Source organism: Elephantulus edwardii, unplaced genomic scaffold (assembly GCF_000299155.1).
Source record: "Elephantulus edwardii isolate Elephantulus edwardi_28Jun2011 unplaced genomic scaffold, EleEdw1.0 scaffold00201, whole genome shotgun sequence".
Lineage (NCBI taxonomy): Eukaryota > Metazoa > Chordata > Mammalia > Macroscelidea > Macroscelididae > Elephantulus > Elephantulus edwardii.
In genome coordinates, this window is record NW_006399951.1 from 5,151,025 (window position 1) to 5,254,939 (window position 103,915).

The 103,915-nt window shown below is 42.6% G+C and overlaps 4 protein-coding genes across 4 annotated transcripts in view; 2 read left to right on the plus strand and 2 right to left on the minus strand.

Annotated features, from left to right (window-relative positions):
• Positions 1-4,896, minus strand: part of FAM192A (family with sequence similarity 192, member A) — a 14,653-nt gene extending 9,757 nt beyond the window's left edge. Inside the window, exons 1-3 of the mRNA XM_006897124.1 lie at positions 4,768-4,896; positions 4,117-4,215; positions 3,584-3,705 (exon numbers count right to left, since the gene is read on the minus strand). Of these exons, the coding sequence (XP_006897186.1) occupies positions 3,584-3,705; positions 4,117-4,215; positions 4,768-4,894 (348 nt within the window). The 5' untranslated portion in view covers positions 4,895-4,896. The remainder of the gene's footprint in view (positions 1-3,583; positions 3,706-4,116; positions 4,216-4,767) is intronic.
• A 27,943-nt stretch (positions 4,897-32,839) lies between these two features.
• On the plus strand, positions 32,840-63,238 carry RSPRY1 (ring finger and SPRY domain containing 1). Its single transcript, XM_006897125.1, has 14 exons — positions 32,840-33,305; positions 39,757-39,809; positions 41,213-41,325; positions 43,968-44,094; positions 45,026-45,084; positions 47,124-47,190; positions 47,401-47,532; positions 49,714-49,829; positions 50,922-51,065; positions 55,695-55,806; positions 57,732-57,834; positions 58,167-58,319; positions 59,793-59,897; positions 62,170-63,238. Exons 1-14 carry the CDS (start codon positions 32,965-32,967, stop codon positions 62,264-62,266), a joined length of 1,722 nt encoding a protein of 573 aa, XP_006897187.1. The 5' UTR covers positions 32,840-32,964; the 3' UTR covers positions 62,267-63,238.
• Positions 63,239-68,139: 4,901 nt separating this feature from the next.
• Positions 68,140-73,583, plus strand: ARL2BP (ADP-ribosylation factor-like 2 binding protein). Its single transcript, XM_006897126.1, has 6 exons — positions 68,140-68,177; positions 68,748-68,809; positions 71,072-71,178; positions 72,120-72,205; positions 72,602-72,698; positions 73,482-73,583. The coding sequence occupies exons 1-6, from the start codon at positions 68,140-68,142 to the stop codon at positions 73,581-73,583; spliced, it is 492 nt and encodes a 163-aa protein (XP_006897188.1).
• A 4,924-nt stretch (positions 73,584-78,507) lies between these two features.
• Positions 78,508-103,876, minus strand: PLLP (plasmolipin). Its single transcript, XM_006897127.1, has 4 exons — positions 103,638-103,876; positions 84,005-84,178; positions 81,839-81,961; positions 78,508-78,624 (listed from the first exon to the last, which is right to left on the minus strand). The coding sequence occupies exons 1-4, from the start codon at positions 103,770-103,772 to the stop codon at positions 78,508-78,510; spliced, it is 549 nt and encodes a 182-aa protein (XP_006897189.1). The 5' UTR covers positions 103,773-103,876.
• Between the last annotated feature and the right edge of the window lie 39 nt (positions 103,877-103,915).

Sequence of the window (103,915 nt, forward strand, 5' to 3'; positions counted from 1 at the left end):
TATATCTATATCTATATATATATCTCCATCAAAAGCTACTTAATTTCTCTCTTTGGACCCATTTCTTCCACTATACCCTTACACACACACACTCCCTTTTTCCAAAACTTAATCAATGAGAAGAAACTTTTTTTAAAAAAAGCACATAGTTTGCAACATGTATCATTTTGCTAATATTGTTGGTTTAACTTAAGATAAAACAAAGAGTTCTGGTTTTTTTCCATGGCAAAAACCACAGTTCATTCATGTTCAAAAGTTTAACAATCAAATAAAGCCAAGAACCAGCTCCACTCTAGAGCTTCAATAAGCAAAAGTCTAATCCTTCAACTCCTATCTCAACAATGCTCGGGCTCTTAAAGTGTTCAGGATTAGCAAACAACAAATACTGGCAATGTTGTGGAGAAACTGAAACTCTTATTCACTGTTGGTGGGAGTGTTAAAATGGTGCAACCAACCTGGAACGCAGTATGGCGATTTTTCAAAAAGTTAGAAAATGAAATACCATTTGACCCAGCAATTCTACTACTGGGAATATAAACTGCCACCCAAGCAGATATATGCACACCCATGTTTACTGCTGCGTTGTTCACAACAGCAAAGAACTGGAAACAATCCAAGTGCCCATCGATAAACAAATGGATAGAGAAGATGTGGTACATTAACACAATGTAATATTATGCAGCACTGAAAAACAAAGACCTCATGAATTATTATACAAAATGGGTGACCCTGGAGAATATTATGCTGAGTAAACTATCTCAGTCACAAAAAGACAAATATTACATAAGCCACTGTTATAAAACAGGACTGACACTTTCCACAAGAAATACTAACCAGCAAACGTCAAAACATCATCCTTAGAGGCAAAGGCTGCTCAATCATCGTCGACAAACCAGTCAATGTATACAAACACCAAAAACATCAACCCTGCAACCATCAGGTGGTTATAACTCACAGCAGCACATCTCACGGGGTTTCTCAGGCTGTAAATTCTTACAGAAGAAAACTGTCATAGCTCTCTCCTGTAGAGTGGTTGGTGAGTTTGAACCACTAACCTTCTGGTGACAACTGGAAGAAACCAAATAAGATTCCTCCTAGCAGGAAAACAGGGTGGAAAAGAATCATTCCATATTAAAGACTGTAGTCTTTGATCTTCTTCAGTAAGTGCTTCAAGTCTTCCTCACTTACAGAAGGCAAGGTTGTATCATCTGCATAACAGGTTGTTAATGAGTCTTCCTCCAATCCTGATGCTACATTCTTCTTCACAGAGTCTAGATAATTAAATTATTTGCTCAGCATACAGCTTGAATAGGTATGGAGAAAGCATACAACCCAGACGCACACTTTTCTGATTTTAAACCACGGAAAGTTCCCTTGTTCTGTTGGGTCAACAGTTTCTTGGTCTAAGTTTCACATGAGCACAATTAAGTGTTCTAGGATTCCTATTTTTCTCAATGTCATCTATTATTTGTTAGGATCTACACAAACGGCTTTGCATAGTCAATAAAATACAAGAAAGTATCTTTCTAGTATTCCCTGTTTTTAGCTAAGATTCCTTTGCCATTATGATATCCATCGTGCCACAGCCACTTCTATAATTCGTTTGAATTTCTAGCCTTTTAAAAATAATCTCTAGCAAGATTTTACTTCCATGTGCTATTAATGATAAGGTTTAATAATTATTGCATTCTACTGGGTCATCTTTTTTCTGAAATGGGAACAAATATGGAGGTCTCGCAATCAGTTGGCCAGGTAGCTATAGACTAGCGAGCACACCCAGGTCACATCTGTTTGTTGAAGCATGTCAACTGGTAATTTACTAACTCCTAAGGCCTCATTTTTTGCCAAAGCTTTAAGTGCAGCTTAAATTTCTCCCTTGATTACTACTGAAATGGTTCAGTGTCAATCAATTCTTTTTGGTACAGAGACTCCGTGTATTCCTTCCTTCTTCATCTTATTTTTATTTATATAGCTCTACAATTACCACAGTTACCTTCCTTCCCTCTTCTTTTGATTTTTCTTACATAATTCAAATTTTTGCTCATCGAATCGTTCTGAATTGTAACTTGAGGCCTTAATTTGTCCTTCAGTTCTTTCAGCTTGAGAAATGCTGGGAGTTCTTTCCTTTCCGTTTTCTAACTCCAGTTCTTTATGTATATTTTGTTATAATACTTTGCTTTGTCTTTCCACTGCAAAAGATCAAATACTCTTCTCCCGTCAATATGGATTAGATCGCAACATCAAAAAGACAAAAATTCTCACCCCTGGACCAATAGGCAACATCAAGATAGATGGGAGAAAAGACTGAAGTTTTCTACAATTTCATTTTACTTAGAACCCCTAACAATACACATGGCAGAAGCAGTCAAGAAACAAAAGTTATGTACACTGGGAAAATCTACTGTCAAGGACTCTCCAAAGTGCTCAAGATCAAAATGTCAAGTTAAAGATTAACAGTATTTTCATTTGCTTTGTATGCATCTGAAAGTGGACAATGAGTAAGGAAGACCACAGAAGAGCTTAAGCCTTTTGAGTTGTAGTGTTGGAGAACAGTACTGGATATCCCATGAACTACTAAGAGAAAAACAGGTAAGTCTTCGAAAAAGTATAGCCTGAGTGTTCCTTGGGGGCATGGATGTTGAAACTTCATCTCACACACTTTGGCCATGTTGTTAGAAGGGGCTATTCCTTGGAAAGGGACATCATACATGGAAAGGTGGAGGGTCAACCTGAAAGAGAAGAAGACCCTCACTCGACGAGATGGACTGAACGAGACTGTAACAGTGGGCTCAAGTGTGCCAGAGATGACAAGGATGGCACAGGCTAGGACAGGCTTCAGGTCTGTTTTTCAAAGGGTTGCTATGAGTCGTGCTCAACTCGACGGCATCTAAAATCAACAACCACTCAGCACGTGCAGCTTTCTGTCTGCAGCATCTGGGAGTGTAGCAGTACAGCTGTGTCAGTCTCTGAGATTGTAAAAATCAGAAGTATCTTTGGGGAGAGCAGAGTGATGGGGGGAGTGGTCTCACAAAGAAGTAAGAACTCTGGTTCAGCTAAGTTACCTTTGGAATGCCTCTTACACATTTTTTTTCTTCTTCTGTACCTTCTATGGGGACAGAAGAAGCTTGATCTGTGAAGAATGCCAAAGGGCACAGAAAAGTTGTTAAACACCTCCTCTTATGAATGGAGATCCAAAGTCTCTGTAAATTTTCATTAAAATTAGTAAGAAAACCAACCAAACAAACAAAAATACATTTCCTCTTTAAAACTCAGAAGACAATTTGTTTCCCGGAGGAGGTTAATTTCTTTATGCATCTGTCTCAGAGCTTAATGACACAAGGCAGAACACTGACACTATTAGGAGTCATGCCTTTAGTTAATTCAAAGGCTCTGGCTTATGACTGTAACAGTCTGTTGTACACAATATAACCTTCTCCTATTAGTGAGTCACAGGAACATCCTGCTGAGAGGGAACTTAGAGATCATGGAAAGAACACCTTCACTCTATCTAGGAGTAAATGAAAATCCACCAACGGGGAGAAAATTGACACTCCTCAGATCTCTCCCCACGTACAAAGGATATTCTGTATTCCTTCAGTTCTTTTAGCTCTTCTTCTCTCCGTTGCTTTTCTATCAGCTCCTGCTGCCGAGAAACTTCATCAAGGAAGTTGGTCTCATCTTCATTTAAGCCTCTTACCATGTTTTCTGAGATAATTAAGCAAGGAATACTTAGTAGACTAAAGGGAAAATACAATCAGAAAAGATTTTTCCTTTTCCTGTGTTTAATAAACAGCAGATCCTTCGGGGGATTAAAAGAAAGAACTGGCAAACCTCATGGTTTCCGGATATCTAATATGGCATCAAATCAAGGCATTTCTCTACATTACTACTTATTAGCATAGAGTTAAAATGGGTATCTTGAGCTTTAAGCAAAAATTTCAATATGGTCTATAAGACAGAAGGCTGTCTCTTTTCTGGCAAATGAGCATCTGGAGACTAGACAATCAAGACAACTCCAATGCTAGTTTTTTTTTAAAAAAAGGGGGGGCTGCAGGAGGCAAGAGGGCACCGAAAAGGTTCTTCAGAGGCCCTGCGACTTTCTTTTCTCCTACTTACTGAACTTGAACTGCTCCTCATACTCCTGCTGCTTCCTGTCTTTCTGTTCCTGCAGCCTTTCATAGAGAGATCGAGGGTCATAAACTTCCTCTGGACATTCTGGAAGAAAGGAGAGAAGAGGGAGAGATGTGGGCGAGAGTGGGCAATCCATCACTTAGCATTTTCATATTCTGGTGGATCAAAAAGAGCTCTAGAGATAGAAGTCAAGCCTTCCTTGCATGATCTGAGAGCAGACAACACAAAAATAGTACCAAGTCCACAGCTTCCCTTTGGATCTCAGAGAGAGGCCAGCAGTCCTCAAAATCAACTGTGAGGGTCAATAGGGTCCAATACCTGAGCAGTGAACTGGCTGCAGGATCAGTCAAAATCCTCTTTAAGACCAGAGTCCTCAGTTGTTCAGACAATGTATGTCACTGACAAGTCATATAACCTAAATATTTGTAGGACTTGCTGGGAGTCAATGTGACAGAATACAAAGGATGTGAATATGCTGGGAATTCTGCTTCCACCTATGGAGGTCTAATACAGGTTATTTTACCCTCTGAATCTTGGTTCCTTATCTCTAAAATGGGAATATGAATAATCACTTTGTAGAGTTATGGTTAAAATTCATGATCAGAATATTACATGCCAAACTGATAGGCGATATACCTTCTGGATCCTCAGGCTTTCGAACTTTTTCCCACTCTTCTTGTCTTCTTTTGCGTCGTTCATCTAGTTCTGCCTCTGACACAAACTTCTTTTTCATAATAAGGTTGCCATCATCCCCTCCATCCATAATGAAACTGGTCTACCAAAGAAGAAAACAACATGAGACCCGAAGGGAAAATTCTACAGAGAAACAAGGTTGTTTAGCTTATGTTACCCAGGAATAGACGACCTCAAAATTCTCTTCCACACTTGAAGAAATTCTCACATACGTTCATTTACAAATCATTGATAAGTGCACACAATTATATTTCCATAACAGTTTTATAAACCTCTGTGTTATCCACAGTCATCAAGAAGGGACCTGGAATCATTCTCACTATATGGTGTTCCATACGAAGTCTCATGTTGTAGATACTCTGTTCCTCTAATCTAGAAAACTTGGCCTTCTGGATACCTCATCCTTCCCAGTTCTCCTCTTCGCTTATTTCTGTTAAGGTTTAAAGTTGTTCTTTCTTGAAATTCCCATTTCAGGGACATTATGTATAACAGGGAAAAAAAATGAGGCTTTTCAGCTGTGGTTTTAGAGAAGAGTGCTGAACACCATACCATCGACTGCCAAAAGAACAAAGAGGTATGTCTTAGAGAAAGGTGCAGCCAGATTGCTCCCGGGAGGCAAAGACGATGAAGCTTTTTCTCACATACTTTGTGCTAGGAAAGGCTATTCCTTGGAGAAGGACAACATCCTTGGAAAGGTGGAGAGATGCTGAAAAGGAGGAAGACAATCAAGTAGACTGACACAGTAATTGCAGCAATGGGCTTGAGTGTGGTCAGAGATTGTGAGGATGGCACGGGACAGGACAGGGTTCAGATCTGTTGTTCACAGGACCACTGTGAGTCACACATTCAATGCAATGGTACCTAACAACAATAATAATAAACCTTTACTGTTAGTATAAAAAGAGTTTACACTGAGTTCCTTCCATGTGCTACACTTTATACTATTAGTTCACTTAAACCTACACTGACCCTATGAGAGATGTGATCTTTTTTAAAAAGAAGTTAAAGTCTAGAGAAGTTAGGGACTTTGTCCAAGGTGATAAGAGTAGTGAAGAGGAGATGAAGGACACAAATCCAGGTAGAACATTCAAAATTCATACACTTGCCCTTCACCATATCCCTCAATGCATGAAAAGCAGGACACGTCAATGTCATCTTTCTTTCGATACCAAATTCCAGGGTTGAGGGGTTTACATAATATCATTATTTAATACAGAAATGGAAGCTCAAAAAAATATATGTATTAAGACCATGTGAATAGCCTGGAGAAAAGTCTTGAACATACCAAGGACCACTAAGAAAACAAATAGGTCTGTCTAGGAGAGCGTGAAGCCAAGTGTCTCCTTGGAGACTAGGATTTTGAAGTTCTGTCTCACGTAATTTGGGCACATGGCCAGGAAAGACTGGTCTTTGGAAAAGGACATCATGCTCGGAAAGGTGGAGGGATAATGCAAGAGAGGGAGACCCCGGATGAGATGGACTGACACAGTGACTGGGGCAAGGGGGTAGGTGTGTCAGAGTCAGTGAGACTGTCTCAGGACAGGGCAGGCTTAAGAGCTACTGTAAATAGGGTCGCTCTGAGTCACAGGAGACTTGACGGCATATAACAACAACTCCTACTGTTCCTGAGGAGTATGTTAAATGTAAGATCACTAGGACAATTTTGAAGGCCACTAGAAAGAAAATTAATTCAACCATCAGAAGCTGCTACGCCTTTCTAAAGTCCTCATTCTAGAAACTCATGATTTAGTATTACTTAATGTCCCTAGCCAGAGATCTATCAAAGAAACACAATTGTTCAAACCCTGTGACCATGCCAAAAATTCTTCAATTTCTGCAGAATGACCTCTTACAACATTTTCTTAAATGTCCCTGGCAGAGAAAATGTGAACTATGAAGGGCTCTAATGGACTGGAAAGGCACACTGGATGCTCCCTTCTCCCTTTCTTGTTCTCTATCACCCACAGCCCTCTTTCATCATTCCACATTAGCTGTCTAGTTTCTTTTTCTCGCCTCTCTGTCAACACACACCTGAGATCTTGTCACCCAGCCCGTATTGGAAATTTTCAACATCTACTACTGCAATGCCTCCCGATAGGACTGTTAGGATGTTTCCTTTAACAGAGGTGAAATCTGTCTCCCTAAAAACTCCACAAATAGGTTCAATCTAGTGGGATGACCAAAAAGGATCCCAATTTCCTGTTCAAGGTGATAATGTTTCTTTGAAGACAATGCCTACACTTCTAATCTGTTGCTTTTCTGAGGCAAACATGAGCTGTGACTTTATGAGACTATATTTTACATATAATATGGCAAATAAATATTCAGGTATGGCAATACTACTAGCAGGCCACTAAAAACATCTCTTCACTTATATTGTGTATTAGAAAATACAAATAATACACCAACTGTAGTTGTTATGTACTGTCAAGTTGGAACTGACTCATAGTTGACCCTCCAGCAGGTTTTCAGAGGCAGTAAATCACACAGGAGAAGACTGTCCATCTTTCTACCACAGAGCAGCTAGTGCAGGTGAACCATGTGTCTTTTAGATTAGCAGTGCAACTCTATCACTAACCACCAAAGCTCCCTAAAATTTCTTTTAAAATATTTCTTTCAGTAAACCAAACTGAGATTGAGATTGTTAACAGCTTCAGTTTGCTTGGCTCCACAATTAACACTCTTGATACCAGCAGCCAGGAAATCAAGAGACTAATTGCAGTCTCCAAGTCTGCTATCAGGGACCTCTCAAGAGTACTGAAGAGCAATGATATCAGTCTGGAGACTAAGGTGTGCCTGATCCAGGTCTTGGCAATTCTCTTCTGTGCCTCAGAGAGCTAGGGATGATAAAAGAAGAATTGATGCTGTTGACTTGTAGTGCTGGAGAAGAGTATGGAATACACCACGGACTGTTAGGAGAACAAAAGGTTTGTCCTGGATAGGGTGAAACCAGGCTGCTCCTTGGAGGCAAGGATTCTGAAGCTCCGTCTGACATACTTTGGGCATGCTGCAAGGAGGGACAGTCCTTGGGAAGGGACATCATGCAAAGCAGAGAATACCAGAAAGATGTTTACTTGTGTTTTACTGATTATGCAAAGGTATTTGACTATGTTATTGTTGCTATGTGCCGTCAAGTCACTTGTGACTCATAGCAACCCTTTGTATAACAGCCCTAAACCCTGCTCTATCCTGTGCCAATTGCACTGCCTCTGACACACCCATCCCGATTACCCCAGTCACTGAATCAATCCACCTCATAGAGGGTCTTCCCCTCCTGTGCTGTCCCTCTACCCTCCCAAGCATGATGTCCCTCTCCAAGGACCTGTCGCTCCTTACAACATGTCCAAAGTATGTCAGACAAAGCCCCAGAATACCTGCCTCCAAGGAGTAGCCTGGTTTAACCCTCTCCAGGATGAATCTGTTTGTTTTCTTGGCAGTCCATGGTACTACCCTCAAGACTCTTCTCCAGCACCACAGCTCAAAGGCATCAATTCTCCTTCTATCCTCCCTAGTCATTGTCCAACTCTCTGATGCATAACATGTGATTGCAAAGACCATGGCCTGTATCAGATGCATCTTAGTCTCCAGAGACACACCGTTGCTCTTGAGTACTCTGAGGTCCCTAACAGCAGACTTTCCCATCGCAATACATTTTTTTATTTCCTGGCTGCTGGTGCCAAGAGTGTTGATCGTAGAGCTGAGCAAACTGAAGCTGTGAACAATCTCAATCTCTTCGCCACCCATCCTGATGCTGCCAATTGGTCCAGTGGTGAGAATCTTTGTCTTCTTGACATTGAGCCTCAGTCCATACTGAAGGCTGCAGTCCTTGACGATAGGGATCATAAAAAGTTATGGGTAACACTGAGAAGAATGGGAATCCCAAAACACTTAATTACACACATGTGAAATGTATACAAGACCAAGAAGAATAACAAAATTAACAAAAGAATAACAAAAACGGCATGGGGTTTAAAACTGGAAAGATGTGCCTAGGGGTTGTATCCTTTCTTTGTAACTATCCAATCCATATGCTGAGCAAACCATTCAAGAAACTGGACCATATGAAGAAGAATGTGGCAGCAGGATCAGAGTTCCTCTTCTCTGTCCCTCCACCTTTATAAGCATAATGTTCTTTTCCGGGCATTGGCCCATCCTGGCAATATGCCCAAGGTATGTGAGACAAAGTTTTACTATCTACTATCCTTGCCTCTGAAGAGCACTGTATGTGCCTCTCCAAAATAGATGTTTGTTCTTTTGGCAATCTGTGGTACAATCAATACTCTGGGAATACTACAATTCAAAGGCATCAATTCAACTTCCATATTCATAAAATATTCATAAATTTCAGAATCATAAAAACAAAAATGTTCAAATGTGACCAACAGGCAACATTACTATGAGCAGGCTTACAAATAGCATGGCATGGGACAACTCTCACTGGTTCTGGCTCAGGACAGCGGCAGTGTGGTGGTGACTGGGACCTCTGTGGAACCCTCCAGGTCATTGGTTGAAGCCCGGTGGAAGCAGCAGCACAAGTGGTAAAGGATACAACCCTGATGCACATCATTCTTGATTGGAAATGACAGAGTGTTCCTTTGCTCTGTTTGGACAGCTGCTTCTTGGTCTAGGTATACTTTCCCCACGAGCACAATTAAGTGTTCTGGGATTTCCATTCTTCTCAGTGTTACATACTTTCCCCATGAGCACAATTAAGTGTTCCTGGATTTCCATTCTTCTCAGTGTTACCCATAATTTGTAATGATCCAATCAAATGCCTTTGCATAATCAATAAAACATATGTAAACATTTTTATGGTACTCTGCTGTCAGCCAAGATCTGACATTAGCAATGATATCCCTCATGCCATGGCCACGTGTGAATCCAGCATGAACGTGCTATTACAGTTATTTTTTTTTAAATAATCTCAGCAAGATTTTACTTGCATGTGATATTCATGTTGTTTCATAAGCTCCGTGTTCTGTTAGGATATCTTTTTTTTTTTTTTTTTTTAGAATGGGAACAAAGAGAGATTTCTTTAAGTCAGTTGGCGAAGTAGCTGTCTTCCAAATTTCTTCATATGGTCTAGTGAATGTGTCTAGGCCTGTAGCTGTTAGTTGAGACCTCTCAATTGGTATTCCATCAATCCCTTGGGCCTTTTTTTTTTTCTTCAATGACTTCAGGGTTGCTTGGCCATCCTCTTTCATTACTGCTGGTTCTTGATCATACTTTCTGAAATGATTCTGTGTCAACCTGTATTTTGGTTGTTGTTGTTGTTGTTAAGTGCCGTCGAGTCCAAGGCGACTCACAGCGACCCTATGAAGGAGAGTCCTCGACGCTTGGGTGCCTTTCATCCTCTCTCCAGGTTCACAGGGTTTCTGGAGGCAAGCTATTATGGAAGTGGATGCCACTCCTCCTTCCACGTTTGTTTTCATCGGGGAGCTCCACCCCACTCTCTGTCCACATTGGGTAGCCAACCATTAACATATTTTGGTAGAGTGACTCTATTCCTTTCATCTTCTACTGTTGTTTCTTGCATCATCCAATATGTTACCCATGGGATCTTTCACTATTACAATTCAAGGATAACATTTTTTTCTTTGGTTCATTCAGCTTTAGAAATCCCAAGTGTGTTCCTTCCTTTTGGTTTTCTAACTCCAGGTACATTTTATTCTAATATTTTGCTCTGTCTTCTCAAGCTCCCCTTTGAAATCTTCTGTCCATCTCTTTAACTTCAGTATTTCTTCCTTTCGTTTTGGTCTTTCTACATTGTAGCGCAAGTGTCAGTCTCCTCTGACAGTCATTTAGGTCTTTTCTTTGTTTCTTGTCTTTGTAATGACCTTTTTTTTTTTAAGGTGGCACATTGCATTTTAATAACTCACATTCATCAATTAACTGAGTCGTTCCTATACTGTTCATTTTTTAAAAATTTTAATTTTTTTATTTTCCATTTCAATGAACATCTACAGAGATTTTGGAAGGACCTTTTAATGTCTTCGTGAATGATGTCATCCTATAACTCATCTGGTCTCAGTCATTAGTGTTTGATGCACCAAAGCTCCTACTGAGCTGGTTTTTAAATTCAGTTGGGATAAATTCAAGGTCGTATTTTGGTACTTAGGGACTTGTTTGAATTTTTAACCACATCAGTTTGAACTTGCACAGGAGTAACTGATGGTCTGATTGAGCTTCTCCAGGGACTCTTTCCATGGATGTAGTGACTGTGATTGTTGTGCAGCCCATCAGGTGAGGTCCATGTGTATATCTGCTCTTTATGGGTTGGTTTTATTTTAAGGTTCTTGCATTGATTGTATCAAATTCTACTGTGTGATTTCCAGGATCGTTTCTGTCACCAAATCTGTATTTTTCAAATACCAGTGTGTTTTTTGTTTCCAACTTTTTGCTTGTTTTTAATTTATTATTAATTTCAATGAAAATTTACAGAGACTTTGGATTTCCATTCATTCATTGTTGCACTTTTCTCCCCTCCCAACCCTCCCCCCTAGTATACTATCCTCTTGGAAAAGTCTCATGTTGTTTCCAACTTTTGCATTCCAGTCACCAATTTTATTAGCACATCTCGATTTAATAAATTTCAGACTGCAAAAGTTGGTGGAAGTCTTCAATCTCTTCATCTTTGGCTTTAGCTGTTGCTGCATATATTTGAATAATTGTACTGACATGTCTTCATTGTATGCATTTGGTGAATATCCTATCACAGGATAGTCTTTCATGAATAGATCTTCAATGTTCTTTTTGATGATGAATGAGACTACTGATCTTCAATTTGCTATTCCCAGCATAATGTTACTGCTATGCGCTGTCAAGTTGACTATGGTTCACAGCAACTCTATGAAGAACAGATATGAGTCCTGCCCTATCCTCATCTTTGAGGTACGTAACTCCACTGGTGAAGTCACTGTGTCAATCCTTTTTAATGACGGTCTTCTTCTCTCACACTGACCCTTCACTTTTCAAGTATGCTGTCCTTTTACCTCCTCGCAGAGTATGAGGCATGAAGCTTCACCATCCTTGTTTCTAAGGAGCACCTTGGTTCACTATTTCCAAGACTGTTTGTTCTGTTGGCAGTTCATGGGATATTCAGGGCTATTCTCCAATACCATAACCCAAAGGCATTTCCTGTCATCTTTTACGTTTGAAAACAAGTAACTGAAAAGACCATGGCTTGGATCAGATGCACCTTTATCTTTGAAGTGACATCCTTGCTATTTAGAACTTTGGAGAGGTCCTTGATAGCAGATTTTCACAATGCAACGTATCTTTTGAGTTTAGACTGCTGATACCAAGGGTGTTGATTCCAGACTACACCCATGGCCATACATATATTTGGCAGGCGGTATTTCTACATGTGTATTAATTAGTATATGCTGTAAACACACTCAGGTATATGGCAGAGCCAAGAGGAGGCAAAGTTCCCATTATAACCATTTATAATTCTTATAGATAACACTTAACGCTTTGTTTTACCATTTACAACTGTCTAGTTCTTCATACCCAGAGTGATTGGTATATATTGTTGTTATGTATCATTGAATTGACTCATCTCTATAAGACCCTATGCATAATAGCTCTGAACCCTGCTCTATCCTGAGCCACTGTCACTGCCTCTGACACACTCATCCTCATTACCCCAGTTACTGTGTCAATCCATCTCATCTGGGGTCTTCCTCTCCTGCACTGTTCCTTGACTCTACGAAGCATGATATCCCTCTCCAAAGACTGGTCCCTCCTGGCTACATGCCCAAAGTATGTGAGACAGAGTCTCACAAGCCTTGCTTCCAAGGAGCAGCTTGGTTTTATCCTCTTCAGGAGAGAGCTGGAATTAGTTTTCTTGACAGTCCATGGTACATTCAATACCCTTCTTCAGCACCACTAGGTATATAACAAATACTTATTATGAAGAATATTTAAAGAATTTGAGAAAAGAAGAATGATTTTACAGGAAAATTCTTGGATATTATCAGATGATATCAGAGAATGATAACTATGATTTTATTCACTTAACCAGCTATTAAACATCTCAAGTTTTTAGATCCCATAAGGTGTTTCAAACATCACACAGTTTGTATGTGTAGTGGGAAATGGTGATAAAAAATTAAATCACATTACAATACTACATAATTGGTGATATTTTTTAAGAATAATTTTTGTAGTTTGATTTAATTTTATTTTATTTCATATGCTCATTTCTATAAGAAAATAAGCATTTACTGCATAAACCATTTTCTTTCAACATCTCAATATTCACTGACTATTTAGTTTACAACTGAAAGGTAACAAGCACCTGTAATTTATTTATATCCTTCGGGAAGAAGACAAAGCCAAAACATGAAACTGTATTTACTTCTAATTCCTACATAGCTGAATTTTTACAAGTCCCTTCTATTTATTTGCTTAAAAAAAAACATTAACAAAACCCAAAACATCCAGGAATATAAGAAACTATCAAGACCCATGTAGGAAAGAAGACCGACACTGGGAATGCTTATTTTGTTTTTAATTTTTCATTTTACTTGGACCCACAATTACTATCCATGCTAGCAGCAGTCAGGAAATCCACAAGTGTGGTGCACTGGGAAAATCTGTCCAGGACCTCTTTTAAGTCCTAAATCTGTCCAGGACCTCTTTTAAGTCCCCAAAAATCAAAGATATCAGTCTGAAGACTAAGATGTGCCTGATCTACAACACAGAGCCTTCAATACTTCCTATGCATCTGAAAGCTGGACAATGAATAAGAAAGACAGGAATTAATGTATCTGAATTATGTTGTTGGCAACAAGTACTGAGTATCTTCTTGCTGTTGCTGTTGTGTGCTGTCAAGTCAGAATTGACCACAGCTGACCCTCCAGCAGTTTTCAGAGGCAGTAAATCTCACAGGAGGAGACTGACTGCCCATCTTTCTCCCGTTGAGCAGCTGGTAGATTTGAATCATGTGCATCTGGTATTGCAGCACAGCTTTTTAACCACTCGGCCAGCAGAGCTCCACTGAATATCTTACAGACTTTTAAAAGAATAAATAAATCAGTCTTGGAGGAAGTACAACCAGAGTATTCCTTACAGACAAGGCTGGTGAGACTTGGTCTCACTGGTTGAAAACACATCATGATGGAAAAGGTAGGGATCAGCAAAGGCAGGAAAGCCCCCATAAAGATGGTCTGACACAGTGACTCTAAGAAGGGGCTCGAGCGTGCTGGAGATCATGAGGATGGTGCAGGACCAGGTAAGGTTCTGAGCGATTCACAGGTTGCTAGGAGTCTTGACATTCTGATTGCACCTAACAACATGTTTAACTATAGACGAGGCAATGTTTCTTTACTCTCGTTTTGTTTTTTTTTAGCTCATGTTTCACCATAAAACAAAACTCTACATTATTTTAAAGGATTAGCTAAATTCTTCAAATAAAGGGTTAATGAAAAATGTCTATCATACCAAAATAACTTTGTCCAACCTGGCAAAAGAAAGAAGAGTTTTCAAATTACACTAACAGCCTCAAGAAAAACTAAGATCTTAGATTTCAAACCAAAATAACTGTTAAACGCTGTACTACTGTGTTTCTGTTTTGAGACTGTGGTGTTTAATTTCTAGGCTGGGAGAACAAAACAGGTTCAGTGTCTTTCTCACATAGCACGCTACATGGGTTTTCAAATACAAATTTATACTGCTGTCTCCAAAACAGCTGCAATCCTTGCCTTGAAAACTCTTCTATCTACCTATTGCCATGACACATGTTCATGAGATCTGGTTTCTTTCCTTTTTTAAATGCATGAGCTTATTTATTTGCTACACATAGAACATTCTATTTCTGAATGGATTCGGATTTGGAGATAGAAGCTCTCAGAGAGGACAGACAGACTCCATCCCTTAGTGATCTGCTCCTGGCATTTTTCTTTGGCCTCCTTCATTCTCTTGGCCAAAAGCTTAGCATACTCTGCCTCCTCCTCATACTCTCTTCCCCCCTTACTCTTTTTAGTGTACGTTTCTTCATCGAAATGTGCTGGTGCTTATGCTGCAGGACATGTGGAGTAACGAGATGCTGAATCTTGCACACCTTGGTCCTGGGTTTCTGGCTTCCTCACAACATAGTGACAGACATCGTCTTCCTTAGAGAGACTGAAAAGTTTATAAACTCTGCTGGCTCTTTTGGGCCCCAGGTGACAGGGCACAGTAGTACCAGTCAGTCCCAGGATATCTTTCTCCCCTTTCTTGACAATAACCAAGTTGAGAACACTCAGGTTGGCATACACAGTGCAACCCTGGACAGATTTGCGCTTCCTCTTGCCAGTTCTCCGTGGTCTGTAACAGGAGTGCCTCTCACTGAGTGCCTCTTACATGAACTCGGCCATGGGTCAAGACACCCTTCTTCATGAGATAACCTTGTTTGTTCGCCACCACTGATCTGGACAACATATTCCTTCCACTAATCACCAAGAGAGTCGGCAGCAACTTCCGTGGCCATTCGCTTCTCATAAAAATGTATAAAGTTTGCGTTCATCATCCACTTCAATCAGTTTCTGGCAGCCAGTGGCTGGGAAAGAGATGTTCGGCTTCATGATGAAGCAGCCGAATGATTGTCCCAGCGGTGCCATGATAAAGAGGAGATCTGGTTTCTGACGAAATTGAATTTTGTGATCACAGACCACTTTAAGCATTTACATTGCTGGCTACTATGTACTTTTAAATCTATAATTAGACAGATTGTATGTGTAAAAATACATCAGAGGTAATTAGATCTCTGTGTGGTGGTTTTATAAGGTTTTAATTTAGGTACTGAAAACAATAGGCCAATCAACTTTCCTTTTATCGGCAGAAAGTATGCTTCTTGCAATGTTTTTAAATCTGATCAAGCCTCATGAGATTTCAAAATGCAGAACAGCAATTCAGAAGAATCTGGCAAACTCAGTTGTATGTCAAATAAAGAATGCTTTTTTTAAAAAAAGGCACTTCTACCAAAATACAGTAATTTTTAAGATCAAATTGACTTTCCCTACAAAATAAAACTTCTTCAGAGAATGATCATCACTAAATGCTGTTAGTGTTTTCTCCTGAATTAATCAGATAATGATTCACAAGTTCAAGAAACATAAGTCTCCATGTTTAGGCCCACAGAGGCTGTCACTGTGTTAATCCATCTTGTTGAAGGTCTTTCTCTTCTTCATTGATCTTCCACTTTTCCAAGTATGATGTCCTTTTCTAAGAACCGGTCCCTCCTGATAGCATACTCAGAGTACGTGAAATGAAGTTTCACCGTTCTTGCCTCCAAGGAGCAGCCCGGCTGCACTTCTTCTAAGATTATTCTTTTGGCAGTCTGGGATACATATATTCAATTCTCTTCACCAACACCCCAATTCAAAGGCATCAATTCTTCTTCAGTTTTCCTTATTCATTTACCCGGTGACGGTGACTGCAACACTAGGTTTAAGTAGAGCAGAGACTGTAAGAATGGCACAAAGATAGGGAAATCCACAACCTGTTTGTTTTCAAAGTTGCCACTATAAATCCTAGTTGACTTGATGGCATCTAACAACAATAGAGTCCTGGGTGGCACAAACAGTTAAGCATCTGACTACCTGCCAGTTCAAACCCATGAAAAGGTAACATGGAAGTCAGACTTGGTAGTATATTTCTGAAAGTTTAAAACCCTGTGGAATGCCGTTCTGGCTCCCAGGGTCAGCATAAGTTGGAACCACTTGACAGCAAGTAGCAATAACAGCAAATTGAAAAAGAAATCAGTGCTTGAATTTACCATAATAAAAAGGCAGAAAATCCAAGACAACAACAATAACATACATCTTTAAAACACATCCTACTTTGGAAAGAATACGAAGTATTAAAAAAGTAATCATGAGAATATTCTGGAACTGCTTCATTGATGGCTGAAACATAAGTTAAATTATTTCACTTACCAGAAACTTCACTCTCAATTTCTGATGCACCAATTTGACCCTAACTGAACATTAAGGCTCTTGAAAAGTGAAAATGAAGGTTGCCAGGTACCTTGACTTTCACTACCTTCAATGCTGACATATTTCTTTATGCTTACAAAGAATCTCTCCAGGGGGTTAAGGCAACAAGACTTCAGCTGAAAAAAGATAACCAGACAGTCTCTACTTTCAGATGGTTGCAAACTGTTAACAGATCATTTTGGGCTCAATTTAAAAGTTTTTACAAGGTGCCTTCATCTCAACGCCCTGTCTCAAAAGGGAGTCAAAATACTCCCTATTTCCTTTCAAGAACATCAGAAGCAGTGCCGTGCAAGCGTTTTAGGACATCCCTGTTAACACATCAATAAACCCAAAAGCAGGAAAGTCAATACCCAGTTAGTCTACAAGACCTCACTAGACATTCTGACCAACAGGTGTGAACTTGGCTTCCACAGATCTCACTACAAACCCCCTCAGTCAGAACATCTCTGGGTAGGTGAAGAATCTGCACTTTGAGAGCCGCAACAGTTTTAAAGTTTAAGAACCAGAGCTCTCAATAAGGTGCCCTGATGGTGTGGTGCATAACACATCGTGGAAAGTTCACACTCTGGAAAACCTACATACAGTCGGTATGAATTCCCAGGCAGTGGGTTATAATAAATAGGTCTCCTCTTATTATCCCTATCGTCAGGAGTGACATTCACTAACTAACCCAAAATCCAAACTCAGGGCCACTCAGTTGACTCCCAGAGACGCTATAGAATAAGACAGAATTGTCCCTAGGTTTCCAATTAGGAAAGCGAACTACTATTATCTTTCTCCCGGGGTGGTTTTCCAACTGCTGGCGTTTCAGCAGGCAAATGTTTAACTACAGTGCTCCCAAGACCTCTCCAGCAACTCATAAAGGGCATCAATTAAGATGCTCCGCTTATCAGCAAAATAGGCAGATTGGTTGGTTTTCTACTAAAAGATAACGCACTTTGCATAGCAACTCGCACAAGGGACCTAATCAATATGTCATTCTGAGCAGCCTGGAGCAGATCCCGCTCCTCACTGGGACGTGGCGAGCCCCTATCCAGCAGGAAAGTGGAGGAGCGCCTCAAGTGGTCCGGCCGTCCCGCGTCCATGTGGAATGGACACGGAGCTCCCCCCATGATGGACCATATGCTTTCACAGTGAGCTCCCTCGGCTCTTATCAGGCCGAAGTCAGCAGGCTTCGGGGACACGGGAGAAGACGGAGGGGTTGCAGGTGTAGTCCTAATTTTAACCTCAGAGACAACTCATCTCGGCGAAAGACATGGAAGTCCAGCTTAGTTGGTCCACAAGGGGCCCAAGCTACATTCATTCACCCACTCGCGCGCGAGACTCTCACCTTAGCAGCGCCCACTCCTAACAGCCAGAGCAAAGGCCGCTTCCTCTTTAAAAATAAAAAAAAAAAGAAAAGAAAAGAAAGGAAAAGACGAAGAAGGAAAAGAAAACAGTCTTTGCTTTGTATTCCTTTTGACCCTTATGGGCTTCCTGTTCCTCACCGCCACTACAAAGTTCCGCCCCACTTCCGGCAGCGGAGCCCAATCCACAACTTTCTTTCTTCCCGGGAGACCGGTGGAAATCCGGTGCCCCGAAACGAGCAGCACAGATTTGATTGGGCCATTCACCCTTTGGCAAGATGATTGGTCATCTTCAGACTGAGGGGCGGAGCAGACTGTGTAGTCACGTGGTTAGAATCCAAAAAAGTGATTGGCTTTTGTGGAGAGGGCGTGTCATTGAGGAAGGGGCGTTTCCTAGGGGACTGAGGGAGGGCCGGGGCCGTGCTAAGCTGCGGTAGGCCCAACGCGTAATGGCAGCGCCGTGGCCTCGCGTCCATTTTTACCGCTCTCTCGGACCTGTCACAAAGGAGTCCCGCTGCCACCGCCGCCACCTCTCTCTGGCGGGCCCGAGAGCTGGGGAAATTCAGTGCCGCAGCCCGGCTGCGCTGCTCTGGAAAGCCGCTGAGGACGCCGAGCGGGGGAGAGAGTCCGAGGGCAGGGGACGTTCGTGAGGGACGAGATCAGCCGCCGGAGTCAGCGGCAGAGAGACGGGACTGGGGCTCGGGGAGGCTCCAGAAAGACGCTCAAGTCCAAGGGGCGTTAAGCCGCAGCCCGGGAAACAGCCGGGAGGTTCTCCGCCGAGGCCCGCGCTGGGGGGCCGCCAGAAGAGGTTCCTGCAAGACGCTTGTTGTTCCTCCTTTGGGGGGTCGTGGCCCGCGGAGGTCCTGGAGGGTCGCCCCTCCGCGGAGACCGCGGATAAAGGAGCCGGGTGAGAGTCAGGTCGCTGCTGTGGGCACCGAGGGGGTGTCCCTCCGGGGTGGGCGGGATCGGTGGGCGCTCGCCCCGCGGGGAGGGTTCCCTTTTGTGGAGTTTGTGCTGGAGGGGGGCACAGGTGGACGGCCGCGTTCCCCGCGGGGTGGGGTGGGGGGAGACTAGGAAATGGCTGGGCTTCCAGACAATCCTCCTGGAGCGCGGCTAGGAGGTGGGAGAGGGAACCAGCGGATGCTTCCACTCGGGAGGCCCGAGCTGGAAACTGGGTGAGGGCCTTGGGGAGGGCAGCCTCCTCTTCCTCCTCCACCTCCTCTTCCTCCCACCCCCCTCCCCGGGAGGACAGCCTGCGTGGGGAATGGCAAGGGTCGTTCTCGCCCCCGATCGTGCAGGGACCCACCCTGGGAACACCCTCTGCATGATTCCACTTAGGCATTCGTCCCCTGCCCTGCCTCGGTGTCCCTGTCTTGGACGAAGGAGGCCGGCGGGAGTTAGTTGGTTCTAGGGTCCCACCCTGAGCTGTCTGAAGTTACCTCTCTTCGGATTGTTGTACTTTGACCTTTAAAGGTTTGAAAGTGCCTGCTGCTGGACTCTTAACAACGATTAGTGGGGATGGCAGTGTTTCCTGCCATGTGTGCAGAGTGGCTGTGAGTCACAACCCTCTGAACAGCACCTAACAGCTCCTGACTCTAGAACTGTCAAGTGTTCCTGACCCCTCACCCTTGGAGATCTTACTTCATCTCTTGGGTGGTGGGGGCTCCTGGGTCAACTACACAGGGTATGAAAGTACTTTCTGAGTGGCAGGCTTTAGGAAGCGAGGTATATTAGGATTCCAGACCTAGGCTGGTTGCTGTTGAGGGATAAAAGTGAAGGCACTTTCTTAACATAAACCATCATGTCCATACAAGAGGTTTGTATTCATATCGATCACCTGTGGAGTGCAGGATGCCTTACTGTGCTGAAAGCTTCAAAGTCTGTAGCTGCCTAAGTCCTACTTTAACCTAGACCCATGATTTTGGCCTCCGTTTAGATGAGCGTAGAGGAGTTGTCAGTCTTTGTTGCCAGAGTTTTAATTTACTTTCAACTTCTGATGATGCCAATAGGAGGAGTTGGCACTGTAATCCTTACTTTCAGGAGGTTTTTCCCTGACAACTGAACTTCTCCTCCACGTAATTTGATCTCAGGATTGTAAATGTCATTCATTTTTCATACGTAGCCATGACCTTTTGGTACCTGCAGATAGTGATTGTCATATTTCCTCCCTCCCTCAGTTGTGATTTTCTGACTGAGACCAATTTGTCCCCCTCCATGAGCATTATACTTTGCTGTAGTAACTCTGATAGATTATGATGACACATGGGCAATTGCTTTTCAATTTCTCTTCCTCAATGATTCTCTTTACTTTGTTTTTCCACTTCAGGTAGAGTTTACGCTTCCTGGGATGACATCTTGCCTTGCATATCTCTTGATGAGCCTACAAAAATACTTGTTTCCATGTGCAACATTTCCTTAATATTTGGTTAGTAGCGTTTGTTAGAGCTGGCTTGTCAAATATTTATTTTATAGACTATTTGGTTATTTTTTTTTCATTTGGTTATTTTAAAAATTATTTTTTAAAAAAGCCTACAAAACTGACCTGCGTTTATTGTTTTTCTCATGTTCATGATTCTTATAAAAAATATAAAACTGGAGTGATTTTGTGAGCTTTCTAATTTCTCAGGATATATATTGTCCCAGCGTATTAATTACTGGTTTTTTTCATCTGTCTTTTTGCTGGTTTCAAAAGCCAATCATCATTTCTGTGCCCCATGGTTACTTTTAAATTATCAGTTATAGGAAGTATTAAATAAATTCTCTGTGAGCTTTTTCTGCTTTGTCAGCAAAGTAATTTTTCATTTAGTATATTGGCCAAGTATTCAACAGAAAGTATAAGTTTAGTCTCTTGTATAATAATGTTATTCTATTGTGACTAGGAAAAAAACCCCCAACATACCTACTCTAGTGTGTTTTGCCAAAGACCTTAACAACAACAACAAAAATTGTGTGCTCCTGGTTGTAAAATGAGTAAGGACAGCATGTGATTGGCCAAATCTGACCTCCTCTGCAAGGATGACTGCCCCCATCAACAGCACCCACAACATAAGACCAGTTCCCATGGGGTCAGACATGTCCCCCACACTCCCCTGTCTGTCTACTTATTACAACATTAGATTTCCTACTGTTCACTTAATTCAAAACTTGTTGCAGTGGCTACACAGACCTCACAGAGCCATTCTTACAACTGTGAGGTTTTTTTAAGGACATTAATGGGTTAAAAAATAGCTTGGCATCAAGATACAGTTTCTCAGTCAGGATAGCTTTTGAAGTATGCTCACAGGCTGGTCAGCCTTCAGCCCTGCAGTTTTAGGTTGGTGTTACAAAGATCTCTTAGAACTGCCAATTATGGTGGCCTCCCTCCACCTCCCCCAACCAACCAGTCATCCATCCAGCAGGCTTGGATAACAGCTTCCAGGCAACAGTTCCAGGTCAACTCTGTCTCACATTTGGCCTCTGGTTTTCTGCTGAGGCTGCCGCTCCTCTTCTCTAGGCCCTGGTTTGGCCAGCACTGGCCCCAAAGGTTGCATGCTGCCTTCTCTGCTTCTTTTGTCTTACTGGTGGTGAGATTGCCAGATTTCTGCTGCTGCATCTGCTCAGTTTAAAACTAGTGGAATGGCAAAACTAGGCTGTGGATAGACTAGCACATCTTAATTGCATGTTCCCACCCAGCCATGTGACAAAGCCAAGGGCAATGACCAGGAAAGTGATGTTGATCACTACACCAGACTGGTGTGTATTTAGAGCAGTCTCTTTAAACTCCATAAGGTTAATTCCTATCAAGAATTGTGCATATGTTCCCAAATAATGAAGTAATTTGTTATACTAAAGTAAGAAGTCGCAACTTTGACTTCCTTTGATACTCTGATATCTGTATAAACCAGAAATCCAAACCCACTGTCATGGAATTGCTTCTGATCATACCAACCCAGTAGGACCATGCAGAACTGCCCTGTAGGGTTCCCAGGTCTGTAAGTCTTTACAGAAGCAAGCTGTCCCATCGTTGTCCTGTGGAACAGCTGGTGGGTTTAAACCACCAACCTTTTGGTGAGCAACCAGATGTCACTAAAGCTCCTTAGTGTCTGCATGTTTTGGAGAAATTATTAGGAGTTTATTTAAATGTTAATCTGTGTTACACTACTTAAAAATTTTTCTGTGCTTTGTGGTGGGGTCCTTTTAAAGTTGGATCTTTTGATAGTCACAAAATTATAAAAGTACGTAGAAAGTCAGTAAGCACCATACGTGTGAACCACAGTGCAACCAATAATCCATTTCAAAAGACATTTTAGCTTTTTGCTTTTAGGAATATACACACACACACACTCGTATACACAGCCACCTAAAAATTTGCTGAGACAGAGATACTTTAATGTTACCAAGTTCTTTTTCCACTAAAAAAAATGATGGAGTGAAAGACTTCTTAGTGGGCCTGATGCTTATCTATCTACTTCTAGGGCATGTGTTGGGAGGAGGAAACTATTTATTGTCTCACTGTCCTTTTTTCCTTTACCAAGAGCATGCAACCGTATCTTTTTCCCATCTTTGCTCATAATTAATGCCTTCCAAATGAGCATTGGATGCATGTTTATTGAGTGGTGGTGTCTCGATTTTTTTAAAATAGTAATTCTGTTTTTGTAGGTTTAAGTGTGTATTGAAGATCTTCCAGGTACACTTGAATTTTTTTCAGACACCATTTTAAGTTGATCCCATTAAGAAAAGTGTTATTTCTACCTTCTACACATTTTATTTGCTCTTTTTAGTAACAGCATTTTCTATTATAGAAAAATCTCTTTTCTTCAGCCTTGTGATCTTGCATGTGCTTGAATAACACACATGAATGCCTGCTAACCTGGGAATGCTCACCCTTTGGTCTCTGGGACGGGGTGAATCTCATGGAATAATACAGTATGGAATAATACGTTTGACTTTCTTCCCTGTGTTGCAGCATCATTAGTACTTACCTCCGCTCTTCCTTAGTGTTTCCTTTTTGTGTCTAAGGCAATTTTTTCTAATCCTTTGTAGAAAGAATGTGGTCAAAATGGGGATGGATGTATTTTACCTCTGCTAACCCCACAAAGATGAACTCCCCCCATCACCACCATTCATAGTACAAAACCAGCTCCTATAAGAACAGAGATGGCTCCCAACCCTCCTGCACTTAACCTCTACCAATCCCAGTCCAGTCTTTCTGGTGTACTGTTGCTCTGACCACCCAGATGTCATAGAACCATACTCACAGTTACAGGGTTTATTTGGGAGGTTAACAGTTTACAGTTATCCTGTTGGCATCAGGATACAGTTAGTTCCTCAGTTCAGACAGCCTCTCAAGTATGCTCAAAAACCCTTACATCATCAAACTCACAGATTAGGTCTCTTTTGCAAAGTTTCCTTAGTCCTGCCAGTTGTGGAATCTTCCCTCAGCCCTCCTACAGCAAGTTTGAGTACAGGCCTCTGGCTCTTCAGGGAACAGTCCCAAGTAAGCTCTGCCCTGGTTTTCTGCCGAGGGCTGAGGCTGCTGCTACTTTCATGCAGATTCTGGTTTGACTGCCCCCCTCACCCCCATGCATGCATATTACACTCCCTGCTTCTCTTCCCTGCTGGTAACAAAATTCCTACCTTCACTGCTGAATTTGCTCAGCTTACCTTGGTAGGATGGGAAACACTGACCAGTTTCATAATGATTGTACGTACCTTATTCCCTCTTACGTGGTGAAAGTCAAAGGAAAGCCATTTTGAACAATCAGCCCTTGACACCACACCTTGAGACAAAAGATGATTTGTTTTCCTTTTCTGACTCTTACTTGCTCTTGGAAATTTCCTTACTCCTTCTCCAGTCTAAACATTACTTTTAAACACACTTTAGTTCTAGAAGGATTTCTCTTTTCTCCTTTGTATTGTTTCAGGTCAGAATTACATTCTAGAATACTTTCTGCTGTAAGTCTCACCAGACCAAACAACATCTTTATACTGGGTTAAAAAGCTCTCATCATTTTAGGGGGAATTTTTGGTTGGGGTTGGGTTTGGTTTTTTTTCTTCTTTCAGGTACTCTTCCTAAGTGCAACCAGAAAAAAAATAATCCAGTGCTTTTCTCAGCTTGCTTGAAGGTTATAATCCAGGGGAGGATAATACCCGGTCTCGAGTGCCCACTGAAAAGGAGTAGGAAGCACAGTCACTTTAGGGCAGTAATTCTAGTAAATGAATGATGTGTTAAAAATACCTTTTATGACAACTTTCCCTTTTGGGGGAAGAACTGAAATTCCAATCAAATATTTCATAATATTCCCTTTCTCTCCTCATTCCACAAAATATCATGCATGTTTGCCTAGAGACAAACATTCCTTTTAAAACCTGTTGATAGTTTGTGTCTTTAACCAGCAAGTGTACTTTCTGATACTGTCTCATTTTCTTATACTGCAGTATCAATCTTACTGACTTTAGGTTCCCGCCAAATAAACACAATTGCCAGTGAGAGAAACAGTGGGGTATCCTGCAGGATATTTTTAAAATAAATCTATTTCTTTATACTCTTGTCTGTGTTGATAGGGTTTGAGTCACACAAGTCTATGCATTTGTCACAGTTCAGCACATACATACTTAAAATCTATGCACATTTTGTTATTTGTAAATTTTACCTCAAAAAAAGCCAAATACCAAGTCTAACTAGTAATTGATTTGGAGAAGTATCTTTATATATCATTTACTTTTAAAACTTTTTTTTAATTTAATGGTGGGTTGATGGTGCATAGAAACATAGATAATTATGGTAAAACAAGTATGTACAATGTTAATGGTAGAATATTGTTGAGTGCTGTTGAGTTGACCTTCCCCTATCCTGTACCATCCTCATCTCTGATAGAGTTGAGCCTGTTGTCACAGTCAGTGTATCATTGCATTGGATAAACCTGCTGTCAAGGATTTCTCTAAGGTGTTAGGGACTAATACTAGAATACAGATGGTGTGTAGATAAATGGTCACTGTAAAATTCAGCTCTGCTATGTGTTTGAAATTTTTCACAAAATGTTGAAAAAGTAAGTGTAGTGCTAGATACTATCAGTTCTGAGGCACTATACTGTTGATGCTTGGTGATTTAAGCTTTAAAGAGAAGCTGGGGCAGGTGGGGAGCAGGGAGCATCCACTATCTTGGAATGATGGAGTTGATAGCAATTATCATTTCATGTCCAGAGTATTTCCCTCCCTGTAGTCTTTCATTTAACCAATTTCTCCTTTTTTGGCACATAACCCTGAAGTTTCTAAAGGTTCTTTCTGTCACAGAGCTGTGTTATGATTGAAAGCAAATAAATATTTGAAGAGATGAATCACTGATTCCTGGACCAGTTATTAGAGAGGATTAGGCAAGTGCTATGTTAGCCAAATGTTTCTGTGGTGAGCTGTTTCTGATGCTGGAAGTTTGTGTTTTATGCTCACAGTGAATACTAAAAACTTCCTACTTTGACCCTACTCAAAGTCCAAATGTGATTTCTCCCCTCTCAGAGTTGTTGTTATGTGCCCTTGAGTCACTTGCGACTCATAGTGACCCTATGTACAACAGCCCTAAACCCTGCTCTATCCTGTGCTAATCGCACTGCCTCTGACACACCCGTCCAGATTACCCCAGTCATTGAATCATTCCACCTCATAGAGTGTCTTCCTCTTCTATGCCGTCCCTCCACCCTCCCAAGCGTGATGTCCCTCTCCAAGGACCTGTCCCTCCTTACAGCATGTCCAAAGTATGTCAGCCGAAGCCCCAGAATCCTTGCCTTCAAGGACCAGCCTGGTTTAACCCTCTCCAGGATGAATCTGTTTGTTTTCTTGGCAGTCCAGGGTACTTCAATACTCTTCTCCAGCACCACAGTTCAATCCTTCTATCCTTCCTAGTCATTGTCCAACTCTCTGATGCATAACAAGTGATTGCAAAGACCATAGCCTGTATCAGATGCACCTTAGTCTCCAGAGTGATACCATTGCTCTTCAGTACCCTGGAGAGGTCCCTGACAGCAGACTTTCCCATCACAATACGTTTTTTTATTTCCTGGGTGCTGGTGCCAAGAGTGTTGACCGTGGAGCCAAGCAAACTAAAGTTGTTAACAATCTCAATCTCTTCACCATCCATCCTGATGCTGCCACTTGGTCCAGTGGTGAGAATCTTTGTCTTCTTGACATTGAGCCTCAATCCATACTGAAGGTTGCAGTCCTTGACCCTCTGCAGCAAGTGCATCAGGTCCTCCTCAGTTTCAGCAGGCAGGGTTGTCTCATCTGCATAACATAGATTGTTAATAGATCTTCCACCAATCCTGAAGCCACACTTCTCCTAGAGCCCAGCCTCTCAGATAATCTGTTCTGCATACAGGTTGAAAAGATATGGAGATAGGACACATCCCTGGTGTACGCCCTTCCCAATTTTGAACCATGCAGTGTTTCCCTGCTCCGTTCTGACAACTTCCTCTTGGTCCAAGTACAGGTTTCGCATTAGCACTATCAAGTGTTCTGGGATTCCCATTCTTCTCAGAGTCAGCCACAGTTTGTTCTGATCCACAGTCAAACGCCTTTGCATAATCAATGACACACAGATATACATTCCTCTGGTATTCCCTGCTTTCAGCTAAGATCCATCTAACATCAGCTACAATATCCCTAGTACCATGACCCCTTCTAAACCCAGCCTGGACTTCTGGCAGTTCTCTGCTGATGTGCTCATTTTTGGATAATCTTCAGTAGAATCTTGCTTGCATGTGAAATCAATGATATTGGTCTATAGTTTCCCACTCTGTTGGATCACCCTTCTTTGGAATGGTTGGTCCAGTGGTGGTTCTCCAGATTTCTTGACACAACTTGGTGAGCACGTCCAGGGCAGCATCTGTTAGCTGAAATACCTCAATTGGTATACCATCTATTCCTGGGACCTTGTTTTTTGCTATTTCCTTCAAAGCAGCTTGAACTTCTAAAAATCCAATTGTTTTAATACCTTACCAATTAGATTACTTAGTCTTTTCTACTAATGGTAAGGAGTTGTCCTGCCAACCCAAAGGCATGTGGTTTGAATCCACTAGCTGCTCCTTGAGAAAAAATGCACAGTCTCCTGTGTAGTTGATTTATTGCCTCTGAAAACTCATCACTGGACGGGCAGCTGTGAGTTGGTTCTTACTCAATGATACATAATCTTTCTATTGAGCATTGTCATCCAATGATAATCATAAAAGTATTGTTAAATCAGTTAATGGTTGCTACAGCTATGAATATAATAGTTATGTGTATTTAAAATAGATGACTAGAGTTTTTGTTTGTTTGGGTTTTGTGGGGTTTTTTTTGCCTTAAAACTGACTTGACCATCTTGTTTTTCTCCCACCGAGTAGCTGGTGGATTTGAATAGCTTGTCTTTGGGTTGACAGTGCAACACCTAACTACTTGTTGTTGTGTATCATAGAATCAAAACTCCCAGTTGGAGAATCAATTATGGGTCAGTTCCAATTTGATGGCACACAACTGCAACATTGTTCAAAGATAGTCATTGCTTGTTGAAGAAGGTGCTTCTGATCCCAGAAGAATCTCCTTTCAGTATAGTTTTCATGTGTGATTTCCCTTTCATGACTATTTTGTCAGATCCTTTGTTGGACTGTCTAACACCGTTGTTTCCAGTGTCTACTGTCTGAATCACCAGGATAGCTTTTAAGAAAACACTGGCTTAGGGAAGTACCCACAGTCTCGGTTCTGGCCGTTTGGAGTAAAACCAGGGGTTTGCATTATAATAACTTCCCTCAGCAATTCTTTGAGGCAAGAATGGTGACTCTTCATCTCACATATTTCAGGCATGTCAGCAGGGGCCGATCCTCGGAAAAGGGTATCGTGGTGTGGGAAGTAGAGGGTCAGAGAAAGAGAGGAAGCTCCCCAGCAAGATAGACCGAGACAGCGAGTGTACCGGTGAGCTTGAGCATGTTGGAGGTGGGGAGGATGGTGCAGCAGAGGGCAAAGTGGATGAGATCTGTTAAGTATTAAGTAGAAAGCAGTGCGGTGACTCCTGTCTGCCTGAGACTGGAATCTGGATCTGTGACTGTGGAGCCTGCATCTGTGCTGACGTGGTCTCTGACGAACTGGATAGAGGAGCAGGATGGTTGTTACTGTTGTAAAATGATTATCTTTGCGATGTAGGCTAACGATCATTTCTTTTTTAGTGAAATAAAACAAAGATGTCTAAGTCTGATTCTTTAGCTTTATCACCCAAATCTTTTGCCTATAATAGTCACAATTTCTTCTGTGAAAAAAATTACCAAGAATAGTTAGCATTTTCAAATGAAAATCTACACATTTTTAGTGTGAGTAAATCTGAATAATCTTATGTTTTGCTTATGTGTTCCCTGACTTTATAACATTCAAGACGGTTTGTTCAGAAATTCCTTAAAGGTTACAACTCCTTTTCCTTGCTACTTTCTATAGTCTTTCCTGTGTGAAACACGCCAGGGGTTCCTCCCTCTAATTAACTGTTTCTACCCAGTTTTAATACCAAGTCCTTTCTTTTTAAGTATTTGGTTTTAAAATAGTTGAAAACTTTCTAAAAAATTCATTTCCTTACTGTCAGATTTTATATCATTTTCTAGGTCACTCAAGGAAAAATAGAAGTCTCTTAGGGAAGAAATTGACTATACTTGTTCACTTTGAAAATAGAGAAAGAAACTTAAAAAAGTTGGGCAGGCTTTAAAGAAAAACCCTGGAGGTGTTCTATAACTTCCAGTTCTTTTGGAAGTATGACTAAACTGAAATCTGCATAGATTAGTATTCTATATTCCGTTCATTCCTTGTTGATGAAAAGTGTAGATGGAAGAAAGATTTTGGAATCCAACAGACTTTATAATCTACTGCTTTCTTCACAAGTACTCTCAACTTTATTTCTTGATAATTCTGAATTTCTTCACAAGTGTTGACATTAAACTAACTTTATAAGTTCTTTTGCTCTCACCTTCAAGGTTTTGTCTTTGGGGGTCAATCTTACCTTGAAATTCCTGCATCATTGCCAGTCTCCTTAATACCTTAGTACTCTCCCTCTCAGATATGCCTTCCCCAACATAAAGTGTCTGATTAGATTGGACCTCCTATTTGTTTCTGGAGCCCCATCTTAACTTCTCCTTCTCTGTAAAAGTAGTTTGGAGTTACAGACCACAAGGGCAAAAGACAGAGTATTCCCCTTTCTTTTATTATTACCAAAGTACTAGATGATTTAGCCTCAAATTTTTATAGCATAGTTGCTATAAACTGTTGTCATCTATAGTATAGATTATACAATCTTTAAGCAGTATGGATTAGCTCTTTATATAAAATACTGTGCTGTCTGGTCAATTCCAATGCACAGTGCTGTGCCCTGTAGTATTCAAGGCTGTAAATCTTTACAGAGCGTCTTTCTGCCAAGAAACAGCTGTTGAGTTCAACTGCCAAGCTTGTGGCTAGCAGCTAGCTGGGCTTTAGTTACTATGCCAGCAGTACTCCCTCACTCTGTATACTATTACTGTTTTTAGGTGCCATCAAGTCACACTTGTGACTCTGTGATCCTATGAACAACAGATCTGAACCTTGCTCTGTTCTGTTCCATCCTCTCTATCTGGGATATGCTTCAGCTGGGTGTTAAAGTCTTTGTATTAATCTATCTTGAGAATCTTCCTTTCTCTCTGAGCCTCCATCTTTCCCAGCATAATGTATACTGACAGGATAACATGTGTTACTGAGCACAGATCATAGAGCAGTATTCATAGCATCATCCTAGTCAAGTTTTAAAAAACCCCAATTTGTATGTGTTAGAAAAAATAATTAGAAAGAAGAAACTGGTCTTAAGAAATGAACAGGCCTTTATTAAGTGGTCTGAGAGGGATGCCAGATGTTTGCTCACAGACAGGGTCAGAGTGGCATACAGGCAGACAAAGAGAGTATCTTTTTTATAGATGCTGTTAAGGAGATTTAGAGGGGATGGTAGTGTGCTCAGGAATTTGGGAGCTGGGGTCCTGTCAATATGTGATCAGGCCCAGGGCCTTAATCAGGATATGGGCATTATCAGGTTTCTTCAAGGAATGATCAGACCTGGGGATTGGCCTGGGGAACTGGGACTGGGACATTCTTCCTCCAGTAAGTGCATCATAAAAGGTGTGGAAACCAACACTTGAAGCTTTTAGCAGAGGGATTACCTCTGATAAAGGAAACAGATTAAGTAGAGCCAGAGAGGTGATTTCTTTTTTCATAGGTCACATGAGTTGTGTAACATTTTTGTTTTCAAAACTAACATGCAAATTTTTTTTCTTTTTTTCTAAAAAAAAAAAAGATAAAAAATAGATTAGGGGAAGGATTCTAAGGATAGTATCCTCAGTGGTATGTTAACTAGTCTACAGGACAGTTTCAAAGCTGCCAGAAAACCTGGGATTTTTAAATTCTACTAGTTTGAACCATCCCAACAGTGCAAGATGGCTCTATGAATTTTGTTAGAAGGGTTAAACATAATTTCTTCCTAAAGTTACTTTTATGTCAATCTCAGAAACTAGCGTAATTTATAAAATCATTGAAAATTTATACCAGACATTTTAAAAGGAGTTATTTTTTTATTACTGTCTCCTTTATCCTTTTAAGCATTAAAATGTCTTAGTTTACACTAAGAGTTTAAATCTACAGTTAGGAATTTGTATCCTGGCTTTTGAATTCATAGGAATGGCAGTCCTTCAAATCTTTGCTAATTTAGAATGTGTTCTCTTTTAAAAAGCTTTTTCTTAGCTGAGTCTTTCCAGTTTTGTTTTTTTTTTTATGCTTTAGTCACATCCTCTTAGAATAACTTCCATATTTTTAAGTCAAACTGGTTGGGTTTGGGGAAGCAGGAACATTTGTGGTACCACTTGGCCATTGCTGTCTTAATAGAAGAGAGAGAGCGTGCGCGCCCACATCTGTCTTTCACCTTTTTTGTCCTGTTCTCTTTGTCCTCTACTCTGTTCTTTCTTGTACCTCTCCTCTCTCATCTCCTCACGTCCAGTCCATCTATGTAGATTCTATAGATGTTATATAGATATTATATAGTCTTCCTCTCCCCATATTTGTTGTCTGTCTGGTTTTTGCCTGTGAGCAACAATTAAACTGGAAAAATACTGAAAAGAATTTGCTGCAAGTCTGCCCAGAGTAGTGAAACTAATGTTTCTCTTAGCTGCAAATCCCACTGAATTTTAAGTTTTATTTCTATCTTATTCCTGAGCCACTGGACAGTATCTGAAAAAATTAACTATAAATAGCTAAATGTCGAGTAGGAATTATCTGTCTCTTGCTTCCAAGTTTTTACTTCATTTTCAAAGATAATGAGATTTTTCTCTTTTTTAAATTTTATTATTTTTGTGTGAGTGTACCGTCAAATCAGATCTGACTGGTACAGGAGGAGATTGTCCCTCCTTCCCCGGCAGAGCATCTGGTGGATTCGAACCATGCGCCTCTGGGATTGTAGTTACCCTTGCCACTAGGCCACCAGAGCTCCCCAAGATTTTTCTTAGTTTGATAAAGAGCTGATTCTGCCATTAGGTTTTTTGCTATTTTGTGTATTTTAGCTATTTTGTGAAATGAGAATGACTATCCTTGGATTTCTGGAGGCAGAGACTGCTTTAATTTTCATCTTCCCAGCCAGACCTAGGTGTTAATATTAAGTATTTGCAAGGATAACTGTTCCATCCTTAATTCTTAACTTTGTAACAGACATGTTGTGCAACAGACTGATCATTGGAAGATGTAGCTTTGTGATAACTTTACCTTTCCCAACGCAGAATATTGCTCACATTTAAAAAGCCCACTTAATGACTACTTGTATGATCTCTCTAAAGCCATGACAGTCTCCAGTTACAAAATCTATGTCGTTTATATAAGTGGAATATGATTGTTTTTATCATATGGGTGCTGTTATATTTGTATCCTAGCTTTTTAATACATCTTGATAATGTGATATTTTCCCAATTGTTGTGTTGTTGTGTACCATTGTGTTGTAGCTTACCCATAGCTGACCCTCCAGCGGTTTTCAGAGGCAGTTAATTGCCCATATGTTTAAATTAAAAATGAGTCCTTGGGGGAAAAAATTGCATGCTTTTTTAATGTAATTTTATGTAGATAGAAAAAACTACACATGCTTTAAAAATATTTAGTTATAATACCAGTGGTACCAATGAAAATCAACTCCTAAGGACAAATACTGCATAAGACCATTATTGTGATAATAGGATGATAGTTATCAAGATGTGTATAAAAAGTCCAAAAGGAAAACAGGGCTGAAAAGGAAGAAGATAGAAATCAGCAGGCTAGCAGAGTTTAGTGGGCTGATATGGGGAAAGGGAGAGGAATAGGAAAGATTCAATGGGGACTCAAAAAGGATTAATGAGAGGCATAGATCAGTAGTAATTATATACAGTACAGTGTATATGAATGAGTGTACGAAATACAATGTAAATGAAAGTATAAAACACAATGTATATAAATGAAACAATGTCTATGAATTAGTATATCAAACCAATTAAAACAATAATACAATGCCAAAAAAAACCAAATTACCAAAGATGATGTTTCATTGTAATCCTAATGTCTAACATCAAGCTGGGAATGTGTGAATAACTGAATTACCAAGAATCTTTAATTAATTATTTTCCTTCTTTTTTTTCCTTTTAGAATCACCAGTGGATGACTAGTGTAGTGTCTGGAAGTATCACTAGTAGTCGATAATGTTGGATACAACTTTCTGTGGTGTTCAGTTGTTAAAAACAAATAGGCTGAAAGTTTCTCAACTCCAGATTATGAAAATGGTACTTGGAAAACTGAAAACTATCTAAATGATTGTCTTTGGCTGGGCCGTGTTCTTAGCAAGCAGAAGCCTCGGCCAGGGTCTGCTGTTGACTCTTGAGGAGCACCTAGCCCACTTGCTGGGGACGAGAGGCACCATGGGCAATTCTTGCATCTGCCGAGATGACAGTGGAGCAGAAGACAGTGTGGACACTCAGCGGCAGCAGTCTGAGAACAGTGCAGCGCCCACTACTGATCCACGGAGCCACTCCAGGGACCCTGTGCGGCCACCAAGGAGAGGCCGAGGACCACATGAGCCACGGAGAAAGAAACAAAATGTAGATGGCTTGGTGCTGGACACACTGGCAGTGATACGAACTCTTGTAGATAAGTAAGTATCTGACTAGCAGTCATCTCCTTTAGGAAGAAAAGTATTCTACTAGGAACCTTGTCTTTTGGACTCCATCCACTTGCCGAATTCACCAAGCCTGGTGATCATGTAGAAAGACGAGTCGTGTCCTCCTGTTAAGATTCATAGCCTCGGAAATATGATGGAGGGTCACCATGAGTCAGAATCAACAACAATGAGTTTGTGTGTTTTACTCATACAACAAGGAGGAACACTTTCTTTGTCCTCTGATGGCCCAGTGAATACAGTTTTATATTTTCACTTGCTAACTCCTGTCTGAAAATGTCTAAAACATTTCTGTAGGAGATATTTCTACTCAAGTTCACATATTCATTAGAGGATATTTTGAAAATGCACTGATTGTTTTGTTAATTATGCTACATAAGAAATAGTTGTATGAAGACTCAGTGTCACTGTGCTTGCCTGTCTACTCCCCTGGGTAGATAGTCAGGAGCCATTGTTTACAAAGAGCGTGGCTGCACACAGCTTGTTGGCAGTCTGTAGATACAGATCAAGGAGAATTTTCATTCTCCTTTATTTCCCTTGCTCAACGCTTTTAGGTCTCTTTGGAAAGCTTCTAAGTTGAAACTGCAGGGCCCAGGTGTCCCTCTTTTGTTTACGCCTCCTTTGTCAAAAGCCCAGATTGAATAACAGTGAAATGAAAGAACATTGTTTGTGTTGAAAGGAGGCTTATTGGCACAATAGTTACAAAACTCAGATGCTGACCAAAAGGTTGGTGGGGATTTGAACCCACCACTCCTCAGGAGACTGCTATGGCTGTCTCTTTCCATTAAGATTACAGCCTTACTGTGGTCTGATAGAAACCCTTAAGAGTCATCCATCGAACTTGCAGTACAACTTTTAGCCAAACATAAGTCTAGATTATTGTTGTGTTTACTGTTGAGTCAAAAGCACCCCATAGCTACTGTTTTTAGAGACAGTAAATCATGTGGGAGGAGATTGCCCATTTTTCTCCCTATGGAGCAGCTGGTGGATTCAAACCTCATGCCTTTGGAATTGCAGCACAACTGTCTACCACGAGGCTTCCAGATCTCCCAGTAAGCATATAAGGTGACCAAATATATAAGATCAAAAGAACAGCATTTACCCAAGGTTAAAGCCACAGGTAGGATCACTCACTTACTCATTGTTAAGTCAGAACTGGAACCAGACCCAACTCATAGCTGTCCAACCCTCCTGCAGCTTTTCAGAGGCTGTAAATCCCCTGAGAGGAGATTGTCCATCTTTCTCCCTTGGAGTAGCTGGTGGATTTCAGCTACTTGTCTTTGAGTTGGCAGCACAACTCCCTAACAGAATAATGGAAATGAAAATTAGAAGGAGAAAGTGGGAAGACCATGATTATGTTGTGAATTCTCGTTAAAGTTATAAAACAAAATATTTATGAATGTTGTTGCTGTTGGTTGCCGTCCAGTTGAGTACAACTCATAGCGACCCTGTGAACAGGAGACCTATAACTATGGTCGTTTCTCTAAGTTCATAGAGTTTCCAGAGACATGTTGTTTAGGAAGTGGATGCTACTCCTGCTACCAAACGTGTCTTAAACTGGGAGAATAGTTGAATAAAAAAAACCAATTTTCTTTGTAAATTTTCACCCAGATTACACTAAAATAGCGTGGTGGTAATAATAATAAAAGACTTGGTAGGGAGAAGATTTGAAAAGCTGTGTGGCAGTTCTGTCTGTAGGGTTGCTGTGAGTCAATCGTTTTGATGGCAGTGGAGGTTTTTTGGTTCAAATTTTTAAAAAATTAATACAGTTGTATAGGTTAGTAGTTTGTAGCATAAGACTTAGAACCATGGTGGACCCAAGTTCAAAGTCTGGTGCAGCATCTTACTAGCCCCCCCCCCATACTTTTTTTAAAAAGTATTCTTTTTGCTTTAAACTTTACCTAGTGATTTTAAGTATATAAAATAACTGATAATCACACAGAAACCAGTTTTATTCAGCTAATCAAAAATTACATAATGAAGTAGAATATACCTGGGCATATTATTCTATGGTGATGTGTGGTTTCCCCCCCCTTTCATTATAGAAATGAATTTGTTTTGTACATCTGCATGTCTGTTTTGGTGCATGCTTGGGAAAAGTGATTCCTTCATTTATGTTCCATAACTATTTCAGAAAAGACTTCCCAAATTTATTAAAATTGGCCTTTGAAGACGTTCTAATATCCGAATTCTTTAAATATAATGTAGACTTAAAATTAATCGGAATTAACAAGATAGCAGCTGATTTGGATTTCTAGTGAGGGGTGGATATGCTTGTAGGAAAGATGTGTTGAATACTAACTTTATGTCATTAATATCCCCAAATGTCAACAAGGAGCTGGAAACTATTATCTATAACTTCTTAATGTAAACATTTAAAAAATAAACTGTATGGACTATATTAGATTCCTCCGTAAATATTGACTCTTGATGGTCTCCAGAAAGATAAAATTTAAAAAAAAACCACTGTTTTCTGCACTGCCAAATTGTAATAAAATCATTTCCTTCCCACATAAGGAAGTAAACCACAAAGAATGTTAATTTGAGCCCATTGGAAAAACAAGTGCAGAATCCTTGTTATGTTTCAAGAGAGTAGGGGCAAGGCAGGAGCTTTATTTTCAGACTTCAAAAAAGATTACAAATTTTGGGTGAACTTGTTGGTAAAAGACACAATTCCCTTATGTGCTATTTACTTTTACCTTAAACTAGTTTTTACTAAATTATAGATATAACTTTTCTGTGAATGGACAGACAAAGCCTATTTAGAGCAAAGGAAGAAAGGATGTGCTAAGAACACAGTGAACAACAAGTTAGAATTTAGGTAGCTTATAAATTATGCAAATACTTTTTTCTTTAAAAAGTTATTAAAAGAGATGAAGTCTGGTAACTTGAAGCATTCATAACTCAGCTGAAAACCAAACCCACTGCCAGAAATGGATTCCAAGTCCCGAGGTCCCTATAGGACAGAGAAGTGCCCCATAGGATTTCTCAGGTTGAAATCTTTATGGAAGCAGTTTGTTGTGTCGTTCTCCGGAGGAGCAGCTGATGTATTTGAACTGCCAACCTCTTGGTTAACAGCACTACACTTTAACTACTGCACTGTTCAAACCTGCTCAGTAACATGAAACAAAACGTATATGAATTGTTGAATAGAAAACTCATTTTGCTCTGTAAACTTTAACTAAATTTACAATAAAAATATTAAGAAGTTTAAAAAAAATACAACCCTGCAAAATTGTTAGATTTAGTAAAATTAATTACATTGAAATCAATGTATGCCAGTATAGTAGCTATAAAGTGATCTGTATTTTTTCTTTTTTCTTGTTAAAAAGGAAGACATTAATGTCTTCCTACTTAAAAAGGGAAGACAATCTGAGAAAAGGACAGTTTATAATGTCATAATGAGAGTACTTACCATAGGAATAAATTTTTTGTTATGGATTTCTAGTTTTATATTAATTTCTTTTGAAATTATTTGCCATATGCTTTTATATCATATTCTTTTTTTTTCATCTAAACAAAACTTTTTACCTTTATATTGTCTATTTTTAATCCTTCATACTTTCAATGTAAAGTCATTTATTTAGTTACCTCACTGAATATTGTTTCTGGTTTGAGTCCATTTCTCAGAACTATGTTCTGATTCATTTAATTTTCTGTTTAACAATGGCCCAGTGAAACTGTCTGTTGGATTTTTATTTCTGTCATTCCTATCTGTCTTTTTTTGTTTTAATTTCATCTCCTTCTATGGTTATTGGGGGTTTTTATCTCTGGAAATTACTAATAGGCAGTTATATCTCATTATTTGCAGATTCTGTATTTACAAATTCATCTGTTCACTAAAATTTATTTGTAACCCCAAAATCAATACTCATGGCGCTTTTGCAGTTATTCATGCCTACACAGAACTGCAGAAAATTGAGCCATCCCAGGTACATGGTCCCAGCCTCCTTGTTTCAACTCTTACTCTAAACAGTCTTTTCTGAGCTTGTTTTAGTGCCTGCTTTTATTTTATGCTTTTTGTTGGTGATTTTGATGTTTAACATGGTCCCCAAGCATAGTGTCACAATGCTGCTGTCTAGCGTTCTTAATTACAAGAAGGCTGTGAAAAAAAGCCTCACAGAGAAAATATGTGTTAAACTTCCTTTAAGGTATGAGTTGTGAGTGCTCATGACTGTGCTCAGTGTTAGTGAAGCAATAATATATATTACATAAGATGTCTTTAAAGAGAAACACATGCAAAACATGGTTGTGCATTGATCAGGTGAAAGTATTGGGACAGTACTTTCAGTACTTTGACCTTGAATTTTTCCCTCATATCAGTGGTTCTGTGTTAATTCAAGTGCTCCATAGCAGCCATCCAGAACCTAACTATCACAAGTTAATCAACTACACTTCTTTAAAACCACTTTAAAGTTTTGTTATTTTCAGAGTTTTTATGATGATTTTATCTTCAGCTTTTCTTTATGTCTGTTAATCTCATTACACTTTGGAACTTGACATTTCTAGACTCTTGTTGATAGAAGTTTTTTCTTTCATTTGCACCCTGCTCTTGTGATCACTCTGCCTTTATCTCCGCCACTCTCACTTTCTCTCCCTCCCTGTGCACATTTCTTCCTCAGTATCATCAGTATCAAACTTTTGCATCTGGGTTCCAGTCGCGCTATGAGAAACCCACATCCCTACTACAAGATTTTCTCTGGCTTTTTTGGTTACTCCCAACTTGTGATTTTATAGCAGTTATAACTCAGATTATCTTTCTTAATGCTTTTAGCTCCTATTACTGAGAGAGAAAGTCTGTCCAGCTTCTCTTTGTGGGTGTTACTCCTTCCCTTGCTCAAGTAGATTGGTCCCCATTACCCTGAAAGTGTAGACCTTCAGTTGCCACTGCTCAGTGCTTGACCCAGTAGTTTTTTAACGCCTGCCTCCAACCAGAAATTTCTGCTCAGTCTTTCTGTTCCATAAACGAGTTTATCTTGTTCTTTTAGTGTAGTAGTGTGTGTGCGTGTGTGTTTAAGAATCTTTAGAATTGGCTACTCATATATTTATGCTTTGTTATTACCTAATCATATATTTATGCTTTGTTATTGGCTACTCATATATTTATGCTTTGTTAGGTATTATAATATTTTATTATTTTTCCTTTTTTCTCCTAACTTTCTACTGGCCACCTCTGAATATTAGTAACTATTTTAGTGAATTCAAGGTAAATTGTTCTAATTAGCCTCCCATATATGTATTTCTGTCATGTAGGAATACATGCAGTGGTTTCTGTATAATTTTTAAAAATCCCTGTAACTGATAAATAAATGTTTTTAACTTCTCTCAACATTGTTTCTAACCTGTGTTGATGTTTACAAATTGACAACACAGCTTTTGTCAGTATTCCTTTGTATATGTGCATACCATATTTTCTTGTGCTTAATTTATTGCACTTTGCAGATACAGTATTTGTGACAAACTGAAGGTTTGTGGCAACTGTGTTGAGCAAGTCTCTATGCACCATTTTTCCAAAGCATGTGATAACATCATGTCTTGGTGTCAAATTTCAGTTAATTCTTGAAGCATTCCCAATCTTTTTCTAATGCTGTTGTACATTTAAAAGACTATAGCGTAGTTTGAACGTAAGCTCTCACGGCCTAGTGATTATATAACAGTTTCGCTACAAACCCTAAAGGCACAGCAGTTCAAACACATCAGCTGCTCCAAGGGAGAAAGATAAGCAGTTTCCTCCCATGCAGTTTACAGCCTAGAAGACTCACTGGGATGACACACAACAACTTCCATTAGCCCTCTATTGAGATTTTATGTCTTCCTGGAGTTCTTATAAGAGTAAGTATGAGGATGACAGCATTGACTTTCCCAATTTATCTCATCTGGTAAACCTGACAGTTGGATAGTCTCCCGTTTTAGTCTTGTGCTTTGTCCTGTGTCCACATGACAATCCTTCCTTGTTTTTATCCACTCATTATGTGCTACACAGAACATAACCTTAGAAAATGAGTGCTTATGTTCATTTGTCCCACCTCTTTTTTTTTAATGAAGGTTTACAAATCATACTAGTTTTTCATTCATTTATAAATGTCTTGTTTTATAACATTGATTATAATCGATGTCCTTAAAGGCTATGTTGTTGTTATGTGCCGTCAAATCAGAACCTACTCCTAGTCGACCCTTCTGTAAATTTTCGGAGGCAGTAAATCATATGGGAGATTGCGCGTCTTCCTCCTGTGGGACAGCTGGTAGGTTTGAACCGTGTGTCTTCTATCCAGTTCTAGTAGACCTCTCCTGTACTTCCGCCTTCATTCACTCCTCTTCATTTCTACCCACTTCACTTTTTCTACCCCCCATTTCCACCTTAAAGATGTATTTGGAATTGCCATTTATAACTTTCTCAGGTTTGATGTCTTGAATGTTTGTTTTACAGTGATCAGGAACCTCCCTACTCAATGATTACATTGCACGAAATGGCAGAAACAGGTATTTTAAAAGTTTAATTCTTTCTTATGGGTGATTGTGAGGAAATGCTACCGTCCTTTTCCTTCCCTCTCCCCCAGATAAAAGAAAATTCTTGAAAAATAATGGCATTAGTAGTAAATGACATTCAGAGTCATGGCCTGTTTTAAAATATGTGATTGAGGCTCGAATATGCTCTTTTTAAATGACTCTCATCATCTTTCTCTATGTTTGTTCTAACAGTAGGTGTACCTAGAAATCTAATTGGACTTTCCAGTTTCAGTACCTTTTTAGTCTCTCATTTTCCATGATACAGTCCACACTATAATTCTCTTTTCATCCAGGGGAGCCACAAAGATCTAGTTTTTTTCAGTATCCTTTAGTCCAGTAATGAATATCCTATAGTGTTTTTCACACAGCAAGCCAAAAGATCCCAGATACTTAACACATACAGCAAAGAGAAAGCCCTCAGTGTATGGGAATATACCTGTACAGGTATTGCATATTGCATCCTGAGGAGCTCTGGGGAGTGAGCTCTGTGGTCTAGTGGGAAGGCGCTGCACTGCTGTCCCAGAAGCTTATGGTTAGAATCCATCAGCGGCTCCTTGGGAGGAAAATGGGCAGTCTCCTCACATAAGGTTTACAGCCTCTAAAAACCAGCTGAAAGGTCAGCTATGAGTCAGTTCCAGCTTGACAGCATGTGACGCCACCACCATCCTCAATATACAGCTCTATCTCTCAGTGACAGGTATTATCTCTTTTGAAAGGATCAAAATGTTATTTTCCTTTTTTAAATTCACTTATCTTTGACCATAATTGTTCTAGTATAAGAAAGCTATCCCCCCTTTAATTTCTAAGCATCATTCTGAAAAGTCAACTGCGTCACACATTTAATCTTCTCAGCAGTTCATACGTAGTAGATAATGTGTATATTGTAGTAAATATTGTGTAAGTTGTATGCTCTTTCGATCATAATTTGAGAATCAAGACCACAGTTTAGACTTTTTCCAAATAAAGATCCCAAGAGTGAACAGATTAAATTGACTCCATCATGGTGATTAGTGATTGAATAGTATGGCCTTGTCAAATATTAGCTGCCTAAGAGCTAAAAGAAATTTCTCTGGTGGTTAAGTGTTCACCTGCTAGGTCAGCAGTTTGAGCTCACCAGCTGCTCTACAGGACAACAATGTGGCAATCTGGTTTACAGCTTTGGAATCTCATAGAGCTGTTCTGCTCGAGCTGTAGGCTCACCGTGAGCCAGAATTGATTTTAGGCTTCAGCTGCAGGATGAAGGCTCAGAGTGTTTCTGTTTTAATGTGAAGTCATCTTGTAGGACTTTGTAAATTTATATAATTTTTTTCCACATTTTTAAAAAGTGATCTTATCATTCTTTTTGTTTTGTTTTATTATTCTTGATTTACTCTTAGATGAAGGATGGTTGGATGTTGTCCAGTCTTTAATTAGAGTTATTCCATTGGAAGATCCACTGGGACCAGCTGTTATAACATTGTTACTAGATGAATGTCCATTACCCACTAAAGTAAGTTAATACTTAACCTTTCATATTGTTGTTATCTATGCTTAAGCCCAAGATGAATAGTTCCAAAGAACATATGGTGTGGTACCTCTTTATGCTTTTGGATTCTGCTTTATCAATATGAATTTCATTTTTTATAAATTTGGGGTTTTTTATTAATGGAGCACTGCATCCTTTTTCTGTAAGATATTTACTATAAAAGACTTTAGTTTAAAGTTAGAAAAATATTAGAAATAAAAGCATATATATCTGAAATGGTAATCTTTTTTCCCAGAAAGTAGAAGAGAATGTTCACCTGATTAGCTGATTGCTTATTTTTCTTTCAACACTTTCCTCATGATAAAAGTTGTTAATTTTTTTTTGAGGCAAACTGTTACACTAAATGTAATTTTTAGTTTATTTGAACATATTAAGTGTTGATGTAACTTTAGCTACATGAAAGAAAAGTATCAAACTTTTATTGCCTTAATCCATGTTCTACTGAACTCTTTTCCCTACCCTTATATTTTTTCAAATTTGAATTCTAATGTTTTTCATTTTCTGTTTAAGCCTCAGACATTTGAACCTGGGGGAAAGGAGGCCAGGGAAATATATTATGAACAAAAGGAAGAAGTCCTTGACTCATTCATTCCTGAACTGACCTTTGCCTGAGCTTATACATAGTTTCGGTTTTATTTTCTTTTGAAACTCTACTGACATATGTTTCTGCTTGATAAAAATTTTTTTAAAAGTAAATTTTTCTTTCAATGTCAGTGGGCTTTAATACTAATAATCATCAGTCATATTGGTATTTAAGTGAGTTTAATCTGTTTAGTGATTCCATTATACAACTGGTACTTTTTGTTGTGATTTTAAAGAAAATTTACAAAAAGACCGGGTTTTCGTTCATTCACTGTTGCACATTTTCCTTCTTTCCTCCTTGCCCAGTCCACTTTGTCATGAACCTCTTGTTCCAAATTGTCATGATAAGTTTTACTTCTTTATTGTTGAAAATATACCCAGCAGAAGACAAACCAGTTGAGCAGTATCTATTGTGCCTTTTCACCTTTTCTGAGTTGTCCCTTCCTCATTGTCATAAACTCACTTCCTGTAAGACTCTTATCTAATCTTTTGAGCTGCTATTTAGATCCCATGTAGATAGTTTTTTTAAAAAGCATAAATGATCAAGGCAGATCTTTGTTTTGTTTTGTTTTTTTTCCTTTTTTTGGTTGGTTGGGGTTTTTTGTTTTGGTTTTTTTTTTTTAATTTTCTACTAGTTTATTTACAAAATTCTAATACATTGTACTCAAGAACAAATTCTTTGTTTCTCTCCTCCTTCCACCCAACAAATTGTACAAAAAAATATGGAACATCTCACAAATTTGCGTGTCATCCTTGCACAGGTCCATGCTAATCTCTCTATTGTTCCAATTTTAGTATATGTGCTGCCGAAGCGATCACAGATCTTAGGGGTTTTTTTGCTAATTAAGCTAAACCACTACCTGGTTTTAAAAAGACTTTGGAGAATATTTTTACTTCAGGTTTAAAAATTATCTCAGAGCAGTAGTTTCAGGGGTTTATCCATTCCCCATCACTCCAGAAAGGCTAGAGTCCTTGAGAATTTGATGTTCTGTTGTGTACAAGTTGCCATACAGTGGTAACTTGCGGTTGCTGTGAGGCTGAACACTGTGACACTGACGTGTTAAATGTGTTAATGGTTGGTTACCCAATGCGGACAGAGAGTGGGGTGGAGCTCCCTGATGAAAACAAGCTTCGAAGGAGGAGTGTCATCCACTTCCGTAATAGCTTGCCTGCAGAAACCCTGTGAACCTGGAGAGAGGATGAAGGGCACCCACTCGTTGAGGACTCTCCTTCATAGGGTTGCTAGGAGGCGCCTGTGACTCAACAGCACTTAACAACAAGTTCTACATTTCCTTCCTCCTTTGATCAGGAGCTTTGTACGGAATCTTTGATCAAAATATTCTGTACTGGAAGCCTGGCACTATCTTATCTAGTTCTTCTAATCTCATGGCAAAGCAGACAGTTGCTCATGAAGCAAACAGCTACACATTGCATTTCTCCTCTTCCTGACGCCTCCTTTTGCTCTAGGTGAATGTTGCTGTTATGTGCCCTTGAGTCACCTTCAGCTCATAGGGACCTTTTGCACAATAGCTCAGAACAGATCCAGGTGAATAGAGACCAATTATTGTGTCTTAGATGGCTTGCAAGCTTTTATGACTGCAGACACTATGTGATGAACCAAATATATTCTCAGGCCACTTAGATGGAAAATTTCATATCATTCCTTAGCAGCTATACTTTTTTTTTTCAATTTTAATTTTTTTTAAATAATAAAATTTATTTTAATTGTGATTTTAACAAAAAGTTACAGAAGAGTTGGGTTTCATTGTTGAACATTTTCCTCCCTACCCGTCCCTCATTTTGTCAGTTTTTAATTTGTACATGAGTAGAATCTTTTAATTCACATAAATTAACTTGCATATTTATCAAATGATATTTCATGTCAGTACTGTGCATTGTTATCATTTTCATATTGTCATTCTGATCTTATTAAATACTGGATTACAACTTGGTATCAAAGTATTATCTTGGAATAAAACTGAGTACTGAATATGTTACATCCACTTGTACATTCTTGTTTTTAGGATGCGCTCCAGAAATTAACTGAAATTCTCAATTTAAATGGGGAAGTAGCTTGCCAAGACTCAGGACATCCAGCGAAACATAGGAACACATCTGCAGTACTAGGCTGCTTGGCTGAGAAACTGGCAGGTAATTCTGGGATGCTCCACAAGAGATAATCTTAAATTGTTTGACAGTAAGGGGGAGATTGTACTGCTGGTCTTTCATCAAATCTGCTGTACCTAAAAGAAGTATCTTAAAAAGGAAATTGAGGGCCAGAAACTAACTGGAAAAAAGCAATTTCTCAAAGGCCACCAAGGTAAATGTAGTATCATTTATCTTTATAGCTTTTCTGAGGGAATTGAAAAGAAAAAAGTCTTTTTTATTTGCTTTTAAATTAAGGATAAAAGGAAAAGCTAAACTCAAATGTAACAAAAGAAAATAATTCCGTTTATTAAGTTTAACTAAATAATAAAGGGATACAAGTAAGAGAAGAAGAAATTTAAGATTGGAATAGTTCTTGAGAAACAGATTTATTACCCATTTTAGGAAAGTTATCCTTTGTGCAGGGGGATGGATCAGCTAGTTATGGCATGTTGAATGGAAGAAACTGAGTTGGAAATCAGAACATGTGGATAATACTTCTGCTGCCTTTCTCCACAAAGGGCCTGGAGTAAGGCAGTTGACTGTGGACTGGAGGGAAATGAGGAGAATATTATTTCCTACTTCAGAGAATGAGGGTTTAATAAGATGATGTTTATGAAAGCACTTTGAAAAAGTCAAGCTCGGGTGGGGTGTAATGGGGGAGTAGTTAATTATAGGGTCGCACAATTTGATGGGTGGACGGAGGGGTGGGTAAAGGAAATGGGAAAGATCCTGTATGAAAAACAATGTATATGAACTTTGTTAGTAAACCAGTATAAAAAAAAAATTTTTAAAGATAGAACTCTACTAAACTTGTTATTACTTATTGACTAAAATAATGAGGTATATTTAATTCTTTCCAATGGCTTGTTGTTTGCTTGTTGTTTTGTTGTGTGTTTGTTTTGGTTTGGTTTTTTTTCTTTTTTTTTTTCTGTAGGTCCTGCAAGTATAGGTTTACTTAGCCCAGGAATACTGGAATATTTGCTACAGTGCCTGGTAAGTGAGATTTCAAAGCTTAGTCATCTAGAATTGTGCATTCTCTCAAATTACCAAGCTTAGTCATTGGCACAGAAAATGGAATCGTTTATGAATTGTATTTGCAGGTGTTTCCTGAGCTTTTATTTCTTGCCTTCTATTCTTAAATAATGAGGATAGGATAAGAATTTATTGTAAGCAAAAATTTCTGGCTTAGTCTGGTTTCAAATTTAACCATAAGATAACTGCTATGGGGTGTGGATGTGTGTGAGAGAGAGATTGAGAGAGGAAGAGAGTTTAGAGTCTTCCTAATAGTATTTAGGACTTCCACAAGGAAGGCAAAATTACATGGCATTCCAAACCAGCAAACTGTCAGATTCCTAGTACATATAAATCTCTACTCTTCCTTCTCCTACCCTATCCCCAACCTTCTAAATGCCCCAAACCCCATTAGCATTGAGGAATTTGAGATATTGTCTATATTCTACCTTCAGATCTCTTAAACTGCTGGGCTGTAGTCTTGACTGGTATGCAGACCTGTGAGCACTGACCTTTTACAAAACTCAGATCTGAAAGACCTTCTTTTTCATTTCCTGTATAGTATGTGCTTAAAATAACACTGTGCCAAATATTGTGGTTATACAAAAGTATTAAAATATTTCCCCCCAAGACATTTAATTGAGAGAACACAACTGCCCAGGCAAGACAGTTAATCTCCATATTATGACAGAACATGATTAAGGGCAAAATTGTTTACTTCATTCTTAAGTACCACAGGAGTCCAGAGAAAGGTGGGCAAAGTGTGAGTGGTGAGAACTTCTTGATAAAAATGGGACCTCAGCTAAGTCATACCATAAGGTTAGGATTTACATATGAATAGGTGAGGAAAAAGAGAAACAAAGAAATGGCTTTTTAGGGAAAACAAACACCATGGTCAGTAGACCAAAGAGAAATAACCATGTTCCTGGATGCTGTAGACAATTGTCTGATCAAAGAAGACAAGTGTTCAGGGATAGAAGGATGTAAGATTGAGTAGCCAGACTGGATGGGAAACAAGGAATTCAGGGCCTGAAAAGCTAGGCAGAGGGGTTGAGAATGGACATGGCAAGAAAGGGTGCTAGACAGACTTTGTAACCAGAAAGGATAATGATTGATCAACTATGCAGAACATAATTGGGTAGCAGGGAAGTGAGCCGGAATCATCTGACATCCCAAGAGCTCTGTTGGAGGTTCCTAACTTTGCTGTGTAAAGGGATGGTTCTGAGAAACGTGATACTATGGTAGGCAGATGGACTGTTCTTTAAATGTGAACACAGCTGACTGTATGTGAGGATATTGCATTATTTATAATGTAATGTCGCTGTTGTGTACCATCGAGTTAGAACCGACCCATAGCTGACCCTCCAGTGGGTTTTCAGAAGCAGTTAATTGCATGAGAGGAGACTGCCCATCGAGAAGCTGGTGGTGGCCTCGAACCACCTGCCTTCAGGATTGCAGCACAGCTTCTGGCCACTAGGCCACCATACCAAGTGAAAAGTCATGTTGCATTTAAATACTTCCAGGAAAGGGTTAAACCGGGTGGCTCCTTGGAGGCAAGGATTCTGAGGCTCCGTCTAACATACTTTGGACATGTTGTGAGGAGAGACCGGTCCTTGGAGAGGAACATCATGCTTGGGAGGGTGGAGGGACAGTGCAGGAGAGGAAGGCCCTCTATGAGGTGGATTGATTGACTGGGGTAATCGGGATGGGAGTGTCAGAGACAGTGCGATTGGCACAGGACAGAGCAGGGTTTAGGGCTGTTGTACATAGGGTCTCTATGAGTCACCAGCGACTCGACGGCACATAACAACAACAACAACATAGCATAATTATTTCACATATAGAAAAATTTTAAATTAAGGTGCTATCTTGGTTCTTCATTACTAGTAGTATTAACCAAATAAACACATTTAAATGAGTGAAATTTCGAGCTGCTCTACAAAATATGCTACATTTGAGGAAGAAGATGCTGCCCCTGCTGACGAATGATATTTTCTTTTCCATGTTTTGTCGTCTTTCAGAAACTACAGTCCCACCCCACAGTCATGCTTTTTGCACTTATTGCGCTGGAGAAGTTTGCACAGACAAGTAGGTACAATGGCTTCTCACACTCATGATTTTCTGTATTGATTTGTAACCATTTGCACTTAGATGGCTCTGGCTTTTTTACTCCTAAAAACAGTAACAGAACTCATTCTGGTCTCCTCATATCTGCCCTCACTCCTTACCATTACTAGTCTGCCCAACAGATCCTCCTAGTCCTCGTTATTAATTCCGAGTTCACATCTTTCCCAACAGGTGAAAATAAATTGACTATTTCTGAATCCAGTATTAGTGGCCGGCTTGTCACGTTGGAGTCCTGGGCTGATGATCCTGATTATCTGAAACGTCAAGTTGGTTTCTGTGCCCAGTGGAGCCTTGACAATCTCTGTAAGTCAGAGTCCTCCTTTACTGAAAGGTCTTGTTTCCATTTTCAAACCTATTTTTTATAGAGGATCACTGTTCTTTTTTTAATACTGTTGAGAATTAGTCCTTCCTTTCAGGTCCCCACCTAGTTGTCATTAGGGACTGTGCAGTCAGCTTTGACTGATAGTGACCCCACGAAAAACAGATCTGACCCTTGCCCTTTCCTGTACCAGCCTCACAATCTCTGCCAGGCCCATTGTTGCCGTACCTGGTCTGTCTTTCACTGACACTCCATCTTCTCAGTATATCTTTTTCCAAGGACTGGCCCTTCCTGACAGCATGTCCAAAATATGTGAGATGAGGTTTCACCATCTTTGCTCTAAAGGAGCACTCTCTCCAAGACAGCTTTTATTATTTTGGCAATCCATTTGATTTTCAGTATGCTTCCCCAGCACCACAGTTTAAAAGCTTTTATTTTTCAGTCTTCCTTATTCATTGTCCAACTTTCAGATACATAGAAGGCAATTGATTATACCAGGGCTTGGATCAGGCACAGCTCGGTCCTTAAGTTGACATTCCTGGCTCTTCAGCACTTTAAAGATGTCCTCGGCAGCCAATTTGCCTAATGCAGCACTCCTTTTGATTTCTTCACTGCTGCTACCATGGGTGTTGATTGTAGATCCAAGTACAATTAAATCATTGACACCTTCAGTCTTTTCTTTATCTGTCATGATGCTGCTTATTGGTCCAGTGATGAGAATTTTTGTTTTCTTCATATTGAGATGTATTGAAGGCTGCAGCAAGTGCTTTAAGTCCTCTTCACGTTCTGCAAGCAAAGTTATGTCCTCTGCATAACACAGAATCCAATCCTGATGGCACATTCTTTATATAGTCTACCCGCTCGTAGGATCTGTTCCTCATACTCATTGAATACAAATGGAGAAAGACTCTGACATGATGCACACTGTTCGTTATTGAAATAATGTGACGTTACCCTGTTCTGTTTGAACTCTGACATGCACACTGTTCGTTATTGAAATAATGTGATGTTCCCCTGTTCTGTTTGAACAGCTGCTTTTTGGTCTGTGTATCTTTCTATTGCATTCAGGTCCTCAGTCATATGGCATGGCCTGATCAGCTTCCAGAGAAGCTCTGATGGCCTATTTATTGCTAAAGAGCTGCACTGCCAACCCAAAAGCACTCGATTCGAATCCACCAGCTGCTCAATAGGAGAAAATGAACATTCTCCTCCCATGCAGTTTATGACCTCTGAAAATCCACTGGAGGGTCAACTATGAGTTGGTTCTGACTCGACAGTACATAATAACAACAGTCAGTTTCCAGGGAGCTCTGGTGGCATAGTCCAGAGGGGGTTGCACTGCTAGCTGAAAGGTGGAAGGTGGTTCCTTTCTGGCAGTTTGGATCCACCAATGGTTATGTGGGGAAAAAATGGGCACCCTTCTCCTGTGCAATTTACAACCACTGAAAGCCCACTGGAGGTCAACTATATGTGGGTTCCAACTCTATGCAATGAGAGTCTGAATTGCCTTTCTAATGCAGACTGTCTCCTCATTGTTCTGTGTACAAGTCCTGATCGTTCCCACCTCTGGACTTCTTCGCCTCACTCGAAATGCCCTGTCTTTACTCTTTTTCCTATCCAACTTTAGTATTCTGAATCCAGTTTATCTCTTTCCAACTCCATGAGGATCATTCTTACCTTTCCTCTTCCAAATTCCACTAAGACTTAGTCCAGAACGCTAGTTCATTATTCAGTAAGAGACTGTCTATAACTATTTGCTAATTAAGTATTTGTCATCCATCTAAAGCCATATTATAAGTGTCTCCAAAGACTGTAGGACTAAAATGAAATGCTAGAGCACAGTCATTGTGACCGTGGGACTTCCTTCTAATCCAATAGTGTGAGAAGGAACTTGGTCTCTGACCCGTGTAATGGCAGTTAAAGAATGCAATTTGGATTTTGATTCCTATAAAATAATGAATATAAAGAAGAAAAGCATAAGCTTGAAAGTGTTGTCTGCCTTAGTGTTTTCTCTGTTAGGGCTTCATAGGGTAGTATAGCACTGAGACCAAGTTTATACATCGCCCTGCTAGATCTACCAGTTACCACCACATCCACTCCTTGGCTAGTACAGCAGCTGACAATGACAATGGCCTTATAAATATGAATACTTTTTTCTTTGGCAGTTTTAAAAGATGGTAGACAACTGACCTATGAGAAAGTGGACTTGAATAACATTAGGGCTATGCTGAATAGCAACGATGTCAGCGAGTACCTGAAGATCTCTCCTCGTGGCTTAGAGGTAAAGTTTCTGAAGGACTCACTTTTGTTCACCCTGGTTCTGAACAAAGGCAGTTGGAAGTGAACAAAGGGGTATAAGTGGAAGAGATAGGGTATTTCAGGAATGTAATCTCACTTATATCCCATTATGTAATGCTCTACATACAGTAAGCACTATAATTTTAGTGGGAGCTCTGGTGGTGCAGTGCATAGGAAATTGCCCTGCTAACCCCAAGGCTGCAGCTCTTGGGCAGTTCGAATCCACCGGCTCCTGAAGAAGACAGCTCAGCAAGCTTCTCTGTGACTTCCAGCCTTTTCCAAGGCCAGTGACGGAGCAGCTTTTACGTCAGTTCTGATTGAACAACAATGATTTTGGAGGGGTTTTTTTTAATACTATGTATGACTATGGTTTAAATATGTTGTTTTACTCTTTGTTCAGCTAAAGATGCAAACACTAAAATAATTAATTTTGTAATCCCTTCATAGCTAGTTGTAGTCAGTCTGGGACTTCCCTTCTCCCTGTATATTGGAAACATTGCTGATTTTGTAGTGAAGATAGATGAAAGAGCTGCTTATGTATGGATAGGAAGGTGCCACTGGATACTAGACACGTCAGCATGAAATTTGCAGAATGGCTGTAAATACTGCTTTGATGTTAGGTATTGCCAAGCTTCTTAAATAGCTTTCTGCTTTAAATTTTTTTTACCCCATTTTATACCCTTCAGTATTGTTTTTACCCTCCATCAAAGCAAGTACAGGTAAAGGAATGTTTACTTATTTGTAAAAGGCATATATGAGAGAAAAGCTCTAAAACCAATAATACCCTTTACTAATTCTTCCTGCAACCATTTTTTAGACCTTCTAAGCCACATACACATCCTATTAGTATTCCTTGGTAAAAAAGTTATAAAATAGTCAAGAGTATTGCTTTTCATTCAGTTTTTGTTTTTTTTGGGTTTTTTTTGTTTTTGGGTTGGTTTTTTTTTGTCACTAAAAGAGTTAGCCGAGGAAGAAATCATAGTCTTCTGGAAACAAAAATACATTCAGCTTCTTAGCAGTTATCTTGGATGATCTGCAGACACTAATGTGGACTATCACGCTCTGACTTTTCCAGGCTCGCTGTGATGCCTCCTCCTTTGAAAGTGTGCGCTGCACCTTTTGTGTAGATGCTGGAGTGTGGTACTATGAGGTAACGGTGATCACCTCTGGCGTCATGCAGATAGGCTGGGCCACTCGAGACAGCAAATTTCTCAATCATGTGAGTACACTGGGGATTATGTAGATGAGGGCAGAAGTCATTTCCTTTTGTGTGGGTAGGTGAAGGATACTCACATATACTTTTCAGATAGGCTTGTGCAGTAATCATTTCTTGAGCTTAACTATGTGATACCAAAACCCTAAAATGGTTTGTTAAAGTGATTTAGAATTAGATAAAATACAAGTGCAATTGCTCTCAGCCTTTTGTTTTTCTTTAAGACCTAAACTCCTGTTTCCCTTCTACCTAGAAGTTGGATGTGTCCTTTGTCTTTGTGGACTTTACTATAGTCCCAGCCCACATTTTTTATTAGGAACAATGTTGATTTTTAGAGTGCAAACTTTAGAACTTGGTTGACATTGACTTTTCATAAAATTCGAAATGTTGCATTCTCTCACTTGACTTTTGTAGTTAATAGACACATTTGTTTTCAATATTTACTATTTTTCTTTGTTTAAGAAGCTGCAATGTAAAAGGAAGATTATATCCACTAGAGGAAGCAGGACTCCTCCAAGAGGTGTTGGGGTTCCTCCCTTTACTATGCTGTATAATTTCAGTTTTTGCTTTTCATATACCTCACCCAGCTGACTTTATTCTGTTAGCCAGTTATAAGCTGTTTGGAAGTTAATCTTGTTTCAGTCAGTAATATGTTTCACATTGTTGAGCTGGGAAAAGCCCTTTGATTACTTATTTATCTAAAATAATAGTGCCCTACTCTTTATCTAAATAACATGCCTCCAGAAACCCTATGAACTTCGATAAATGTTGATAGTTGAAAAAAAAATGTTGATAGCTGTTAGAGGGGCTTCAAGCCTTTTGTTCATAGGGTTGCTGTGAATCATGCTCAACTTGAAGGCGATCAACAACTCTGTATGTGAGGGTGCTCTGGTAGCCTAGGGACAGGAAGCTGCGCTGGAACCCCAAAGGCACAGAGTTCGAATCCACCAGCTATTCTGAATGAAAAAACTAAACAGTTTCCTCCCATGCAGTTAACTGCCTCTGGAAACCCACTGGAGAGTCAACTATGACACGTAACAACAATAACCCCATATGTTAGGTTCTAGTTCAGTTTTAGAAGTGACTAACAAAATCAAACTACACTTGCCTATCATAAGCACAATTTTTAAAGGGACCCTTTGTTGGTGGTAGTAGGTACCATCAAGTCAAGTATGGCTCATAGCAACCCTAAGAATGACAGTTCTAGACCTTGCTTTATCTTGTCCTTCTCAAAGGACTGTTCCCTTCTGGACACATGCCCAAAGTATGTGAGACAAGACTAAAAATCCTTGACTCCAAGGAGCAAATTGATCTCACCCTCTATAGAACAGACCTGTTTGTTCTCTTGGCAGCTCATGGTATGTCCAGTCCTCTTCTCCAGCACCACCACTCAAAGGCATAGATTCTTCTGTTATACTTAGTCATTATCCAGCTCTCAGATGCATAGCAAGCAACTGAGAAGACCATGGCCCGGATCAGGCACACCTTAGTGCTTAGACTGACATTGTCGGACTCCAAGAGGTACTTGACAGCAGATTTTCCCAGTGCAGCTCATCTTTTGATTTCCTGACTGTGGATCCGAGCAAGATGAAATCATTAGCAACCTTGTTGATAGTATCAGTTGTACTGACAGCCTGCCCTAATTGATGCCTTAAAGATGATATTTAAGGACTTAGGGGCGGGGAAAAAATCTCAATTTTCAAAGCATCATTACTTCAGACCCTGTCATCTGATTATTGCAAATTTTTAGTATATTTATTTCCATTTTACAGATTAGAAGACTAAAACTGAGTAAAAATAAAGAAACAAGGGTTATAATTTCACCTCTTGCTGTTCTACCACAATTTTTTGTTTGCATTTGAAAATGGAGGAAATCTTTGGTGTTAGTCTCCTCATTTGGAAATAAAAAATTGTTCCATAACTAGAAGAGATACGAATCCCTGCAAAAAAGCAGCTATCATATCAAGATTGTTTCTCTCCACTTGGCGGGAGCACAGGCAGACCTAGGTGGAACATATGCCACAGGTTTCTTTAATGGCCAATGAAGCTGGACCATGGGAAATGCATTAGTTGGTATTTGAAATTGTTATTTCTGCCTCAAGTTAAGATACTTAAAGTACTGTTTTCCTAGCTTCCAAATTGCTCTAATAGACTGTTGCTTTCTTTCCTTGAGAAAGAAACTTTTTTTTCCCAAATCTAAACACTAATTGAGTCTCTGTTAGAAATATATCCTTTTCTGAATATAGGCTCTTGATGATATTTTCATATTTTGTTTCAAAAAGACATTGTTCAGTGGTTCTGGGTTTTTTGGATTTTCTTTTTCATGTACAGACAGGATGGACTTATGGAATGAGTCATTCCTAGCATGTACTTAGTTTCTGAAGAGTTTATTTTAACTCTTATCTATGGAATTTCCATTTGGGGAGGACAATCAGATTGCTAGAATCATAGACCAAACATTAAAATAAGTGTACGGATAGTTCTGGTTCAGGTTACCTCCAGAGTCGTTTTGTTTGTTGCGCTTTATGTTTTTATGGTGGATGATTCTGACTAGATGGCAGTGAGATCAGAAGGAATGACTTCTGAGCCCCTGTGAGGGGCTCCCAGAACTGCTGAAGGGTTTCAGAACCATAGGCTCCACCACAATTTCACAGTACCAAGAGATAGGAAGTACAGCCCAGTATTTTAGGGAAATTGGCCAAAATATAGCTTCCACTACACCCATGAATTCATCATAAGCCTCCCTTTGGGTGGAGTGACTTGCACCATGTTGAATGTCTGATGGAACATCCAGTTGATTGGGCTTAGGTCATAGCTTGCTATTCAACTTCCAGAGTGGGAGGCAGGACACTGTATCTCACAAATCTCCACACAAACAGGACTAGGATGCTGGACAGCAGAAAAAAGGAAATGCCCACCACATGGGGTGAGCACAAGCTTTCTTTTCTTTGTGATTAGTAAAGTTTCCATTACTAAAATATACATGATAGGAAACAGTTTATAATTATCACCTCACATAACTAGCTAGCTCCTCTGTTCTCTCATTAGTCTACCCTAGACAATGAGTACCGAAACAAATACTACTAGAAAGGTTTTTAGGTTAAAAGAGGTGGTGGTTCATCCAGATTGTTTTCTGAGACATAAGTTCAAATGGGTTTTTGAAGTATAACTCTGCTTGATAGAGATACCACGTCATAGATTGATGAAAGATTTGTGGTTATAATTTTTTGAGTTCCTCTTCTGCCCACCATGCCACTCTGTTATAGAAGTCATCCGGTCACAGAAGACACTGTAGGGTAAAGAACTGGCTATGAGCCTGCTCTTTACCAAGAAATGGCTAGGAATCTTCTGGGAATTTCTTTACAGTATTTGCTCAGGGGCTTTTTAACATTGGAATGTAAAGGTTGGGGGAGAAAGAATTGCTTGCCTCTTTGCCCATGACCTAGAGGCCACGATTTAGTGGTTTTTAAGTTTTGTGCTTTCTGATTTGCTTGGGTTTTGAAAGTGGAGTAGCAAGGTATTTTTCCTGATAGACTAGAAAATTTGTTCTCTCCCTAAAGGCTGTTATGTAGTCTGAATACTGCATGGCTAGAGCTAATGCCTAATTTATGAAGATGGTACAACCTTACTTACAGAAAATGAAGCTTTGAAGCACTAACTGAAGAATATCAGAGTCTCAGCCTTTACAGTGGATTCCATGTCAACATCAGGAAAACAAAATCTTCGCAATTGAATCAACAGACATCATGATAGGTGGAAACAAGATTTGTCAAAGATTTCATTTTATTTGAATCCACAATAAACACCCATGAAAGTTGCAGTCAAGAAATTTAAAAAAAAAAACAACACAAAATTCCAACGTGTTGAATTGGGGAGATTGGCTGTCAGGACCTCTTTAAAGTGCTAAGAAGCAAGTGGTATTGGAGAAGAGTACTGAATATCCCAGGGACTGCCAAAAGAACAGATCAGTCAGTCTTGGAGAAAGAATAGCCATAGTGCTCCTTGGAGGCCGGAGTGGTGAAACCTCTGTCTCATGTATTTGGGGCATGTAGTTAGGAGGCGCGTGGTCAGCAAAAGACAGACTTCCATAGGATGGCTCGACATAGAAATGGGCTCAAGTGTATTAGAGATGATGGGGATGGCCCAGGATAGGGCACAGTTCAGATCCAGTGTTTATAAGGTTGCAGAGAAGGTGAAGTCACCTCAATAGTACCTAACCACAGAAACTTGTCTTTAGGGGAATTCTAGCGCACAAGTTGATAGGGAGTTGCACTGCCTATCCAAAGGCCGCCCTGCAGGAGCAAGATGGGCAGTCCCCGCCCACATTGTTTACAGCTTCCGAAAACCCACTGAAAGGTCGTCTATGTGTTGGTTCTGACTGGACAGCGATAGGATTGAGAATATTTTCTTAGAGGAGACAGAGTTAATAATTGTTGATGAAGACATTATCTGCTTCCTAGAGTGAGGCCTCTGTGTCCTAATTTTGATATTTCCATGACCATTGCACTCTTCCCCTTCATTAAAAAAGCTTGCACTTCAAGCTTCTCGGTTAATGGTTATAAAAGATACACTCTCTTTTTCTCAGATGGGAGCAGGCAGAGCCTTTCTAATCCTCTGGGCCATGTCTCCCTCCAGGAAGGCTATGGCATTGGAGATGACGAGTACTCCTGTGCATATGATGGCTGCCGGCAGCTGATTTGGTACAACGCCCGAAGTAAGCCTCATCTACATCCCTGCTGGAAAGAAGGTATTCATCCTTCTCCATCATGATCTTAGCATCTGAGTTAGAGGAGGCATCTAATTTTCTTTACATATTTGACTGAAGATCAGTGTGAAAAGAGTTATTAGTCCTTTTAATCATTTCCATGAATGTTGTAATATAAAAGTCTTAGGTCAATAAGAAAATAAGTTTAATACATGTATTTCATTTTCTCTGTGAGTTTGTGTTTTGAATCAGTGCAGCTGATATCAGGAACACTGAAATAGCAATGCCACTAAACAGAAAATATTGTTAGAGACAAGATCCTTGTGAGCTGGACACTATTTGGTGGCCATATTCTGGGAACCTGCTGTGCAGCTTTTAAGAAGAATGTAAAGGACTTTGACCATGAGTTTGTGTTTTCTGTCTCGGATCTTCTACTGGATCCTGTTTACAGGGGTCAGCAGTGGTAGCTGGGTACAATCTACTTCTGTCCTCACAGTGTTAGTTTGTAAAGGCTTTTAAAGGAACTTAAAACTGTTTCATGGGTGCTAATAAAAGCACGGCCCCGTGGGGGAGGCATGGGTAATCCCCCAGCTGCTCACCAAAAGCCAGGCAGTCACATGAACCGGCTGCTCCAGTGGGGAAGGCAGCCTTTGGCAGCACTGCAGACCAGTTCTCCTTTGTCCTATAGCGTCATTATGAGTCAGAATCAGTTCAGAGGCTGTAGATTCGAGTTTTGTTTAGAGGCATTGTCTTCAATTCAATTGTCTTTAATTCAGGTTTTCTAATGAGACTTTTGAAAGTTGTTACTAAAGTAGGAAAAGCTTATTACAGAAATTTGAAGAACAGGCAGAGAAAGCAAAATGAATAAACTAAAAATCACTTGCAATCTTTCCATTCAGAAAAATTTTTTTAAAAATTTGGTATGTATTTTTTATGTTCTTGTTCTTCTTTATGTCTTAAACAAATTTCCAGGTAATTAAATAACATTGTTTTTGATGGCTACTCAGTATCCCCATGTGTACAATGTACCATGACACATTACTATATTTTTTTGCGAATAACACACATAAATAATGCATAATGTTGTTTATAGCAAACATAGAGAACTAATATGGGAGCAGAGTTGTACAGTTTGTGTAGTGTGCTTGTTGTTTGCATATAAATTGTATTGTCTCCTTGTTGTTTGCTTAAAATAGTAATTCCTTATTGTTGAACATTTGCATTTTTAACTTTCTCAATGTTAGTCATTGGATTTTTCTCAAGATAAATCTTAGATGTGAAACTTCTTTGGCAAAGATGACACAGAATGTTAAGACTTTTGTCAGATTTCCCTCTACTAGTATCGAATGTCCATTTTCTCTGTAATCATTAGGGAATATCATTTGTTTAGAAACTTAAAAAGCAAAAACTGAAATCTCAGGGTTTTTTTCCCCCTTTATGGACAGTATTATCTTAGAAAGTTTTGTGGGGTTTTTTCGTTTTTTTTAATTATTTTTTGTGTGTGTACCGTCAAATCAGATCTGACTGGTACAGGAGGAGATTGTTCCTCCTTCTCCAGCAGAGCATCTGGTGGATTTGAACCGTGTACCTCTGGGATTGCAGTACACCTTCTTGCCACTAGGCCACCAGAGCTTGCCATTTTAGAAAGTTTTAAAGATCACTAGAAAGATAAATTAAAAAAGCACATAATTTTAACCTTACCATATTTCATTGACCCAAAATGCACATTGCTCTTACATTTTACCATCACTGAAGGTGGGATGCCTCTTACAGACATGGCTTATCATAGTTTACTTGATAGCTTCAGTTTCCTAATGGCACTTTAAAATATTAGTATATAAAAATGAGCATTACTGTTGAAGAAGCAAGAAGATGTTGACTATGTGGCTAGATGTTGACTAGAGGTGAAGCCTTCTTACAGTGACCTGGTAGGGCTCATCCTAACACTTTTTCTCTTTTCCCTCTAGGAGACACGGTAGGATTTCTTTTAGACTTGAATGAAAAGCAGATGATCTTCTTTTTAAATGGCAATCAGCTGCCACCAGAGAAACAGGTCTTTTCCTCAACTGTGTAAGTAGCTCTTCCCAGTGGAAAAATATTAGTACATGCATAGAAAGTACTTTTCTCCATGGTGGGAGTAGAGGGAGATCCTTTGTCTATTTATGTAACTCATTATTATGGGAAGTCAGTTCATTTCAGGTAACGGGAAACTCATTTGATTTACTTAAAGGTTATCCCCAAGTTTAATATAGGAATATCAAAGTAGGATTTTCTGTGGTTCACAGACTTTGCTAGGTTAATAGAAAAAATTTGTGTCACCTTTCCTGCCTGCTCGAACTTCTTTATGAATTTGGTTTAGTTTTGTTAAATCTATTGACCTTTGTGCTCATTTTTATTTGTAGATCTGGATTTTTTGCTGCAGCAAGTTTCATGTCATATCAACAATGTGAGTTTAATTTTGGAGCAAAACCATTCAAATACCCACCATCTGTAAAATTTAGCACTTTTAATGACTACGCCTTCCTGACACCTGAAGAAAAAATAATTTTGCCAAGGTAAATAAGGATTCTGTCTAAGCCCATTCTAGAAATTCATACATATTTTATGAGAAATCAGAACAATTTGTCAGATTACTTTTGCTCAACTTTTTACAGATAATTTTGAAAACCTGAGTAAAATGGTTAGTTCTCTACAAAATGTAATTACTTAGATCCCAAAAGATATAAACAAACCAATTATTATGATAAAATTAATTGAAGAAAAAAAATCTATAAGGCCTGTGTCCCAAAAAAACCCCAGGCCCAGGTGGTTTCAAAGATGTCTATCAAGTCTTGAATCACAGTTGACTTTATTATTAACTGAAATACTGCAAAACCAAAAAAGAAAGAAGGAACATTACTATATTTTTATGGACCAGATTACTGTTGTTGTTATGATCTATTGAGTTGCCTGCAACAACTTCCTGCGTATGACACAACTCAAGCTTTCTTGAGTTAAATACATATAACATAAAATTTACCATTTTAACCATTCACGGACACTTAGTACATCAGAATGTTGTGCGGTTGTCCCCTCTGTCTAGATCCAGAACATTTGCTTTAACCCAAGAGGAAAATCCATACTCATTAGCAGTCACTCCTCTTGCTCCTTCTTTCCAGTAAAGGCACTAGACTGCCTTCTATTCCTTTGAATCTGCCTATTCTGTACATCTCGTAAATGGATTCTTATATAATACAGCTGTCTCGTTTCTTTCACTTAGTCTAATGTTTCAAGGTTCATATGTATTAGTGCTTCCTTTTTTTAAAAAAATTGGGTTTTCTGTGAATGTTTACAGCATTTTAGGTTCCTGTTCAGCAATTTCTACACAGGTTGTTTAGTGGCATTGATTAGCATTCTCATTATTTCTCTTCTGGTTGTTCTATTTCCATTAATTTAGATTCCCTTTCCCTATAACATTCTGACTGATCTTTGTTTTAAAGTAATTGCTGACCATGATCTCATAGAGATGATTTTTTTAAAGGAGCACAGTACTTTTCAGGTGATACTTATAATTTTTTAAGCCAGTTTATTATTTGGTTACAAGAATGACCTTCAATCTAGGAAGCTCTGGTGGCCTAGTGGCAGAACGCTGTACTGCAATCCCAGAGGTACGCGGTTCAAATCCACCAGATGCTCTGCTAGAGAAGGAGGGGGCAATCTCCTCCTGTACCAGTCAGATCTGATTTGACGGTACACGTAAAAATAATACAATAAAAATTAAAAAAAAAGAATGACCTTCAAAGGTTAGTTTGATTCAAAGTTTGTAGAGTATCTAAGTATAGTAACCCTGGGAAGTTCCTTGAATTTTAATTTCTTTATTGGTAAAATGGATATGGCTAGGCCTCCTTTGAAAAAGTCATTTTGTTATTTAAATGTGAAAACGAAAAACTTAAGCACAGAGGAATTCCATAGCATTTTGTTTCCTTCAATGATAACTAGCTCTGTTTATTTATTGACAAGATGAACTTCAAACTGCTTTTTCTACTCAGGCATAGGCGTCTTGCTTTGTTGAAGCAAGTCAGTATCCGAGAGAATTGCTGTTCCTTGTGTTGCGACGAAGTAGCAGACACACAGCTGAAGCCATGTGGACACAGGTAAGGGCTTTTGGTTATCTCCTTATTTGTACATTAGGCAAACTTTCCTCTTGTTTTTAAATCGCTTTTAGAGCTGCTTATTAAGGTTTATTTTTATTTAAAGTGGGCTGAATGAGCAAAGAGTTGCCAAGTAGCACATAGTTGTCTTCCAGAAAGTTCCTGAAACACTTGCAGCGCTTTAATATAGAAGACCTATGTTTGGTTGTTTTCACTGAATACTATATATTTTGAATTTGAAAACTGAGGGTACAGAAAGGAATTCTGAATAAAATGAATCATCAGAACCAACCGCAGAGAAATTGAAAAATCTAAACATCCTTTTAATTTCAAAAGAAATTAAGATGCCTTCTCTCCCAGAAGCATCTAGCCGAGATGATTTCACAGGTGAATGCTTTTACATTTTCAGGGTACAGATGTCTCATTCTTTTTAAACTTCAACAGATCATAAAGAAAATAAGAAAACCACAATATTCTTTGTATAAAGCCTGAATGGTAATCCTGCCAAAAGCTGTTAAAGCACATATGTTGTTGTTAGGAGCTGTCAAGATGTCTATAACTCATAGCAGTCCAATGAACAGCGGACTGAAACCATGACATGTTCTGCTCCATGCTCCGTCTCTGCCATTCTCCAGCCCATTGTAGCAGTCACTTTATCAGTTTTAGAGTCTTCCTCTTTTTTGCTGATCCCCTGCTTTTCCAAGCGTGATGTCTTTTTCTAGGGATACCTGATACCTGCTAAGCGTATGTGCAGAGTACACAAGCCAGAAGTCTCACCATCCTTGCCTCCAGGGAACACCCTGGATGTACATCCTCGAAGACAAATTTGTTTATTGTTTTTACAGTCCATGATAATATTCAGTACTCTTCGCCAACACCACAATTAAAAGGCATCTGTTCTTTGGTATTCACACACAAAAAGAAAATGTGTATTTTCACTTAATACAAATTTAAAAATCATACATCAAAGAAATAATTGGAACTGAACAGAACAACCGAGGGTCTTAGTTCAAGAATACAAAGATGGTTGAATAGAGGAAATCTAGTCATATCATTTACTCAGGTAGGCTAAGGAGGTGAAGTAATCTCTAAGAATGCAGAAAAGAATGTTAAAATTGAGTATCTATTCCTAATGATTGGACTATAAAACAAAAACTGAAGTCAGGAAGAAAACTGTATAAAACAGGAATGGCACGATTAACAATCAGTACTCAGACCTGATAAAGCAATTAGGTTCAAGAGAGAAAAGAAGGGAAAATTAGAATGGAGAGGCTTAAAATCATCATTTAAAGAGATGATGGATTGTATACCTGGACAGTCCAGGAAAAGAACTGAAAGTCTATTAGAATAGGGAAAAACTAACAAAAATCAATAGCACTTCTCTATGGCTGCCATTTAGAAAGCTTAAAGATTCCTTTTACAATGGATAAAGAAGTGGGCAAAAGCTATCTAAGAATACAAACCAAGAAATATATTGGGCCCTTTTTAACCAAAAGTTTGATGAGTCAAATTCACATGATGATCTGCTCCTATATATATTACAGTTTAAGAAACCCTGTGGGCTGTTCTATCTGATCATTGTTGAGCTCAGATCACCTTAATATCACACAGTAACAGCACAGAAGAAGAAGCTTTAAAACAATGTGAGATAGAAGACTTAAATAAATAAATTTGTTCTTAGCTGGGATAGCGATTGAAATTGTAAAGATTTTCTCAAATCTCAAACTTTAATATGATCCATATGAAAACGACATACTGTCGTTTTTTGATTTAGGGAATTTTTTCCCCTTGAAATGTTACTGCTATTGTTATATGCCATCAAGCTGACAGAGTAGACATTCTAATTTAAAAGTTCAAGTGATAACATGGCAAGAAGATTCTGAAAAAGGATTATAAATTGAGCCAAATCTACCACATATTAAATGATGTACTACCAGTGAATGATACTGAGATGAATGACTAGCTGTTTGAGCAAAAATAGCATCATATACCTACCTGTATATATTTGTGTGTTTATGCAATGTACTTCAACAGTTTTCTGGAAGTGGTATGAACTTTTAACTTGTTCCCTTAGAAAAGAATGGGAGGTATGAAATGAAAAAGAGATTTATTGTCTGGTTTTGTTTTGATTTTTTTTAAAAAAAAAAAGAGAACATATGTAATTACCATTCATTCAATGAACAGATTTATTAGTAACACTGATTTGATTTGGTAGGTAGTCAGAGTCTGAACTTTAAGAGCCTTCACTTACTGGCCTTTGTATCTTTCTCCTCAGTGACCTGTGCATGGATTGTGCCTTGCAACTGGAGACCTGCCCATTGTGTCGTAAAGAAATAGTGTCTAGAGTCAGGCAGATTTCTCATATTTCATGACATACGTGAAAAAACATCATGGACTTATTTCTACCTGATTCCAGCCAATGTTGAAAAAGAAAAAAACTCTTAAACATCTTTAATCAGTTGTATGCACATTGAAACTTATAGCCATGGCCAGATTTTATGCTAAAAAATGGTAGTTTGTAAAAGACAAAATTCTCTTAGAATCTAATTCAACATGTCCACCCTGAGAAATTCCTTTTAAGGCCAAGAAGAGCTGAATGCTAACAGCTAGACCTGTGGTACTTCCACGAGAAACAGTCGTAGGAGGTGCCCTCCTAAGTGCTGTAAACACACCAGAATTCTCCATGTTGGGTTCATATGATTGTTTAATGCGGGGTGTTTGATATCATAAGTCTATGGTTTTTATTTGGTGCAGAAATAACTGAAGAAGTAAATGACAGTGTTTCTGCAGTTATTGTAACTTCCCACTAATCAGAGAGACATTCTTGTGTTAAGTGTGGATATTGTACTGCAAGACTTGAATTTGTAAAAGTAGAGTTTCCAGGTCAGAACTACAAGCAACGTGGAAGACCTGAAAGAACGTGCACAGACTGTAGGAAAAAAAACTCCAGTTTTTTTTATATTTCAGTGATTCCAAAGAACATTCTAGTTTTTGGGTTTTGTTGTTGTTTTTAATGACAGAAAATTGGTGGTATTTTCACATTCATGGTGTTTCTATCCAATTACAGTACCCACATTTTATGAGGAAAAATGTTTTACTGATGCAGGAGAAATTCCTACATTAATTGCAATGTTAGACTGGAGAAAATGTGGTATTTTAGGATATTTTTAAGGTATCATTAAATCAGACTATTTGTTTTTGTTTTAAAAAAGTTTTTTTGATCAGTATTGGTCTTGGAAGTATATACTCTAAAACTCTTGACCTAATAGTCTCAAAAACATCAAAGGACAGTCTGAGAACACATATTACTGTTGTTTTTAAATAAATACATGATTTTGAATAGTAAATTCAATCATGGATTGTTGACTATGTCTTCATCAAAAGTGTTAATCCCACTCAGGGTCTCTGATGAAGACCTTCAAGAGTTTGGTATTTTCTCCCAGAAAATTGGAAGGTAGAATTGTAAATTCATAGAACTTATTTTATAATGGTGTACCTCAACAACTGCCTTTCAATTTATGCCAAGTCCTTACTGAGTTTATACTTGAACAGTAAATATATGAGTCTTCTGAGTTTTACAGCGTCTTAAACTCAATGCACATTTTCCCTTCCTTTTTCCAGCCTTTCTTGTTTGTAGTTACATTAAGCCTGTCCTATTGCAGAGCTCATTTCCTTCCTGGCTGTACTCACTGGGGTGCTGAATTTTTTTTCCATGTCTTTAGTCTTCCATAAATTAAAAAAAAACAAAACAACAAACAGAACATATATATATATACATATATATGTATATATATGTTTTTATTTAGCTAGTGGTGAATACAGTAATTTGCATTGAAGAAATAAAACATTTCTTGACTTTTTTTACTAAGATTTCATAGCTTTCATTGATGCCCGCTGGTAAGATCCGTAGCCTACTCTCAGACACATAGAAGATTGCTAAGAGTTGGAATCATACAGTAGCAATTCATTTTTTATGGTAGGAGAGAATCAGCTATCCAAGTTAAGAAGCAAGGTTAATCACTCTTCCTCCAGAAAACCTTAACTGAAGGCCAGATGTCCTGGGCTCTGCCTATGAAATGTAGAATACAGATTTGTACATTTAAATACATTTATACTTAAGTCTGGTGGAGGAACTGAGCCCCTGACTTAAATCCATGTTAGAAGAGTCTCAAACTTGCACTGGAACATAGAGAGACCTAAATAGAGGGAAGAAAAGCTTAAGTACAACACTTGGACAGAAGATTTCCGAAGGCAGCTCAAGAAGACATAGGAAAGTATTACAATGAAATAAGCAAAAATCTATAATTAAAAAGAGTACATACCCTGCATTTCTCAAGCTGAAAGAACTGAAGAACAAATTTAAGCCTTGAGTTGCAGTACTGAAGGATTCTGTGGGCAAAATACTGAATGACACCAAAAACAATGTACCAAAAAGAACCATTTCTGGAAGTATCAAATGAGCAAGAACCAGTGATACCAACAGAAAAATTCTTTGCTGCACTGAAGGCAGTAGATTGAAAAAACATTGAAATTGTCAAGGATTTCATTTTACTTGAATGCACAAGCAACACTGGTGGGAGCAGAGTCAAGAAATCAAAAGATGTGTTGCATTGGGAAAATAGGCTCTCGAGGTTTTCTCCAAAGTTCCAAAGAGCAAGGATGTCACTTTAAAGACTAGGTTGCTACTGATTCAAGCCATGGTATTTTCAGTTGCTTACTATGCATCTGAAAGTTGGACATGAATAAGGATGCCAGAAGAATTGATGCCTTTCCATTGTGGCGTTGGTGAAGAATATTGAATATCCTATGGACTGCCAAAAGAGCCAACAGGTCTGCCTTGGAGGAAATGCAACCAGGGTGCTCCTTAGAGGCAAATGTCATGAAACTTCATCTCATATATTTTGGGCATGTTCTCAGGAGGGGCCAGTCTTCGGAAAAACACGTGTTGGGAAAGAGAAGAATGCAGCGAGATAGATTGACACAGTGACTGTAACAATGGGCTTAAGAACGGTGGAGGTCTGTTGATTATGGAATCACTCATCTAGCCATGAGTTGTAGTTGACTCTATGGCCCCTAACAAGAAGAAGAAGAGCGTCCGACGGAAGGTTCCTGTAGCTATTGGATAAGAACTAAATGGATAGAGTGTCTTTTTACCATTGAGTCAGAACCAACTTGGAATTGACTTTCCATTGGGTTTCCAAGGCTGTAAATTGCATGAGAGCAGACTGCCCCCCTTCTCCCACAAGTAGCAGACCCCTGAGAAGTGATCTCTTTGGGATAGCAGCACACAGACCTAAGCTACCAGAGCTGCCTAGTGGATAGAGGAAGTATCTGTCCATGTTGGAGATGTCTTATGAAGGCCATGATGTGGATTTTGTATTTTATCCAAAGTGCAGTTAAAAACAAAGGTGGATAAATAAGTTTTTAAAGCAGACCTGGCTCCTTGATTGGGGAATAAAATAGGAAGCAAGGAGAGGAAAGAGAGGACAAGGGAAAACTGGAAATAGTAAGGACAGTATGAAATCGTCCAGCTAGGGGTAGAAGTGGTCTGGCAGTTCAGTGAACATGAAGAGAAGTTGATAGAACTAATCTGTTGGCAGTTAAAGGAATGTAGTAACCTCTTTTCCCCAAAACCTTTAAAGTCAGCTTCTAAAATAGCCTACTTTTCCAGTTCTAGGGCTCTGATGGATTAGTGGGTAGAGTGTTGCATTGCCAACTCAAAGGCAGGCAGTTCAATTCCAACAACTGCCCTGTGGAGGAAAAATTGAGTCTCCCCTAGTGTGATTTAAAGCCTCTATAAACCTGCTGGAGGGTCAACTATGAATTCCAGCAGCAATGAATTTTTTCCAATTCTAAATTTCTAGATGATAAAGCAAGAGGACTTCAATATCAAATTGACTAAAGTCATTCAGAATAAAAACAAATTTGTAATCTTGGCAGTATTTCGAAGAACTCTGTATAAATAGAACCCATGGGGATTCACAAGCCATTGGGGGAGAGAGTAAATAGTAGGTCTGTATTCTGTAATAAATTAAGTGTTGGAGGAGAATTGAAAGCTAGGCTTTATTTCCAAAGAGGAGGGGATAGAAAATTCAAACATTTTTAAGTTGGGATAATGACCCAAGATTCTTCTCTGTATTGTTCACTTAAAAATATTGGCCAACCTACAGTGAAAAGATTACTAATGCAAAAACATTTCATATGACCCCGACCCCAGAAGCCAGGAAATGGCCATCATCCTTTCAGAAAAGCTTCATGGTTGCTTTCATAAAGTCTTGCTTTGATGCCCTAGAAACTAGGGGATGGTACAGCATATTAATTAAAGTAGCCATTAGTAGGAACTGGCCCAACTCCATTCTGCAGTTTATCACCAAGGATAAGTGAACTCTAAATCTTGGTTTACTAATCTGTAGAGACAATACCACCTCATAGGGTTTTAAGTATTTTAAAAGGAGACTGTACCGTGTACACAGACTTCGCACACTAGCCAGACATGCTTGCGTACATACTCTCTATCCACACTTGTTCCTAAAGTTATAGATGATATAGTAGATTAAAGATGGTCACAAATGCTTTTAACAATCTTTATCAAGAATTACCTTTTCTCCTCTGTCTGGACTCGAGCAATAAAACACCATAGAAGTACTGTTTTGCCAATTTCCAGTCCCAGGTCTCAAGAGACTGGAAGCGTCCACTTTCTCCTCTGGATATAGTGGTTCTTGGACCCACCTGCAATGCTGTGAGACACTCCAAACTTTCCTGTGGAATAACTAAGAAAAAGGTGCACGTGTGCACACAGACTTAGACACACTTGTTCAGCCAACAGCCACAGTTGAGCCAACACCAGTATTCCAGCTATACCAGTGAGTAATCTTGGAAGAGATTCCTCCAACACCATTTCATCCACTCTGGCTAATGTCAAATTCGACAGGGATCAGTTGTCCCTGCCAAGCCCTATCTAAATTCTAGATTGGTCAGTAAGATTAATTCTTTGATGCCACTACCTTTTCCAGGAGAGTTTGTAACAGTAATAGCCAGAACAGATTAAACCACCGGTGTCCGGGCTGCAAATTTTAAGGAAGGAGATTGCTCGTCTCTCCCTATCTCTGTCTCTCTGTTGAGTCAGAGCCAACTCATAGCTGAACCCCACCCGCTACGGTTTTAGAAGGCAGTAAATCGTATGGGAGCAGTTAGCCCCGTTTTCCCCTTAACGGCTCTGAGATTTTATCTTGCTTTGGACCTTTTTCATCCACCTTTAACTTCCGACTTGACAGCAATGAGTTGGTTGTTTTGTCTTGCGTTTTTCAATCTTCATTCCAGACCTCTCGTGGCCTAGTTCCTTCTCTAGTGGAAAGCAGATGGGCAGTCTCCTCTCATAAAGATTTACAGCCTAGGAAACCAATGGAAGGGGTGGCGGAATTGAAGGCAGTGAATAAGTGTTCTTGGAAAAAAGCTATCTGATTTGTAATTGGTTGCTCAATGTGGTTCTGTCAACTCATCTTGGACATTTCGCCAAGAAACCAGCTGCTACTGCTTCATAACCTTTATGATGTAAAGATTATGTAAATTGCAAGTAACTCTTGTCAGTGCTTGTAACTAGACAACTTCTCCACGAGGGGGAACTGTCTTGTGAATCAGATGTCTGTAAAATTTTATTTAAAAGATTCAAGAATTGGCTTTCCATTGATTTTTTCAGTTAACAGTGCACTTAAAACGTGCTTTAGTACTGATCAACACACTACATGATACAACTTATACATAAATTGCAAATGAGAACATTGAGACTCTTAGTTTCAAGCTATCTCTCAACTGACCGTGACGTGAGACTTCATCACTACTACGCAGCGCACGAACATTAACGTAAACACAGGCCGCGCGGCGAAGCTTTACGACTTCTCTCCTTCCCGTCCATTCTTCTTCCTGGTTTTCTCCCGCCCCTGGCGGCGGGGAGCGCGCCCTGTGATTTGCTGGCGGGAGCTCCGGGGCGGAAGGAGGTGGGCGAAGGCGGGTGGCCATGGTGACGGGGGCGGGGCGCGGTGCCCAGTGGTCATTAACCGACGTGTGCGGGCCGTATCGCACGCGGAGCGGCCTGGCCGCGGCCCCAGCAGCCTGAGGCCCCGGCGGGTGGCCTTGTGCAGCGCAGCCGACGCGCCCTCGATGCAGCAGGAGCTGGGAGGAACCGAGTGGAGGCCGGGCCCCGAGCGCCTGCGGGCTAGGAAGCCACCTGGCTGGGGCGCCCGCAGACATGGACGCCTTAGAGGAAGAGAGCTTCGCGCTGTCCATGTGAGTGTTGCCTCGGACTCGGTTCTGTGAAACGGGTGTCCTCAGAGGATTGGCCTCTGCCAATCTGGATTCTGCGACCACCAGGCCGCGGGGCAAGTCTGCTGGACCAGAAAGCAGAGTGGTGTCTGGTTATCACGCCCCTCATTACCCGTCCCCCAGCCCCCGAGGCCTCTTGGTCATCTAGACCAAGTCCCGACCCAGAGTCCAGCGATCCCCTCCTCCCTACTGGCCACTGTCTTCATCCACGCAGATAAGAGTGGCGTGATGATGAATGAAGATGCAGCAGACAATTGAAGACTTATGTCCGATACGAGCCTTTGATTCCTTTGGCTGTTTTGTAATTCAGTGTCCCATAGTCAGACTTTTTAAAAATTTCTACCTGCATGTCATGGATGCACTCTGAGATTACTAAATTAGATTCTTAATTGTAGAAGCTGGGATGTTGTGAAGTTCATTTTAGTTTTAGTTTTGCAGATATTAAAATGTTTGGGGTTGGGTTTGGTGTGTGTTTTTGTTTTAAGTCAGTGAATTGTTTAAGACAGCATCTAATGCAGGCTTATTAATTTTTAGCTCTTCAGCCTCTGATGCAGAATTTGATGCTGTGGTCGGGTATTTAGAAGACATCATCATGGGTAAGTTTCTTCGCCACAGCCTGACCTGTGCTGGATCTAATTTGTTCTCCAACTCTTGCTTTTAAGGACATTGAACTAAATGTAAAGGCTTTCTCCTTAAAGAGAGAAAACATCAAGCTGCATATAATTATTGTTGATAGGTGTCATTAAGGCAGCCATGATTCATGGTGATATAGACATAAACAGATTGGAACCTTCGCCTGCCCTGTGCCATCCTCATCATCTCTGACATACTTAATTCCACTGATACTGTGTCACCGTGTCATTCCATGTTGTTGAGGGTCTTTCTTGTGTCTGCTGACCCTCTCCCTTCCAAAGCATGTTGTCTTGTTCCAATGACTGGGCCCTCCTTACAACTCAGGTTATAGTTTCTCTGACACATACTTGTTGATACTTTGGGAAGTCCACGGGATATTCAGTACTCCTTTCTACCACCACAACTCATAGACATCACGGTTTCTTCTGTCATCCTTATTCACTGTCCTACTTTCAGATACATACCAAGTAATGGAAAAGACCATGGCCTGGATCGGGTGCACCTTAGTCTTTAAACTGACATCAGTGCTCATTAGCACTTTGGCAAGGTCCTTGACAGCAGATTTTTCCCAGTGTAACACGTCTTTTGATTTCTTGACTTCCCATGCCACAGGTGTTGATGGTGGATCCAAGTAAAAAAATGAAATCACTGACAACTTCAAACTTTTCTCCATCTATCATGATGTTGCCTGTTGATCAGTGGTGGGAAGTTTTGTTTTCTTGAGGATGAGATGTAATCCACACTGTTAGTGTAGTGTAATACGATATTAAAGAGTCTTGGTGCCCAGTAAATGAAATGTCCATAGTGTAGACCCACCCGCTGCTCCTCAGGAGAAAGAGGCCGCAGTCTGCTCCCATAACCGTTTTATACCCTTGGAAACCTGATTGCAGTTCTGCCTAGGGATGCAGTGAGTTGGCACTGATTTGTCTGGCAGACTTGATTTTCCTTAAAGGCAAATAGCTGGGTACTTCTAATAATGGTCATAGTCTTATGACCTTGAAGGGACTTCATTTAGGTAATGGGGGCACTTAAAAAAAAAATCAAGAAATGCTAACATAAGTTATTTTTATATATGAGATTTTGTCTTTTCCGATAGTGTTGAGTTTTAGCAGTGTCAGGCTTTACAGCACAGCATAAAATCACGATCATAAGCTATTGCTCACAGAGAAAACCAAGGTGTCAGACTTCAGTAGGCTCTGTGTTTCCTTAGGTTTGGGGTTTTCACTCGTGGGTTTATTTTAGCATCTGTTACTCCTGTTCAGTAACAGATAAACAGCAGCAGGCACCTAAAGTTTCAGACAAATATGCAGGAGAGAAAAGCTTAAACTGGAGATTATTCTTTTAAGTTTTCTGACACTAGTTTCTGTATATAGCACAGTTCAGTTGTGTGTCTGAAAATCACTAACCATGTTTTTGTCCCTTCAGGCCCTATAAAGGTTCGTGCCCTTAAATTCTAAATGTAGTTGTTTTTCCATTAAACCCTCATCCCTTGTGTAGATAGCTGAGTAATACTGAGCAGTCTACTGACCTCCGTTGCCCCGTCTGCATAGTCTGTATACTGAAGGAAAATAAGACTTTTTCTAAACCCAGAGTATGTATCTCAAAACTTGAGTTCCTGGGAAATTTCCCTTTTCTTTTTAGAAATAATACTCTTGCAGGTGTTAGATTTCCTACCATGTATTAATTGCTTACTGTGAACTCACTTTTACATAAATCCACTTTGCAATCCTTTTGACATAGTTATAGACATGATTTTAATTTTTAGGAAGAAACTTAGGCTTAGACAAATTAACTAGCCTGAGGTCACATGACTTGGCTGAGGGAAAATTTAGACCCATACATTCTGGCCTCTGTCACAGTTTGTACTTGGACTGTATTCTAGCTGCACTTCTGCAAGACAAATTGTTTCTTCATTTGACAGTCCAGTGTATATTCACTACCCACCAAATGCCACAATCTCTCCTTTGGTCTTTATTCATTGTCTGACTTTTAGATGCCTGTTTCTAAAAAATGGCTTGGATCATGTGCAAACTGACAGCAGCCCTGTGCTGGTTTTCCAAGGCTGTGAATCCTGATAGGAGGAGACAGCCCCTCTTTCTTCTTCAGGGCAGCTGGGAGATTTGAACCCTGGCATCTTGGGGCCTTTTGGTTAGCGTGCACCATGCTACAGACTGCACCACCAGAGTTGCTCATTAAAAGAATACATTTTCCCTATTATGGTTCAGATGATGCGTTCCAGTTGCTTCAGAGAAATTTCATGGACAAGTACTACCAGGAGTTTGAAGACACAGAAGAGAATAAACTTACCTACACACCTATTTTTAATGAATATGTAAGTAGATTTCTGTTTCTTTTACCAGGATATTAAGATTTCTTTAAAATTTACATTTAGAATCAAGAAATGTTAAAAATATACTCTTTTTTTTCCTACAAGAAAAAAAAATGCACCACCAGTGCACTGCCAGGGGATTCTACTCAGAATCGGGTTTAAGTAGCAACTCAAGTCCCATTATTTCTCGGCCCAGTTGTTTTTCTCTTTTTCCAAAGACTTTGAGGCCGACTAGTTGACCACAACCCTGTCTTCAGTGATAAGGATTCAACACACATTTATATACCCATACACTATTATTCTCTATTTCATAATCATGAGGAAAGCATGACTGTTAGTGAAAGTGAAAACTGGAGAAAAAGTGAGAAAGTGAAAAACTGAGAGCAAGGTCTTACTTACCAAAAACAAAGCCCACGGTGTTCTTGTTAACATCCGGTCAGGGGCCCTTACCTAGTTTGGTATCAAAATTCAGACCTAAAAGCTTGACCCTTAGGCCTTTCTACTATAGCCTGATGCTTCTGACAGCCTCCTGGGATTATCTCTTCTGCCTAAGAATAGGTTTAAATCTGCAGGACTTTTTCTTAACCTAGAAACTTGGTATAATCTATGAAGGTGGCTTCCTTGAGTCAAGCCTCAGTTTATATGAAACTTGCTGAGAAGAAACTTGTTAACTTCCTCCAAGTGTATGCTTTTTTAATATGTTATTTTAGCACAGATCTACCCACAAAGAAAATCCCCTACTTTTGTCATCATTTCTCCTTGTTAAGGGGTTAGGGACCCTGCTGTTTAGTCTTTACCTGTATTAGAGCATCCAGCCTGTTAACAATGGAATTCGCTGTGAGGGCCTCTCTCCCCTCAGGAATTGTTTGTAAGACAAGCTTTGTGAAAGAGAAGTCTTCTTTTCCTAACGTATGGTCTGACCAAGGTGCTTGCTACTCTTACAGATTTCTTTGGTAGAAAAGTATATTGAGGAGCAGCTGCTGGAGCGGATCCCTGGGTTTAACATGGCAGCTTTCACAACAACATTACAGTGAGTGGCTCCTGAGATGCTGGAACGTTGGATAGCTTCTCTTCCTTTTCCTTTCTCCCAAACTTAAAAACCTATGGCTGTTGGGTTAGAGCCGATTCCCAGCTGGTCCTGCAGTGGGCTTTCAGTTGTTACTCACATGGGAGGAGGTTGCTGTTCTTTCTCCTGCAGAGCTGCTGGTGGATTCAGACCCCCTGAAGGGCCACCTTTGGGCTCGGAGCTCAACTCTGCCACCCCCTGCGGGCCGCGCCACCAGAGCGCCCTCCTTCCTCTATCGAGTCCCTTTTTTCAGTGTCTGAATGGTCAAGGCCTTTGAAGCACTTGCCTTCAAAGCCTTTGAAACCCTGCGAGTGTGTTGCCTCATTGATTCCTGAAAACAGTCATCCTTTCCTCTTACAGGCACCATAAAGATGAAGTGGCTGGGGACATATTTGACATGCTGCTCACATTCACAGATTTTCTGGCTTTTAAAGAAATGTTTCTGGACTACAGAGCAGTAAGTCACCTCTTGTTTAGTTAGCTCCACAGAAGGTTCTGATTACAGGGCAGAAGAGAGCCGTTCCCTAACAGACTGTAGTTGTGGTGTGCTGTCGAGTCGGAACCCACTCCGCTGACCCTCCAGCGGGTTCGCAGAGGCTATAGACTGCATGAGAGATTACCCAGCCTTCTCCCGCCTATAACGTTTGTTGTTGTGTGCCGTTGAGCTGGAACCGGCCCATCGCTGACCCTCCGGCAAGTTTTCAGAGGCAGTTAATCACATGGCAGGGGATTGCCCATCCTTCTCCCGCAGAGCAGCTGGTGGATTTGAACCGTGTGCCATTGGGATTGCAGCACAACTTCTTGCCACCAGCTCACCAGTGCTCCAAGACTCTAAACCTTTATAGGTGCAACTGTTGAGTTTGAACTAGCAGCCTTTTGCTTAGCAGCCCAAGGCTTAACTACAGCACAACCAGAGTTCTTCAGCACCATCTCATTATCCCTAAAAAAATCAGAAGGGCAAAACCAAAAATCAGTTCGTGTTCCACTATTCTTTTCTTAGAATCCAGGCTCTTATGGGATGAGGAAAAGTTTTTCAAGAGTCTTACTTTTGCTAAGTGGCCAAGGCCAGAGTTGAGCAAAATGCAGAATAACCTCCTCTCCATTCCGATGTAGCCCCCTGACCATAATGTATCCTGCTTGGAGCTACTCCTCCTCCTCCTCTGTACCAGATGCTGGATTCTGAGCTAGGAAGCATTCCTTCCCGCTTCCTTCCCCTCAAGTTGTTTCTTTTTTCACTTAGGAGAAAGAAGGCCGAGGACTAGACTTAAGCAGTGGATTAGTGGTGACTTCGTTGTGCAAATCTTCTTCCCTGCCAGCCTCCCAGAACAATCTGCGGCACTAGGTGCCTTCTCTGGCCCAGGGACTCATCTGGACGTCGCCAGCCCAAAACACTGGGAGAGGCTAATGATGGCAGTATCCACCCTGGAAGGACTGTGGAACTCTTCTCCAACTCTTCTTCTTGTTAAATATTGTGTGTCAAAAAGAACATTTCCTGACCCTCCTGGGGCTCTCTCCTGAACACCCTCTTATATTCAATAATCCCAATATGCCTCCCACAGTACACGCCTCAGGTGCTCCCACGTCAGATGCTCCCTCTGCAGCACACAGTGTGCGGTAACCACCGTCATGAACTTGCTTTGTCACAGCTAGCTTTAGAGGAATTGACACAGCTCTCGCTCGGCTCAGTTTTCGGCCCTTCAGCCTCAGTGGCCCACCTGTACAGGATCTTTGATCAGGAGTGTCTATGTGTTTTTCAAAACAACTGTCCATCTTGTCATTTCCTATTCACACAGCTAACCTTGTGGGACTCTGCCAAGAGCCACCCTTTCTTCATCTAACAGCTCCAGGTGAAAATCATCTCCTGGACATCCGTATATATTACATATTATATATATATATATATATATATATCATTGTAGTCCACTGATCCTAATGTAGTCCCACTGTTCGTAGTCTTTCAAACATTTTTTTTTAAATATTTTTATAGATGAATACTCAGGCTCAACTAGTGGATCTAATCTTGGGAAAGCCCTGATTACCCACTTCAAGATCAAAAGTATTATATGCTATGTGCTTTTTAGCTTTTAGTGCTACGAAGGCAAAATGCTGTCTCCGTTGGTATTGCTGTTTCGCTGGGCACCAATGAATGTATGCTGTGCTAAACATAGACTAGAAGTAGTCTTTTTCTATAGCATGTTCAGAGTGTTTGGGCAATTTGCATACTATCCTTTATGTTCGTGAGGCTGGCTTTTGGGGCGCGGGCTGTGGGGAAACCTGTGATTGCTAATCCTTCCTCCTGTCAGAGTCTCTTTTACCAAGACTGGTACGGTGCTTTGCGGAGCTCAGCATGAGGAGCACGTGAAAGACGGCTTGAACGATTATGTCTCACTCTGGTTTCGTCAGATGCTTGCTATGACCAGAAACATGTACAGTGCATCTTTACGGGGGAAAACAGTTTAATACCCAATTTGTACCTTTATTGGTTTAGGGGGAATTTTTTTTTTTTTAAATAAAATATTCTATACCAAATTCTCACTTGGCTCTTCCGGTTTTAAAGGGTGGGTGAGCTGCAGGTTGTTTCCTTGCAACAACGTCACTTAAACACTTTTGGATCAGAAGTAGCATCAGTTATTTTGCAAGAGCTCGGTCATCATAGAGCCATTGCCTTTCTTAACGATAGCTGCCATCTGGTTATTGCTGCCTGAATGGGGCCTTTGAAGGCAAAGGCCTTCTGTTTTACACCCAGCTAGTTTTGTGTTTTGGTGTCCAAAATTCTGTTTCTTGATATAATTTCCATTCGTCTTGATTTTTTTTTCCTTAAGGCTGCTTCCATCTGAAAGAGCATCCTTCTGTAAGCCCTGCTTTTCCTCCTGTAGGCTGTCAGAAAACAGCGGAACAGCCAACACACACAACTAGTGTTTATGCATAGCTGAAGACTGGTGGTTTTATAGCATCCTGGACATTTCACATCCATGAAAAAGGAATTCAGGCTCTGTACCAGGCACTGCTTCTTGTGTTTCTTCTCCTCTGCTGGAGAGGGATGAAGGAAATCCTTTGCGAGAGGCATGTTGGCATGCGGAGGTCACCGCTGGAAAGGCTGTGTTTTGTTTTTGTTTTTAATTTATTCTGTTGTGTGTATACCATTAAATCAGATCTGACTGGTACAAGAGGAGATTGCCCCTCCAGAGCTAGTGGTTTTTTTTGTGGTGGTGGTGGTTTTTTTTCACAGCTAGTGTTTTAAGATGCCGCCTGACCTGAGCTCACTGTCCCTTCTTGCTCTACTGTAAATGGGCCTGCCTGTCACTGGTCATTGTGCAGAACTGGCACTTGATGGCGAACTTTGGTAGAGAAGAGCAAGGAGACACGCCCAAAGACGAGAGGATGGAAAGCAGCGAGAAGACAGATTATCCCCCTCTTGCTGCTCAGAGAAAGCAGGCAGGCCCTGCTTTAGAAAACAGTCTGATTTCTTAGAGGAACAAAACCAGAACTCTACTCTCCATCCAGAAGCGGGATTGTGATGCCAAGTGCCAACTCTGATGGGGCTCGGGCCTGGCCTGGGCTGAGCAAGCCCCAGGAGATGGGTGCCGTCAAACCTCTGGAAGCCGCATTTACCCAGATGTAGTGGCTAAGGACTGGGTTGAGCCAAAAGGTTGTTGTTTGCACCACAGTGTTAATGATGTCTCTACTGAAATCGGTGGTTTGAGAGATTCAGAAATCTAGTAAAAGGGCTAAGCTCGTTAATTTGCCTGTTGTTAAGTGCCACCGAGTCATAGATGATTTACAGTTACCTTATGAACAAAAGACCTGAACACCTGTATAACTTTCATCATTTCTCCAAGTTCACAGTTAATTTGTCTAGAATTTTATTCTCTTAAGCCTCAAGTGAACATAGACTGATACTCCTTGAAGCTCATCAGAACTGATATATAGCTCAAACCGAGACTCTTAATAAAAATAGGATGTTAAAATTTACACTAGGACAGCAGGCATAACTGGTCCCGTCTCACATAAAATGGGGCTGTTATTTTTGTTGTTATGGGCCATAAGGTCAAGTATGACTCATGGCGACCCTATGAACAAGAGCTCTGAACCCTGCTCTATCTTGAGCCAATCTCACTGTCTCTGACACACCTGCCCCTGTTGCCACAGACACTGTGTTAATCCGTTTGATCCAGGGTTTTCCACTCCTGCCCTGACCCTCCACCCTTCCAAGCATGATGTCCTTCTCCAAGAACTAGTCCCTCCTGGCAACATGCCCAAATTATGTGGGAGAGTCTTATAATCCTTGCCTCCAAGAAGCAGCCTGGTTTCACCCACTCCAGGATGAACCTGTTTGTTCTCTTGGCTGTCCATGGTATGTTCAAGACTCCTATCCAGCACCACAGCTCAAAGGCTTTGATGATTCTTCTGTCATCCTTAGTCACTGTGTAGCTCTCAGATGCACAGCAAGTTACTGAGAAGACCATGGCTTGGATCAGGCGCACCTTAGTCTCTAGACTGACATTGTTGCTCCTTAGCACACAGGAGCGGTCCCTGACAGCAGCACACTTTCCCAAAGCAACTTGTCTTGATTTCTTGAGTGCTAGTGCCAAGAGTGTTAATTGTGGATCGAAGCAAGATGAAATTGTTAAAAACATCAGTCTCTTCTCCATGGGGTAGCAGGATGCTTTATTTAACCCCCTATCCATTAGTAATGGGATAGGCTCATCCATGTTTGACTATAATTGATTTTAACTGTTGCCAGTTCTTTATTTTCCTTGTTTTTAAAGCACTTGTGGAGTGCGTAAGCTTCCTCTGTTGGTGAAGGAGAATGCTGGTCTGCCCCATTAAAACAATAAGCTGACTTCTCCTGAGCCTGCAGCTCTGAGTCTAGCGCATCTGGGGTCCTGCGTGGGCAGCCACTTTGACGGGATTATCACTGGACCAAACACTCTTACAGGTGGTGGTGGTGGTGGTTGTGTACTGTACAGTCACAACCAACCCATAGCTCACTGATCAGAGGCAGTTAATCACAGGAGAGGAGATTGTGCACCTTTTCCCACGGAGCGGCTGATGGATTTGAACCCCGTGCCTTCGGGATTGCAGTGCAGCTTCTTGCCACTAGGCCATCGGAGCCCCCTCCCTTCCAGGTAGGTGACCTATAGAAATGTCAGTTCAGCAAAGCAGCTTAACTGGTCTAAAGCGAGGGAGACGAAACTGCAACGCTTTGAAAAGAAGGGTGGGGGCTGGTGGGAGGCTGCTGTCAGCTTATGCCATGACAGATGGCAAAACCAGACTGCTGGAGGTAAAGTCTGGCACAAAAGAATCCCGTTCCTCAGGCCACAGAACTGACTAGCAGTGCTAAATGATAAACTTGAGTGGCTCGGAAACAGGCATTTTGAGACCTTTGCATAGTCATAATTTGGAGCTTCTGGGAGTTCGTTCACAAACTTCTACAACCACAAGTCCTCACTAGCTTTTTCAGTTAAGTGTTTCCATCTTTATTTTTGGTAAAAAAAAAAAAAACCAAACCCACACACAGTGGACACTAATAAGGTCACCACCAGCTACATGACCCGCTCACCGGCTACGTGTGGATCCCCTCCCTCAATTTCACGTCCCATGAGCCTAATCAAGTGTCGGGGAGCCATCAGCACTGACGGGGAGCGTTGCCCCAAAGGGACTATTAAAAACCAAAGGCTCGGGGAAATCTGGACAGGGATTTCATCATGGAGCTGAGGCTAAAAATGGGTGATTTTTAAATAACCAGTTTGAAATGCAGGGAAGGAAGATTACGCCATCAAAAATCATCCTCTTGGCTTGTGGGTGGAGGGAGGCAAATAGTATTTAAAAAAATCAGAAATCGTGTCAGGAATTGGCTTCGCAACAAAGACAAAGGATAAATACACGAGTTGCTTGTTAGCCTTACATTTATAGCGGGTCGGGGCTGCAGAGCTGAGGAACCTCTGTTAGTGCATTTAGAGCTGATGAGAAGGGCGGCTTCTGGCCTTGGACGCTGGCACCCTCTAAGGAGAAAGCAGAGTGAGAACTGTGTCCCGTCATCTTCCGTTGGATGGGGCTGAGGAGGAGGGCTCTGTCGCTGGCCTGTTTCCAGCCCACGTATGTGCCGACTTGAGTCAGACTCAGGACTGTGTGAGAGCTCGGCTGGTGAGCAAGGAGAGTCGGCCTGGCTGGCTTCCCGCAGGACTCCCACTTGGCGCCCGGGCCTGCAGCGTGAGCCGAGCGTGCCCTTGAGCGGCACAGGGCGCTGAGGGGCAGCAGGGAGATTAGGCATAGCCGCTTGTCATCTGACTGGTGGCTGCGTTGCTGCCCACTCCTCGCCAGGCCTGGAAGCTGAAGAAGGCGCTCACTCCATAGGCAATCATCACTAAACACGCAAAGAACTGCAAGAGAGGGAGAGAAAGGGAGCAAGACTCAGTCTCAGGGTGGCACTGACAGAGGGGGGCAGTGATACACAGACCACACCCTCCGGCAGACACAGAGAAACCCTGACTTAACCCCCTTCAATATACCTGGACAAGTTGTAGCAGTTCACATTACCTGTTATTACTGGATTTCAAAACACCATTCTCATCAGGACTATGGGGGAAACCCAAGGCTTGGTGGTCTAGATCTTAACCCACCCTGGGCTGCCATGATTCTGCTGTTGTGTCCCATCAAGTCAGAACCAACCCTCCAGCGGGTTGCAGAGGCCGTAAATCGCACAGATTTCTCATTTTTCTTTCAGGGAGCAGCTGGTAGACTTGAACCATGTACCTTTGGGAATTGCAGTGCAGTTCCTTACCACTAAACCATGAGAGCTCCCTAGTCCCATGGCTCTAGGCATGATGAAATAATTCCTCTGAGCCTTGGTTTCCTTGTCTGTCAGAAGATTTACTCAGTCCCTGCCCCTTCTCCCTTACAGATGAGTCTCAATCCGTGAGACAGTAGTGGACCCACGTGTCCTCAGGGAATAAACAGCGACAATTTTGTCAGAGACCATTTCACCTTGAATCCAGGTTTGGGCTTCTAAGAACGCTGTTGTTATTGTTAGGTGCCCAGAAGTCACGGTGACCCTAACAGAATGGACACTACCAGGTGCTGGGCTCCCTCACATTCACAGCCATGTTCAAGCTCACTCTTGTATCATCTGTGTCACTCCATGTCATTAAAAGTTGTCCTCTTTTTTCACTGACCCTCTACCTTTTCAAACCTAGTGCTTTCTCCAGAGACTGGTCTCTCCTGATAACACATTTTCACATGGCCTCACCGTCTTCCATTCCACGGAACTCTATTCCGGTGGGACTTCTTCCCAAAATAGACGTGTTCATTCTTACGGCAACCCGGGGTATATTCCATGTTCTTTCCCAACACTATAATGCAAAGGTGTCTGTTCTACTTTTGCTGTCTTTATTCATTGTTCAGCCTTTGCATGTATAGGAGGCAAATGAAAAGACCATTTAGAAAAGATCATTTAGTTCAAGCACACTTCAGTTCTCAAAGTGACACCACTGCTTTTCAATGCTTTGAGCTCTCCAACGTAGTATATTACTAGATTTCTTCACTACTGCTTCCACGGGTGTTGGCAGTGGACCCAGGAGAAGGGAAGTCTTAGATGAAGCCAGTCTTTTCCTCCATGTATCATGACCCTCCTTATTTGCCCAGTTGTGAGGATTTGGCTTTCTTTGATGCGGAGGGGTAATTCACACGACAGGCCATAGGTTTTGCTTGTCATCAGTAAGTGAAATCAATTTCGGTAAGCGAAGTTGTGTCATCTGCATATCACAGTGGTTCCTCCTCTGGTCCAGCTTTTCTGATCATTTGCTGAGCGTACAGATTAGACAAGTGTGGTAAAAGTGTACAGCCCTGACACACACCTTCTCTAATACCAAATGCCACAGTGTTCTCTGCTGCTTGAAATGTTCTTTCCGAAAATATGCTGCCACTTCTCTTCCAGAGACTCATACAGAGACTGACTGCCCAACTCAAAATGACCAATGCCAATCCGTTTCAACTCACTAGTGGCTAGGACACCAGTCTTCAAGTTTTCCATTTCAATTTTCATAACCTCCAATCTCCCTAGAGAGTGTATGCATCCCAAGCTCCATTTATTCCTCTTACTGTTGGTCTGTACTGTTGAATTGAAACTGACTCATTAACGACTCTTCAGCGGGTTTTTAAAGACTACTGATCGCATGACAGGAGACTGTCCACCTTTCTCCGAAGGATCAGCTGGTGGATTGGAGCCACTTGCCTTTGAGAAGCAGCACAACGCCTTACGCACCCAGAGATCTGATTATTAATAGGCGTTTATGGCCATACTGCCTTATTCTTAAGATTACCACATCGGCAAATCAAAGTCCACAAACCTTACTCCAGCCTCCTCAATCAGGTCAATGCTAAGGAGGCATCTCCCCTCTCGCTGTGCTGATGCCTCTCAACCTGAGAGACTCATCTTCCATCAACATCACACTGTCCTGCTGCTATCCATATCCATATGGTTTTCACTGGCCAGTTTTTTGGGGTTTTGTTTGTTTTTTTTTTTAAAAGAAACAGGTCCATTTTAAAGAAACAGAACCATTTTTTCCTCCTAGCCTGGCTTAGTGTGGCAGCTTCACTGAATGCTGTCCACCGAGGTGACCCCATTGGTGGGAGAAATACCAGTAGGTAGTTTATATACCTAAATCCACTGAAATGATTTTACTTCTCAAAGGGAGAAAGATTCCCAGCTTCTGACAGGTTATCCAAGAGATAATTTGATTCTAAATCAATGCGGTGTAGTATCTTAGAGAAAAGTTCAGCCATCAATTGTTGTTGTTGTGTACCATTGAGTTGCAACCCATACGACCCATAGCTGACCCTCCAGCGGGTTTTCAGAGGCAGTTAATCACACAGGAGGAGACTGCCCATTGTTACAGACCGAGGGTAAAGTAATTTTATAATTATTAATAATGAGACAAACAGCCAGGAATGAGATATAGCAGAGATCATGAAAAACAGGGGGCCAGCAGTTCTCGACTGAATACCCCAAGTCGTGTTTCCCTGTGTATTTATTGATAATTAGGGGAAGCAAATCATAAAAGGAATTACTTGTAAATGAAGCCAAATTGTTCTCTATTGTCAACCTAAAGCTCTAGCTCAGGAAGTATTTCACAGGTAGTAACACTCCCTCTGTACGGGGCCCCAGCTGTCTCCTGTCTGCAGGGAACAAACAGCTCATTTTCTGGGATCTGCCACAAGAGAAATCCTAACTTATAAATTTGTAATTCCTTCAATTCCTGAACAAGGGTTTTCATATAATATTTGGTATAAAGTTTGGCTGGTGGATTTCCACTGCATCCCTTTAAGATTGCAGTGCAGCTTCTTGCCACTAGGCCACCAGTGTTCCCTTAAAATGTCATTAGCCACTGTAATAAACCATTCCCCAAACATTCTGGTCCTTTTCAGAGTATTAAAGCAACCAGAACATTAGCCCAGCCCCCCTCTGGGACACACAGAGGTCAGGTCATAACCACTCAGTGCTCAGCCTTAGACGAAGGGGGCAGTGTGGGCCGGGTGCCCTTCCCTTGGCCGAGTGGCCCGTGGACTGTCCAGCAAGCCCCGGGGGAGGATACTCACAGAGGCCGCAGCGCGCTGGTTATACGGCCTAGTGCCCTTCAGCGATGTCAGCTCCACGGCAGCCGAGCAAGTGATAAAGGCGGTGATGTACAGCACCGTGGCACCAACATTGAAGATCATTAACTGCAGGAGAAAAAGCTTACGCTTCAAAAGTTGTGAAACCTCCCAGTTTGCACCAGCAAAGCCCAGTAGGAGTCAAAACACACTGGGACTCAGGGACAGGAGTGGAGACACCTTTCCCATTAAAAGGACCCCAGAAAGCAGCAACCCAGCACATGAGGCCAGAGGGGGGACTCGGAGCAAAAGCATGAAAGCGAGGAGCGGGCAGGGAAAATGACACGCAGGCCTCAGGCTGAACGACGCACCCGTCCATGAAAAACCCATTCCTGCTGGCAAGAGACTGACCCCGACTCCCTCATCTCTGAGTGGTCACGGCCAAACCCCATCCCAGTAGCCCTTCATGCCCCCACCAGCCCAGAGCCACAAGCTGGGGCGACACTCCAAGGAGGTCACTGGGCTGAACTGGCCAGGCCAGGGGAGACCCCACCGAGTCCCACAAAAGGGCTCAGAGCCTCAGCTGGCTCCTCCCTACAAGCAGATCAAGTGCCCCTTGGGGGCCAGTTAAGAGTCTTTAATGAGGCTGCAAATTGGGGTCACAGATTGTCTTCTTTCATAATTACCAATATTTTTAATTGTTGTTATAATTAGGTGCCCTCAAGCGGGCTTACGAGCGACTCTGTGAACAGACCTGAACCTTGCCCGATCCTGTGCCGTCTCTACCTCCTTTACGCCCAAGCCCTGTCAATCACTGTTGAGTCCTTCCTGTCGAGGGTCTTCCTCTCTTTCACTGACCCTCTACCTTTTCTAGTGTCAAGTCTTCTCTGTAAGACCGATGCCTCCTGAAAATATGCCGAAGAAGTTTTTCACTGGGATGTTTTCTATAAAAACTTGAAGAATTTCTCAAAACTATGTTTCTCCCCTCCCAGCCCACTTCACTCATCTCTTCAGCCTGGGCCCTGTAGGGTGTCTGCAGTTCTCATGCTAGAGAATCCCAAATGTCCAGCTTCCACTCGATAGATGCAGGTGTGTTCCCTGGGCCTCCCTGCCCTGTGTGTGCAAAGCTCCAGGGACCCAAGAAACACTGCTCTGCCGTCACAGCCGCCGACAGCTGCTGCTGGAGGCCAAGTCTGCCCAGAACACAGCGTCTTCCATCACTGGGTGTCCTCCTTAGGGGCTCCTGGAGAATAGGCAGGGGGGCTGGACACCGGAAGCAGGAAGCCAGGCCTTCTCCTGGCCCTAGAATCTCCGCCCAGCCCAGCACCCCTCTGTAAACACGGCCAGGTTCCTGCCAGTGATGTCAAGATCTAACAAACCATTTCTGTCCTGAGGATGACTCACGTTTCCCCTGTTTAAAAAGACATTGAATTGCAAACAATGGCGCCTAGTTCCAGCACTGCTTGTCTTACTGTCATGTGCCTCCCTGCTCACTGAAAGCCTCAGACACCAGCTGCAGGGGATTTCCAGGTCAGGGAAAATGAGAAATAGAAAGGAGAAACAGCAGTGCTGTCTGTGTAGGGCCTGGCTTCTTCCCACGTCGGCTCTCAGCCTGGGTCCTGAGGAGGCTGGCCTGGGTAAACCTGGATGCCCACCCTCGCCCCCAACCCCCGGACTACAGGCCTCTCATCCTGGAGGCAGCTGGGGGACAACCCCGCTGCACCTGAGCCTGGGTCATTCTTAGCAGCTCGCTCACGTCTCCAGCTGCAGTGAGAGCCACTGCCACACTGGCTCAAACCCCGACCACCCCGAAACAGGAAAAATGTCCCCAAGACAGCACATGGTCTTCTAGGAGTCCATTCACTGGCCTCACTTCTGCTGCCTTCCGCTGAAAGTCTCGAACCTGTGTCCTCCTCCGTGCGAGGGCTCTTTCTCTGCTCAGACACAAGACGCCTCCACCACCAGCCTTCTCCCCTCCAGTCTGATCCCACAGGCCGGCCTCTCTATGAAGTCAGCAAGGACTTCCATCAAGCTCCAGCCCCCTGTCTTTACTAACAGATGGTCCTGGAATCCCCCAGGATTCTCAAAGGTGGGAGCTGCAAACACCCAGCCGTTCCCAGAAGCCAGAGGGGTCAGATCTGGAGCCACCCACAGCTCCCGGTCCAAACTCACCACCAGTGGCCAGGGTACCATGTAAAACTTCAAGTGCAGCTGAAACAGGTAGAAGACGAAGATGACGATTGTCCCCAGCCAGAGGAAGACAGCGACGAACATCACCCAGCCGTAGGCGGGATACAGGTGGTATGGGGTGTCAGCAATCAGGGCCCACACCAGCAGCCCCACCACCTGGAGGGAGAAAAGAGGGCCAGAGTCAAGCAGAGTCCCCCAGAACAAATGCCGCTGGCCATTGCCATACCTAGTTCTCCCTGCTGAGACCATTTCTCAATAGTCGGTCAATACACAGCTCCTACTGAAGCCAGGCGTGATCGTGGGGTCCCACTTGGCAACTTTGTTCCCCTTTCAGGTCTCAGGATCTTATTAAAATACCTCCTCTGCTCCTGATCCAGGCCATGGTCTTTGCAACTCCGTATCAGAGAGCTGGACAATGACTAAGAATGACAGAAGAAGAATTGATGCCGTTGAGTTGTGGTGTTTGAGAAGAGAACAACAGTTCTGTCTTAGGGTAAAACCAAGTTGCTCCTTGGAGGCAAGGATTTAGAAACTCTGTCTCACACACTCTAGGCATGTGGCCAGGAGGGATCAGTCCCTGGAGAAGGACATCATGCTTGGAAGGATGGAGGGACAGTTCAAGAGAAGGCCCTGGATGGGATGGATTGACTCAGTAACTGGGGTAAAGGGGGTAGGTGTGTCGGAGTCGGTGAGCCCGGCTCAGGACAGGGCAGGGTTCACAGCTATTGTGCTGGGTCACTGAGTCCAAGGTGACTGGTTGGCACATAACAATTGCTCCATCAGTCTGGATTCCAGAACCGTCTTCCATGCTCACACAGCCCACCAGGCAGGCCCTGAATTGTCTGTTTCCTCCCCAAGCCTGGGAGCCCTCTGATCCTTGGCTGGGGTCATAGACGTTGCTGTAAGAACTACCAAGTCACCAGCACATCGCTGAGAGGAGAAACGAGAACAGCTGTATCCTCCTCCCCGCTGGGCCCGGCAGAGGCGTCACAAAGGTGTCGGTCAGTTCCTACCCACGTAGGCCTCATCCTAGTCGGACTCTCCTAATTGTCCTTACAGGTATCGCCATCTTACAGAGGAAAGTGGGCCTCAGAGAAGCTAACGGGCCTCCCTGTCCTAATGTTCTCAAGCGGCAGGATGGTGTCCCACACATTCAATAGCATGGACTCTGGGGTAAACCTCAGCCCCCTTTATCAGGCGTGTCCCACAGGACAAGCTGGTAACCTCTCTGTAAGAAGGGTAGAATGACCACACTTAGAACGCAAAGTTTCAGGACTCATGAGTTCAAGTGCATAGTGTTCCGATTAGAATCTGGCTGGCACACTCTTGGCTGTTAAGATCCCGGAAGAGGCACATTGCGTCTGCCTGGCCCTCCTGACTACAGGGAATTGACTGTAGTGGACAGGTTTGCTCTCTCCCTGGTGGATCCTAGGGGCTTTCTGGATACATCAGGCTGGTACAGCACAACGCAGGTCCCAGTGGTCCCGTCACACAGCTCCTGGCCCTGCCAGCACCTTACCTGCTGGCAGGGACACCCTGGGGCAGAGTGCCCTCCCTCCAGCACATGTGGCTGCACTGGGCTCTCCGGCAGCTAAGCAGGGCTCAGTTTTGACCACAAGGTGCTAAGAAGCCCGGTACTGGCACCTCAGTGAGCAGCTTGCTGATAGACAGTGAGGGGCTCCCTTCCTGTGGTCACTGCCCGAGCATGTGGCAGTGAGACCGGGCAGTGACCCAAGGGTGAGCCAAGGGTCAGGAATCAGAAAGCTGCCCAGGAGCAAGCCTCACCTGTGGCTGCCTGTATCGGCAGACAAAACGCTCCCTGGCTGCTAGAGCAGCTGAGGACCCTCCAAAGCACCCTGGACAGCCACCTGGGCGCTGGATGTGCTCCTGAGAGCAGGAGATGGCCAGAGCTGAAGGTCTGATTAGTCACTGACAGCATCCCCGCGATACACAGGGCTGAGACCAGCGGCTCGCTCAGGCGTCCAGCAGCCCCTCTGACTTTCCCCTCTTCTCTAAGGTGTGCCTCGCTTGGGAAGGGAAGGCCCCGCGTCCTCTCCTGCAGTAACACCGGGGAGGTGGTAGGTGGAGCCCGGCGGCCCTGACTAAGCCCTGTGAGGACGTGCTTGTCCTCTGGGGTTCCGCCTGGACCAGTGCTCTCGGGAGAGCTCCGTCCATCGCCTCACAAACCCTGGGGGCGCCACTCACACAGCTCCCCAACAGCACCCTGCACGCAGTCTGTGCTCACCATGTACGAGCCCACCAGAAATGAGTGACCATCACGTTCCTCACCCAAAATGGGCAGGCACTTGTCCTGCATGGGTACAGGGGAAGCAGGCATGAATCTGTGTCCACTCCTGCCTCTCACCCAGAAAATGCCATCAGCCAACAAAGAGGGTGTCAAATCCCCCTTCTCCCCACAGCTCTGCATCTCCAGAGCTCACCACCCTCAAGATAAGTCCCCAGGGGTCCCCCTCCACAGGTCCCCCCCCCATCTGTGCTTTCCTGTAAGCACAAGCAGGCTGGGTACATCACAGGGTGGGACAGAGTACCAGGGCCCTGCCCAGGGTCATAACCTCTTATCAATGAGAACCTAGAGTCAGGGTTTCACAGAGGGACACCCCCTCTCCTCCATCGTACAAGCAGCCCTCCCTCTCAGACACCCTGCCTGCAGCATCCCAGGGAGACCGAGGACACCCCACCCCCCAATCCAACTAGAGCTGAGCAAAGCCACGTCACAACACCTTTCCCAGGTGAGAAGGTGCATCCTGAGGACAAGCACCATCTTTTCACTTCAAGCAAGGTCCTGAAGGGTCTGTCACCACGGCCACAAATGCCTGGTTCCAGCTGAGCAAAACCAGCAAACTGAAAATGCAGACCACATGCAGCTCTTCCACTCACACCCATCTATTCATGGGATTATCCCAAGAGCACTTGGTCTGAACAGCCTCTAAACGCTCCTACTTCTGTGCTGGGCATTTGGGAAGCATCTCGCCGCCTTCTTTTCTTGGCTCCTCCCTTGAAGTAACGTCTGGTGCCATCCCCCAATGCCAATTCACAGTAGCCCCGTGTGGCGCAGAAGAACTGCCCCATAGGGTTTCCTGAACTGTAATCTTAACACAGCTCTTTCTCCACAGCTGCCGGGTGGGATGGAAACGCCAACCTTTTGCTACAGCTCAGTGCTTAACCACCACACCACCAAGGCCATCTTCCCAAATACCATTATTATTACTGGTACTAGTACCATTAATATTACTGTTTAAGGTCCCCTTTTCCAGATAGGGAATTGATGTTCTGGGGCAAACATGCCTGTGGCCCCCCAAGGACCTGATTTGAACTCAAAGCCGTCATCTTGAACGTTTGATGATGATGTTGTTATGTGCCATCGAGTCACCTGCGACTCATAGTGACCCTATATACTACAGCCCTAAACCCTGTGCCAATCTGTCTCTGACACACCCATCCTGATTATACTGAATCAATCTACCTTATAGAGGTTCTTCCCCTCCTGCACTGTCCCTCCACCCTCCCAAGCATGACATCCCTCTCCAAGGACGGGTTCCTCCTTGCAACATGTCCAAAGTATGTCAGACGTTTGATAGTCCCAGTTAAAAACTAGTTGTTGTGTGTGGACTGGTGGTGACCTTCTGGGTGTCAGGGTAGAACTGTACTCGTAGGACACTGAGAGGCTGGCTGATCTTCCTGGATAACCAGGCCCTTCTTCTGCAGGACTTCCCGTAGGCTCAGATTGCTACCCTTCAGTTAGCAGCCAAGTGTTAACCTTTTGTACGGCCCAGGTTTTTCACAGTTAGTGGTGCGGGCATGCAGGCACTTCAGCTGACTGGATGAGTCAGCGCCCGGGGTTCCCACCCCGTGTCTGCCCTCCACCCCGTGTCTGCCCTGAATTCCAGGTCGCCAGGTGGATGAGCAGTGGGAATTTCTCAGGTTCCTTCTGACCGCTGCCCTGGTCTGCTGCCCTGCCCCAGGACAAGGAAGGTCCGTCCTCTACCAACCAGACAGACAGGTTTCTCTTCTCTCACTTTCCTCAGCCCAAGAATCTGAAGGGAGGGCCCAGTGCAGGCTGCTGGGGAGAACCCAGCCCCCTCGCCAAGGGCACCTTCACATTGGTTGTCCCTGCTCAAGGCCCTTTCATCCTGCCCCTCGGGTCCTCCTCCTGTCCTGCCCCACAGCCACAGCCTCGCTAGAAGAAGGCTGCCCTCCAGGGGAGCTGGGCGGAGCCTGAGGGGGTCACGCTGCTAATCCTGAGGCGATATCACTCTCCGGTAGTTCAACTCCACCAGCCACCCCTCAGGAGAAAAACCGAAATCTCCTTTGTGATTCAGTTTCAGAAACCCGGAGGTTCCACCAGGAGGGCGTCTGTGCAGTGAGAACCCCACTTCAGAGGAAGGAATGTAGTCAAGGGGACACACCAGCAGCCCCCTCCCAGCTGTTGGCGGGGAGGGCAAAGCAGAAGTCCTGACTCTGCTAGGCCTCTGGGACTTTGCCCAGGCACACCCTCCGCTCCTGCTCCCCACAAAGGTTCACCTCCCACCTGAACGCCCTCACTGCGTTCCTGCACTCTGCAGACTCACTGAGCTGGCGCTGTGTACTTCGCTGCTGCTGTGAGATGCCTTCAAGTCAACTGCGACTCAGGGCGACCCTGCAACCAACAGAAGGGGCCTGGCCTGTCGCGTCCTCACTACCACTGACACACCTGGGCCCGTTATTACAGTCACCGTGTCAATCCACCTCGTCAAGGGTCCCCTCTCTTACCCTCCGCCTTTCCAAGCACGATGCCCTCCAAGGACTGGCCCCTCCCCATGACATGCCCAAGTATGGGGGACCAAGTTTCCCCATCCTTGCCTCCAGGACAGACATAAAAAGCCCTGCCCTCTTGGAGCTTCTGTTCTAGAAACGGGAAAGAAAACCCAGGCAAGAGTTAAAGGATGGATGGTGGAATTCATGCTGGGGAAAACTGCGCTCAGGAGGGGACAAGGAGGACGGCAGCCCAGCATGGTGACAATTTTAGATAAAAGGCCAGGAGCATGCTCACTGGGAATGTTAACAGCTGAGAGGAGGTAACGTGAAGGGACACAGGCAGTGGGGGGCTGTGTGGGACCCTGCCTCCCTCCGTGTCTCACATGTCTGTAAGCATCTCTGTCCAACACACACAGTCACACTCCATCCTTTCTTTTCTCTTTCTTCCAAATTTCCTCAGGCATCTGTGACACCTCCCCAGGAAGGTGCCCATATAAACAGAGAACTGCCTAGAACTCTCATAGGCCCTCGATCTTTTTCCTGAAAACCTCAAGATTCTGGATTGGGAGGGTTTCCTTTAAACAAAGATGGCAGGGTGAGCAAGGACATGGCCTCCCCATGCTCCAGGCCCTCTGGCATCTCCAGGAGTCCTGACACAGCTGGGCAGCGAGGTGAAGGGGGAGATAATGGTCACTGACTCCTCGAGACAGCTGCCCCTTGCCGTAGACATGTCAGAATGGCAGCTCCACAGGCCACGTTGACGCCGGCCATGTTGCCTCCTGAGTCAAGGAGTCTCCTTGCTAATAGTGACTTCAGGAACTTAGAGCAACTGCTTGACGCTGTCATTAGCTACGAGAGAAGGGTGGCCTACAAATGGCTTGAGTTCTGACCCAATGTACCAGCTCCAGGACCTCAGGCAGGCTGCTTAATGGGTAAAGCGCGTTAAAAACTGTGTCTTCTTAGAGCGTGGTTTTGTAATTGATTCAAACGCAGTAACCTACGTAGGAAACTCAGATCAGCACCAGACACAGGCTTACCATGAAAAACACCTTCTAGTGTCATCCTTACTTTGAGAAAGGGAAGCCCAAGGTGAAGTTCATGGACTTTTCCAGTCAGTTCTCTGTTCCTCAGTTTCCCGAAGACAGACACAGACACAGTTTCTAGGGACTGAGTTCTCCCTCCAGTAACCAATGAGTTAAACCCAAGCACCAGGCACAGGGCCCTGCACAGATAAGGGCCCAGGCCAGGACTGGCCTAGCCCTTAAAGCTGATAACACCCTCACCAAGACACACACACAGCCCAGCCAAGGGCGTCTCCCCGAGCTGCATTCCTCCCCCAGCTGCACCGAGGAAGATCCCATCTCCATTCCATCAGTGACAACAGGGAGGTTCTTATCCAAGGCTCCCCCCTAGGTCTGAGGCCCACACCCACCACACGCCTCCTCCAAGAAATCTGACAGGAGACGGGGGATTTCATGAAACCTGTGAGCACTAAGCCAGCTCCCTTCTCACCCAGAGACTGTTCCTCCAACTTCCCTGTCAGTCCCTCACCTCCCAGGAGGGTCAGAAATGTAAAGGTCCTCTGTACACGGGCTGTGTGGACTTGGGAGAGTCACCTAGCCTTCCTGGTCCAGGCTTCCTCATCTGGGATATGAGTGAGTGTGGGGAGTAACTCCCACCACGGTCACCTCACAGGTAATGTTGTACAGGTAAATGCGGGAAAGGAAACATGCAAAGCTCCCTATGGGGGCTGACAGGCAAACGAAGAGGTAAACTGAGTGAAGTGATGCCTGGCGCTGCACTGTGAGGAGGGGAGTCATCTCAGAGCCAGTGGGACTGAGTTTGGGGTCTCAAACCCAGTGGCCACCAGGGCATGACAAAAGTGGACAGGAGGTCTGTGACAGGCTGATGAGTGAATGACTCACTGTTCGTTGTCTGGTGGAAAAACAAGCTACATTAAGTAGACTAATTTTCCAAGATATATTAGAAGTCTGGATTTTTGTGTGAAATATTCAACTCTAAACATGGCCAACTGAATGAGATGTTTGTGCAACACCGAGGGCTGTGTCCAGCCCACTGCCAGGCCTGTAGCAGGGCCACCCACAGCTGGAAGGGGGAGAGGTCCCCAGGACTCCTTCTCCCCACTGAACCCGCCAAGAAGCAGAGGCCCAGGGCAATGACCCCTCCCAGGGCTCCCACTCAGCCAGGAGCACATCTGGGCATCTCAGGACACTCAGAACTTGGCCTGCCAGCTCCAGCCACCACCCCCGCCCTGGCCTTTCTCCCTGTAGTGAAAGGGACTCTATGGGGACAAAAAAGCCATCCATTGTGTCACAGAAGACAAAGGGGCAGGGGACAGAGGCTCCTGGCGCCTGGGTGGCCACACCAATACCACAACCACCACGCCAGCCTGTGCAGAGCGTGGCCTGGGGGGCAAAGCATCTCGGGATTGTGGCTGCATGCGGGAGTCCTCGCCCACCAGGGTTGTGAGGCAGTCAGAACCCAGGAGCCCAGCCCTGGCACTCGTCCTTGGTAGTGTTTAAGCCCTAGAGCCTCTCCGTTCCCCCATTTGCCAACTTCAATCACTGAGCAAACCCTCCCAAGGACCTCTCCCTGCCAGGGTACCCACTGCAACCAGCTCCCCAATTGTGCCCCACTTCTCAGGATTGTCTCAGGGCCTGGTCCCCTCAGGGCTTTCCCAGAGCAGTCCCGAGGCTCAGAACCAAAGCTACTTTTACCCAGGAGGCAGATGGCAACTCAGGTTTCTGAACACCCGACCCAATGGCAGAGCCACCCAAGACTAGGAAATCGAGGGTTTCTGGTCCCCATGGAGGGCCTAACACTCACTGTCCACTTTGGTCTTCTCTAGGATTTTAGCAAAATCTTTCCCACACGGAAATTACTGAAGCATAGCACAAATATCATATGCAGGTCAAATCTTGCTGAAGATTATTCAAAAATGGCTAGGGACAGAGAACTGCCAGAAATTCAAGCTGGATTCAGAAGAGGTCAGGGCATCAGGAATATCATTGCTGATGTCAGATGGGTCTTGGCTGAAAAAGTAGAGAATTCACCAGCAAAATGTGTATTTGTGTTTTATATTGACTATGCAAAGGCATTTCACTCTGTGGGTCAGGACAAATTGTGGATAACATTGAGAAGAAAGGGAATCCCGGAACACTTAATGATGTTTATGTGGAACCTAGACCAAGACCAAGAAGCCACTGTGCAAACAGAACACTGCAGGGTTTAAAGGTGCGTGTCAGGATTGTGTCCTTTCTCCACACCCACTCAATCTGTATGCTGAGCAAATAATACAAGAAGATGGACTTCAGGAAGAAGAATGTGGGATCGAAGGAAGACTCATCAACAACCTGTGTTACTCAGCGGACAGAGTCTTGTTTGTTGAGAGTGAAGAGGACCAGTGACTAGGGCCTGCAATATAGATTTCATCTCAACATCAAGAAAACAAAAGCCCTCACCACTGGGCCAAGCGGCAAGACCATGCTACATGGAGAAAAGGCTGACTTTGTCAGTTATTTCATCTTATGTGGACCCACAATCAACAGTCTTGGTACCAGCAGTTAAGAAGTCAAAAGAGGTGCTCCACTGGCAAAATCTGCTATCAAAGGACTCTGTAAAGTGCTAAAAAGTGAGAATGTCCATTTAAATACTAAGATCAAAGCCACAGTCTTCCCCCCACCCCCGCTACTAGTTTATTTACAAAATTCAAATACAAATTTGAACAAATACTTTCAATTTCCCTCATTCCCCCATCAAACTGTACAACCCAATGATTAATCACCCCCTCCCCCTGCACATCCACATCCCTCTGCTTCCAGCCTCTCCCACCCGTCCTGGATCCTTGTACTCATTCTACAAAAATGGTCTTATACAGTATTTATCCTTGTGGGACTGAGTTAGTTCACTCAGCATAATGCTCTCCAGTCCCTCCCAAGTTAGGTAGTAACTTACAAAGTTATAGCTCCTACGTAAAGCCACAGTCTTTTCAATTACTTTCAGTGCATCTGAAACTTGGACAATGAAGAAGGACAGCAAAGGAGAATGGATGCCTTTGGCCTGTGATACGATAGGAGGGTACTGAATACCCCGTGAACTACCAAAGGAACGAAGCAAGTCTGTCTTGGAGGAAGTGAAACCAAGATGCTCCTTAGAGGTAATGATGATGCGACTTTGTCTCACAGACTTTGGATCATGTTGGGAATGGTGGAGGTCAGAGAAAAAGAGGAAAATCTCCAACAAGATAGGTTGACACAGTGATTGTATCAAGGGCCTAGAGCACATTAGTACTTGTAAGGTGGAGCACGATAGAGGGCAGGGTTCAGATCTGTTGTTGGGAGGGCGGCTACAAAGTCACCTGGAGAGGGGATGGGGTGGTGTCCATTCTGACCAACAGGGGGCAGAGATTATCACTGTGTTCTTGTCTTGTTACTGTTGTTATGTGCCTGTGACTCACAGCGATCCTATGTACAACAGCTCTAAACCCTGCTCTATCCCATGCCAATCTTATTGTCTCTGACACACCTACCCCCAATATCCTAGTTACTGAATCAATTCAACTCATCAAGGGTCTTCCTCTCTTGTGCTGTCCCCTCCACTCTCCCAAGCATGACGTCCTTTTCCAAGGACTTGATCCCTCTTTGCAACATGTCCAAAGTATGTGAGATGAAGTTTCAGAATCCTTGCCTCCAAGGAGCAGCCTGGTTTCACCCTCTCCAGGATGAACTTGTTCATTCTCTTAGCAGTTCGTGGTATATTCAATACTCTTCTCCAGCACCACAGCTCAAAGGCATCATTCCTCCTTCTATCATCCCTAGTTGTTGTCCAGCTCTCTCAGGTATAGCAAGTTATTACAATGACCATGGCCTTTATCAGGCATACCTTAGTCTCCAGACTAACATCATTGCTCTTCAGTATGTTGGTGAGGTCTCTGACAGCAGACGTTCCCAATGCTACTTAAAAAAATATTCTTGACCACTATAGTAAAAATCTGTTTTTGTTGTGTACTACAGAGTCAGAACCAACCTACAGCTGACCCTCTCCCATGGACAGGCTGATGGATTCAAACCACGTTCCTTTGGGATTGCAGCACAGCTACTTGCCACTAGGCTACTAGAGCTCCCTTTAATAAAGGGGGGGGGAATATATATTGCCACATGCAGTGATATAGAACACCCCCAGGGCATATGGCCAAGGCCGGGCCAAGCACAGGCACACACATCTGCATTTTTCTAAGGGAGCACAAGGTAATGCACTCACTCACCCAGAAATGATACCAACACAATTAATGGTGTTGCCTCGGGCAAGGGCAATGAGGGGGACAGGGCAGGGAGGAGAGTCGAGGGGGACTGGGCCGGGAGGAGAATCCAATTTTGCACTGATTACCCTTAGTGCTATTTGAATGTTTTGCTCTGTGTCTATATAAGTTTTTCAAAGCATTTAAAAGACTATTTTTGAAATGTTCTAAGCTGCACAATCATGTATTTATAGTCTTAAAATGGAATAGTATTAATGTTATTTTAGGCAATGATGCTTGTGTTGTTATTCAATTATTTATCAGTGTATTTCTGCAATAGTTTTACTGTATATCAGTCCTTTACATTACATATTTCTTTAAACGGAAAAAAAAGAACCCATTCATAGAGAAATGACTATGGGATGCTCTGTGAAAGTTAAGAAGGGTTAGGAGGGGCAGCCAGTGCTAACATGAAGGCTCTCAAATACACTAGATGTGAGAAAAGCAACTTGGAGACCAAAGGATTTACACAGCTAAACCATTAGCCCCTAATTACACTACAGAACTCAGCAGAATTGGTTAAGTAAACTCACACCATCAATGACACTGAAAGTAAACAGAGTCCATGCCAGTCAAGAGCAAGAGAATGACAGAAGGTTAAGAACAGGACCCATCAAGTCAAGCAGGAAGACACAGTAGTTCTTCCATTGGTATTTTTTAAGGATGCCTACAAGGCACAAAGATAAGATAAACCACAACAATTAAAGGGTAGGAAAACTATCAAGCAGGTGGCAGCCTAAAACAGCATGACCAAAGTACATGAGACAAAGCCTCAAAACCCTTGCTTCCAAGGAACAGCTTGGCTTCACCCTCTGCAAGACCTTCACCCTCTGTTTATATTCTCTTGGCAGTCCATGGTATGTTCAATACTCTTCTTCAGCACCACAACTCAAAGGCATCAATTTCAAAAAAAAAAAGGCATCAATTTCTTCTGTCCTTTTTGACCATTGTCCAGCTCTCTGACGTGTAACAGGTAGTTGCAAAGACCATGGCCTGGGTCAGGTGCACCTTAGTCTCTATACTGACATCACTGCTCTTTAGCACTCTGAAGCGGTCCCTGCCAGTTGCCTAACACAATTCATCTTTTGATTTCCTGACTGCTGGTGCCAAGAATGTTTTCTGTGGAACCAAGCAAGCTGAAATTGTTCACAGTCTCAATCTAAAAACAGAAACTAAAAACTAAAACCATCAATGCTTAAGAGTACAGAAAAAGGACGGAAACATCCAAAAATAGTGGTCGCCTAGGGAAGAGTGATGAAGGAAAAGTTTAGATTTATCTGCAATAGGGCCTTATTTTTAAAGATGATGTATTTAGAGAATGTCATTAGGTGCTGTCATGTCAGTTCTGACTCAGCGTGACCCTACGTACAACAGGGCAAAATGCTGTCCTGTCTCAATATAGTCATTGCTGTGTGTGAGCCCACTGCCGCGGCCACAGGCCAATGCAATGGGCGCCTTTTCTCCTGTTCACTGACTTATCAAGCACACTGTCCTTTCCTAGGGACTGTCCCTTCCATGTCCAAAATAGCAAAGACAGTCTTCCTTCTCCATCCGAAGGGGCATTCTGGTTGTTCCAGGACAAATATGCTTATTCTGCTGGCCCCCCGAAACCAAACCCACTGTCCTGGCATAGATTCCAACTCACAATGACCCTCCCTCCGGCTTCTGAGGCTGTAAACCATCATAGGAAACTGCCTGTTTTTCTCTCTCCTACAGAGCAACTGGTAGATTCAAACTGCCAACCTGTCAGCTTGCAGCCTTGATACACGACATACTATGCACCAGCACTCATTCAACCGGCAGTTCATATCCAGTATTATTCACCACAAGTAATCTTTCTTTCAAAACATTCATCAGCCTCCTTCCCCCAAACATGTGGTGTACACTCAAGCTGAGTCAGAGGAAGACGGCGTGCAACCCCCAAATGCTCTGCAAAGGACTATGAACCCCAAAACTTCAGAGCTACATCAAGTACTGCAGTCTCCAGTCTCATCTCCAGGCCTGATCATTCCTTGAAAAAAATCTGATAATGTCTAAGGTGACCAGAGCAGAGACCAGATCAGACAATGGATCCTGATAAGGCTCTGGGCCTCATCACAAAAGCCCAGACCCAAGTTAATTAACAGCCCCAAATTCTACACAAAATACCATCTTCCCTAGTCCTCCCTAAAACCCCTGTAAAAAGAAGCCACCTTGACTGACCCACGTCATTTCGACCTTCTCTGCTCGTGGTCACTGGCGTCCCTCTTGGATCACGCAATAAAGGCCTGTTCGCTTCTTGGGACCAGCTTCTTTCTCTCTCTCACTTGCTCTTTTTTTCTACCTAACACTTCTTAAACTCCGACAACCTTTTCAAATAGAACAGCTGACATCCAGGCCCTGCCCTGCCCTGCCCTGCCCTGCCCTGCCCTAACCTGGAGATCATGAACTTTTTCTAACACTACCCCCAAGAATAACCTTATCCAAATATACTGGCCCCAAGCACAAGGCTGGGGTCTGAAGTCCTCAAAGGACCTGGAAGGATGCAAACTGCTGCACGAAAAGGCGCATAAATGGCTGCTGAGCTCTGAACACAAGCATCCTTAAGTGGATATCCACAAAAATTCGTTTCCCTTTCTGCCTATTTTGCTGCTTTAAGGAAAAATAGCAAACTTCCTTCTCCGAGTATGGAATAAGAAGCCAAGCTTCTGTGGTCCTTCACACCTTTGCTGTTCTTTCTGAATTCTGTTGTTAGGTACCACTGGGTCACCTCTGATCCACAGGGATCCGGTGTACAGAGAACGAAACCTTCCCTCCTCCTGTTTCTCCTCACAGCCTCTCCACTATGCTTAGCCACTCACTGTTGCGGCCACTGTGTTAATCTATCCCACGGAAGACCTCCCTCTCCTTCACTGATACCCTACTTTCCTAAGCATGAAAGGGCTGGGCCTTCTCCGTAACACGTCCAAGGCTCCGTAGGCAAAGTCTCGCCATCCTGGTTTTCAGGAGGGGCGAGTGGACGTGTGAAGAAGCCTCCCTATCCTTGCCTCTACGAGCACTCTTCCTTCTTCCAAGACAAATGTGTCTCCTCCTTTGACAGCCCATGCTGTCTATTCAATATTCTCTTACTGCAAATGATGTGCCTCTTTGAAAATGCTGAAAATCTGAGCGAGCCCAGCTCTTTGAAGATCTGGGAGCTAGCCCTTTGAAATGCAACTTCAAGAGACACTCCCCCAACCTTCCTGTTTTTCTGTAGAGAAACAGGAATTCAGGTGGCCCAGCCCTACCTCCTGGCCAGAAAGATTAGAAAATTAACAATCATATTTAAAAGGTGAACAGTTTAGCTATACCAGTTGTGGAGTGGGGGTAGGAGGAAATGAACAGACATCTTCCTTTGATTGTTGAGGTTCTTCGCATCCAAGACACCAATTATTAATCATAAAAAGTCTGTTCCTAAGGAGCTCTGGTGGCCTACTGTCAAGAAGCTGCACTGCAATCCCAGAGGTACGTGGTTCAAATCCACCAGATGCTCTGCTGGAGAAGGAGGAGCAATCTCCTCCTGGACCAGTCAGATCCAATTTGACAGTACACAAACACACACACACACACAGAGAGAGAGAGAAGTCTGTTCCTAAGTGCAAAAGTTAACCAGCAATTATTCTATAACCATACACATTTGTTTTCTCCTGCTGGAAAAGGGTAGTTGGTGAAACTATTACCGCCTAATCGAGGCTGCAGGTGGATAGTGGGCCAAATGATAGCAGTCAACCCCAAAGGAAATGGGTTATTAGTTATCTCAGCAAAAATAAAAGGCAAAGTTCAATCAATCCGGTCAAAATCAGCCAACGGATCTCTATCTCGCCCTCTCTGTAAATCCCCTATGTACCAAGCATCTTCCAATCCTCTACTTTCACCTGAATTAAATCCTTATATGAACGCAGGTTGCTCAGAATAAATTTTACATTCATATTCCAGTGAGTTGGTATTATTATTTCTAATGTGGTGCAGAAGGTCAAGGACTGCAGCCTTCAATATGGATTGAAGCTCCACATCAAAAAAACAAAGATTCTCACCACTGGGCCAATTGGCAGCATCAGTATGGATGGTGAAGAGATTGAGACAGTTAACAGTTTTAGTTTGCTTGGCTCCACGGTCAACACTCTTGGTAATAGCAACCAGGAAATCAGGAGATGAATTGCATTGGGAAAGTCAGCTGTGAGGGACTTCTCAAGCGTACTGAAGAGCAACGACATCAGGCTAGAGACTAAGGTGCACCTGATCCAGGCTGTAGTCTTTTCAATTACGTGCTATGCATCGGAGAGTTGGACAGTGAATAAGGATGATAGAAAGAGAATTGATGCCTTTGAGTTGTGGTGTTGGAGAAGAGTGTTGAATATACCATGGACTGCTAGGAGAAAAAACAGGTTTGTCCTGGAGAAGGTGAAGCCAGAATGCTCTCTGGAGTCAAGGATTCTGAAGCTTCATCTGACATACTTTGGACATGTTGCAAGGAGGGACTGGTCTTTGGAGAGGGACATCATGTTTGGGAGAGTGGAGGGGCGGCACAGGAGAGGAAGACCCTCAATGAGATGGATCGATTCTGTGAGTGGAGTGGTGGGAATGAGTGTGTTTGAGACGGCGAGGTTGGCACAGGATAGAATGGCGTTTAGGGCTCTTGTACATAGGGTCACTATGAGTTGCAAGCGACTCGACGGCACATAACAACAACAACGGTTAAAAGATCCTTTCTGTCTCTGGAATCTCTCAGTAAATAAAGTATAACATTCTGATTTCATGTTAATGAAAATGAATGTTTTCTTTTCTTCCACCATCATTTTTTGTGCCCTGTTTTGTCTTCAGTATGTCTTCTCATAAGACTGCAAGGATCAAAAGGTTTCTGGCCAAGAAACAATAGCAGAACTGGCCCTTTCCTCAGTGAATTCAAATGGAAACTGGCAATACAATCAGGAACAACTCCAAAAGAGGGCATTGGAGAAGAACCAAGCAGGGTCTCTAAGGAGTCGCACACGTGACAGAGATCACAACAGTGGCACGCGATGGGGCAAGAAGGTTCAGATCTCTTTGGTTCACAGGTCTCTGTGGGTCATAGTTGATTCAGTGACAACAGTCTGCAACTTCAGTCAGACGCAGGGTTCCTCCCTCTCCAAAGCTCATTTCTGATGCGTCAGGACTGCCTCACTGCTCGTGCAGGGTATCTAGGTTCTGTGAGGCTAGTCAAGCTCAGAGAAACTTCTACATCACCCAGTAGGACCCCAATCAGCACCAGCACCACCCCCTACTCCCTAAGTCACTCTCCAACTGCATCATGCTGATGTGTGGAATCTCCAGAAGGTTTTTAGAAATTGTAAATCTCACTGGAGGAAACAGTGGATCCAAACTGCTAACCTTTGGGTTAGTAACACAGCTCTCTATGCACTGTTATTGCTGCTGGTGGTAGTGTTAGGTGTTGTTGAGCTGACAATCACCCTAAGCTGACAGCAGCCTCCAACGTCTTTGAGACACTTAAGCCCAGTGCTAAAGTCATCATGTCAATCCATCTCATTGAGGGTCATCCCCTCCTCTGCTGACCCCTCCACCTTTCCAAGCATGCCATCTTTTATCCAAGGACTGGTTCCTTCAAACAACATTCCCAAAATATGTGGGACAAAGCTTCATTATCCGTGTCTTTAAGGAGCACCCTGGTTGCACTTTCTCTAAGATAGAATTGTTCTTTTGGCCATCTGTGGTAACATTTAGTGCTCTTCTCCAGCACCACAACTCAAAAGCATCAATTTTTCTTCAGTCATCCTTATTCACCGTTCAACATTCAGATGCAAAGCAAGTGACTGAAAAGGCCATGGCTTGATCTTTAAAAGGCCACTGATGCTTTTCAGCACTTAAGAGAGGTCCTTGACAGCAGATTTTTCCTAATGCAACACATCTTTTGATTTCCTGACTGCTACTACCAAGGGTGTTGATTGTGGATCCAAGTAAGATCACGTCATTGACAATGTCTCTTCCCTCCTTTTATTAGGATACTGACTATAGGGCCAGTGGTGAGGATTTTTGTCTTCTTGGTGTTGCACTGTAATCCGTATAGAAGGATGTAGTTTTTTTTATCTCCTGCAGCATTTCAAATACTCACTTTTGGCAAACAAGGTTGTGTCATCTGTATAATACAGATACAACACAATCCAGATCTACAGTCTTTAGACTCTCTAATGATGTATTCTGCATAGAGCTTGAGCCGGCGTGAAGAAAAGATGTGGCCCTGATGCACAGCTTTCTTGATTTTAACCATGATGTGCCTTCCTCTGTTTAGACAACAGCTCATTGGTCTAGGACTAGGTTTTGTATGAGCATAATTACATGTTCTTGGATTCCCATTCTTCTCAATGTTTATTATAATCCACACAGTGAAATGCCTTTGCATAGTCAATAAAACAGAAATAGACATCCTTTGATATATATGTTTTCAATCAAGATTTATCAAGACATCAGAAATTATATGCCTGGTGCAATGCATCATCTAAATCCAGTTTGAATGTCTGGCGGTACTTTGCCGATGTAGCCATTTTTGGATGATCTTCAGCAAGATTCTACTCTAATGTGGTATTAGTGGTTGTTGTTGTAACGTGCCATCAAGTCGCCTGTGACTCATAGAGACCTTGTGTATAATAGCACTGAACCTGCTCTATGCTGTGCCAATCTTATGGTCTCTGACACACCTATCCCCATTACCCCAGTCACTGAATCAATCCATCTCATTGAGGGTCTTCCTTTCCTGCGCTGTCTCTCCACCCTCTCAAACATGACGTCCCTCTCCAAGGACCTGTCCCTCCTTAAAACATGTCCAAAGTATGTCAGACAAAGCTTCAGAATCCTTGCCTCTGTTTGATAATTTCCACATTCTGTTGGATAATTTTTTTTTGAATGGGAACAAATATGGCTCTTCAAGTCAGTTGGCCAGGGAGCTGTCTTCCAAATTTCTTAGTACAGACTGGTGAGTACATCCAGGGTTGTAGTTTGTTCATACATGACAATTCCTGTATGTTCATACAGACATCAGTTCCTGGGGGGATCTTCGTTTTCTGCCAATGCCTCCAGTGCAACTTGAACTTCTTCCTTCAATACTGTTGGTTCTTGACCATATGCTACCTCCTGAAATGGATCAGCCAATTCTTTTTGGTACAGTGACCAGCTAGATTTTCCAAATTCCAATTATCATTGTTCAAAATCAAATGAGCCACGTGCTCTATCCTTGTCTCCAGAGGCTCGCCCAAAGGCATCCTAAACAGTCAGGTTCACCTTCAGACCTCAGTCACTGTCCTCTGCCCAGATGATGCCCCTCAGCTGTTCTAAGACTTCCCCACGCTGCCCATACAACCAAATCCCTCCTTCTCACAGTGCTCCAGGACCTCCCTGGGAGCCTGCAGGCACCAGAAACAAGTGCTTCAATTCCAAACCTGTTTACTAAGCCCCACTACCTTGTAACTAAACCAGGATCCACACTAGGAGACTTTCTCTGGCCTCTGTTCCAGCGTTATCAGGCCACGTGACCCCCCCTAAAAAGCTTCTCCCTTCACGAAGCCTTTCTGAATTCGGCCTTTGTGTCTCTTCCACAGCCCCCTTGTTGTTCATAGGGTCACCGTGGGTCTATTCCACTTGACAGTGTGGAACCACAGCAACAGGCCATTTGCACCAGCTCTTCTTGCCACAGGGATTGAGAAGGCTGCAGCTGATGCTGCTCCGCTCCCCACAGCCCAGCCAGGAACTTAGCATACACAGCAATCCTCAGCATGTCTACATCAGCCTCAGAACCGAACCTCTGCCCTGCTCCAGAAGTAAGAAGGAAGAAGAATTTAAAAAGCACCCTGGGAAAGGAATGAAAAATGTCAATTTCTGGACAGAGCCTGCTGAAATTCAAATACCAAGACCGCATTTTATTTTTCCAGAAGTGGGATACAACAATCCGCATTTCAAACAGAGTCTTCTGGGACATTCTGTGACTGGAATGGGGGAGGGGTTACGGCATTAGAGAAATCACTGGCTCAGTGGGTGGTGAACGCCCCCCCCTTGGAAGGTGGGGTAGATTGCAGTGGGCTCAGCCCAGCCTTTGGCACTGGAGTTATGCGGCCTGGATGGAGCCAAGTCGCAGAAGGATGGCGGGAAGGACCTTTTGGGAGTCAAGCTGCAATGGCACGCTAACCCAAATCCCTCCCGCCCCCATACTTTCCAATTCATAGCAATCCTATGTTCTTATTTGCCTTCAGTCCACTGCTGACTTTCGGAAACCCTATGCACAGGATCTCAGAACCCTGCCCTGTCTTGAGCCGATCTCACGGTCTCTGACACCCCTCTCTTCATTACCCCAGTCACTGTGTCAATCCATCTCACCCAGGGTCTTCCTCTCTTGCGCTCTCCATCTACCAACTGCTCCATAACGTTTCCAAGGCTCTAATTCTTCAAGGAAGGATACCAACTTCACATCCTCTTCTCCCTGAGTCACTAGTGGGCTTCACCTGCCCATCTTTCGGTTAGCAGTCAAGTGCTTTAACCCCTGCCCAAGCAGGGCCCCTGGACCGCACCCTGCTGTTGGTACGTTCCAGCGTGTCTGTACCGCCTCATGGCTGACCTTCCAGTGGGTTTTCAAAGGCTGTAAATCACATGGAAGAAGACTGTTCATCTCTGTCCTGCAAAGCGGCTGGCTGATTCGAACCACACGCCTCTGGATGAGCAGCGCAGCTCCTTATCACGAGACGGCCTGTCTGTCCTCTAACTGCGCCCTACTCTACTGGAAGTGGCCCAGGTCCTCTACAGAGAAGACGCCTCCCACAGTGGCGTCTTCTCTCTGCCTCCGGTCTGTCCACTGGGCCTCCTGAGCCCCCCACAGAAGGAAAGGGTGAAACCTGCCAGGTCTGCAGAGTCCACGAAGGAGCGTCAGACTTTCCCCAAATGCCCTGCACCCACCCCACCACACCCCCGCCCGAAGCGTGGTTCCGCGAGGTCAGTCAACCGGCAGAAACCCTCGGGTCAACCCCTGAAAGCCAGAGGCCCCAGATCACCACACCCCCCCGGCCCCCGGCGGTCGCTCACAGACAGGGCTGTGCCAATGATGTGCCCTCTCTGTTAGGCAAGCAGTGGACAGCCAGGCAGAGACGCTAGGAGGTCGACGGAGGGTGAAGAGTGGACTTTGCTTCAAACTGGGTCTCCTGGAGGGCTGGGTGGAGGGACATTTCCAGCAGAGTATGTGCGTGTGGTGCGCACTGATTTGGTGGGCGCTTCTGACTGTGTGTCTGCTGGTGACCATGGTGGTGGTGGTGGTGGCTAGGGAGATGGCGGGACGTCGGCAGGTGGACAGTGTACTTGGTGCATGGTGCGTGCATTCGCAGAGATTGCGGGGCGAAGGTCTGTCCGGGAGGAATTCCGGGAAGGGATAGAGCGCGACGAGGAGCGTGTGAAGAAGGCAGAGCATGCACCCCGCGCCTCCGGAGCTGAGTCTCCAGACCTCCAGTCCCGCCTTGGGGCTGAATCCCCGAGCCCCTGCCCCCCGCGCGCCCTTACCAGCTGCAGCAGCATGAGCGCACCGAGGCTGGAGCGCACGAAGCCCAGGTCCGGGCGCAGCGCCGAGCCCGAGACGCCGGCGCCCTGCGCGGGGCTGCTCGTCCGCGTGCTCACTTTGGACGGGAACTCGGCCATGGCGGCTCCGCTCGCCTCTCCGGGCTGCTCCAGCCACCGCCCCTCCGGCGGGTACCGGCTCCGGGCGGCTCCTCCCCGGGGACTCCCGTCGGCACTGCGGCTCCCGGCGCGACGCGCGGCGCCCAGACCCGGAGCCCCGGGCG

Excerpts from the sequence above, each read along its gene's own strand:
- RSPRY1 (XM_006897125.1), top strand. The coding sequence starts at position 32,965 with ATGATTGTCTTTGGCTGGGCCGTGTTCTTAGCAAGCAGAAGCCTCGGC. Across the intron at positions 33,306-39,756 it reads ATACGAACTCTTGTAGATAA|TGATCAGGAACCTCCCTACT; the intron begins GTAAGTATCTGA and ends TTTGTTTTACAG. Across the intron at positions 41,326-43,967 it reads AATGTCCATTACCCACTAAA|GATGCGCTCCAGAAATTAAC; the intron begins GTAAGTTAATAC and ends TCTTGTTTTTAG.
- PLLP (XM_006897127.1), bottom strand. The coding sequence starts at position 103,772 with ATGGCCGAGTTCCCGTCCAAAGTGAGCACGCGGACGAGCAGCCCCGCG. Across the intron at positions 81,962-84,004 it reads TGGTACCCTGGCCACTGGTG|TTAATGATCTTCAATGTTGG; the intron begins GTGAGTTTGGAC and ends TTTCTCCTGCAG. Across the intron at positions 78,625-81,838 it reads ACCAGCGCGCTGCGGCCTCT|TTCTTTGCGTGTTTAGTGAT; the intron begins GTGAGTATCCTC and ends CCTCTCTTGCAG.
- ARL2BP (XM_006897126.1), top strand. The coding sequence starts at position 68,140 with ATGGACGCCTTAGAGGAAGAGAGCTTCGCGCTGTCCAT. Across the intron at positions 68,178-68,747 it reads GAGAGCTTCGCGCTGTCCAT|CTCTTCAGCCTCTGATGCAG; the intron begins GTGAGTGTTGCC and ends ATTAATTTTTAG. Across the intron at positions 72,206-72,601 it reads GCTTTCACAACAACATTACA|GCACCATAAAGATGAAGTGG; the intron begins GTGAGTGGCTCC and ends TTCCTCTTACAG.